This window comes from Chamaea fasciata, unplaced genomic scaffold (assembly GCF_029207755.1).
Source record: "Chamaea fasciata isolate MVZ Bird 193981 ecotype frontalis unplaced genomic scaffold, bChaFas1.0.hap1 SCAF_2, whole genome shotgun sequence".
In the NCBI taxonomy this organism is placed as follows: domain Eukaryota; kingdom Metazoa; phylum Chordata; class Aves; order Passeriformes; family Sylviidae; genus Chamaea; species Chamaea fasciata.
In genome coordinates, this window is record NW_027094087.1 from 109,247,158 (window position 1) to 109,391,336 (window position 144,179).

General features: G+C 40.7%; 2 protein-coding genes across 4 annotated transcripts; one reads left to right on the forward strand and one right to left on the reverse strand.

The window, feature by feature from the left end:
- Window positions 1–14,103: 14,103 nt before the first annotated feature.
- USP9X (ubiquitin specific peptidase 9 X-linked) lies at window positions 14,104–112,462 on the forward strand. Of its 3 annotated transcripts, none has more exons than XM_066177035.1 (45): window positions 14,104–14,399; window positions 37,892–38,145; window positions 41,757–41,902; window positions 42,200–42,279; window positions 46,328–46,440; window positions 46,771–46,989; window positions 48,219–48,334; window positions 48,561–48,812; window positions 48,890–49,028; window positions 50,589–50,741; window positions 54,496–54,600; window positions 56,097–56,303; window positions 57,152–57,288; window positions 62,506–62,639; window positions 66,613–66,700; window positions 68,276–68,618; window positions 70,054–70,149; window positions 72,068–72,279; window positions 73,873–74,113; window positions 74,323–74,472; window positions 74,601–74,721; window positions 75,191–75,321; window positions 75,583–75,861; window positions 79,024–79,149; window positions 81,145–81,270; window positions 83,930–84,096; window positions 87,358–87,466; window positions 88,064–88,210; window positions 88,328–88,474; window positions 89,295–89,517; window positions 91,802–92,022; window positions 92,410–92,600; window positions 93,024–93,197; window positions 95,100–95,241; window positions 95,411–96,161; window positions 96,667–96,790; window positions 98,006–98,231; window positions 99,307–99,436; window positions 101,081–101,266; window positions 102,944–103,164; window positions 104,227–104,315; window positions 106,683–106,839; window positions 107,170–107,382; window positions 107,818–107,913; window positions 109,354–112,462. In XM_066177035.1, the coding sequence occupies exons 2-45, from the start codon at window positions 38,050–38,052 to the stop codon at window positions 109,486–109,488; spliced, it is 7,659 nt and encodes a 2,552-aa protein (XP_066033132.1). In that variant the 5' UTR covers window positions 14,104–14,399; window positions 37,892–38,049; the 3' UTR covers window positions 109,489–112,462. The 3 variants fall into 3 exon arrangements, with proteins under 3 accessions (XP_066033132.1, XP_066033134.1, XP_066033133.1); XM_066177037.1 differs by having other exon boundaries at window positions 89,295–89,502; XM_066177036.1 differs by lacking the exon at window positions 14,104–14,399 and having other exon boundaries at window positions 37,747–38,145.
- An 8,831-nt stretch (window positions 112,463–121,293) lies between these two features.
- Window positions 121,294–125,307, reverse strand: RPL8 (ribosomal protein L8). Its single transcript, XM_066177038.1, has 6 exons — window positions 125,229–125,307; window positions 124,926–125,069; window positions 123,309–123,450; window positions 122,899–123,117; window positions 121,753–121,868; window positions 121,294–121,494 (listed from the first exon to the last, which is right to left on the reverse strand). The coding sequence occupies exons 2-6, from the start codon at window positions 125,061–125,063 to the stop codon at window positions 121,336–121,338; spliced, it is 774 nt and encodes a 257-aa protein (XP_066033135.1). The 5' UTR covers window positions 125,064–125,069; window positions 125,229–125,307; the 3' UTR covers window positions 121,294–121,335.
- Window positions 125,308–144,179: the final 18,872 nt, after the last annotated feature.

The window sequence follows — 144,179 nt, forward strand, 5'->3', positions numbered from 1 at the left end:
TAGGTACCTACAATTCTTGACAAGCAAAGTTCTTTGTAGGCAGACAAAAGTAGGCTAAAAGCAAAGATGCCTGTTAGGAGTTTTTCACCATGTACAGAAACTGAGAATTGTTGGTTCTTATCCTAGCTTGTCACCCCATTTCTAACATACGCTAAAGATGGTTATTCTTGAAGAAAAGACCTTTATCATAAGCAAAAAAAAAAAAATATCATATTTATATTGCTCATAACAGGGAGTATAAAATTGTCACTAATAAAACTATTCAGCAAAGGCCAATAAGGTGTTTAAGTGCTCACCAATGACAATTTAAAATATTCGCTCATTTATGTGTCAGTGGATGAAAAGTAACTCCTCTAGTACACGTTTGTAACAATCTTCTCCCAGTTTTGTGTCAATGGTGTTCTCATGTGTGTCCTGGACATGGCTGGTAGATTTGATGGGCAGCATGGTCCTGATGCAGAACCCAAACCTTTGTCCTCCAGGTTGTACCCAGGAAGTCACATCTGACAGATCAAAGCAGTTGAACTCCTGAAGAGCCAGGGAGTTAGCTCAGCCACCATTGCAGTGCTAAGCTTCCTACAAAAACTTCTGAAATGTCCAGCCTCCAAACAGAATAAAAATAGCCAATAAAGCATCAGAAAACTACCATTCTATCCTTTAATACAAGAACTATTATACTTTTAGATGCATCTGGGGTTTTTTTTGTAGGCAGAGTTTTTTCCTCGGTGCCTAATTTTATCTTGGGAGACTTAGTTGTCTAAATCAATATTTCCTGCAATGATTCAGTAAAACCATCAAATACAAGTTGTTATAGAGTCACAGCATCTTAATATTGTATTTTAAAAGACATCAATTCTAAGAACTGGAATGTATGATATGTAACCCTGGAATTATCCACCTTAATTTTTGTGCAGTAGATAAAGTTTATTTCCATAAATGAATGCCTGTAAAGCAAGACACTATTTTTATCATCCCTTTAAATCATGTTAGATTAACAGATTAGGAATCATTCACCACGTGTCAGCTAATAATATGGGGTTTAGGTCATAATAAAAAGAGGATTAATAGAACCAACATTGTCTACATGATCCATTCCTTATGCCACCAGCTCTCCACTACCTAGGACAGCCTGAGCCTGACACCACAGACAGAAAAACCCAGTGGCAGAGCTATTGCAGACTCAAGAGTCACTCTGGCATCCCTGTAGCACATTCCAGTTTTTACAAATGCTCATGAGTCGAGCTGGCTCCTCACAGATAAGATATGAAAACAGTGACACAGTCTACTCATGGCTGAATAATCTTCCCACAGGCTGTGGGGACTGAATGATCTTAGCAGTCAGACTCTCAGAAACTCAATTTTCTAGGTCTTAGACAATGTTCTTTATACCATATCCTCCTTGTCAACAGAGAAGAAAGAAATGAATCCTTTCTTTTCTAGTACTTTTTCTTTATTTAGCAGCTTTTCCCAACATAACATTGAAACTGGCCTTTGAGGATGAGAAACATCTTCACGTATAAAACAGCCTTCCTAGAGGCAATTCATGAATGCAGAGAGTGATTTTTTTAAAACATCGTAACTATTATTTGAGTTTGATTTCATGATTAGTTTGTTGTACATTTCTTTAAACTGGAATGCATTCCTAACACAGCATAAAATATTAAATGTTTATATTTTCATAATACTATTCCCCTTTCCAAGCCAGATCTCATCTGTTAAGACAACTTCTTAGATCTTTCAAATGTTCATCCACTTTTGAACCAAGATTCTCAGTCCTGCTCCAGCATATAGAGGCATGCTGTGGGTTTTTTGTTTATTTGTTCTTCAGTTCCTTCTTAGTACGCAACATTTTGAGCTTTTATGTTTTAAGAGAGGTAATTTTGTCATCTGCAAGTCCATCACATTATGCTTTTTTAATGCTTTTGTTAACAAAAAGGCAAAACGTGGTGCATTTCCTTTAATGATCTTGGAATGAATTTTCCAGGATGAAGAAAAACAAAACAAACCTTCTTGCTGGTTTGCATGAGAGATATTTACCCTTGGCATTTGTTACTTATTATGAGCTTTCCTCCTCCCTCCTTATCTCATTTGTTATTGGCAAGGTGAATTCTTTTCATGTAACATACTGTTCCTGTAAGTCTCACCACTGACAAAAATACAGCAGGAGTGAAGCTGGTGGTGTTAAGCAAACTCCTTTGTTTTACTTTCACTCTCAAGCAGAAATAGCTCTTTAAAGCAATAAGTTTTATTTTAAAGAGACTCTCAGTGTGAGGAGTTCCCGTTGGTGATACATTTTTGACTGCTGCATACCTTGCCTTCTAATCTGTGCAAAAAATCATTAAGCTCTAACATTCCACAGAGCAGGAGCTTTTACTTGCAAAGATGGACAGAGCTGTCCCATCCTTGCCTTCAAACCTCTCTTCAGTCCCACCAAGTGTGTGAGCAGAAGAAAACTCCCAGTCTAAAGTAAGCCGATCACATCCAGGCTGCATCCAGTCAAACAATGAGAAACTCAGCCACTCCTGCCCATCACCACTGCAGAGGAAATACCAGCTACAGCAGAACAATCTTGGATCCTATTCCCGAGTGTCCAAGAATGTGATATGTTTCCTCTAGTGCATGACTGCAAAAAGGTCAAGTAAATAACCATTGTGACTCAGGAAGAATTCACACCAAATGCCCATAGGGGAAGAAACACCTACTTGGCAGTCAGTGGTTTCTCAAAAGGGTAATTTCATCCTAATTCTTCAGTCTGCACCCTCAGGGGAAACCTCCTGAGGATGAACCTGGTAACTATGGGCTCATTTATAACTCTGCACAATCCCAGAAATAAGAGGATTTTCAGAGATATATTTTTGACATTTTATAAACTCTCTTGTCCACTGCTAACCTTTCCATGCTGTACAGGTTATTGAGTACAAGTCTCTCTATTTTTTTTGCCCCAGGAGGGAACAAACTTGAAATTTCTCCATATCTCATGCATCCTCCTCTCTCCTGCCGTCAGGAGCCCCATTCTTCACAGGAACTCATCACCTGCACTATAAAGCACTGTGACTAACCCAAGTAATCAAATTGGTACATACCCAGCTAAGCTCTGAGCCATCATCCTCCATTCACCTTTATCTTACAGACTCATAGAATCATGGAACAGTTTGTGTTGGAAGGGATCTTTGAAGATCATCTAATCCAACCCCCAGATCTTTGAAATCTGTTGCTTTCATTTCAGAACAATGGCTTTGTGTGTCTGAGATCTTTTCTGAATTCTTCAGCTATGACAGTTAGCATGTTAGAAAATTATTTCCTCTCCTACAAGCCTCATAGCTGCAGCAAAATAACCCACACCACCTTTGCCTGATGTTCCACAATCAATGTACCTATGCCTTGCTAAGGTGCTAGAAAAGCCATATTATACTTCACAGTCATTTCTTAGTTTTTAATTAAGCATGCACATCATTTAACAATACACTGCATACACACGTATGACAGGGAGGGACTGAAGACTGTGTGGGTTTTTTCACACTTATTCCTACGTGAATAGCTCTGTAGGTGAATCACTGCATTAAACACTTCTATGTATTTGTTTAATACTTCTAATAAAATTGACAGTGATAGCCTATATTTTGATTACCATAGGATAGATCTTTTAACTTTATTTGCCTGTGTTGAATACATAACCCATTTCTGCTGTACAATAGAACAGAATTTACAGATTATCTCATCTTGCAGTGCTAAGGATCTCTATGAAGTTGAAGTTCTCTGCATACATGGAAGGAATAGCAAGTCAAAGCTAATTAGTGCAGTGAGAATCTGGGAGGAGAAGTTGCTTCCTGTCTTTGAAATTTTCTACATCTTGGAATGAGCTGATCCTGCAGTGAGTGCTTTGTGACAAGCTGCAAGGCTGATTATACATGTACGTTTGCTATGTGTTTTAAATGATATTTCCACACTAATAAGTAGTTGCTTCCTAAGTGAATACGTGGTGTTTACTTAGGCAAGAAAAAATGCTCTTTTTCTGTGTATGTACAAGACAGTTGGCTTTAAAATTTTGCATTCATAGAAGCTGAGTAATGCACTTAATGGAACGTAATTTTTTTCCTTTTACTCCCCAGTAGGTTTTAGTGAGAGAAAACTTCTTTAAGGGATGTGTCAGAAGACAGGAAAATATGCTGGTGTATTACAGTGATGTGGGAAAGTTATGTAGGTAATTGTAATATTTATTAAGTTTCAGATTTTATATAAGCTACAACTTTTAGCTTGTATTTTTCTTTCATCAGATAAAGAAATCAGGGATTTGGTAAGAATAACAGAGCTTTCTAGCACATTCAAAATTCAGCATGTCATGTCCTGGTGTTTGAAATTGGAGATGTTCCAAACAATATTCATTGAAAACCAGCAAATTTTTCTTACTTCACATTTTTGTATCCAGCCAATATGAGTGCAAATATTATTAATCAGAAATTTAGATGGTCTTTCATGAACACAAGAAAGGGAAATGAGGAAAGCAACAAGCCTGTCCTCTTGTTTCTCTGTGTTGCTGTCTCTGTATAACATGAAGACAACATGAAGCCTGTAAATGTGCTCCAAGCTAACTTCAGTAGTGCCACAATAGCAATCTTCAATTTCTCATCTCCCTTTTTTGGTCTTTCATCATGAGATTAAATAGTTAGGGAACAATATTCCTTCCAGAAAATAAAGAAACAGAGTTTGACAAAATTTTTTTCCAGAGGGTTTTGAATTAATCAGGTACCTATCCCAGATAGTAAGATATACTGACTTGACTTAAAATACTTGATACTAAATTTTGCCATTGAGGGCATCTGTACAACTTTGAAGGATGACCTTTGCATACCATTAAAGGTATGCAAAAACTTACCAGCCACATGTAGAAACTGAAAAAAAAAAAAAAAAAAATCCAGGTATGATCTTGATGAATTCTTCACACGTATGAGACTGAGCCGATCTGTAATTTATTTGCTCTTGCAAGCACCATCAGCATGCAATTCAGCATTCTTAGGGCAACTCCAAAATTCTACACCTGAAAAATGAGTGCCGTGTGATAAGCCCTGCATTCCCAGAGTCCTTGTGAAAAATTTAAGGCAATTCTTTGAAGAATAAATTTATGTGTGGCTCCCAAGAACACTTTGGACACAAAATTTTCAATCTACACAAGAAGTTTTCTTGCAATTTCTACTCCCTGGGAAAATGAATTAAGCTTGTCAAGGAGGGAAATGAACAACAGTAAAGTCGAGCAGTGAGGATCTTCATGTGCAGGACAGACACTCACTGAGAAGATCAGCCAGAAGAACAGCTGACCAAAGCTGGAATCACACAAATGTCCACAAACACTAAGCAAAGGGCATACATGTGGTTCAATCAAACAGCTGTTTGCTATTAGAATGAGGGTTTTCAAGTACTATGTAGGTAATACTTGGACAGCGTAGCCCATTGTTTAGGATAAGTTAAAGAAACCATTCCTGGAAAGAATAGTTTGTGGTCAGACTCTCATTATCACGCCTCTTTTCTCACCCCATCTGTCTCTCTCATTGGCTGCTGTGGCACCTCGTCTAGGTCTGGTAAAAGAGATAAGTGGTAGTCTTGAAGCCCACTGCAGGCAGCAGTCATCACATCTGCTCCCTGAGCACTTCTGATACAATGGGCAGCACATTTCTCTCCCCGTGGCCCAAGCAGTTGGTGAGCCCCTTGCTGTCTGTGTGCTGCCTGAGGGAAACTGTGGTGGGCTGCCCTTGTCTGGGTGCCAGGTGCCCAGCAAAACCACTCTGTCACTCCCCTCCTCAGCTGGGCAGGGCAGGGAAAATACACCAGAAGGTTCATGTGTGAGATGAGGACACTCACCAGTTGCTGTCACAGGCTAAACAGGTTCAACTTCAGGAAATTACTTTAATTTATCAACAATTAAATCAGAGTAGGGTAATGAAAAATAAACTCAAAACTTAAAAAGCACATTCCCCCCATCCCTCCCTTCTTCCTGGGCTCAACTTCACTCCTGCTTTTCTCCTCCTCTCTTCACTCTCTCTTTTCCCTCCTCCCCTAAGCATCTCAGCGGGACAGGAAATGGGGACTGCAGACAGTTCACTGCACATTTTCTCTACCACTTCTTCCTCCCTATAGAGGGAGGCCTTCTCAAACTCTTCCCTCCTCCATCAAGGGTTCTTCCCATGAGCTGCAGTTCTTCATTAATTGCTCCAGTGTGAGACCCTCCCTCGGGGTGCAGTCCTTTGGGAACAGTCTGCCCCAACATGGGTCCCCCATGGGGTCACAAGTCCTGCCAGCAAACCTGCTCCAGCATGGACTCCTCTCTCCATGGGGTCACAGCTCCTGCCAGGAGCCTGCTCCAATGCACCTTCCCATGGGGTCTCAGCCTCATCTGGGTATCCACGTGTTCCAGCATGGGCTCCTCCATGGGCTGCAGGTGGATCATCTTGGCTCCAACACCTGGAGCAGCTCCTGCCCCTCCTTCTTCACTAGCCTTGGTGTCTGCAGGGTGCTGCTCTCACATCTCACTCCTCTCTTTGGCTGCTGTTGAACAACAGGGTTTTTTCCCTCTCTTAACTAAGTTCTCCCAGAGGTGCTCCACCATTTCTGTTGGGCTCAGCCCTGGCCAGCTGGTTTGTCTCAGAGATGGTTGGTTTTGACTCCATGGGACACAGGGGAACCTTCCAGCAGCTTCTCACAGAAGCCACCCCTGTAGCCCCTCAGAACCAAAACCTGGCCCCACAAACCCAACACAGGGCTCCTCCTGGCTAAATGGGCCATTGCTCATCTTGCTTGCAGCTGCAAAACTCACTTCTGGGCAGACACCCCACTTGTTGAGGACACAAATTTAATTTCACAAATTTAATTGCCAGGCTGAAAGTTACGTAGCCACTCATTTTTTCTCTGCAGCTACTGGAGAAAGGAAAGCAGCTCTGGAGGGCAAAGGTGGAATGGGGCAAACTGTGCTCAGGGAGTGCTGCCTTTCCCCATGGTCTGCCCAGGGATGCCAGGGAGCCACCTCTGACAAGGTGCCCCATTTGTAGGTGGCTATGACCCAGCGAGATGGACACAGCTGAAATGAGTATTATTTACCATGTTAGGAGCCTCACTCTCCTTTGAAATAGAGACAGACTTATGATGGATTTAGCCCACTAAGCAGGGGCTGGAGCTGTGCAGTTGGCCGCAGTCTTTCAGCCATATGGTTTTGATACTCATAAAATTCCTCGAATTAAGGTTCAAGGAAAACTTCAAAGTCTACTATTACTTGGTGAAATTAATGCTATTAGTGGCATTAATCTGTGGACTTCAGTTGGATTCTCTACCTGAGAAGAATAAGGGATTAGTCTTTTGTAATGATGTGTAGTCACAAATTAAAATCCTTAAGAACTGCTGGCAATTTGGTCCATCTTATTCAGAGCAAAAGAAAAGAACACAAAACATTAATTACTTTGGATTTTTTCTGTCATTACAGAAAATAAAGGAATAATTACCTTGTCTCTGAGATGTTAAAATACATTATTTTGTCCAGTTTTGTTTTGTTTTATATTTCTGTAAAAGATGTTAAGATTTTCTCTTATAGATTTAAAACCCCAGAAGTACATCTCACCATGTCTTACTACATGTGCATCTAAAAGTAGAAAACACAAGGAAAAAGCAAATAATTAAAGGGATGTTATGATATGAAATTTGATTCTCGTTTTAGTCTAGGAAATAACCAGCAATAAGTTTAAAAGCAGAAGCACTCCCGAACGATAGTAGTTTAGATTTCAAAAAGAAAATTAACTTGTAGATATCAGATTTGTCCATTTGGTCTCAATTTGTAACTGAGAGCAGTGCAAACTGCGGAAGTAGTGACAAATCAATTGAACTTCTAAAGAAGTATTTTGCTTGATATTCAAAGAAGTCAAACCACAGAAATAATGCTCTGTTTACAGCATAAACTTTAGCTCTTGTCTGTTGATGTTATTTCCACATATTTAGATTCTGAATTATATTTACCTTCCCAAAATAATGGTATAGAAAAAAAAAATAAATAGTAAAGAAATGTGTGCTGAAAAAAAGCAGATTGCCTCTGGATGATAAAGGATCTACTTAAATATTGTTTCAGTAGACCAGCTGATATGTCTAGTAAAAACAGACAAGCTTTGATGCATACAAGCCTGTTTTCAGATCTAATAAAAGATATTGCCCCTCTTTACAAGTTCTGGCTTGCTTACTGCCTTATACCATTCTGGCTACAAAGACACAGCTATTGCTCAAACGTTATTGCTACTGTGAACCTTCCAGCCAAAATAACACTACTGCTGCAGAAGTCCTAGTATGAGTTACTTCACATTTATCCAACATATTTTAATGTAATCTCTCAGAAAGGCTACAGAGCTACATAAAATGCAGCATGACATGCAGTTAATCTGCATTATGTTCTGAAGTGACCTGTCACAGAGGCATAATGGAACAGCAGTAGCAGTTATCAAAATTCAGTCTTTACAAATCATCCATGCAAACTGACATTTGCTTACTGTACCATTGCATCAAAGGAGAAATAATGATATTTTTGGACAGTGGGAATTCTTTTTGCAGGTAACTGGCAATAAAATATAGATATAGAAAGAGAATAGATATAGAATAGAGAAGAACTTCTGGATGAAGTGAAAAAGGAAAGAGTGGAATGAAAACACATAACTTAAGGTTCCAAAATCCTAGTAGTCTGCATGCTGCTCTATGAAATCCCTCTTCAGTATGAAAAAAGAAAATCTTTAGTCACATGAAAGAAAAAACCCCTAGCTTTACAGAATTTCAAACTTCCTTCCTGTAAATATTTTTAGATTTAAGCCATTCTTAGAAGCTATTTTTATAAAGCTGAGATAAAACCATTGACACAAGATCTGAAATGGATCTGTGTTCCTGTTCAAATCATGTTAGCATGTTTGTGTCAAAATATGTGGTTTACTCTTAAATAATATTTCCCTATTGTTTCTGATCACACCTTTTTTTTTTTTTTACTTTTTCCATTCCAAATGTGTAGTGGCAACTCTTCTGCTTTCAGACTACCCTGTTTTGAAGTTTTGAAACTTCTCATGGTTTCTTAATGACACTGGTTTCACATGATCTCCTTGTCTGGCTCTGCCTCTGCCTGCTGGTTCACCTTGATTCTTTCATTCATTTCATTCCTAATTCAGCCAATTTCAGTGGACCCTAAATGAGGGAAAAGGGCTTTCAAAGACATACTAATTCCTACAAAATTTTAGGAAGACTGCTAGCAAGAGGAGGAAGAAACGCCAGAGAAATGCCCACTGTTGGAAAGGGAAGTACAAGTCAGTTATTATTCTTCCTGCTTGCTATTAGCTAATTAAGCTCTTGACTAGGCCAGCATATCCAACATAAACCAGGCACTCCAGCACGAGGGATGTCATTCAGGGCTGGAAGGGTGCAGGATGCTCAGCCCTAGGAAAACAAGCTGCTTCCGTTCTGCTGCACCCATAGCAACGCTGGTGTTTACAAACCCCACGGAGCAGAAAATGGCCATCCCATGACGTGTGAAGGATGGGGTTTGTGAACAACAGGCCCCCTCAGATCCCTACCAGCGCAACAGCAAACACTCTGTGTACAGAGAGGCATTCAGAAAAGCTGAGGAAATTGCAGCAGTTCACAAATCTACAGATTTTCTTGCTGCTTTTTTGAACAACGTCCTCATCTAGCACATTCAGGAACAACATTGACAAGTTTTAAGAACAGTTTCCCTTCTTCCCTCACTCTGCTCTTAAGGCTGGAAGGAAGTCAAACTTCTTCAAGGTTCATGTGGATGAAGAGGACCATATGGTTGTCAAATCAATTTTTTGAACTCTGTCCAAGTCCTACGAGACAGATGCTTTTCACATGGACACCACATGGTTTATCTGAGGACAGTTCAGCTAGGAATGAATTAGACAGGAAAAATATTTTTAATTGCTCCCTCTCCAAAAGATAGGCAAGATACTCTTTTAGGCCTGTAAACAGACTTTTTGACAAATGGTCTCTGCAACATCTTCTGAGCATTTGGTAGGCACACTGAGAATTTCTGTTCATACTGTTCACTTAACCCATACATGCACAACTAAATGAGTAGCATGAAAATGCCACACCATGTTTCTCTTATCACAAGAATTGTCCCTAATCAGGTATAATCCTTTCCTCAATGTGAGAGACCACAGGTCCCTAAAAAATCTTTTTCTTAAAAAATGTCTATGATTTCTGCCTAAGCAACCATTCTCTTGTACCTGTAGTATGGAGCACAAACTGGATTTAACTGCTTCTATGAGTCTTTTAAGAGTGACATTATGCCCATTCCAACATCACTGTTAATATCTCTTAGAATGAGAAAACAGAAGTTGAAAGATGGAGAGTTACCACTATGAAGAGAAGTCTTACAATGATGTGAGGAATGGTAATTAAAGCAGTCACCTCAGGAGAAACTAAAATGAAATTTCTATGCTTGACCCTTATTTGCAACAGAAAAGAGATAGAGCATCACTCCAGGAGAGTTTCTACAACTTTTTGATACATCATTATCATGGGATTCTTTTCCCCCTAATTTTAAATGTTAGTTTATATGTACAGAGTAAGTAAGTGTTGTTTTCTGAGCGCTGGTCGACAGTATGTGATGCAGCACCCAAGGGGCTGAACTAGGAGGAGAAAAAGATCTTTTGTGGGTCTGGTGGAAAAATTCTGCTTTCTCCCATCTGTTATTCCTCCTTTTGCTACTCCACTGCAAAGCTCCACAGCTTTACTCTGCATCACCAGCATTTTAAGTTTAATTTTTGTCTACTCATGGAGCAGTGCAGCATCAACCAGAGTTTAAGAACTGCGGATAAACACACCCATTAACATAGAGCCTTTCTAAATTCTGAGTAATTCTCTCGACAGAATGTTTTGTTTTTCATTTTCAGCTAGTTCACAACTGGTTTCACTTTTTGTTTGATGGGCTAGCTGCAGTGCTGGAGCAGGGAAGCCTTCAGGGAAATGCTTCCCTTCCCCACATTTTCACACTGAATTAAAGATGTCAGAAAAGCATTTCTAATCACACCAACAATTTCTAATCATACCAACAGTTGTGTACAGTGGGGAATTAACCAGAATTCTGTCACAGTTCTCTGTGTGGATGCTTACTTTGGAGCACTTAGTCAGATTTGTGAATGCCTACTGACTTCTGTCTTCATCTCATGGTTATTTTTTAATCAGCAATTTATCTCACTTGTATACGTTTGTTTCCACAGCTGCTGCACAAAGACAAACTGGAAACATTTATTTGCAGTGTTGGGGTGTGTGGACTTTTTCGGGCAGGAGAGTGTAGCACAACGTGAGCCACAGCAATGCCCTCTGAAGCCTGAGCAAAGAGGGGCAGGCTCAGATTCTTGTTTGGGGGAACAGGAAGAATTCCCCAGCCAGAAGTCCATGTGCAGTTTGCTGGTTCAGGAACCACACAGGGTCATTGCAGACCCAATACCTTCTTTTATTCGGTGCCATAAATAGCTGTGTGCTTCAGCCTATTGTGACCTTTGATTAGCATTGCTGGTCTGTCAAGGCACTCCAGAATACACCTTTAAACCAGGCAGGAGGTCAGATATAAACAAAAATACTTTTGATTTTTTCCCCATGCAAGCGCAAAATTCCTCTAGTGTTGCTGTGCTTCTGGAAACTGTACATAAAGTAGAATCTAAAACCTGAAAAGTACCACCAAAGGTCCCAGGGAGTTGAAAAGGAATTGGTTCTCCATCTGTTCCAAGCCAAAGGTTTCAATTAAAATAATCAAAGCTTCCACTCTTTCTCTTGGCTGAAGGAATGCTTCTTCACAAGAGGGAATACTTGCTACAAGTTGCACCACCACTGTTTCCACAACTACTGTTTGTATTTTTTTGTTGTTGCTGCTGACTTCTATGTGAACTGACAGTCAATTTCTTGGTGGACAATTGCCCACATTATAAAAATCCACTGATGTGTCACTCTTCGGCTCTGCCAAAAAAAGGCCATGGTAGTCAGAAGGAGCACAGTATTTGGTCTGTCATGAAAAAAAGGATCTACTTAACAATAAAAAGAAATGACCACCAACAAACACAGCAGTTTATTTTTAAAGATACAGTGTCAAAATATAGGCAACAAGAATTGTCTGAGGTGTCACCGTGCCTCTGTAAGTTATCACAAACAGTGAAGGGCTTGAGGGAGAATACTGTGGTAGTAAGGGAAGGTACAAGCATTATAGGTGCAGCTATTTTAAATGCTTTCCCTGGAAAACAAAGTGGATAAATGGGAAATAGGAGGAAAAGCTGAAAGTAGTTGATAAGGGACAAAAAAGGAGGTCACAGTAAGATGCCCAAAAGCATGAAAACCACACAGATAAAAGGGCTGTTTTGATGTGATTACATGTAACCCAAACATGATAGACTTATACTTGCACACCTTCACCATGATTATGGCTTGTTTTTATTGTTGAAGAAAATGCACATAAAGCTATTCCTTCAGTGAACGAACTGTTGTACAGTGATGGAGCAGCTGCAACCCTTGCTTACTGAGTGGCTAACACAGCAACATACTTCAGATTTCCATCCCAAATACCATCTATTGATCAGCAAAAAAAAACCCAACCAAACAAAAAAACCCCAAACCAAAAACCTAGTAACTCTGCTAAATTAGAACATCTCAGAACTTATCACCACTTGGTTTTGAGCTCCAGCTTTTTACTGAAAAACACGCACCCAATTTTGCTCCAACTCCCGCAATGAGCAATTGGGGTTTTGTGGTCCACAAGATAAAACATTTTGCACCAGAGTTAAGGTTGTCGGGCTGAGCCTCTCCAGCAAATTCCAACCTGTGGAGCCTAAATTCCTCCTGTGTTTTCAGCTCAAAACCGTATCTTTCATTTCCTGCTACGAAATTCCTGAATGATGCTGTTAAAATGAGACTTTGATCTTGGAATACAGACTAACAAAACTTTAAGCACCACTTCAAGTGTTCCTGAAGTCCGAGTTCCCCATATCTGCCATACTTCTGTCCTGCCACAAGGCATCCTGACTCGTTTTTTTCAGGTTTTAAATCCAGGCTTGAAGTCTTCCCGGTCGCTATTTAAAGCAGGTACTAACACCGGGGTTCTACCGATCTCATGCTGTGGTCATGTAAATGCAGACGTAACGAAGAAAGGAAAAAGAACCCGAGAATCACAGAATATTCAGAGCTGGAAGGGACTCATGGAGATCATTGACTCCAACTCCTGGTCCTGCGCAGGACATCTCAGGAGTCACACCATGTGCCCAGAGCGCATCCTGAGCTCTGCCAGGCTCGGCGCTGTGGCCGCTGCCCTGGGGAGCCTGCAAGAGGATCAAAAGGTCCCTTTAGCTTTTGGAAAGCGCCGGTGTCCGCGAACCGTGTGTCATTTCTGCGGGCGGTGAGGGCCGGAGCCGCGGCCGCCCGCGCTCCCGTCCCGGCCCCGTCGCGTCCCCGGCGCGGCGGGAGGCGACCGCGCTGACGTCACCACCGTCACCGCCCTGACGTCATCATCCGGGCCCCGGCGCGCGCCCGGCGGCGCGGGCCACAATGGAGAGAGCGCGCGCGCGCCCAACCGACGCCAAGCAGGCCCCGCGCGCGCGCCGCCGGCCGTGCGTGCGTTGTGTGTGTGTGTGTGTGTGCCCCTCACGGTCCTCGCCATTCCCCTCGCCGCCGCCCCCGCCCCGCACACCGACACACGGGGGAGGGAGGGGGGGGTCCGGCCGTGAGCGGCAGCCCCGGGCGGGCACACCGGCAGCGCGTCACCGCCGCGCTCGGCTGGCCGAACCGCCGCCGCGCTGGGCCGGGTGCGGAAGGCGCTGCCGGCGCCGCCATCTTGCCCACGGGCCCCGCCAGACGCGGCTGCGCCGCCGCCGCCGGGAACGCGAGGAGCCGCCGCCACCGCCTCCCTCCGCGCTGCCTCCCCCGCACCGCCGAGCCCGTTGCGCGGAGCTCCCGCCGCCCGGCCCGGCCCGGCCCCGCCACCCCCGCCCGGCCGAGCCCCGGGCGCGCGTCCGCCCACCCCCCCCGCGTGCGCCCGGTGCCCGGACGGGGCGGAGCGGAGCGCGCAGGCCCCGGCCCAGCCCCAGCCCGAGCCCAGGCAGGGCCGCCGCCGCCGCCGCCGGGCAGCAGCTGGTGACGCAGGAAAAACGCCCCAGAGAGAGAGAAGCGCTCAGGGCCGGCACCCGGAGCGCGGGCAGCGGCGCCGGATTTACCCTCCCGCTTCCCGCCGCAGCGCAACCGAGTGGGAACCGGGGGAAGCGGAGCCGCCCCCTCAGAGCCGCGGCCCGGCATGAGACCGTGCCCCGCCGGCCGCCGGGCATGAGGCAGCGCCCAGGAGGGCTCCGGGCCGCCGCAGCAGCCGCCGCGGGACGAGGGGAAGCGGAGCGCGGGTGAGTGCGGAGCGGTGCCCGGGCGGGGCCGGGCAGCTGTTTGTGCTCCCCGGGGACGGGGCTCCGCGGGCCGGGGCGCGGCTGGGGGGGACGACGGAGCTGCCCGGGACCCGCGGGGCGTGAGGCGGCGGCAGCGCCTCCCTCGGAGCCCCGGCGTGTCGGCCCCGCACCGCCGTGTTTTGGAGGGCGAGGGAAAATGGCTGACGGCTCCTCATCCCCGGCTGCCGGCGGGGGGGAGCGCCCGGCGCCCTCGGGGGGCTCTGCCCGCCCCGCCGGGGGCCCTCCGGCCCGGCCCCCTCGGTGAGGAGGGCCCGGTGCGGCCCTGCAGCGCTGCACCGGCATCGCCTCCCCTGGCTCTCGCTTCCCTTCGCCCCGAACGCCATTACTGAGGTGGAGTGATTGGGGCCGCGTAGGCCCGGGCGACGCCTGGAAATCAGGCCCTGCCGAGGCGCTTTCCCGTCGGGCTCAATGAAATCCACCAGCAGCAGCTCGTTCACGCCCGCTGTAAACACTGTTAACACGTAGGCCACTCCTCTGGCCTCGGCTTCCAGCGCCCCGGCTTCCATGTACGAAAAACCTTCGTGGCTTTTTCATGCGATTCCTGCAGTTCGCCGCGCCGCTTCTCCTCGGAGTTGTGTCTCAGGGCTTGCCTGTAGCGATTTATTTTCGGCAGGACAGCCCTCTTCCCTTGCCCGACGTGTGCGGCAGGGATAGCTGCTTGTAGTTTGGCCGCAGATACTCTCTGTTATTGTCCTCGAGAAAAGGGGATTTCACCAGTCGGATGGGTTATTGGGGTTTTTGTGTGTTGGTTACCGCCGCGTTAACATGTGCCGTGCCACTGTGTGCAGCTTTGTTTGTATACAGTGGGAATGGCTTTTGAAAACGACTTACTTTGTTCTTGAGCGGTTTCTTTCTGGTAGAGGCATCCAGAAACGTTGGGGTAGTTTTTAAGATGCCATATTTAATTTTCAGCTTGCTCCTTCAGAAGTCCAGCTAGGTATTTTGAAGATTTGTACAGGACAAAAAACCAACAAAAAAAACCACGAACCTTTCAGAAAAGAATTGTTCTAATTAAATGTTCAAAGGACTCCCAGTCTGGCTGCAGACATATTGTGTCTGTCTCAGCTGTTTTCGTGTTATCTGTGCAGCTCGGTTTATTTCTGCACTGGTGTTCCTATCGCTGGGCGTTTGTACCAGCCCAGGGACCCTCTGAAGTGACGGCTCAGAGCCAGCACAGGGCCTGCTCCTGCTTTTCCTGACCTACTTGCCCAACTGGGGCCTGCATTTTTATCAAAAGTTGTCGAATTGAGATACTGTTTTGCCTTCCTGGGTACACTTGTGGCAACACTTGCTGTGACAGACCACCTAACTGGGGCTTCTCAGACGCCTGACAAACGGGTGGTAAAATTGTTACATTTGGGAAGGGGTTATTCATGGGTGTTTGGGGAATTGAACTTAATTGATTTTAAAATGGAAACAGTGTCCCTAGTAAGAAAGATTTAGGGTTGGCTGAAAGCTGTAGGCAGCTAACTTTATTATTCATATTGTACTTGGGGATTATTTTTTTTGTTTGTTTCATATTTTACTTGAGAAATTGTCTGGCCTCTCCATCAAAAATGTTGCTGATCAAGTTGCGTATTTATTTCAGCAAAGCCCGAGTCATACATGGGGGAGTTGGTTTGTTTGTTTGCTTGGGCTTTTTTGTTTGTTTTTTTTGGTTTAGTTTTCTAAAATAATGCTTTTGATTCTTGGAGCTGAAGTAATGTTTATTCTTTGAACCAACAAAGTACAGTAGCTGATACCAAGGATTTCAGGGTGGCATATGGAATACATGGATTGATTATTCTGTTGCAATACCCCAGACAATAATGATGCTCAATGATAGCTGTGTCCAAGACCCAAAAACATAATCATAAAGCTGCACTGGAAGAAACTCCAATTATCAGCATGTTTATGGGGAAGAAATTAACCAGAAGTAAATGTAAGATTGTATCATAGTAACTTTTCCCTCTCCAGTGGGTCTTACACTTTCCTTTTGTGTAGTTTGTCTTCAGGCTGTTTCTTTTGGGATGCTTCTGTCTTAATCTTGCCTGGCTGCTGCTTCATGTCTTGCAAAATTTGCCTTTGTGGCAATTTCCCTGCCCGTGGAATTGACAGGAACTCTACATCTGGAGGTGGGAATCAATAAAGACAGTGGTAACAAAACGGTTTTTGGTCTCTGTTGGACACTGTCACCCTTACATAAACATTTTATTCCCCACTTTGTGGTGCCTTTGTACTCAGGAACAGACCAGTGCAACTACTCTTGTGTTCTACAGGCACACTTTTAGCTTTATGCATTGTATTAATGCGCTGAAATTCATAGAGGAGAGACTCAAAATAAACTAAAATAGTGATTAGTGTTTATTTTGCAAAATTAAATAGACTTCTGAGAAAATAAAGGTACCTGTAATGCCTTTGTTCCAAGACATCTTATATTTGAAATTAAAATTACTTTAGGACCTTCCAGTATGAATACAGCCTTGGGTAAGGATGGGTAGGAATTAATTTATTTATTAGTTTGAGCAATTTATTTTTAAATGGCTTTGAAGTTCTGTTTCTGTCAGTTGTGTATTGCAAATAAATTAAATTCCATGGAAAGTATTTCTGCCCTTCCTGCTCTGGTTTAAACAAGTTCTGAACTTATTTCAGATATTTGAATGGAAGGTACTTTTGTGTTAGGCAGTGCTCTGAGTGCAGAGATGGATCTGTACCTGTGTGTATAGATATATATGTGTGTCTGTATATGTATTTACTCACTCAAAACAAAACAAAACAAAACTGTTCTGTCTATTCCAAGAGATCAAAAATAGGTATATTTTGAAAACATCCAGGTCAAGGTAGCCTCATATATGAAGTAAATGAATCAAAGGCATCCCTTACTGTTTTAACTTAAAGCAGGATTTTATTTTTTTTTAAAGACAACCCAAACCCTGCAAAACCCTTGAAACTGTAGTACTTACTTTAATTGTTTCTCTTGTAATCACAAGAGCACTTGCAGAGAGCAGTGTGAAAATGTAAGGAACTTTGCTGGATTTTGTGTTCATTTGTTCTCATTGTACATGGGAAGGTTTTTGTGTGCTGCAGACAGTTGTGTGCTGGGTTGTGAGCAGTAACAGTGATCTGAACACGTGCTCATGGTTTCTCTTGTGCAGGTTTTTCTTATGTGGATTTATCTTCTCTTCAATGTCTGTGTAGCTGCAGCCAGTTTTATTGTCCATATCACCCTGTTTCAAATCAGAATTAGGAGTTTAAAGCTGCACTTCAGGGCATGTTTTGGGACACAGCTTGGTAATGTCTGTGCTTCATTGCAGCCCTTGTCTTTTGCAAAGCTGGCAGCTTTGTGTGCTGGTCCTGGAGGTTTGTCTCATATCACACAGGTTATCTGTGATCTATAAATACACAACTTTACTTTTATTTTTTACCGCAGTTGAGCCTTATTCTGGTATTCCATAGCAGAGGAGAAGGAGGCAAGGAAGGTCTTGTGTTAGCACATGCAGTGAGACTGAATTTTCTATCTGGGAACTTTGAACTACTTTAGATTCTGTGTTAGAAAAACACAGTGACTTTTTTCCATGTATTAAATATGGTTTTTTGTTCTCTTACTAATGTAGGAACACCTGAAAGTTCTCACACTCTTATTGTGAAACCATAATTCATTATGAGTTCCCTTTTTAGAACAGTTATGTTGTACTAGCTGCTTCTCTGATGCTTAAGGCCAGAACATGACTTGGGAATATGGTTAAAAGAGGTTTCCTCTGCTCTTGGGGATTCCAGTATTTTGTTTAGAGTGTTCAGTAGAAAGCCAGGGCAGAAACTGTTCTGTCCTTACCCTGCACCCTCAAAATGTCAGCTTCTGCCTTTGTGATACATTGCAGTGCCCACCTGAGCCCAGTGGTGTGCTGAGCACGTCCTGTAGATCTGGGTTGGTAAAGTAATTTAAAATGGGTTGTTGCTGACATTACAGGAGAGCTGTTAATAACTGTCCTCACTGCAGAGGGTAGGAAGAAAGTAAATAAGGTCTTAAAGCAGCCAGTTGTGACTTCATATTAAATCTTCTTGCTTCTCTTGTGGTTTTTGGTTTTGGTTTTGTTTTGTTTTTGTTGTTTTGTTGGGTTTTTTTTTTGTTTGTTTGTTTGTTTTTTTTTCTTGAGGGAGCTTAACAGCACAACCAGTTTCTTCTGCATTTTCTGTTGTGAATTTTCTAATATTTGCTTTGTTTTATAAGAAGCCATTGGTTACTCATTTTATTTTGAGAGTTGAAGTCAGTCTGCTTATTATTATTAAGGCTTTTTGTTGTGAGTTGTTGTTGACGTGTTTTCAAATAAAAATGATAATGCTGGAAATAAAACCCTCTGGGTTATAGGTATGTTCCCAAGCTTGCTTTTTAAAAGAACATTGTTGATATATGACTTTCTTAAAGGATTAGTTACTGTTGACTCTGAGAATTGCTTTCGGTTAACTTTGTGTCAGTAGAGCTCTGAAAGAGACCCATGGGCTCTAGATTTCAGATCAGGTGTATTTTGAATGCTGGTATTTATCAACTCTTTCATGAAGTCAGGTTGGAGATGCTTTGGAAGCAATGGGTGACTGTCAGGAATGTCACTGTGGGGAGGTTTTATTTGTAGCATCCTTGATCTGCTTACAGAACCACTCTGGGACCCTGTTCAGTGTCTGAGTTTTCCTTACACTTGTAACTGCCAACAGAAAAATGTGATTTTCTTGCATTTAGATCTTTGCATGGATATTTCAGCAAACCCTGCTGTTTGGTAGTTACCATTTGGCTGTAGATTTGCTCAGAAAAGGGGAATTCCACATTGCATCATTTCTTAGAGATGTGCTTTTTTTTTTTTTTTTTTCCAAATTCTGTTTTTATGCTGAGATTCAAGACTGTTGAGGGCAAGACATCCTTGTCGTGTGAGTTTCCTCATATCCTCTCTGTTACAAACTGCAAAAGTCTTCTTTATTGTCACAAGTCTTCAAATGACTGCTTCAAAGCCATGAAAAGTATGTGGAGGGAATTTCAGGACTGTCTTTTCATTAGGCTTTCATGGAAAATACCCAAAACTGAAGTAACAGAAAATTGTCCCTGGAAGAGCCTTTCAGACAAGTGGCACTTTTTAGTAACAGTCAAATGGCAACATGGAATGACAGAAACAGAACATGCACCTTCCAAACTCCACAGGGTTCAGTCCTTGAGTCATTTCATTGCTGCTTAACCTTTCCTCAAGCTTCAGCAGGACTAGGTGGGGAAGAGGAGGTTTGGTTTTGTGTTGTCTTAGCTGGGACCACATGAAATGGTGAAAGAAGGAAAAAAAACTGTTTAGAGATGTGTTCAGTGAGAAGAATCAGTGGTGATGTCAGTCATGGTCTCTGTGTTAGCAGAGAGGATTTTTTGGTTTGGAGGAGAATGGCACAGGTGTGGGACACTGGGGACAGGCCTCTGCTGGCTCTGGGTGCAGCTTCAGTTCTCTTGTCCAGAAATCAATTTGACACTGAGGAGAAGAAAAGTCTCTTTTTAAATATAAGATACGAATGAACATTGTTGTCAAAACACTGGCATCTTGGTAAATGAGCCTTCAGTTGTTTATGTTTTTCTGTTGTTTTACCAATAGACTACTTCAGTGTGGTTTTTAAGTAAATTTCTACTGGATGAGTCCATGAATTTGGAAGTTAAGTGAGAAAAACATATCTGTTTAACTTAATTTTTAGGTGAATAGGTTGGTGAAATACTAAAATTTTGATAAACTAAAACCTTAAACTATAATTTAAACTTTATTTTAGACTTTGTAGATTTCTGATTTAGAAATAAAATGTTAATTGTTTAATAATTTCTGATGTTTTCTTTTAGTGTGTTTTCCTGAACCCCTTAGCTGTGAGGATTTCCTTTTTTTTTTTTAAATCTTAAATTGTGACATAAATCCTCTGGAGCTTGAAGATACAGCTCAAGTGGCTGGTTCTGCAGTTTCAGGTTCCAGTTTTGCCCAGCTCTCAGACAGTGTTTTATTACCCACAGTGGGACCTTAAAATCCCAGGTGCTTTTCGTTGAATGCCTATAGAGGTGTTTATATGGACACACGTGTGCACACACTCATGCAATAGACTTTCTCTAAGATGTTGGACTGACTTTGTCCCTTGGGTGAGGTGGTCATGAAGTGCTTTGCAGTTCTCTTGCTGTGTCAGAATGTTTTTGTGATAGTTTTGGTAATTAAGCAGAAGCACAACCTGAAAATTCTTACAGTTTGTGTTCTTATAGCAGTTCAGGCAGCTTGCTGTGGGTGACAGTTTGTGATATGTCTAGTGAAGATGGAGCTGGAAACACGAATTCCCTTTGTGAAGAGTAATTTTTTTTCCTTTCCTTCCATGTATAAGATTGGAAAAATGAGGGGTTTTTGTTGTTGTTTTTTTGAATGGGTGCGGCAACCATGAGTTGAGTGATGTTCAGTGAGATGATCGGTGAGTTCAGTGGTAGTGAAAGCTTGCTGTGAGCTAATGTGTAGTGAAAAAACCCCAGTCAGTCCCAGGCTCTGGTTAGCAGGTATATGACTGGGATTTTCCATTTGTCTGCACCATTCTGAGATTTTTGACTAGGTGAAGGAGGGTTTGGTAATTCATCCTGTCCTGAATGTTCCTTTTATTTTCTGTCACTTTCCTGATAATTGTGTGAATATTTGGGACCAGTAGAACTGCTGATATGTTACCTGGAGGAGGGTAGTGGTTAGTTTAGTTTCATTGTTGGCAAGTAAAAGCCAATATCAGGGTTTAATTTGGAGGTTGCACTGCACTGTGTTGGTCGATCCTTAGATGGTACTTCAGAAGATCATCCTTTTTCTGCAGTTGACATTGTGCTGATACTCAATGCATTGTTTGTGTCACATTTATCCGGGTACAGATTTCACCCCAAGGCTGAGGTGTTGGGCAGGTTCTGGACATTATGTGAGGCCAGCACTGAGCAACTCAACAGCTGAGGGCAGAGGATCCAAATCTCTCCTGCTTTGTGCTTCCAAGGATGTGCTTCCACTGTGCTATACCTGAAATACAGTGTGATGATTTGGTAGTGTTGATGAGTCACTGGAACTCTTTGTGGGTGTGAAAATACAATAAATAGGTAGTTTATGCTTCAGATGAAGACTAACTCTTTAGTTCTACTTTCAGTTAGTCCAAAAGCAAAATTTGCTTTAAATGTGAGTTTATCATTGGATGTCACTTAAGTTCTAAATTGCAGTTGTCCACTAGAATTCTTTATTCCATATATTTGACATAATCAGTTTCTCTAGTGTGTTTCTTCAGTTTAAGTTCTCGTCTTAGAACTTCCTTCCAGAACTGGAGGGGAGGGGGAGAAGCCTCAACAACCATGTTGGCATTTAAACAGTTCAGTTGCAATGATTTTTCCTTTGGTAGGAATTGTGAAGAAGTTACTTTGGAGATACATTTCTGTAGGTATAAAAAACTTTGCTTCTTACATAGGCTGCCCAAGTGTTTGCTTTCTTTTAAGATCCTTTCATGATTTTTGTGATGATTTTTTTCTTAATAAGAAAATTTTGTTAAAATTGTAGTTTGCTCCTACTTGCCTGTTTGGTCAGGTGTTAGTAATCTGATTTCAAGGAGAGTTGTCTTGCCTCTGCTGAATAGCAAATGTTCTGTTTCCCCAGAATTGGTGATGCTAGTTCTGTACTTTGGGGACACTTTCTAGCTGGGAATAAGGAAGTGTCTGCATTACAGACAGCAGTTTGTCACAGGGTGCATGGAGTCAGTTGTTTTTTCTTTGCTTTGCTGCGTTTGTAAATATGAGGTTGATGTAAGTGAAAAGTTTGTTTTCTTCATATTATTTTGTCAGGACTTGGGGTTTGTATTTCAGAGTGAATTTCTCAACAGAACTAAAAGGTTATTTTTTAAAATGTGTCCATTATTCATTTTTTAGCCAAATTGTCAGATGGCTCCGTGAAGTTACTTGAAAACTGTGTGTGGTGAAAAACAAATGATGCAAAGAGCCTTGGGAAAAATTCTGAATCCTGGTCTATATAAGCATTTTATAAGCATTTAAGAACCATTTAGGGGGATGGTAATGCATTCTGTGATCCAACCTGGCCTTGAGCACTTCCAACAATGTGACATTCACAACTCTGGGCAACCTGTTTGGGTGCTTCACCACCTTCCCAGTAAAGATTTTCTTCCTGGCCCCTCGTCTAAACCTGCCCTCTTCCAGCTTAAAGCCCTTCCCCCTTGTCCTGTCTCTACATGCCCTGTCAAGAGTCCCTCTCCAGCTTTTTCCTAAGTCCCTTTTATGAACTGGGAAGTGCTCTCAGGTCTCCCCAGAGCCTTCCCTTCTCTGGGCTGAGCAGCCCCAGCTCTCTCAGCCTGTCCTTATGGCAGAGTTGCTCTGGCCCCCTGCTCCTCCTGCTCCAGCAGGCCCGTGTCTTTCTTGTGCTGAGGCCCCTAAAGCTGGACACAGCTCTGTGGGTGGGATGTCACCAGGGCAGGGAGCAAAGTCCCTCCTTCCCCCTGCTGCCCACAAAGCTCTGAGTGCATCCCAGGGCACCTTTGGCTTTCTGGGCTGTGGGTGCACGTGGCCCAGATCACGTTGTGCTTCTTGTCCCCCAACACCCTCAAGTCCTTCTCCTCAAAGCTGCTCCATTTCCATCCTTCACCTGCCTGTGCTGGTGTTTGGGATTGCTCTGACCCTTATGTGGGACCTTGCATTTGGTCTTGAACTTCAGGTTCCTCTGTTTCCATAAATATGGGAAATGGGGGAATAGGAGAATGAAGCTTGTCATTAAACCGGACTTTTCCCTCCCCCACTCGCCTTAGTTAGGAACTCTTCCTCCCATTGGATCCTGGGCTCATTCAGTCAGATGGAATTGGATTGTCATTCAGTATTTTATCTGCAGTTCTTTCTGTAAATACATGTGTGACATCAGGCTAAATACTCAGTAGAATTATTCCTCTGTTAAGCTCGATAGGTTCTTTAGGTTCTTTCCATTCTCTTCCTGTTCCTTACCCAAACATTAATCAAAAAGCTTGTGTTGTCTTTGTGTTATTGATTAAGAACTGAGACACAGAGGCTGTAAACTTCAAACCTACCTCCTGTCATAACTTTTCAGTGGATTTTTGTTAGTTTTGTTGGCTTAAGTTGCTGTTGTACCTCCTCACTCTTTCTCAGTTTTCTTTTTCTCTCAATGCCCAGAAGAATGAGAGGATGACAAAAAGGTTAATCTGAAAAAGGCTGGTGTGTTCTCCAGCAACGTTTTTGAACAAGACACAGAATGAACTTTGGGGAGTTCTATAGACCTGCCTTATAAGCCAGAGATTTCCCTTTGATATCTGAAGTTCTGTTTCTTTCCTTATTAGACATCATTAAACTTCTGTGACAAATAAGGTACGGACAATTTTTCTTCCTGGTGCCTCAGTTGATTACTGTTTACCCAGGGGACTTGGTTTGATGGAAATGAAATTACAGTGGAAACCAGATTACTCTGAAAATTCCAATTAGGTAGGAGCAAAATGACAAACTGAGCCTGTGACAAATACAAAGAGCATGTTGTGTCTGTCTCTCATGCAGACACAAAATTTTGTTAAATGAAAACTGGTGAAAATGTCCTAAGATGTTGACTCTCACAGTGGATGTAGCTGTTGTACTTGGCTACTCATGCTCATGCTCTGTCATCTCTAGTTCCATTTTTTTTACCTGAGTTTCCAGGTAATGTTTGAATTGTAGAGTTTTGCTTACAGTTTCATAACTCTGACGACTTCTCTGTAACTTGCTGTAACTTCATCATTAAGTTGTCTGCTTGTAGTGAGATTATTCAAAGTATTACTGCCAAATAATTTTCCTGATTCATTGTCATTGTCAATTTCTGAGTATTCCACTGGCTTTATAATAATTTCCATGACACTTTGTTGCCTTCACCTTCTCAGACTTCTTGCACTTGGCATTATTTGCTGTGGCTGCTTAATATTTCTTTCATGACTGAACTTGTGCTGTTGGTGGACTGGCATTCCTGGCATTTACCGTTTACTGAACAGCTTTCTCTGTGTGCATTTTCCTGTGATATCCATTCTGCCCTGGAAGAATTCTGGTCTTTATGACTTTTCTGTGTTGTAAAGACTAATTTGTGCTGTAATGTACTTGAACCTTGGTTATATATTAGTTAAATATGTGCTAATTGTAATGATCTGTACTTGGTTTCCTTCACTTTCCTTCCTCTTCTAGGGTGTAATTTCGTGAGGGATTTGCAGTGATGCTGAAAGAGTTGGTTCTGTTCATGGTTATGTGTTCTGCCTGTTTCTGCTGCCATTGTTACTGTTCATATGGCATATGCTACAGCTGAAAACTAACATGATTTTATTCCTATCCTCCAGTAACCTTTCAGCCAGATTGGTTTCTTGATCTGCCTGGTGATGTGGTGATGCAAGGGCTGATTCCTTAGTGATGAAAAAGTGCTTAGCATGGAACCAGCAGGATCACCCTCCTTCCCTTCTTGTCACAGTGGAGACTTCCCTGATTTCAAACAGCCTGAGAGGCTTTACACTGAGCCAAGGCCTGTCCACATGCAGAAATACAATGAGACTTGTTTTCTAGAATTTATCGGGATATATTACTTACACTGGGGGATGAATTTGCTGTTTCACACTGAGATTCCGACAGTGGAAGCAGAATAGATCCAGGCACACACTGTGGTGGCAAAACCACCTTGTGAGAGTTCTGTCACTCACCTGGTGCTGGTTTAAGCCCTGCCCCTGAGAAGAACAAGTCCAGTGTTCCTCCTTGTCTCTCCTGGCCTGTTGGCAGGCTCAGCTCAGAAGTGGGATCTCTGTAGGCTGTTTTGTGACTGAAGGGAAGGCTCTTTAGCAAGGAGGTTTTATGGGATTGGCAGTTTATGGGATTATTTCAGTCCAGGGGAAACAGCAGCAGTGTGTGTTACAGATTTTTTACTTTGTGTGTGGTGGGTTGTGGTTTTCTTGAATGACTTCCTGGTTTTCAGATAGCTGCAACAGAATTCTTCAACCCATCCTCAGTCCATAGGATGTGATAATAGTTGATTGTCTTCTCCTGCATTTCTCAGTAAAGAAGGTTGTGACATGCTTTTTAATAGGCTTTATGGATACAGGAATACTGTGTTTCTGGGACAGTGGTGTCACTCCTTGGTTCTGTGGGGGGGAGTGAACAGTGGAAATAATTCTCCTATTTCCCACCCTGCTTTGTTCTTAGTGTACTTTCTAGGGGCTTCTTGTTCCTTTCCAACCTCCTCTATTATTTATCCTTTTGCATTTACATCAAGGTCCAGCCTTCATTGCATTGGCAGAAGGAACATGAAGACAGGAGACCAAACTGCTGTTCTATTGCCTCTTTCTACTTCCCTATAGAGAGGCCAAGACTTGTGAGGGGAGCTGTTACCCAAGTTCCCTGGAGCAGGTGGATGGTTCTCAGGGACTTGTGGAGCATTCAGCCTGCCTGGGAACATGGTCTGGTGTGAGTTTGGTTGGAATGGAGCATGTTCAAGGCAGACAGGATTAAAAGACATGAACTATCATCTTGTAACACCTCCAGGGAGCTTGTGCAAGCTTGGTTTTACAGGCAAAGTATCTTCTGACTGAAATGGTTGGAAGGCAGCAGAAAATGTCAAAATGTTTACTTGCAGTTATCTGGCATGGAGCAGTGCAGAAATCGCCAGGCTGAGTAGGCAGTTGGTGTGTTGAAAGTAGTTGGAAGTTTGGCTAAGTTTGTTAAACAGTTATGAAGAAGCTTATTGAAAAATGAATTTTAATGCTGGTGTCACTTGGTTCTGCATTAGAGATATTTGAATTACACTTGACAATGATGATGGTGGAGTTTGGGTTCTTGTGCTTAGTTTGTGCTGATTAAGCATAACATGAAATGCAGAGTTTTAAAACAAGTGAAATTAAAGCTAGTATAGTAACAGGAATGCTTAGGTATTTGAACTTAAAGCATTTAAAAATATCAAGGTATTTTGCAAAGTTATTTTGGTCATGATTCAAGAATGTAATCTGCTTCCAGCTTAATACCTGTGTTAGGTGCTGTATTGTGCTGTAATTATTTACAATTAACCAAGGAGTAAGTTGTATTAATTTTATACTTTGTGTCAAAATTTCCATAATGTGTTGAAAATGTCACAGAATATTAGACATAAAGACTACTACTGATGAATTAATTTTCTTTAGTGTTTGACATAGTTTAGAGAAGCCATTAAGTTTTCCATAAGGAGCCATAGAGGCTGAGCCAAATTTTTACAGGTCAGTTTTAAACTCCACTTTTCGACCAGAGTTTTAACAGTCCAGTTGCAGTATTGACATCAGGTGCTGCGCACCACAGTGACATATCAGGTGCTGTGCATAAGCAGGGTTTAAGAAATAGTGCACAAGTAACATGTAAAAATGACATTGTAGTAATAGCCCTAATTTACTGGCTGAATGACTTTAGCCAATATTTCAAATATTTATAGTCCTGAGTTTTGCAAAGCCTTAAGTGCAGTATGTATACTATAAATAAGGCCATGGTTTCAAGCTGCAAGTGGGACAAATCTGCAAGATGCCATTATCCTTCCCTTCAGATACTTGAGAAAGAATGAAGGTAGCAAAAGCCATTCAGCATTTAGCAGTGGCCTGGTAAAATGCATCAATCTCATCAGAAGTTACAGAATTCACAACGTATTTGTGTCTCAGGAAGAAACCAAGGCTGGGAATGGCACTGAACATGAGTGAGGATTTGGACCTCAGTATGGTTTGGTACAATCTTCCAAGGAGGGAATGTTAAAGGGTTATTTCCTTTTTTAACTCTGTTCCTTAGGAAGAATTGGAGTTGTGAACAGTATTAAATGGCTCTGGTACTTCAAAGGGAGTGTTTTGATTTAAACTTTGCTAATTAACTTTTTGATTTTTGTCTGCAGTTAGTATTATCTGTAATCCTGAGGCAGTTGGACTAGATGATCATTGGAGGTTCCATGCAGATGAACAAAATAATTCTATTATTAAACATTCCTGTAATTGGAGGAGGAAGTAGATATCTCACCATTTTAGCTTCATCAATCCTGCCTATGAAATTGTGTTCAAAAAACCCCTGAGCTTTCTCTGTGAGCTCTGCAGCGAAAGAAGAAAACAACATCCAAGGGAGTTTTAGAGGTTTATCTTCTGTTTATCCTCTGCTAGAGTTGGGGTACAAAAGTTCCTAGCAATTATGAGGGGTTTGAGCCCCTCTCATGAAAAGAAGTGAGACATTCTGTGGGTGCCTTTTGGAATTTACAAGACCAGTGTTCTCTAGTTAGCAGTAGGACCTGACTTGGAGAGACATTATAGAATCTAATGCAACCTAAAGTAACAATAAAACCTTCCTGCATAAATTGCAGAGCTGAAGTCTGGGGTGTGTACTATCAGTGGCTTCACCACAACCCTCACAATATTTGATACAAACCCCAACATTTTTACCAAGTTAAAGGTCCAAGCATTTGATGATGAAAGAAGAAAGGAGCCTTGAACAGTGCCAGGCTTGGGCATCCACAATCTCCCCGGGCAGCGTGTTCCATTGACTCACCATCCTCAAACGAAAAAATTTCCTCCTAATATTTAACCTAAATTTCCCCTCTTTCAGTTCATGCCCCTCAGTCCTTTTCCTGTCACTACCATTCCTGATGAAGAGTTGCACTCCAGTTTCCCTGTAGATCCCCTTCAGATACTGGAAAGTTGCTGTGAGGTCTCCACTCAACCTGCTCTTCTCCAGGCTGACCAGCCCCAACTTTCTCAGCCTGTCTTTATTTAGGGAGATGTTCCACTGCTCTTTCTAACTTTTTGTGGCCTCCTCTGGACTTGCTCCAGCAGTTCCATGTCCTTATACTGGGGACACCAGAACTGTACCCAGCACTCCCAAGTGGGGTCTCAGCAGAGCAGAGTAGAGGAGGAGAATCAAAAGATGTTAGAGACTACCTGATTTTCTGTACTGCATTGTAACACCCTTGTCTGATTAAATTTACAGGGAAAAAAACCCCCCCAGAGTTTAAAAAAATGAACCTTTACTGAGTGAAACCAGAATTATTAACGTGATTTTAACAAACAGGAGCACATTTCCTAGCCAAACTCTTCACCTAGCAATTCACAGTTTTATACTGTTAATGTATTACCAATTAGACAGATAAAACTACAAAATTACTAATAAATCTTGCACATGGCACATTGCAGAATAATGAGAGTTATCTGGGAAGCTTGGCATGATAAAATGTGCACTAACACAGTCAAGTGCCAGGTCATTTACCTAGGAAAAAAGCACATACTGAAAACTTTGTATGTCTTGGTGAACATGGCAAAAAGCACAGTTATTTTACAAAAGCAACTGCCTGTGAACACCACAATTGTGTGTTTGTAGAAAGAATAAATCTTAGCACTGTCTTTTTAATATAAACATGTAATTTTGGTCACAGAACTGATAAGAAACTTGTGAATTACAGCCTTTTACATCTAGGAAAAAAGTAAGTAGCCAGAAAGTTTTCCCTCCACATCAATTTGCTGCCCTAGTGAGATGAGAGTGCAGTGGGATGAATCCAGTATCTGAGAGATGTTAGAGAATGTGAGAGACCATCCATTGCCAAGGTAGCCTGGCTGTTCTGCGGTTTGCAACTATTTATCTACTCCCTTGCAGTTAGGGAATGAAGATGTCCTTTTAAGATTGCTCTTTCTATTCTTTGTCTTTTGGGCTTATCAAAGAAGAAAAAGAGCCGAGAAATCGGCAGACAGGAGCTACACAAAATGTACTTTTCACCGGCACTTTCCTTTCAGAAAAAATCAGAACTGCCAATCAGGCACACAAACAAAATCAAGAAGAGCAGGGGAACCTACCTTTTCCTCCAGCTTTTGGGAAGAGGTGCAGGATTTCCTACACAGGACATGGTATCTCCTCCTTGGTTCTGTAGCCACGAATTATAAACACAGTAAGGCATTATTCCAGCTAGGAGCTTTTAAGCTGTGAACATCAAGAACAAAACCAATACATCTAAAATGTGTTTTTTGCAAGTATTTTAGCTTGTGATGCAAGAAAACGTTTGACTGCTTGAATTAGCACACGGAGCTAAGAAAAGCCACTACCACCTATATAGAGATACACTTTCAATTAAAAGTAATGTACATACAGAGAACCCATCTTTAAACATAACTCCTAAAGCACAAATGATAAAGTAACAGATTCAGTAAAAGTGTTCTTTGTACCAAGTGGAAAGGGAGGATGCTGAATGCATTCCCAGAACACTGGGACTGGTTTGTGCTCGACTTTATTGGGTGGTGAACTTTGCTCCACAGCTTGCAGAGGTGTAGCTGTCACATCCATTTTTGAATTGGGTGAATCCAGGGCCAAACTGTGGGTTTAATCATCAGAAGTAAGAGATAAAGAGCATTTAATCCATCTTCAGTGCAGGCTTTAGACACACTGTTTTCTTGAAGTAGTGATGGATATAATGATACAGTAACAATTACTCCAGAGATGATAGATTACCAACTGTATTCCTTGTCCTTGCCTGAACTGTTCTACAGCTGCCTGAAAAGGGCTGGGTTTGCAGTTGGACCTGAAGTATCAACTCAATCCTGATTGGCTCTATTGCCAAGAACATGGTTTTTTGGGTTGCAGAAGGACAGCTTTGTGCATAAATAAACCACAGCCTAATTGGGAAAAAGTACAACATGACAGTGTGAATTTGGTCTGACTGAAACAGATTATATACTGAAGTTCTTTGGTATTTTTTGTTGTTTTAGTTTTGAAAGTGTTTCCTGCTGTAGGTTGTTCTATTAATACAAGGTAAAAGGAAGCCTTTCCCACTTCTTTGCATGTTCCTTGGGAATTCAAGAAAAGGGATTTATAGTAAGTGAAAGTCATGGTTCAAAACATCTAGGAATTTTAAAATAGATTTTTGCATTTACTAGATAGAAGTCACTTATTAAGTTTGCTTTTCTTAGGTTCCAGTGTGTGCATTTACCAGTGGTTTTTATATTTACTGGATTCTGTTCTTGAAAAGTCTGGGTTTTTTACTGTCACAACTAAAATTTTCATCTCCCACCATAAAACCCCATATTATTTAGCTGCTTACCAGTGCCTTGAATGTAGTTTCTTCATTGCTGGGAAATGTTTAGACCAGGAATTTAAATAATAGAAATTTGGGGGCTGTACATTTTTGTCCCTCTTCCTTTTGTCACTGTGATGCACTGAATATCCTTGAGGATGTGTTTTGATACCAGTTGAGCCAGTGTAACTCCCAGTGAAAGCTCCTGAGTGAAGGATGAGAGGCCCAGTCTTGCTCAGCACTTTGATAGCAGCCTGAGATGTGTGCAGCAGGGCCACAGCTCCCTGAGGGGAGCTCAGTTAATTGTCCTAACATTTGGTGGGGTTTTGTGTAAGGCATTGACTGGGTGCTGTATATTTGCATTTGTCTCTGTTTACTGTCACATGAGCAAAGCACCTCTTCAGAGCAGGAGCTGAAACTATTTTTTCCATCTCATAGCCAGAACTAAAGGCCCGACCTTTCCATTATTTGTGAAAAAGTATCGTGTGCTGGAAGTAACCAGGAGCGCCCTGTCTGACTGTTACATGTCCCAAGAATTACTGGCAGGTGTGTGTCTTTTGGAGAAAGACACTGCTGCTCTCAGTTCCCTTTCAGGGCCTGGCCTTCAGCAATAACTGCTTTAAACCAAGACAGTCCTTTAATGTAAAGGGTTTCCTTTTTTATTGAAGTCTTTTGGGAAGTTCCTCCATGTGGAAGCGCCTCTCCTCTGAAGACACTGACAGGCCTGGGGCTGTTCAGCCTGAGAAGGCTCTGGGGGGACCATAGAACCCCTCCTGGTGTTGGGAGGGGGCTTATAGGAAAGCAGGAGAGGGACTTATGGCAAAGGCATGCGGTGACAGGACAGGGAGAATGGCTTTAAACTGAGAGCAGGTTTAGGGTAGATGTTAGGGAGAAATTGTTTCCTGCAGTGAAGCACTGGCACAGGTTGCCCAGAGCAGTTGTGGATGCCCCATCCCTGGAAGTGTTCAAGGCCAGGTTGGATCAAAGGAGCAGCCTGGTCTGGTGGGAGGGGTCTTGTCCATGGCAGGGGGTTGGAACTGGGTGATCACTGCAGTCCCTCAAGGGTCCCTTCCAGCCCAAACCATTCTGTGGTGCTATGAAACAAGTTGATGTTTTGAGTGTGTCAGCTTTGTTGTCTTGGTGTGCAGACCCAAATCCTATTGTCAGCCTTGGCTTGAATAGAGTTTGTTTTGATTAGAATTTCTTGTGATCCAAGTTCAGAAGTTCACTTTCTATTCTCTTCCTGCTTGCTTAAACTCATATGGGTGCTGATGTAGGAGCATCTTGTACAAGGTGAAGTTGGATACTGTTCAGTAGACGGATCTTAGCTGAGCTTAGTCCCAGCACCAAGTTTTGAAATTAAAAAGAAGAGAGTCCTGAAAGAACTGAAGTGTGTTTCGGGACCATTCCCCTTTTTTTTGTTACTTGAATTTGAGGGCAAAGAGATTTGTATGTATACATGGATGTTCTCAGTGTTCCAGAAACTTATGTTGCCAATTGACTTAATTTCAGGTGTATGATGTGGAACAATCACCAAAGAATGTTACTTGAAGTAACCTGTTTTTCCATAAGAATAGTTTTAGTTTGTAACCATTACAGTTACTCAAATTCTGCCTTGTTTTGAACCATTAAGACATCTATTGCTTTGAACTAATGTTGGAACCTGATGCAGTTGACTAAGTGTCATAAACGTTCACTTCTTTAGGAGACGGAATTTAAAGGGTATTTATTTGTCTTTATTGTATTAAAGGGTATTTATTTTACTTTGATAACATATGCTATGTGAGATAACATTTTCTCATTGCTGCTTATCAGGTATTTTTTTAAATGTTGAAAGTTAGATACTTCTTGCTCTACTGACTAGTAGCTTAATGGCAGGTTTGGCATCAATCATTGAATGCATTTCACTTTCAGTGCATGTCAGTGTCAATGAGGGAAATGCTGCGACCTCCAGTTCTCTGTTCTGATTATGTAAATAATTTCCTCCTTCCTAAAAGATACAAGGCTCAGGGAGGAAAGAAAATGGAAAATTTGTGGGGGTGTGTATATATTGTAACTCCTGAATTAGGTCAGTGTTACAGATTTGTTGGGGGAGGTATTTCTAGTTGAGAAGTCGTTCTGGTTGAAATAAAGGAATAGGGTGGAAGTCTAGAATTTTTAAGCTATAATCACATCATAATCCTTGTGATGAGTCAGTACTTATTAAGGTTTTAAGAAGGCAGTTCCTGGAATCCTGTATGAAACAAATCAGTGATACCTTTCAACCCCCAATTTGTATTGCTGCTGTTAAGCCTTTTTGCAGTCCAGCACTTGTGATGAAGCACATCTGTGAGCTCCTGTTTCATGGGAACATCATTCTGTAAATAAATTGCTGTGTGCTTGTTAGAAAGCTCTGTTGTTACATGTTCAGCAGACTCTTACTCTGGCATTCATTGTTACCACATGGTAAAGTAGATTTTGTGACATATGTCCTCACTTGTGGATAACCAGAGTACTTTTGTTAAAGAAAAATAGGTCTGTCCTACTGGATAGGGCTTAGGTAGTGTTCATGAATAATAAAATGTATTTTGAGGTCTGCCTCTGTCATCTGGCACCTTGCATTTGCTTTTTCCTGAGACTGTGTATTATAAGTAGGTAATTCAGGGAAAAGGGCAGTATGTGTGGGGGTATTTCAGTTACTTTTGAAGAGGAGACTTTGAGAAATTCAAATGAAGGCCGTTCTAGAAGTATTAGAAAATTGTGTTTGTTCCTTTATCATTGTATGCTAAGGTGCCATCCTTTGTGTTTGCTGTGACGTTACCATGTAACAGAGTATTGTGTTCCTATTTACTTCTTGCTTACCACTTTTCCAGGAACTCACATCTGATTTTTTTCCCTGACTTTTGAAAAGGTGCTTGATTTCTCCCCAAAACAAAATTAACCTCTTCTCCCACATAAGCATGAGATTGCAGACTGTGGTGAGGTTCAAGTGTGCAGCTGTCCTGGATACTTGAGCCTGGGAGCAGAGGCCCCTCCTGGAGAACAGTGCCTGGTATCCTCTGTGTGAGCTCTTGGAATGCTGTTCACACTGGGTGGTGCCTTCTGAATGGGGACCATGCAGAGTCAAAAAATCTATAGTTGTCTTTTTCTGGGACTACTGAAAATCCAAGGAGTCAGGTGGAGCAAAAATTGGCTTTCACTTACAATTTAGTGGTGGATCAGGGTGACATAAGGAGTTGGGAAACATGTCAAATAGGAATTTCCTCAGTTGGCACCAAAAGCAAGTGTCAGTGGGATTCATTTGACTCAGTCTTCATAGCCTGATACATTGCTTGATTAGCAGTGGAGGAGTGAGTTTGTTACTTAACAGGGTTCTGTCTCCATCTTGACCTTGTGTTAAAACATCCATTCAAAGCTTTGGGTAAAGGTGGTGATTTTTTTTTTTTTTTTTTAGTGTGGCTTGTACCTGGTACAGGCCAACCCTGGCTGTATGGATAGACTGGGACATGAGGTGCTGGGAGGCAATGCTGCAGAAAGGGACCTGGGAGTCCTGGTCATGGAGAGTTGAATGTGGGTCAGCAGTGCCCTGGCAGCCAGGAGGGACATCCCTTGTCTGGGTGGGCATCAGGCCCAGCATGGCCAGCTGGGCAAGGGAGGGGATTGTCCCCTCTGCTCTGGTGCACAACGATGTAAGGAAGACCTGAAGTTCTTGGGAGTGTCCAAAGGAGGCCATGAGGATGGGGAAGGGTCTGGAGCTGTGTGAGGAGCAGCTGAGGGCACTTGGTTCTGTTCAGCCTGGAGGAGACTGAGGGCAGACCTCACTGCAGCTACAACTTCCCTGTGAGGGGAAGAGCAGGGACAGGCACTGATCTCTGCCCTGTGGTGACCTTGATAGGACCTGAGGGAAGGCCTGAAGTTGTGTCAGGGGAGGTTTAGGTCAGATATTAGAAAAAGGTTCTTCCCCCAGAGGGTGGCTGGGCACTGAACAGGCTCCCCAGGACAGTGGTCACAGCACCAACTTGACAGAGCTCAAGAAACATTTGGTCAATATTCTCAGGTGTGTGATGTGACTCCTGGGGATGGTTCTGTGCAGTGCCAGGAGTGGGACTGTATGATCCTTGTGGGGCCTTCCCAGCTCAGCATATTCTCTTGATTCTGAGATAGTGTGCTGAATCCAAAATCAGAAATAGTAGAAATGAAATGTATATAAAAACTACCATAAAGTATCCATTAGAATTCAGCTGGCTGCAGGCAGTTTGAATTGTTCTGTTGGGCTGTCTGTACACTTAAAACCAATATGTCACTGCATCAGTTTGCATTTGTTTATAAATTAACAAATTAATTATAAATAAGTATAAAGGCTATTCTTGAGCCGAGCCAAACTGTGCCTTGGTGTGTTGTAACTCTAAAAAATTGAAATTGTATAGTCTGAATTAAAGAAGTGATGGGAATTTGAAGTTTCATGGTTAATTAGTTCTAGAGAGATGAAAACAGTGGTGTGTTCTCCATGGACATGCAGTTTGATGTTTTCTCTGAAACATAAATGGTAAACGAGTGGCTGAAAACAGGACTGGTAAACCACTAATCTGCCACTGCCTTCTAATACTGTTTAAATTGCATGAATTAGATTATGATTGCATTTACAAAAGTATGTTTGTAGATTTCTGTAATTAAAAAGAAAATACCTGAACAAGGATATCCCTGCAATTGAGAACATGCAGATACTACAAGAAGCAGTCAGATGATTTATTGGAGATGGAGTGTTTTTAGTTAGCTGCAGCATAACTTGAAGTTACTGTTGTGGGTCTTGAGGACATCACACAAATTTGGAGGGAGAAGTGATGAACTCGCTTAGGAAGTTGGCCTTGTCTGATGCACATGACTAAGACAAGTGAAATTCTGTGGAAGCCCTGAAATATATCTTCCTGGGAATGTAATTTAAGTAATATACGCGGAGAATCATGATTAGACTCTTAAGCAAACAATCCCTAAATAAGAGGAAGAAAAATATGGATTAGTCCTCGATGTAAATGTTTTGTATTTATTAGTATCTACAAAATTCATAATATTTTCTTTAGATTTGGTTTCATTCTATGAATTTGCAAGATTTTGAGTAAATTGGCTGTTTCAGTAGTAGCTTTCTTGTATCTCCTAGTTAAGTTGTGCTACTTGCCTTGAGCAGAATGGAATTTACAAGAATGCTTTGCCCACATCCTTCAGCTAAGCACAGAGGCAAAATCTGAGGGGAAATTCACACTAATGTCAGTCTGTCTGACAGGAGAGCTACAGTTTGTCCTGGTTCCCTGGCTAGCATAGGAGGAGTACTCTCTGGCCTTGCAGTACACCATTTCAGATAATTAAAGAAACTGAAAAATAATCAGTTTTTGTACACATGATGGGGTTTTGTTGTTGTTTCCTTTAGTACTCTGAACCAGCTCACTTCATGATAATTCAGCCCAAAGCATTAGGATAGGGAAGAGAAGAAATCAAGCGGCTTGTCTGTGGCATCAGCTACTGTGGAACCACAGCTGCTGGTGAACATTTGTGCCTGCAGTTTAAGCCAGTGTGGACCAGGATTGCTGCTGAAATGAGCTTGTTTACCCTTTTCCTGCTGCTTTCCTTGCCCCTTGTGCCAGCACAAGTGTTTGATGAGGCCCCTCTGTGACCCAGCCCTGTTAAGGAAGAATGGTGGTGATTAAAGAAGGTTTATTGTGGTGCTGGTGGGCTTTGGGCTGCGGAAGGGTGCAGTGTGAGTTGGCAGCAGTTTGGTTTCACTGGTTTGTGTGAGTACCTCAAAACCTGCATCAGGTAGTGCAGGGGAACTGACTGCATTGAACTGCAGTAGACTGCAGTGTGTGTGTTTGTTGTATATAAGTGTCAGGAAACTTACTCTTGCTGATACTTTCTTCATAGTGATCTTTATAAACATCAGTAGAAAACAATTAAATACTCAGGAGGGCATTTTTTAAAAAGTATGGATTAAATACCAAATACATTCATTTTAGAAATTGCATTTCAACAATCAGTTTCTTCCTAAAGTGAGTTTTGAGTTGGAAATGCATTTGTTCTGGACTTTCTAGGCTTACTAAGCCTTATGAATATGAATTATGAAAGCTGGAGATGGATTACAATGGACTGTTTTGAAACAATACAATTTTATTCAAAAGTGAACATTATTGTAGTGACATTATTAGGGATCCCTAAGTTTGTTGGTGCTGTTAATATTGAAGAATGGGCAGAGGAGTTAGAGTGTATTCAGTCAATTTTTATTGTATATGTAATGCCTTGCAAGTTCACACAATGTAAGAAAAGATTTTAAAGTGTCTTGGAGAAAGATAACAGCACTGGAACTTAACTTGAGATGAGACATCATTATAAAACACTTAGGAATGTGCATAGTGTTACAACAGAAATTTCACTCCAGTTGTTAACTTGAGGTTTTGGAGGTTGGATCAGGAGCTCAGCACTGCCAAATGCATTTTGCTGGAAGCTCATACAACTCTTTGTATCACCTTACTTGGCTTTTTAACTTTCTGAGAGCTGTTTTTGTTTTATATGGTGCTTGGAAGTCTGAGTTGCTCTGGGAAAATACATTTCAGCTTCCGTGGTTATACAATGCCTGGTGGGATAGAGTGGAATTGCTGTTATAACTTAATGCAACTCTTTTTGTCTGTGTGTAACACAGTGAAGTAGCAACACAGTGAATATGGAGCTGTTGGTACTACCATTGCAAGTTCAACAAATCTGATGTCACCATTTTCTTCATTCAATCTGCTAAACCACTTGTTGGGGATGTGATGGGTTTGGTAGTGGGGCTGAAAGGCCAGTGGCCCAGGCTTTCATAGGCACATGCTGGATAAAGGGAATACAGGACAAATTCCCTGGGTTAATACTGATGTGCTAAGAGGAGTTTGGCTGCAGGGTCTCTATTAGTCTCAGCTGAGGTAGAATCAATCTCTTAACTCCCTCTGATATTTGCAGTTAGACAGTGTCAGGAGGAAGGTATTGGAGAAGATTAAAAATTTGACTCTTTAAACTCTTAATCAGGTCATTTCTACATAGACCTTGAGCAGCCCCATGAATTCAGATCTACTGTAGGAATTCAGCCACAAAAGTCAGAGTAAACAGCTGCACACATTTACTCTGAACAGAGTAAACAGCCACACATTTGGAATGTGTGTCAATTTCTCAATGGTATAAAGGTGATTCTATGTGTAATTTTTACTTAAAACTTTAAAATATTGTTAAATATTTCAAATGTGACTTTGTCAATTGTATTCAATAAAAAGAAATACTAAGTCTAAAACAGAAGACTTTCTATAGCAGTGTATTTGTTTCTGTAATGTTCTTTTACAGGTGTGGATTTTCATGTTTCCATGCATGTATTAATACAGGATATTGTCTTTCTTTTACTCCCTCCAGGTTATGCAATGGTCTCTGCAAGATGGCATGTTCTTGAGTTGGAGCTTTTTAAGGCAAGCATATGCTGGTACTTCAACTTTACTAAGTGGACTATAATTTCTTCTCTCACATCAACTACATAAGCAGACAAAATTGCAAAGATCTGCCCTGTGTCGAGTATGACAGCCACGACTCGTGGCTCTCCGGTAGGAGGGAATGATAGCCAGGGCCAGGCTCCTGATGGACAGTCCCAGCCTCCCCTCCAGCAGAATCAGGTATGGTATTAATAATCAATTCATCTTAAAATAAAGGAATTTGTTCTTTAGAAATAGCATTCCTGAATTATTTGAATTTATTTCTGGAAATCTCTAGTTGAGTTAGACATTGTTGTGTGCGTGTCTGGAAGTACAACAATATTTTGAGGGATGAAGGCAGTGGTATTGGCAGAGTAAATATGGTTAGAGAGCATGTCATTGCAAAAGATGCTCCCTTTTCAGGCAGTGGCATAATTCTTTCAAGCATACCTGTTTTGGATGAGAAGTCTTCTTGAATTAATTCCAGAAGCTTCCTCAGAACCACATTGTAGAACCTGCCAGTGATTGGTAAAACCACACTACATGTGAGAGTTTGGTTTCTGCTCAGTTCTGCAGAAGCACTTTCTGGATAAAGCAGCTTACTCAAGTATCAGCCCTTGCAGAGCAGCTGCATCCGGGTCTCTGTTCATTGTCCTTGACTTCCTGAACAGCTTCTCATGTTCCTTGCTTTCAGAAGAAAAGCAAAAGTTTTCATCTATTACATCACAGTGTAATGATTCATTTCTGTTGGGGAAGAAATTACCAGAGAAGATGCTTTTAAACAATATCACGTAAAGCCAAAACCATTTAAGCAAAGAACCACAAAGTGAAGAGGCTTTGTTATTTAATACAGTATGAAGATGGTGTTTTTTTGAATACCATAAGGTTTAGTGATTGCTCCTTCCTAAAAGTGAATTGTACTTTGATATGTGGGGTGGGCTGGCCCTGTACTGCCAAGGAAGTCTCCACTGTTACTGACTCCCTCTGCCTCAGTGGGATGGGGAAGAGAATTGGAAGGAAAAAGTGAGAAACTATTTGGGCTGAGATGAATGGGGTTTAATAAATGAAAGGGGGTAGGGGGAAACAAGTGATGCAAGTGCCATCACTCACTGCCAGCTGATGGATGCCCAACCAGTCCCCAAGCAACAGCTGCCTTGGAAAAAAACCTCCTTTGTTTTATTGCCAAGTGTGACGCTCTGTGGCATGGAGTATCTTTTGGGTCATTTCAGGTCACTTCTCCTGTCTGTGTCCCCTCCCAGCTTCTTGCCCTGCTAACTGCTGGGGGCAAAGTGAGAATCACAGGGTGGGTAAGGTTCAAAGGGACAACTGGTGATCACCTAATCCAGGCTCCCTGCCTCAAGCAGGGTTCCCTAGACCACCTTACTGGGAATTGTGACCCGACAATGTATCTTCAGAAAAGGAGGCTCCACAACCTCTCAGGACAGTATTTAGTATTTAGACAGTCAATTCCATTACTTAGTCAGCCTCACTGTTAAGTTTTTCCTCATGTTCAGGTGAAACTTCTGTGTTTCAGTCTCTGCCCTTGTCCTTGCCTCTTGTCCTATTGCTGGGCATCACTGAGCAGAGCTCTGACACCTTTCTGCAGATATTGACGTGGTCCCCTCTAAGCCATCTCCAGGTTAAATAGGCCCAGTCCCCTCAGCCTTTCCTCAGTGAGATTCTTCCGTTCCTTCATCATCTTTGTCACTCTTTGCTGGACCCTCCCCAGGAGCTCCATGTCACTCCTGTCCTGAGGAGCCCAGAACTGGACACAGCACTCCAGGTGATCCTCAGCAGGGCTGAGCAGAGGGGCAGGATCCCCTCCCTGACCTGCTGGCAGTGCTCTCCCTGATGCACCCCAGGATCCCACTGACCCTCTTGGCCACAGGGACACGGTGCTGGCTCAGGGGCAGGTCATTGTCCACCAGGACCCCCAGGTCCCTCTCCCCAGAGCTGCTTCCCAGCAGGTCAGTCCCAGCCTGTCCTGGTGCCTGGGGTTGTTCTTCCCTAGTGCAGGACCCTGCATTTGCCTTTGCTGGATTTCAGGAGGTTCTGTGCCCATCTCTCCACCTTGCTGAGGTCCTTCCCGAGGGCTGCAGGTCTCTCTGGGGTATTGGCCCCTCCTCCCAGCCTTGTGTTACCAGAGAACTCACTGAGGAGGCATCTGCCCTCACCCAGGTCATTGATGAATAGGTTAAACAGTTCTGGGCCAAGTATTGAACCTTGGGGGCCACCACTGGTGACAGGCCTCCAACTGGGCCCTGTGCCACTGATTATCAACCTCTGGGGTCTGCCAGTTCTCTGTCCACCTCGCTGTCCTCTCACCCTGTCCTTGCTTCTTGAGTTTGTTAATGGGGGTGCTGTGAGAGACAGTGTCAGAGCCTTGCTGAAGTTGAGACAGACAACATCCCCTGCTCTCCCGTCATCCATCCAGGAAGTTGTTTCATTGTAGAAAGCAATCAGGGTGGTCAAGTATGATTTACCTTTAGTGAATCTGTGCTGACCTCTCCTGATCATCTTCTTGTCTTCCATGTGGATAGAGGTGGCCTCCAGAGTGAACTGTTGTCACCTTTCCAGGGCTTGAAGTGAGGCTGACTGGCCAGTAGTTCCCTGGATCCTCCATCTTGCCCTTATTGAAGGCTGGGGTGACATTTCTTTCTTCCAGCCCTCACACACCTCTCCTGCCTCACTGTGGTTCCAGCAGTTCTCTCAGCACTTGCAGGTGCATCCCATCAGGGCCCACGGACCTGTGGACATGAAGTTTAATTACATGGTCTCTACCCAGTCTTCTCAACCGAAAGAAACTTCCTTCCTCTAGACCTCCTCCCCAGTCTCCTGACTGAGGCAGCAACAGGACCATATTTTCCCATGTATTTATTTTGGTTGTGATGTGTTTGAAGAAGCCCTTGTTGTTACTCTTGACATCCTTAGCCAGGTTTAATTCCAGCTGAGCCTTGGCTTTCCTCTTTGCATTTTTTCATACTCTGACAAGATCCCAGGTGGCCTTTTCTGCTTCTACCTCATGGTATCTCCTGCCTGTGTCTGAGTTCTGACAGGAGTTATCAAAGAGAAAAACAGGCCTTGGATCTGTGTCAGCACTGTTCACCAACAGACAAAACACTGGTGTGTTCCCAGTGCTGTTTTGGTCACACATCCAAAACCCAGCACCCTACAGGCTGCTGTGAAGAAAATAACACTCCCTGCCCACCAGATGTGGTGCAGCAGGTGAAAAATGTTCTTGAGGTTTTTTTGTCTTCCTAACTGTTGCTCTTATTGTCAGTTCATACTATTTCTATGTATGAATAATAAGCGACATCTGCAAAATGTGTTGTGTTTTGCATGGCCTATCAAAGTGGATTTAACAGTCGTGTTCTTCGAGGTTGATTAGTAGATGGTTATAGTAATGAGTCATTTATTTTTAGCAAACTCTTTAAGAAAGTGTTTTTCATGATTGTTTTCCTCTGCGCTTTTGTTGAAAACTATCTACTTAAAGTAATCAACTTTTCTGGACAAGATTTGTAAAAACTGGAGCTTCAGTGTATTTATTTCTCCTCCTGGAAAAATGATCTGCTGAAAGTAGAAGCTGTTACCACAAAAATCCCACTGTCCTCACTGGGAAAGTAGCTTGATTTTTAAACTGCCAAGATAGAAAAAATATAGCACATTTTATGCTCTGTTTCTTGTTAATAAATCTAAAATCAAAATATTTTGTATTGATATGTCCTTGAGATGATTATTTGGAATACATTATGACAGAAAACTGCCAAAACAAGTGCAGGTTGCACTTCAAGTATTTTTCATCCCTATTTTAGACTTCTTCGCCTGATTCTTCCAATGAGAACTCCCCAGCTACCCCGCCTGATGAGCAGGGCCAAGCTGATGCTCCACCCCAGCTTGAAGATGAGGAGCCTGCATTTCCACACACAGACCTGGCAAAGTTGGATGACATGATCAACAGGTATTTTCAAGCTTTTTGGTCAAGGTGTAGGTGATTTGTGCAAACACCTCGATAGTGGAATCGGAATTTTTGTATCTTTGTTTCACTGGATTTCTTGAAATTTTTTTTTTTTTTTTGTTGGGTTCAAGTTGTAAAGAGAAAGAAGCTCAAAGCAGAATGCTTTGGTTAGTGTAATACTTGTCAAGGCATTTAAAAATCTATGTACTGAGCCTATATTTAAAAGCATTACAATGGGGCAAGAATTCTTGATTTCTCAGAAGCACAATTGAACTTGGGTTTGTTTGTTTTTGAATATAGGCCTCGATGGGTTGTTCCTGTATTGCCGAAGGGGGAATTAGAAGTTCTTCTAGAAGCTGCTATTGACCTAAGTAAAAAAGGTAACTGAAAGACGTTTGATTATTGGACTGGTGTGCAAACATTCTTCTTTTGAATCCCTGGTGAAGGCTTAAAAATTGTTAATAAATTCTGTTACAACCCTAGTCTTGAAGATTGTGTCAGAGTGCTATGCAAAATCTTCACAAATGAGAACTTTAAAAAAGCCATTAATGTAGTTGGAAATAGGTGCCTTAGCACGAGTAGGGAAGTTGAATAAGCTCAGAGACGTAAAAATCCTGTCATTCCTGTCATACCTGTTTTCTGTATTCACTTTGATATCAAACCTAGTGAGTTTGGTCTTTATAGCAGATGCTAAAACTCAAAGAATTCTAGTTGTTTTTATTTTTTGATAAGTTTCTAGTCTAGCTTTCAAATGTCTTGCCATAAATTTTTGTTCAGGTTTGGCACATGCATACTTTTAAGAGTGAGTGGCAGAGAGAAGTTAGCATTTTAAACAGCATGGCTTAGACTAATAGTCCTACCAGTGGTTGCTGGTGTCTGGCTTGGGAGTAAGGGGGTTCCATATCGGGACAGTGTATGTGTTTGTTAAATTTGGTCAGATTGACAGGTTTGCTATGTGTTCTGGAAAGTTCTGTCCTCCTGGGAGGTTGCTTGTGTTTGAGTAATAGCAAGAGTCACAGCAAAATAATTTTTTAGGATATCTACACTTAACCAGCTGTTTGTGTTTCGAATATAGTGCCATACATACAAAGTGCCTGCTCTTTCTTCTGCATAGGTGCTGGCCCAGGACAACTTAATTTTCATGTTAATAAATGTTATTCTCTGGCAGCTTTATGGCTAAAAAGTTGATTGTGGTTATGATATTCTGGGTTGTCTTGATTGTTAAGTCTTTGTTGCTTTGGAGCACTCTGTGGAGGAACAAAAGTTAGCGTGCGTCCTTGTGATCCAGCACAGGATAATGACATATTGCTGCCAACACTGATTTATCAGCTATAGTTGTGTTGGACTTGGTGGCTTTGTGTGTAGCTGGGTCTGGCAGGAATCCTCCAGCAAGTGTAGGATGTTCAAGGGATCACATCTGTTCTGAAGGAAAGGAAATGCCAGCTTTTCAAGAGAAAGTGCAGCCACCTTTGTGTCTGTGTAGTTGGAACAGTGCAGTGAAAAGAAATTATCTTCTTGTGATTTGTGAGAGAGGAGATGTATGTTCTGCCAGCTGTTAAGTCATCTTAAAAAAAACCAAAAAAAACAAAAAAACAACCCAAAACCTAAAAGCTGTCAATGCAGTGAAGTAATAAGAGCACAATGAGATTTCAAGCTACTCCTGACATCAATGTACTTCCCCAAAGCATCAAGCTTAGTTGAAAGTTCCCCAAAAGAAAAGCTTATTTTTCCTCTTGAAATTGTGCAAAACAGTGGAAACATATTCATATGCTTTTGCAGTTTGATTTTTGTTAAGTTGCTGGTGTGCAATTCTAAGAAGCACTTCTCTGTTGCTACTTAATTATGTTTCCCCTTCCCCTCTAAATGAATTCCTATGTGTGTACACAAGGATTATTGGATGAGGAGAAAACAAGGAAAACTCTTAGAAGTAGTTTTTTACTGTGTTATCTTTACATCTACATCCTAGATTTTTGGAGGGTTTTTTGCTACCGGAAGTTAGATGATGGCTAACGTGGTTCCTCTTAAACAACTTCCAGTTCCCAAGGAATATGATAGGGTGTGACTTGGTGGACACTGTTGTGGTAGCTCAGAGCTTGGCAGACACTGTTTGAGAGTGCGGTATGTATAGAGAAGCAATATAAATGATTCTGTATATTTCTTAATGGATTAAACTGCTCCATTATCTCTGTAACATCTAAAATTGGACTCCTTGCTGCCTCTCTATGGGAATTTTTCATATTCTGACAAGATCTGTTTCCAGAAGGAGGAAATGAAAGGACAGATTGAAAAATAACCAGCTTTTGAATTACATAAACTCTGTATTTCTGACTGTATCTTACTTTAATTGAGAAACAACAAAACCTAGGAAGACCCCACTGGATATTTTTGTCAAGCACCATTTTTTTGTGGTTAGGGCTCTTTAAGAGCTTTTATTCCTAACGCAGCCAATGGCCATCAGCATTCTGGGGTGACTGCAGCACAGCTACTTCTTTGTGACCCTGGCTATAAAATAAGAGTGATATTTGCAGCATCTTGAAATCTTTTCAGGAGCTACAATTGAAAAGGGCATAACTGAACTAAGTGAAAGTACATATATGAATGAAATGTCAGCATTAGCACCTTCAAGTGAAAGGTGCAAATTTGACAGAGTAGTGTGAATTCTGTTAGACTGTGACTTGCATTATTCCTGGCAGATGCACCCATTTATGGAAAATTCTCTTTTTATGTGTAGGCATCGATCTATTATTCTTTGTTAAGCAATGAGCCATGAAACTATCAACAGATAGTCTGGAGTTGCTAATAGAAGAAAAAACTATTTGAAAAATAGCACTTAATAGCTAGACTGATGCTTATCTTCACAATAAATCTGGAATATGTACAGAGTATTTTCAATAATGAGATTTGCTCCAGAAATAAATGTCCTAGTGAATTGGAAACTATAAATTTAAAAGCTGAAAAATGGTTTATTTTAAGGTTTTTGTTTTTTATAGGCAAGAATATTCTCCATTCTTTCTTTCAAAAGGATTTTATTGCTGCTAACGTTTACACTCAGTTTTTAACATGCTGCCAGAACTTTCCAATGCGACACACACAAGCAAGATGCAAGGCAACTTCTGGAATTTATAACTTACTTAAACTGAAATGAGATTTCACTACACAGTATAAACCTGAAGACTTGATCCCAAATCTGTGTTTTTGATGAATTGCACGGAATGGGGAAGAGAGGGAGGCCCTAGTGAAAAAAAAAAATGGAATCTGTGTGTGCATGGGCATATGAGCATCCAAAAGTTAGGCTCCCCCAGGAAAGGGAGTTGTTACCAGCACTAAAAACTGTCTCCATCTCTCTCAAGAGGATTCATCTGCATTTCTGTGGGACCACTACTGAGTTCCTTACTGAAGCTGTATCTTCTGCATTTCCTTGAAATGCTTATTTTTACCCCTCTTCACTCACTGGTTTTGTTGTTAGCAAGTAGATAAGAGAGAGCATAAAGAAGAATGGAAGATAAAGATAGTACTGTTATTTTTGCTAGTATATCTATCGAAGTATGTTGTAAACATGGGGAAAAAAACAACCTAGATACATGTTTTTAAAAACAATTTAAAAATTATGTAAAGGTGTGTAATTTTTTGTGGTGGCTTTACTAAAACATTAATTTATGGAGTTTTTTGTCCATTTAAGCTTACGTAAGTTTGTTTTCATCCAAGACTTGTTTAAAATCAATTCTGAAACTTTAAACACCAAACCTTTGAAGTCCAAATGTTGTGATTTAACCCCAGGCAGCAACTAAGCACCACATAGCCACTCTCTCACTGCCCCTCCACTGCGGTGGGGGAGAGAATCAGAAAGGCAAAAGTTAAAAAAATTCATGGGTTGGGATAAAGACAGTTTAACAGGTAGAACAAAAGCCTTGTGTGCCAGCAAAGCAAACCAAGGAATTAATGCACCAGTTCCCATGGTTGGGCAGGTGTTCAGCCATCCCCAGGACAGCAGGGCTCCATCATGTGTAACAGTGGCCTGGGGAGACAAGACAAACAGCATCACTTCTAACATCTCCCCCTTCCTTCTTCCTCAGCTCTGGAGGCTGATCACGACACCATATGGTCTGGGATATCCCTGTGGGCCTTTAGGCTCAGCTGTCCTGGCTCTATCCCCTCCCAGATCCTTGTGCACCCCCAGCTTACTTCCTGGCAGGGTGCTGTGAGAAGCAGGAAAACCTCGCATGTGAAAGCGCTGCTGGGCAGTAAAGAAAACATCCCTGTGTTACCAACACTGTTTCCAGCCCAGATCAAAACACAGCCCTGTATAAACTACTGAGCACTTATCAACACCAGCACACCAAATCTCTGCTTTCAGCCTTTAAAATGTTCGTGTGACAACTAATGAAATTCCACATCTAATAGTTTGTTATTCTTTCTTATTTTAAATAGGCCTTGATGTCAAAAGTGAAGCATGCCAGCGATTTTTTCGAGATGGGTTAACAATATCCTTCACAAAAATCCTTACAGACGAGGCAGTGAGCGGCTGGAAGTTTGAGATTCATGTGAGTTTTTAAAGTTGTATTTCTGAAGAGCATGGTAATTTAAATAAGGAAGGAGACTACCATTGTGATTAGGGGGAGACTGTAAAACCTGGATCTAATCTTTGAAACTCAGTAGTGAGTTGTGAGAAAATTCTTACACGCATGAATCTGGACAGGCAATGGGGAGTCATCTTTCTGTCAGTGTTTCATTTTATTGCCTCCAGTGTTTTGGAAGGAAATAAAACATGAGAGATGATTTGGAGAGGACTGGAACCGGGTATGTTCTGCGTTATAGTTCATATTCATTGTCCCCTGCCACATTCTTACTTGTTCTTTTTTTTTTATAAACAGAGATGTATTATTAACAACACTCATCGACTAGTGGAACTCTGTGTGGCCAAGCTGTCCCAAGATTGGTTTCCCCTTCTTGAACTTCTTGCCATGGCCTTAAATCCTCACTGCAAATTCCACCTATACAATGGTACTCGTCCCTCAGAAACTGTTCCTGCAGGAGTCCAGCTCGCTGAAGATGAACTTTATGCCCGTCCTCCTGACCCACGATCACCAAAGGTATGAGAGCCTTTCCAGACCTGTGCATTTGATTCTGTGCAGTGTTACCTAATGACACAGCAACTGTAGGGAAGTGTTTTTAGGGTGGGGGGCAAAAGCCCTCTTCATTCTCTCTGTCACTAAGATGTTTTGCTGCTTATGACTCCTGATTTAATGTCCATTTCCCCTTTTAACTCTTCCTATCTTTGTCCACAATCAAACTGTGTCACGTGTTTCTGTGGTAGGCTGGCACAACTCTGCTGGAATGCCATTCCTACTGTGTTAGTTGGCTTATTTGCCAGTTGACGGATTTACCTTCTCACTTACCATGAAATTTTGTAGCTGACACATTACGAGGAGATTATGCGATAAAACTGAAATTTTCTCTCCTTCCTTACAGTTTCAAATGGTGAAAGAAATGTTTTTAATTGGACATGAGATACTACTGTCAGTGTGGGTTTTTTGGTGGCTTTGGTTTGATTAGGTTTTGTTTTGGGGGGATATTGAAGGTTTGGGCTTTTTGTTTGTTTGGGTTGTTTGTTTTTGTAGTTGTGGTTTCTTGGAGTTTTGTTTTTGTTGTTCTATTTTTTTAACTGGAAGTGAAGATTAGCAATCCATTCTGGTTCTTGAGTCTGAAGTTTTCAGAATGATCTCCAAATGGCATTGATAAGACTTTAGGAGTTAACTGAATTTTTAATCTATATCTATCTATCTATCTATGTATCTATCTATGTATCTATCTATCTATCTATCTATTAAATATTCTTGGGGGGGTTGGGTTTTAAAATTTTGTTTAGTAGAACTGCTGACTGTTGACTTGAAAGAACCAAGGATAAAAACCTCCAGTGTCCTTGGACTTCCCTTGCATTTCTAGTTGTGTTTAGAAGAATGTTACTTTACATTCTTAATGTTTTTATATGTGTCATTATCACATCCAGGACAAAGAAAAAATACCAGAAGTGTCAGACTTTCTGTAGCAATTTAGCAGCCAAAGCTGGACCTAAATTATAGTCAATTTTATTCCTATATATTTAATAAATTTCTTTGAGTAACTCATATACAGCATCTGCTCTTTGACATGATAACAGAAGAGATCTTGTTCTCTTTTTTTGAGCATTTCCTTAAAACTGAATATGTAAACTGTTGTGTAAAGACCTTTTTAAAGCAAATTTTGTTATTAACAGATGCTTGAAAGTATTTCTAGGTGGTACTTTGTGAATATCAGAAAATAACTGTTTGTTTTATTGCAGGGTTGGCTAGTAGATCTTATCAACAAGTTTGGCACATTAAATGGATTTCAGATCTTGCATGATCGATTCATGAGTGGATCAGCATTGAATGTTCAGATCATTGCAGCTCTCATCAAGTAAGGTTTTTTTCCTAAATAATGATTTATGCATTTGCAAAAGTTGGACTCAGTATAAAATGCTGTGTTAGCAGACAGCTTAGACTTTTATTGAAACGCTTCCTTTCATTTAATTTCTTTAGCTGGTTGTGTCTACCTTCACCATTTCATGTGCTTCTAAGTAGATATGAATTTCTTTAACTAATATGATATTGTGACACTTTCCTTTTTTTTTCTTTGTTTTTAGGCCATTTGGACAATGTTTTGAATTTTTAACATTACATACAGTGAAGAAATACTTCCTTCCAATTATAGAAATGGTTCCACAGTTTTTAGAAAATTTAACAGATGATGAACTGAAAAAAGAAGCAAAGAATGAAGCCAAAAATGATGCTCTGTCAATGATAATCAAATCTCTAAAGAACTTAGCTTCAAGAGTTCCAGGACAAGAAGAAACTGTAAAAAATTTAGAAATATTTAGGTTAAAAATGATTCTTAGGTAAGATGCTACTCCAAATATAATATGCCATTGGTGACTTTTTTTCCCACATTTCTTACATTAAATTTCTCTCACAGGTTGTTGCAAATTTCCTCTTTCAATGGTAAAATGAATGCACTAAATGAAGTTAACAAAGTAATATCCAGTGTGTCATACTACACTCATCGACATGGTAATCCTGAAGAGGAAGAGTGGCTCACAGCTGAAAGAATGGCAGTAAGTGCTCCTTTTCAGTGAAATTCATTGCCTAGATTTTGTTTCTCCTTTGTACTTCAGCTCTAGAAGTAGCTCTGTATTGTGGATCCAGCACACACTGTTTATTTTCATATATAGTGTTAGAAACATTAGGTATCATGGGATAGTAATAAAGCACTTTAATAGTAGCCATTCTGTGAAGAAATGCTGTATTTGTGTCAAAGCAGCTGTTGAGAATTACTTCTCAGTGCTGCTAAAAACATAGCACCAAAACAGATCCTTGAATAGTGTGGGTTTTATAGAGAGTTTTAAAAAACCCAGAGAAACCTAGATAAAACAAGTGTGATTCTTTTGAAATTTCAGTGCCACATTTTCTGGAATTTTAATGGTCATTTAAATAAGGATATAGTCTGGGTTTGGTGCTTCAATTTTTTTTGTTAGAGTTCTGTGTGACGACTCTGCTTCTCACATTTCTGTAGAAAATGTAGAAAATTTTCTGTAGAAAACAGAAAAATCTGGTTACCACACTTTTGTTTTAATCAATAGTTTTGTCTTTTGAATACTGTTGTTTGAATGTATGTATAGGGAAGTATGAAAATGAGCAATTATAAAACTAAAATAAGAACTCTTCTCTTAATCTTTGTGAAATCTAGTTGTGTTGAGTGGTTTTTACACTGTTCTGCCCCATCTTTCTGACTGGCCACCTGTTGTGAGGTTTGTAATCTACAAAAGGACATCTGACACGAAAGAATAACTGCAGTTTTGGCTTTTTAAAGCAAGAGGAGGAAATAGGTCTCTCTTTTACACATTTCCTACAGTTTGATGTCTCATACAAGACCTGTGTTTTTAACTGAAAACCTCTAGATTTCATTATTTCATGAGACCAGCTTGAATATTGTAAGTGTGATCAAGGACACTGTTGGAAATTACGATGCTGTGGATGTTTGTTTTCTCTTTGAGGGCTCAGAGCACATCCTGCTTTCCTTCACTTGGAACAAAAGGGTCTGACGGTGTCAGTGGCACCACTGAGAAAATTGCATCTCCTTAAATATGACTTGAATATTTGCCTCTCTTTCAATTAGAAACATTTCAAAAACCCTAAAAGTGACAGTATTTAAATAAGATTTTTTGTATTTCAGTCCTTGCTTAAGTCCCTTTTATGGGGTATGCTGTAGGTGTACCGGTAGAGTTAGAAGTGTCTTAATTTGGTTTTGATTCTGAATGGCTGTGAATTGGAAGATAAAAATTTTGTTCTGTGAATGGAAGAGTTAAGTCTTCCTCACCTTGGCTTCTTATGTTTGAAATTGAACATTTTTATGCTCTAAGTTCGTGATTTTAATATGCCTGGAAAAAAAATCCCGCTAAGATAACACAGTGAAGAGGATTCCAATAGTAATCCAGTAATATGTTGGATTATTTTAAAGGGTGATGTTTTTTGAGAGAGGAAATAAAAGATAAAAGCCTTCCTGTTGTGCTGCATCTTTTTTAATCTGTAACAGGTTGAATTTTTGTTTTGTAGTTTAAATATCACTGATGGCACCTGAATAATTTGAGATGGCACTACTTTCTTTTTATATTCAGGAATGGATCCAGCAGAACAACATTTTATCAATTGTATTAAGAGATAGTCTTCATCAACCTCAATATGTAGAGAAACTTGAGAAAATTCTCCGGTTTGTCATCAAAGAGAAAGCTCTCACTTTGCAAGATCTTGACAACATTTGGGCTGCACAGGTAAATAATTCAACTGCTTGTCTGCTGCTGCACAGGAGGCATCTCCTTGTGTGTCGTGTTGAGAAGAGAACCTGGGCTGCTTCTGCTCTGTATTAGACAAAACTAAAGAAAAAATTGACATGAAATGAGGTCTTGGAGCTTAAAATTGTCATCTCAAATGTCTCCAGTGGAAGGGGTCAGCTACACTTAGATGTAAACCTGAGGGAACAGTTCAGAACATGGTGCAGAGATGATCCTTTTTAAGTATTAAGGAACCTTCAGCACTGAGCAAAGACATGATACGTGATAGCTTAGTATTTTAAAATGCATGGAGAAATATGTGTTGCTAGTCTCTGAGTCCCCCACAATTGTGTAAGTTTTTCCTGAGCAGAGTGTGATTAGTAAGGCTTATAATAATGACTGTTCTAGAAGTTGTTTAACTGCAAGTTCTTTTCCTTGTGTTGCAATAATTATTTTGGAAAAATTACAAATTTTGCAGTGTTGAATTTTTTACTTATGTGACTGGGAAGGCTGGACTTCCTTAGCTGTGGGCTGCATGAGTTTAACACACAGACTAGGCAGCTGGAGAGACAGAATCATTGAGAATTACTGAGTATACAGAAAATTAAAAAAAAATAGGATAGAAACATAAATAATGGATAGTGAAACTCTGATTGTACAAATAAGTCCTCAGGCCTGTCTTTAAAGTGTGAGAAGACTAACTCTGGTTTCCAGGAGAGAGAGGGAAGGCTATACTGGTTTGGGCAGGGGCAGAGTTAAATTTCTGTGTAGTAGCTTCTGTAGTAACTCTGTTATCTCAATTCTGAGTTTTCTTACTTTCTCTCTCCTGACTCTCTTCCCCCATGGCCCTGTGGGATGGAGAGCTCAGTGAGCAGCTCTGTGGTGCTCAGTTGCCAGCTGGGTTGTACCTTGACAAGTTTGGTTATTTCGGTGACACAGTTTACATGTGTTCATGCTGTTCTGAGACTATAACAGTTTGGCCTAAGTGGAGGTATTTTCAGGTTACATTTAAAACATTTGGGACTGCAGGTGACGTAGGGGAGATCTCTGGTGCTGCAAGTAACTTTATCATGCCTAGGCTTCAATTCCAGCATGGCAGTAACTGCACAGGCTGAAACTCAATACAGTCTTTTCTTATTATCCCAAAGTCCTGTTAAGAAATTTTTATCATGGAGCAGAGCAATACACAGATTACTGGAATTAAGGTCTTGGATCATACTGTTACTGTTCAGCTTGTGGTCTGTAGATCTTTCCAGACTACAAGATACCTGTGGGGAAAAGAACCCAACAAAATGTTGAGAGGTTAATTTGCTGTTAGTAAGCCTCTTTTACCTATTTTAGAGCCTCACTTTTAATAAGAGGAGAGAAAATCTGAAATTTGAAAAAAAAAGTCTTCCTTGCTCCTAGTGCTTGGAAATAGGACATGTGGATAAGCTAGTGTAAGTCAAACTTTCTACCCTTCCAGAAAAACATGAATAACGTGGTGTAACCCTTAAAAAAAATAGGCATAGTTCACCCTAACAGTTGAAAAAAAATCAGGAATAAATAGGAATAATTTCAGAAGCAATGTTCCATGTCCTTAAATACCCATCTTACTCTGCTCACTTCTTATGCTTTGAAGTAGGTGGCTACTGCAGTGCTCTGGCTGTAATTTTGCCCTGTACTTTTTTTGTGTGAAAGTAACTCTTATTCAGGTAGATGGTTTCACTGTGGCTTTAGCAATGAGATTATAATGGTCTAAAAATTAAGAGTAGTAAAATCTGCTAATACAGAATGATTTTCACCTACTTCACTACTCCCTCTGTATAGTAGTCTTTAGAAGTTCTTATTAAATGACTGCTCCTGAGAGCAGCTGGGGCATGAAATTCAGTAGTGAGGAGTTGATTTACTGTGTAGCTTTATATAACAGGCTATTTTAGCTCGGCCTCAGTGCAGCAGTGGGGAGGTTCTGCTTTCAGGCTGAAGCATTTCTGTTGCTGCCTGGGTTTAGAGGGGGAGCATGCACCTGAGACTCCTAGTATTACTAAAAGTAATGCAATTATGCTGCTTTTACCTTTCAAAGGCATCCCCAGTTTTGATTTTATTGAAGTGTCTTAAAAAGCCAGTGCTCACAGTATAGGAGTGTATTTGATTAAAGGAATAATGTTGGAAGTTTCTAAATGCAAGCATTAAGTTGCAGCCTCTGGAGTTGCAGGGAAAGATCCAGCTGTACAAAATACAGAATAGCAGAGGCTGAGGTCTCATGACTCACATTCTGGAGTATTTAACTGGAACTTCACCGGCATTTCCCTGTTCCCGTGCAGCAAATTGGCAGGTTCCTTTCCTCCTCCCACTGTCTGGTTCTGCTTCCCCAGACCCTTCAGTGCTTAATGGCTTCCCCATACCTGTTAAAAACCTCCCAGATCAAGGTTGTTACCTACCTTCTTCTTGCTCTTCTTGCTCCCCCCAGGAGCTGGCCATACTTCTCCTTTTATTTGTTATATTTTACATGCTCCTTCTGCCCTGCATGTTCTCAGTTTTTCTTTCTATCCAGGAAATAGTCTGGTAAGAGGAAATAAAATTACATTATGTTTTCCAAAGCCAAGTGGAATGATGGGTTTAGTAATTCCCCCTCTTGTAATCTGACCCATAATGTGAAAACAAACATTACAACTTAAAATTACTTTTTTTAAAAACAAAAATTTATGACACCTTATAAAGAATTCAAGGCACAGCATGTAGCAAAGCTATTAGTCTGGTTTTGCTTTTAGTTTTGGTTTTAAGTTACTGATGGAAGTTTTTAGTAGGAATTGAATTTCAAAAGTGCTTATACATGTATTTTTAATAGTGTACAAGATTAATTACATCAGAATGCGTATTCTAGGTATTTGTTTTGCATTTTTTATTTCTCACTTACAGGAAAATTTTCTACAGTAAATCAGATATTGATTCTCATAGTCCAACTTTGTTGGTTTTGAGTGCAGATGTAAAGTGCAGAATGGGTTTTCCAGCCTGGGCAGAAAATTGTCTTCATGCTCAGAGTTAAATGGAACTAGTTTTTTTCCTCTCATTGTTTTCTTCCTTAAATGTCAAAATTGTGATGCACACCAAACTCTCACTTAAAACTGTATCTAGTATAAAGCTCATCATCTTGCCCTTAGTTGTTTCATTGCTAGGTTTGTAATTTTAAAAGCTGCTGGACTTCAAAACATTGTCTGGTAACAAGTTGTTTGTAATAGAAGGCTTTAGTTGTCTGTGAATCCACTAACACAAAGGAAGTACTTCAGCCTGAGAAACTATGTAGAAATACTAAAAATGGGGTTACTCCTTAAAACGCCTCAATGAAATTCAGAAGTGGATTTTGAGTAATTTCTTATTAAAAAAATCCTAAACCATAAAACCCCCCACAAAACAACATTAAAATACCAGTTTGTAAGTTAAAATACCCTTTTAGATTTTTTTTATCCACTGTCCCAGCTCGATTTTATAGCAGGAACAAAAGTATAAATATTTTGATGCTGCAATATTTATGTTCTAAATAAAGACTTGTGTGCACACACACAAAGCACACTTAAATACTTACACTTAAAAGGGAAATCTAAATATTGTGACTTCCCAGTGAAGTATTCAGTTTGCTGTGCTGCTCCCACAGCATCAGCTTTTCTTGCTGGCCACCTCTAAGGGTCTTCCTGAAAAAACTGTGTTGAATGTCTTGCTGCTTGACTTAATATGAATTGTTAATTGTTGGTGGATTCTTTTTTTTCCTTCCTGACAGGCAGGAAAACATGAAGCCATTGTAAAAAATGTACATGATCTCCTCGCAAAATTAGCTTGGGATTTCTCTCCTGAGCAGCTTGATCACCTGTTTGATTGTTTCAAGGTAATTTTGTATTTTGACTGTATTCAGGAAATGGGGTTGTGAGGGTGTGTGTAAATTTGTGGCTTTTTCAGTGTCTTTCTTTCTACTTTTAGATTTTCTCAGTTTCTGTATGTTAAAAAGACTTCTTAATGTGTAGCAACAGTCTGTAATATTTAGTTCTAGAAAGGCTGTTCTTTAATGAGCACTCCTTGTGAGATTTTCTGTTTACTTCCTGTCTAAAACAAAGGCTGCTTATGTTTGTTTAGTAGACAGTTTTGTTTTCTGGTTTGAACACTTCAGGATAATGCAGATCTGTGAAGCCTGTGGTATTAAAGTTACATTTAGAAATCCTGGGAATATAGAATTTTCCAAACAAAATAAGTTATTTAGCTTAAATACCTTTTTGCATTTGTTGCAAATTAAAAGGTGTTTGGTGATTTAGTAAATTATGGTTTTCTCCTGGCACTAGAGTAGGTTTTGTCAGGTTTACTGGGCAGTGCTACTTTTGATCTTTTAAGTAGAGGAGATCAAGGACTTCCCTTCCCTGCTCCCCCTACTTCCTCTTTATCATGTAATAACTTTTCTCTGTTTAGCTTACATACAAAATGAAACAGTCTCAGGAAGATAAAGCTGAATGTTTATAAACACATAGTGATTTGTTTGAAATGACAAAACAACTTGTTTCTGAAAGTTTATGTTATTCACTGGCTTTTATGTATAACATTGAACATTTGCAGCTTCCAATAGTGGTGCTCTCCAGCTTGTTTTACTGTTTCACTTTCAGGACATGATCTGCTGTACTAGAAAATGCAAGCCAGCTTTGTAGACTCTTGTTTTCTCTTTTTAGATAAATGCATTATATTCATATTTTGGCTTACAGGCAATTTGTGCTTTGTTTAATGTGGTCTTGTAGTTTGGTGAATGTGGGTCTAATGTTCTGTAGTTCAGATACTCAACCCAGTGCTCAGAAATTCTGTGTGTAAACTGTTGTGTCTGACCTTGACCGATGAATATGAGAGTGATGTTATATTGAAAACTTTTCCAGGAAAAGGTTAATTTATTGCAGGGGCCATGTGTTTCAGTCAGTTTCAGAGGCATGAGTGATACTGAAGTTTTACATATGTAGTGATTGTTAGTTATTTGAGGAATCTTTTAAGTGTAAGCAGAGGAGTTTTGTGAAAGCATTTGAAAGAAACAGCTGAGTCCACTCTGTTGGTGAAATTGTCAATGGTAATGTTAACTTTTTCAAGCACATCTGTGATCTTTAGACAAAGAGCCATCTTTTTTAAGCCTCAAGTTGAAAATGCTGTGGTTGCAAATACTAGAAGAGCTCTTCAGCTGAGTCTGGCTTATGTATTGCTCTAATTTGCTATTTATTATTAATGACAGGAATTAATGTGAAAATTCTTTATGTAGTTGCATCACATTAGTGTTGCATTGTTTGTTAACAGTGCAGGCTGTGTGTGGAATTTTAAACGAAAGGACTTCTGTAATATTTTTTAAAAATCCTGTCTTAGGCGAGTTGGACGAATGCAAGCAAGAAACAGCGTGAGAAGCTGCTGGAGTTAATTCGTCGCCTTGCGGAGGATGACAAGGACGGTGTGATGGCACACAAAGTGCTCAACCTTCTGTGGAATTTGGCTCACAGTGATGATGTGCCAGTTGACATCATGGACCAGGCTCTTAGTGCCCATATTAAAATCTTAGATTACAGCTGTTCACAGGTGAGTCGTCCACTATGAAATCAGTCAAGAGTTTCCTTCCATTCCCCATGAAAAATTCAAGGTATTTGGTAATTTAACAAAAGTGTTACATATGTAAATTTGCATGGTTCTACCAACATCCTGGTACTTTTAAAATGTTACAGGACATCTTTTAATTAACACAGTTGGTGCTTTAATAGGAGAGTGTAATACGTCAGTGTGCCTGTCTTGTTGCAGTTGGTGACATGCTTTATTTAGCACACTGGAAGAATTGGGAAAGATCCCTGCCAAAATAAATAGGGAGAAAGGAAAACCAGCCCCCTTGCCCTCCCCAACTTTGCTTTTTTTCCAAACTCCATCATGCTAATTTGTTTCAGTGGGTTTTGTTGAGGTTTTTTGTGCCAGTAAGTCCTTACCTGTCTTGTATAATGTTAGAAAGGACTTAGCAAGATCCTTTTGATTCTGTTTCACACTCTCCTTCCCCACCCAAACTTCTGTGGAAGTCTGTCAGAGTAGTAATTAATTATGGTTTGAAATGAATCCATTATCCAGCTTGTTAAGAAAGAGTTTCTCATTGTTTCTTGATAGTTTACCACAGTGAGTAGAAATAAATGAAAGAAGGCAGAGCAAATTATTTAAACACTTGTTAAATAAGCACCGAGTGCTTGAGTGCAGGGAGTTTGTAACACACTGGTGGCTTCTACCAGCATGTAGTGCTGCTCAGATACTCCTATTATGCTTTTATGCTTCAGTCCTCAGGTGATCCAGTATTTGTTTGATTTTGTGTGTTCTATCTCAGAAACAAAGAAAGGGAATTAGGGTAGTTCTGCCATATGCTTGATTTTGATTATAAACTGCTGTCCTTTAAGGATCGAGATACACAAAAGATCCAGTGGATAGATCGTTTTATAGAAGAACTTCGCACAAATGACAAATGGGTCATTCCTGCACTGAAACAGATCAGAGAAATTTGCAGTTTGTTTGGAGAGGCACCACAGAACTTGAGGTAAGAATGGGATTCAGATAAAATTTTGTCTGTTAAAAGTTGGATGAGTTGGAATTTTTTGTTTTGCAAGAGGTCAGGAAAGTCTAGGTAAAACCATAACCTGTGTTGGAAGATGGTCTTGAGTTTGTTCTGGTGTGTATAAATAATGTCTAAAAAGTCAGACACTTAAGTTTGGTAAGAGAGCATTAACTGCTTCTTCATGCATGTTTTTAATAATTTTTATGCTAATCTAGTGGAAAATCTGGGTTTCTTTTTCAGTTATTCATGGACTTTCTTGCCTAACAATGGAATTATCTTATATATATTTATAAGCATAAATATGTTTTACGTGCCTATATGGCTGTATGCACACACGTACATACATAAACATAGCCACCCATCCTTGTTCCTTGATGATAATTTGTTGCAGGTCATCTAGTTCATATGATTAAAATCAAAGGTAACCTTGTGGTCTAGGAGAAATTCTCTACTGATTTTCTCTCCTGAGTGGAATAGATTAGGAATGTGTGGCATTTGTTTTATTTGACTTAAGGGGGTTTTTTGTTTGTTTTGTGAGGGGTCTATTTGATGTTTGTTTCTGAAAGGAAGAAATAATGAGAAGCCATTATCAGTTGGGACTTGTTGAAGTATAAATGATTATTTTAATTGTTTTAAATGTCTTCTCAGTATGAAAGACTGAGCCCTTTAGAGTATTTGTATCCACATCAGAATTTCTACAAACTCCTGAAAAATATTGTTGGCATATTGGTGTTGCACAGTTTCTTTGTTTTAATTCTTGTAAGCAGATAAAGCATTCAAATCAATGTTGCTATTACAGTTGGCTCACAAGAAGCATCTAATCAGGGAAAGTTGAGGGAAATAAGCCACAGTTTGCACAGCACTATCTTCTTATTGATACCCTTTTCAAGAGCTGTGATAATGTTGCATTCCTGGCTTTTGGAGTTTCCTTTATTCATTTAGTTTGAAGCATGCTTCTCAAATTTTCAGTATATTTTAATTCCTCACAGTTTTACATTAATGATTGTTTGAGGTTTGTCCAAAAAGGTCACAAAGTTACCTGGTAATTCACAGAAAAGTCTGTTTTCTGTGTCTTGGAATCCTTAACCTTTTTCATGCTGTAAGATCCAGGCAAACCAAGGTACCTGGTTATTCAAGTTGAATGATGCTTTGCTTTAAGGTATTAATTGCTGGAACACTTCAAGCAATCAAGGCACTGATTCAGGTTTGTGCTCTGAAGTAATCTTGGGAGGAGCTGAACTTCTTTTGATTGTGGAAGTGTAGGTTTCCTGTATGGTCTGTGTTCAGTTAAATGGTTTGAATGTCTCTCCTCTTTTTTTTTAATCTGACCATATCTCCCTCAGATTTCAGGACAGTCTGCATTGCAATATGTAGTGGCACCTTATTTTTATGCAGAATTTGAAAACAAATATGGCAGGAAAGTGAACTTAGAATTGAAAGTTTTAACCAAGGAATTTAAAACCGCTTTGTTAGCAAGCTACAGCTGAGGGAGTTGTTTTCGTCAGGTGGTATTACTGCCCAGGTGACTGGGAAATTTGCTGAGTGAAAACATAACTTGGACATAATCAGTGACTTCGTCGTCCTCTGAATTTTCTCATAACTCTTAATATTGATACAGTTTGGAAACTGTAATGCATGCATACAGTACCTCTTCTAACAGCTTACCTTATCTGACTTAAAACTTTAACATCCTTCTAGAATTTGGAGTAAAAATAGGTCCAAACAGGTGTTCATGACAACTGCCTCAAAAATATGTCACAGAGCACATAGTCTTTATGCTACTCTTTTGAGGTGGGTCAGCTGACTGGCACCAGCAATAGAAAGTTCAGTCCAGATCAGCAAGTGCTGCTGATCTTGGCAAAAATCTGTATAAATTATCTTATGCCATTGGCCCTGTAGAAATTCTTTTGAGGGGGAGGTTTTAATTGTTGCTAGTTATTCATGCAGTTGAACAAAGTGATGAATTGGTTATACAATTACTGTGGCAAAATTTAGCTCCCTGACCTCAGAGAAATGCTACATGTGTCAGGAAATTCAACTTAACCAGAATTACAACAGAAAGTAATATTTATGTAAGTACAAGGACTCTCATGCATGCAGAGATGCTTATTAATACTTAGGGATAGTTGCCTTTATTACTCCAAATATTGACCTTTAGTTTACAGATAATCATCTTAATTCTCTCTGTGTTGTATGGTACAGCCTCCTGTAGACCAATATCAAATGCTTAAGTCTGACCTGTGTCTACCTGAACAGTAGAAGACCAGTCTCTTAAATTACTTACCCAGGAGAATTAACTGAACACTGAGAGTTCAGAGGTTTCCTAGTGCTTTAAAGCAACAGTGATGCTTCAAGTCACTTTTTAGCCTAAGTAGTAGAATTTGTGGGGATTGGTTGCTGCAATTTGGATTTAAATCTGAATAATCTGCACTCTTTTAGTGGTGCATAGCATTTGTTCAGGTAGCACAACTGCCATCTTCAGAAGCTGAGTTACAAATGTAGTATTATATTGGGTGAGTTTTATGTGCAGATAAATAATTCTTTTTAATCCATTTAAATTAAGTGGTTTGGAATTTTGGCATTGTTGGTTTGCCAGTATTTTTCTAACAAATAATCATTCTAGCTATGTCCTTTTTCATAATCTGAAACAATTTTTTGTCCCTTTAAATGCTATTTTTTCATTTTATACATTGACTTTTGGTATCCATTTAGTATAAACACAACAAAAATACGAGTTTTGCTGTTAGCTTCAATTTTTCAAGCTCCTCAGTTATTGCACATTAATGAGTGTCTAGTAACTAATAATATATGTAATTATTAATAATTACATTAAGTAAAATTAATATTTGTTTAATGGTTTTTTGTTTCGTATTTAATGATCTTTTATTAATGGTAATAATGTTTACGAATAATTACATTAAGTAAACATTAATAATAATGTAATAATATTACAGGTTAAATGATTGTGTCCCAATGGCAATATCATATCAGTCTAACCTTAGATGCTTAAGAAAAATTTTAGTTGCATGTAGACTTTGTCTTAATACTAGAAAACACGCTGGAAACTCTTGTCAGATCAGCCTTTTTTGCTGTGCCTGAAGACAATCTTTTTGCCTTTGAATCCATCCTAGCAATGGGTCAAGATAACATTGGAAGTGTTGCCCATGATCACTGTTATAACTCTAGTTATTTCAATTATTAAGCTTTTTGAAGTCATTGCTAACCAAGATGGATCCATGTTCAAATGTACTGTTTGTGCATGTGGCTGAGAAAGCAGAGAAATCAAAAATATCTAACACAGAACACTGTAGTCTTCTGCTGATAAACTTTGGTTTTGCTGTACTGTGTGAGATTGATACAAATGCACAATATTATGAATATAAATACACACTCCAATATCTCTGATTCCACAAAACACCCCATCTTGGTTCTGTTTGTATCTTTAGTTGTTTGATCATATGTATTTCCCAAATAATCAGGGTTCTTACTTGCTCTTACCCTTTGTGAATGCAGTTTTCTGTCTAGAGGTAACATCTTGGGTAACCACTGAAAAAGGCATCCAGGCTTTTGCTGGATTTGCTGCTGCTTTATTCTGAGTAAGAAGGTTGGTGGACATGGAGTGAAACATAATTAGAAAGTTTCTTAAAGTGAAAACAGAGAATGGTTTGAATATATATGAAGTCCTATATATTTTCTTTTTCCACGCTTCCATCCATTTTGTTTTCTCTCTGACAGATGTCTGGGTATTTGGGTGTTTTTAACACAACTTGTGTTTGAAGTGCCCCTTTCAAACTATTTTAGAAAATTTTGCATGTTAGGAAATTTAATCTTCTGAAAACCACAGTACTTAGCAGGCCAAACTCTGTTGGTTGCAGATAACATAATTATTGGCAGGATGTTGATGGCGTCTGTCTTTTACACCCAGATGGACACTGATCTTTGGCCATGAATCAATTTATCTGTTGCTGTTACATCTACAGTGAAATGTGGTTATCAGCCGCAAAGATCACTGTCAGCTGATGCTGGAACTGGGATTTCTTGCCTTCCTCCCCACTGTTCTCTAAAGGTGTGGCATTACTGTGGGGTGCTGTAGGCCGTGTAGCATGGACGCTCTCTTTCTCAGCAAGGATGAGAATTCCTACCTGTAATCCACTCTGCTGATTCTGAGGTCTCCTTGTTTGAGTGTTGAAAGAAAGGAGAACAATTTTGAAATCACGTCTTTCTTTCTTTAGGGCAGGCTATGGGATTGGGTGAGTGGCAATGAGGAATGCTGCTCTTCCCCCGACACCCAGTTGTTTTCCTTTGTTCTCTCTTTATCATGGAAGAGCAGTACTGGTTTATGTAGTCATGATCAGTGCTCTGATCTACAGCTACAGCAGTTGAGACATTTTGAGAGTGTCCTGCAGAGGTGATGAGTCCACAAGCTTTAGAATTTGATGGTGTTCATGGCACGTGGGTCTTGGACACAAGCTCTGTCTTTTCTTTTGCTTTTGTCATCTGAATATTTCTGGCGTTGTTTAAGATTAGCATTTTTGGTCAGGTCTTGATAATACACTTCACTTATAATCTAATTATTTGTTTGGGATATTTTCATGAACTTTTCCAGGGGTTTTTGGTTATATGCTCTTGTGTAACAGCTTTTTTTGCTTGTAGCAACATTTTTTCACATAGTTACTGTTAGAAAAAAATCAATACTCTTTTTAGGATTTTTAAGTACTGAAATAATTGGTGTGGTTATTGGCTAGTGTACTTTGACTATGATGTTGAGTTTTACTTGGTGTTTTAATGTTAAATATAGAAAAGAATATCAGATGGCTGTGGGAGAAACCAGGGTTGTGCATATTGTAGTTATACTGTAGTTGAGGGTATCTACTGTGCATTTTGGGCTGGTGTTTATTTATCTTCTGTCTTGCTGCAGATATTCTCCCTCCAGCACACTGAGCTGTTCACATTGCTTTGATGTTTTCCATACATACTGTAACCATATAATCCTCATAAATTAGCTGCTTTAGTAACTGGTAAGGACTGTTGATACGTCGAAAGATAGAAAAGTATTGTCAGAAACTTAATCTGTGTTCTGTTCGAGATGTTGTAGGAAAATTTGGATCTTGCATCAAAGATGTGTCTTTTCAGTTGATTTCTGAACTATTTGGTGCAAAGCTTCTTTCTTTTCCTCTAACACTTGTATTTTAATTTCAGTCAAACTCAGCGAAGTCCTCACGTGTTTTACCGACATGATTTAATCAATCAACTTCAGCACAATCACGCCCTCGTTACACTGGTTGCAGAAAACCTCTCTGCCTATATGGAAAGCATGAGGCAGTATGCTAAAGGTGAGTTTTAACACCAAAGTTGCTTCATGGAGTATAGGAGAACTCCAGTTGAAAATGGAGTTAAAAGTAAATTCCCATAATAAAATATCTGTTAAATTTATTTGTTTGATTTCCAAGCATCTTTGGGGTTAATAGCCTTTGTGGTGACTGGTTGGGTAAGAAAAGCTTTAAATACTAATTTTTTCTTTTTTATAATTGAAAATGTGTGTTTTGCAGCAGAATATGAGAAAGTGGCAGCCATTGTTTATCTACGGATTGATAAAAATCATCTTGCCCTGCTTAGGCTAGGAGAGTTATTTTGTGGAAGGTTCTAGTAGTAAAACTTCTAGTTTTGAATTTTGAAGGCTCCTTTGAGAAGTTTTAATCACCTCAGTTTGCAGCCAATATTTAGAATTTGTCAGGGAGAAGGACTTCAAACCACAGGGATACCATTTCTTTCTCCTGTGTAATTGGCAGCACTTGTGTTAGTATTTTTGTATTTTAGGCTAAGTCCAGCTCTTTGCTGATGAATTTACCCTTTTACTCTGGATTAACTTCTACCTACTGAGGTAGAAGCGTGGAAGTGAAGGAGAACAGTGGACCAGGAAACTCAGTGCACTGGACCACAGTTCTATAAATATAAAATTATGCCAACAAAAATGAAAGGAGGAGTTTTACACTCCTGACTTTACTTACTGGAACCAAAGACTGTTCTACCCTGGCCTTTTAACAGTCTGGCAGCCTTTCTGTTGCATGTCAAAAATGACACAGTGTGTTCTGGAGGAATTCAATGTAGGTCATTCAGAGAGGGCAGGATATTTGTGTGTTGGGAAGCTTGTATCTACCAGTGCACAGGAAAGTAGCCTTTTGGAATTCATGTGTTTTGGAGTATCAAATATATATATGTGTGTGTGTGTGTATATGTATTTTATATAAGAGATATCCAAAATATATACCTGAGGACTTGTGTAAGTAGTGGTGCTCTGTGAAGATGACCACTTCAATGAGGTGTAGGCCACTGAGAATAGCATTCAGTTAAATCTACATACTGCAGCTGTATTTCTCTATTCAGGAATGCATGGGGGAGAGGGGTTACCCTAATTTAGGTTCCTTAACTAATGGTAGCATCGCACTAATTAATGTTAAAATAGTACTAAATTATTTGGCCTGTTCTCACTGTTAGTCTGGGAAGTATTTTTAATTTATCTTACTTTTTAATTCTCAAGCCAGAAGGTAGTTTTTGAAAATACTGTCAACCTATCAAATTGTTGAGGGCAGAAGAATTATCCAGATGTCTTGCATGATTCTTTTCCTTTCCCAAAAACCCTCATTGCCCTGGCCCTTCCCAGCTATAGTGACTCGGTTAAGCAGTAATACAAACATCTTCAGTGCAATAGGAATTACAAGTGTGTAAAGGGTTTAAATTTAATCTAATTACAAAGCAATTAAATTGCTGTTTCTCGAGATGAAGCTGCTGCGGAACTTCTCATTTGTATCAGAGTACAAAAGCAGATAAATAATAATGTGAGGTTTTTTATTGGGTGCTTTATTGCATTATTAAGGACTACCAGGAAATCTTCCTCATGTTCCAGATACTGTGCTCACTGTAATCCACAGTTCCTGTGCAAAAACTCTTTTAATTTTCAGTTTTATATACTAAATAGAGCAGAACATAGAGTACTATGAAGTTTGTCTTCCATGCCTTCATGAAGGGGGAGGAAATATGCCAGGGGGCCATATAAATGAAAGCAGATAAATGAAAGGGGAAGAAAGAAGATTATGCATGTGAAGACAGAAAGAACTGGAAGCTGTAGAATTAAGCTTGGCTGGAGGTGAATAAGACGGGGGGGGGGGGGGAATTCAAGGCTAAGGTCCAAACAATGCCACAGGTCAAACAAATGCCACAGAAATAAAAAATCCAGTAGTCAACAGACATTCTTGGCACTTAACACTGCAATTACTATGTAATTTGGATATTTTAAAATTAATTTTGAATTTGCCATATGTTTGTTTTCCTTGAAGTCTTCCCTAGTTGTGTTCGGTGATGGAGAACAGTGTTCCTATTCTTCTGTTATTCACTAATGCATAGTGGTTTCTGGGATACTCCCCTTTATATGTTTGCTTTTTTGAGGTTAAAGAGAAGCCTAGTATATGCTTCTGAATTTTTTCCATGCTCTGTGATTTTCACTTCTATTGATCTCATCCTTTCCTTCAGCTCTCCATGAGATGAGACAGCTGCTCTTAGATTTTGTAGTCCTGAAGGAGGTCATAGTTTCATCTTGTCAACGATTTATAAAAGATCTTCTGAAAATTTTAAAAGATTGCTAGCCAATTCTCCTTTATTTCTGTTTTCCTGCCGTAATAAAAAATCCAAAGTGTTAATGAAATGTATTTGTAGAAAATGAACCATATGATCTTCTGTGCGTGTTTATCACTAATTATACTTAAATTTTCAACCAGCTGTTTTCTGCTCCAGTGTGTAAGAGGAATTTTTAAGGAGATCACACTTTGACTTGCTGTGGGATGTACAGAGTAGAAAATAAATCTGGGAGATGTAGAAAGAATGTGATACAGAAAATATTTAGGAAAGTGATTTTTTTTTTGTAGTGCAGAGTTTTTCAGAATTCTGAAGTGCATCCACACTGCCTTTTTGCAGCTGTCTAGCTTTGAGTTCTCCTGTCATTGCCACTATTGATGTTGTGTCTGTGAATTAAACTCTAGTCAGGAAGAAAAAGCCCAGATAGTCCCCACAGAGAAAATAACCTAGCACCATCACCTCCCCCTCAACTAATCAAAATCAAACAAAAAACCCACCCATAACACCCAGCACTTCAAATAATCAATTTTAATTTCTCTGCAATGTGCTTATCTACCCTGATTTTTTTTTTCTGCTGGAGACACAGCATATTTTACTGGTTTTCTGCTTCTAATTCTTAAATAATTTTTGTACACATACTTTTATATTATTTCTTCAGATTTTTTTCACATTTCTCCTTTTGCTAATTGCTCACTTACAATCATTTCATGAAGGTTATGGTTTGTTTGCTGGGTCACCTTAGCTAAAGGCAATCTGTACACCTTTGCAAATAAGAAATGTAACATTAATTACTTTATAATGGGGCTGTCATAATGAATATGTGTCATGATGAAATACTGCTAGTACAGATGAAGGTAATGCAAGTGCAGATCTAGATTGTATCTCTTTAATTTAAAAAATCGAAACAACAGCCAACCACCAAACAATACCACACCAAAACCATGTTCCTATGAACAAAATTGCTGTTTGTTAAGAAAATATTATGCTAAACTTTGACAAAATACAGGTGAAAGTTTGACTTCATGCCTTACTTTCAAAAGACTTCTGTTTCAAGATTGTCAGTATTACAGGCGTTTGGGATTTATGTTTGGAAACTTGCAATTGATGAAGTTGTCTTACACTTTCTTCCTCTGAGTTATGTTGTGTGCATAGCTATGTATAAAAGTGGTAAAGAAATGTAGTCATGATTTCCTCTGGAGAGGAAAAAGCCTAAAAAAATAGAAAAATTAAATTTTGGAAAAGATGCTGTGTAGCAAAACTAAAGCATCCTCAGAAAGAAAGCACTGGATAATTGAGTTATATGCTTGGTATACTATTTTCAACTAACTTCTGACTTCAGACTAACTACTTGAAAATAGGAAAAATTGATTTGAATAAGTAGAGTGCATGTTCCTAATTGTTCTGTAACACTTCCATTACGTTCTGTAACACTGAACAGTGATCACCTGTATCTGCACGTAACTGTTGATTTGATGATAGACCTCAGTGGTCTTTGCTTGTGCTCAGCTTAGGGGGAAGCTTTAACTGGTAGCTGACATATGAAAACCCTTCATACACCTCACTGAAAATGTACTGGGTTTGGATTATTCAGAGTAACAAGTCTTCAAACACATCCTGTTTTTTGGAGGTACCATCGCTTTTCCGAATGTGTTGTCTAATAAAACATTTTATTTGCAGAGCATGGTGAATATGATCCTCAAACTGTGAGACCAGGAAGCCGATACAGTCACGTGCAGGAAGTCCAGGAGCGGCTGAACTTCTTACGGTGAGCTTTAACTTCAACGTTTGTTTCACTTCTTTAAGAATATTTTGAATGCTTTTTAAAGAAAAACCCTTTGCATTTCTTTCTCTGGCTTTAATTTGTTTTGTTAACTTCTTTCAAAACTAAGATGCAAAAATACACTGAATGTTTCTGGTTTGGTTTGGGTTTTTTGGGTTTTTTTTCCTGGAAGGCTTCTATGCTACTGTTGGTTTATTCAAATAAAGTTTATTGAAATCTTTTTTAATCCAAGGCTCTGATTCTGGACTAAGATTTGTATTTTTTTTCTCTCTGTGTGCAGAACCATACTGATTTAAATATAGTGTACAGTTACATTTCTGTTGGGACAACTTAGTTTAAAATTTAAAATATTCCAGGAAGGAATAGAGCCATGTGTCCCTGGTTGTATCACACCAGATTTGAATCCATGATCATAAACTGACATATACTTTTGTACATAACTGATGTTGCGTTGGCAGCAACTGAGCCCTCGAAAGAAAGCGCAATGAAAAACTTACTTGGATGATTTTGGCCAGCTCCTGTTTGAGTAAAATAAGAAAACAAAGGATCTCTGCTCATCAGAGAGCACAATGTTGATGCTTTTTAGGCTAAGTCTCTCTCAGCTTTTTCCTACTTGGTTTTAACCTTTTTTTAGATGAGTAAAAATATTTGGATGGTCAAGTTTTGAACTACTTTTACCTTGTTTTCTACGAGAGATTTTCTTTTACTTTTTAAAGTTTTACCAAGAGTTTTCATTAACTAAGCTAAAATGTGAACTGTTTAATGAAAGTATACAATAGGGTACTTAATGTATCACTCCTGCATGTTAACAATTTTAACTTACTTAGATTTAAGTTCACTATCTATTAATGTACAGAAGTTTTTGAAGTCCTGTGGATGTCAAATGTAGAATATGTATGTAGCAATTTCTGAAAAGCAATGCCATAACTCAGTCCTTGATTTCTTTTACATAAAAAAATTGCATCAGAAAAATTATTCTAAAGAACTTTTATTATCATTTGTTCCTCCTGAAACATCCTTAGTGTTAGTTCAGCATTGAAGATTTTAGTAAAATGTTTCATAATAATTGAACACAAAAGAAAAACTTGCTTAAATAAAAGGAAAATTTTCCAGTTCATTGATTTCTGCTTCTGGCTCTGCTCCATGCTATTGATACCTTTTTTGCAATTTTGCTAAAGTAAATGTTGAAACATAATGAATGATTACAGAACTAATTTATTCTCATATGTTGTGACCTGATTTTAAACTAAATAGTTTACATTAGGAAATGTGGATTCCTTTGTATATAAAATGTAAATAATGTTTGGTATTTTTGTGTAAGCTGCTTTTTACTGAATTGTGTTCCTTTTTTGTTTGGAATATAAGGTCTTGATCCATTCAAATTTACTAAGATATAATGGGGCTAATTATGAGTAGACTGAGATGTAAATAAAGTTTTCATACTTGTGATATATACATGTATAATGTGCATATCCAACTTTGTGCCTGTACTTTTTACTGAATTGTAACTCTGGATGTCTCTTAGACAGTGCTGTTAATTGTCTCTTTGTTTTGCTCAAGATTTTTATTGAAGGATGGTCAGCTGTGGCTCTGTGCCCCTCAGGCGAAGCAAATATGGAAGTGTTTAGCTGAAAATGCGGTTTATCTTTGTGATCGCGAAGCCTGTTTTAAATGGTATTCCAAACTAATGGGGGATGAACCAGACTTAGACCCTGACATTAATAAGGACTTCTTTGAAAATAATGTGCTTCAGCTGGATCCTTCCCTATTAACAGAAAATGGAATGAAATGTTTTGAACGTTTCTTCAAAGCTGTGAACTGTCGAGAAGGAAAGCTAGTAGCAAAGAGACGAGCCTATATGATGGATGATCTGGAATTAATAGGATTAGACTACCTTTGGAGGGTGAGTTAATTGAAGGAAGCATCTGAAAGGTTAACTGCTAAGACTTTCTCAGTCTCTTTATGTTTTTAGGAATGTGTAATTTATTAGTAATGAACTGAAATTACAAAAATTTACTTTTTCTAACTAAATGCGTGGCTTTTGACTCCACTGTCTTCCCAGCAAGTATGCAAGTTGGTAACTTTGTAGATTGATGTTTAATGGAAAGTTATTTGAAACATAAGTATATTTATATATGCACGTGAAATTAAAAATTTGCCTATACCATTGAAGAAGAAAAGATCCTTCCAGGTGACTTATCTGTAGATTTCTCTTCTTTTCACAAGCACATTATAATTAGGTTTTGTTTCATGCACTTCATAAGCTATTCCGTGGCGTTCCTTCTAGTGTGTTAAACTGGAGTGATTCTAGATCAGACAAAGTGACCACTGGTCTGATTCTTCCCCTTAGAACCACAACCTTTTGGCTAAATATGGTGGTTTTCTAGGATCTGTAGATTCCATATAACCACCTATTCTATATATATAGGATCTTCCTTTTCAATAGAAAGGTTGAAGCTGCCTGAAGATTTACCGAATCTGTTGGTGAAAACCATCAGTGTCTAAACTGAAACCTAATTTTTTCAGAGTATTTCTAGTTCTCAAGAGCTGCATTAGAGCCCACAGTGGTGCACTGTGACATGATTATTATGGCTGTGTGTTTGTAAAATGTGTACAGCAGCAGTCTTCAGTAATTTTGGTTGTGGCTTGTTGAAGGGTTGGGTATTTTAATCCTGGTGATAATAGTTAAAACCAAAGTAGATCCCAATTTTTACACAAATAAGTTCACGTGGCGTTTGTGAACAGAGTCCCCACAGAATGTTAGCATGTTTTAGTTTTGGGAATCAGCTTACTCTGATCAGCATGACTAAACTCATGAAGCTTCAGCTCAGTACTCTGCAGGGGAGTTGTCTGTAAAACCTGGTAACTGATTAAAATAAAGTAATTAAAATTTAGATTATCAGGTTAGAAGCAGAATTCACTTGCTTGTCCCCCTTCCACCCATTCACAGCCATTTAAATACTTGAAAATTCTGTCTGGTGATGCAGATTGTTGAAGCATCTGGAGAAGTTGTTTTCTTATTCTCTGAAACAAGAGAAAATTTGGATTATGTGAACATGAACGTATAAACACTATTTTTACTCTGTTTATAGAACATCATCTTTTTTGCCAACTCTGAGCCTCAAAGCTAGTTAATTATTAATTTTTTCGCATATAGTCATCTTAAGTGTAAGTTGTATTGATTGTATTTTGTAACTAAGCATTTTAGTCCCTTTCACCTCATAAGATAATTCGACATATTATTGTGTCGAGATTCTTATGTAGTGGTTTTGGTTTTCGTTTTTTTACCAGCAACTTTTAAGAGATGCTAATGCTTTTTTTTTTTTCAATTGTGCTAGGTTGTGATTCAGGGAAATGATGACATCGCAAACAGAGCAATAGACCTTCTTAAAGAGATCTATACTAATCTTGGCCCAAGGTTACAAGTTAATCAGGTAAGAAAAGGCAACAAGAAGACTGAAACAGAATAAAAAAATAGTCTCAAAAATCAGTGTGGTGATACTTTTGTAGTTGAAAGATTTGAAAACAGGAAATAGTTTCTTTGTTTTGGAGGGTGAGTCAAACTATCAAATTCTGGGCAGATGCAGAACTTCAGTTTTTTCCTCATATTTCCAGACTGAACTCTCATTCGTTTTTCATACTAAGTTCATTTGCAATATTTCCTCTTGCTACTCAGAAAACAGTTAATGTCATATGAGGAAAGCCTTTGTTGCACTGCAAATTGTGGCTCTTACTCATATGAATATGTTCAGTGGCTGGGTCTGTGGGGTGCTGTCACAAGCTAATGTAATCTCTTTTTTTCTGGCATGTCCCTTACACAGGGTCACTGTGTTTCTATGTAATGGTCAAGCTGAGGTCTAGCAAATCAGATATTATCTCCCTGCATTCATATTTGCTGGGAGCTGTGGTTCAGTGGACTGAGAAGAGATACTGGGTTTCTGTAAGGTCGGGGAAGGGATGTCATCCACAGGGTGCTTGACAGGCTTGAGAAATGGACCCTTGAGAACCTTGTGAAGTTCAACAAAGCCAAGTGCAAGGTTCTGCAGCTCGGTTGGGGCAATCCCAGGCAAAAATACAGTCTGGGGGATGAACAGGCCAAGAACAGCCCTGCAGAGAAAGACCGGGGGGTGTTGGTTGACTTGAAGCCCAATGTGCACTGGCAGCCCAGAAAGCCGCCTGTGTCCTGGGCTCCATCAACAGCAGCAGGTCCAGGATGGGGGTTCTGCCCCTCTTGTGTGCTCTGGTGTGACCCCACCTGCAGTGCTGCATCTGGCTCTGGGGCCTCTCACATGGGAAGGACATGGTCCTGCTGGTGCCAGTCCAGAAGAGGCCGTGAAAATAATCAAGGGGCTGGAGCACCTGTGCTGTGAAGACATGGAGGAAAGAAGACTTTCAGGAGTCCATAGAGGTCTTCCAGTACTTACAGGGTGCTGCAAGAAAGATAGGGAGGGACTTTAGACAAGGGCATGTAGTGACAGAACAAGGGGAAAGCTTTAAACTGAAAGAGGTTAGATTTTAATTGGATATTAGGTAGAAATTATTCCTGTGAGGGTATTGTGTCACTGGCACAGGTTGCCAGAGAAGCTGTGGGTGCTCCACCTTTCGCAGTGTTCAAGGCCAGGTTGGATGGGACTCTGAGCAACCTGACCTCATGGAATGTGTTGCCCATGGCAGGGAGATTGGAACTGGATGATCTCTAAGGCCCCTTCCAACCCAAACCATTCTGTAATTATGTGACTGCACAAATTTAGTGGAGGAATATTGTCCTTTGGACAATCTCCAGTTGATAACTTGGCAGGTGTGTTTCTTAAAACTCTGATATTCTACTTGTCTTCAAAAGCTCTTGCATAATCTTCAGAGCTGCCAGTCTGACAGGTCCTGCACAGCTGCTCTAGGTGGGGTATTCACAGCCATTCAAGCTATATCTTCCTGCAGTGGCAGATGGCTGCAGGCTTCTGTCGTGCTGTAGGTCTGGGCTTACTAAACACACATCGATCTGTCCATCTGCACATGCTTAGCTCTGACACTTCCAAAAGTGTTGGATTTAGATACACACTATGTAAATAGTGTGAGAAAAGGAGTAAGTGGAAGTCCAGTTCAATGTTCTCTGTCCAAACTTTCAATTTTTCCATTTACATACAATGCAGTTACAGTTGCTGATGACACGAGATTATTGAAGTGCACACTAGATTAGAGCTATTTATTGGTGGGAGTTGCTGGAATAAAACAGCTTTCTTGAGTAACTTACCTGTTTTGGTTTGGGGGATTTTTTTTCTCTACAATCTGGTCGTCCTCCTGAGAAGATGGATTCAAATATGCCTTGTAATTACACCAATTTCTTAATGTAATTAGGTAGTGATTCATGAAGACTTCATTCAGTCCTGTTTCGATCGTCTAAAAGCCTCCTATGATACATTATGTGTGTTGGATGGAGATAAAGACAGTATCAACTGTGCAAGACAAGAAGCAATAAGGATGGTGAGAGTGTTGACTGTTTTAAGAGAGTATATAAATGAATGTGACAGTGATTACCACGAAGAGAGAACTATTCTACCTATGTCAAGGTACGTGTGAAAAAGCAGTATCATGATTTTTATTTCTGTTAAACTAAAATAGTACTATTATCCTTGGGATTTTTACATTCTAAACGATTTCTATTCAGGAAATGGTTTCACAGTGTTTCAGATTCCCTTTTCTTTGCTAATACATGAAACTGTATTTAAAAAAAAGAAAATTGAATGATCAGGCAAATACAAGTATATATGAAAGGGACAGCAGACCTAAGAATAAATTTGGTGTTTTTTTCTGTAACTGGCACAATGTACCTTGAGGCTCAATTGTTTTGGATATAGTTCTTCATTTCAGATAATTACTTAAAAGCAGTTCTGTTCTTTACATTAGCATTGGCAAAGCTTTTTTGTTTCTCAACTCTTATTATACAAAAACAGGTTGTAAATGTACATATTCACCTTCCAGAATTGTTTACAGAGATCTCAATCTTACTTTGCAAGATTAAAATTTTAATTATCTCTAAGTGAAATATTCTGTAAACTCCTCACAAGAAGAGGAAGAAGAGAACAGTACTTTGAAGTGTGTTTATTTTCTGTGTACCTTCACTCTTCTTATACTTGTCTTTGAGTGAAAACTTAGCTTAAGTCCTTTGTGTTTCTGTGGATTTATAACATATTTTTATCTAACAACTAACATATTTTTGAACACAGTGGAGGTTTTTTTGTCCACTTACTTTAAATGCACTTTTTGTCAAAAAAAAAATTAAGAAATTACTGTTTCTTCATGGTGTGTCAGTACTTTGCAGTGTTGCTACAGCTTTTTTACATATATTGAAATTTTACATATATTGTATTTTTACATTTGTTTACAGCTTTTTTGCATATATTGATTGATTGATAGATGATTAGTCCTAATAAAGTTTTCTTGTTGATTGTGGGTACATCTTTTTTTATATGGGCTGGTAATTTGATTAGACTAATCTTTCACAGGCCTTGTTAGCAAAGAGCTTTATGAGGAGTTTTTGCTTTTGTTACATGGGATTAGTTTGTTGGGCTTATCTGGGCACATCTTTCCTAATGAGCTCCCCTGCCATTGTGGGGAGTGTGATCACTGCTAATGTGAAACAGTTTCTTCCTTTTTTGACCACTTTAAAATTTTTTAAAAGATTGTGATTTTAAAAACTGGAATTCTGGTATAAAACCTTTAACAGTTTTTGACAGAAGGTATTAAGGCTTAGCAACCTGATGGCTTTTTCTGATCTTGGTGTGTTTAAAGCTTGAGGTGCTTTGCTAAAAAAAGCAAAACATCGTTGCCAGTCTGATTAAGCTTTGTTTGCACATTTTGATCAGGAAGTTACATGACAGAGAAAAGATCTAAAACTTTATAGGAGACTTCTAAAATTTCTGTCAGTGTTCTTACCGTGACTGCAAATTTGACCATATGATTAATTAATTTGTACTGAGTGTGGCTTCATGAAAGATTCTGTATATGTTGTTGCTATAGTTGCTGGCGCTTTCACAAAATCTTACACTGGAAAATACCATGTAAAGATTTGATGTTGAAATAATGGTCACAAAAAATGGAGGAGGGAAAAGAATTTATTTAATGAGGACCAAAATGACTTCTGCTGGTTTGTTTGTTTTCAGAGCTTTCCGTGGTAAACATATCACACTTGTAGTTCGTTTTCCAAACCAAGGGCGGCAGGTGGAAGATTTGGATATTTGGTCCCACACAAACGACACGATTGGCCAAGTGCGGCGCTGCATCCTCAATCGCATTAAAGCCAACAGCGCACATACCAAAGTGGAGCTGTTCATTGGGGGTGAGCTGGTAGATCCTGCAGATGACAGAAAATTAATTGGGCAGCTGAATCTCAAAGATAAAACGGTAAGTGTTGCAGGCTGGGTATTTTCATCAGTTCAGATGTTCCTTCCCTTTTGTAAATGCTTGAAAAATACCATGCGTGGCATCATTTATTTTTGTGAAATAATTCCATTCTTCCTTCTTGTATTATGCCATTAACATTATATCAGATGTTTATTTGGCAAAGAATCTTAAATTTTGGAGAGTATTAAAACTATGATTATGTTTTTCAGCTAATTACAGCTAAGCTTACACAGATAAATTCTAATATGCCCTCAAGTCCAGACAGTTCTTCTGACTCTTCAACTGGTTCTCCGGGCAACCACGGCAATCACTACAGTGATGGTCCAAATCCAGAAGTTGAAAGCTGTTTGCCAGGAGTGGTAAGCATTTTCTGAAATAAGCAGTTCAAACATGTTTTTTCTTACACTTTGTCTTTGCCTAACAATTTTTATGGGTCTTTCTTGTTTTGTTTTGTTTGTTTTTTTTTTTTTAATTTGCTTATTTTAAGATCATGTCACTGCATCCTCGATACATCTCCTTTCTTTGGCAAGTTGCAGACTTGGGCAGTAGTCTAAATATGCCACCTCTTAGAGATGGAGCTCGTGTTCTTATGAAGCTGATGCCACCAGGTAAAACTTAACTATATGCTTTTTATTATATTTTGTAATATGCGGTGTAATAATTTATCATCTGATACATAAAAGTGAAGATAGGGGAGTGTTTTGTACTTTCTGGTAATTTATTGATACTGTAATTCACTACTGTTATCCTAATTAGGACTGTAAAAGATTTCCCAAGTAGTTATTTCTTGTCTGCTGTATAAAGTTGCATAGTTTGCAGTAGGTACTGGGGTTCAGTGCCACAGTGCAGTGAAAATGGGGATCATTGTATTTTCAAGTGGCTTTATAGCACTGCTTTAATAGGATCACTTTTGACTGTAATAATCATTGGAGAACACTCTGTAGTCTGATTTTGTCTGTAAGTTTTGCAACTGTTCTGACACACTTAAAATTTTTCAGGTTTATAATTATAAATAGTACTGGGTGGTTGCGGAGTATTTTTGCTGCAAAATGCTTACAAGTTGTGTTTTTATTGCAGATAACACTACGGTTGAGAAACTAAGAGCAATTTGTTTAGATCATGCAAAGCTTGGGGAAAGCAGCCTTAGTCCATCTCTTGATTCTCTATTCTTTGGTCCTTCTGCCTCACAAGTGCTGTACCTAACAGAGGTTTGTGATGCTTTGCTTGTTCTTTAAAAATTGTCAGTTCTCTATGTGGCAGTCCTCTCTGTAATGTTATGGAGGCCTAAAGATCAAATTCTGGTTTGGAATTAACAATTGAAAATACTTAACAATTTACTGGCATAAACATGTGTATGGCCAGTGTTGTCAAAGCAGTGCCTATGTAGTATTGCTGTGAAATCTCATGTTCAGTCATCCATATCCGAGCTGGTGCATTTCCATTAGATAACTCTGTATTTTCTTCTACAGGTAGTTTATGCCTTGTTAATGCCTGCCAGTGCACCTCTGGGAGAAGATGCCAGTGACTTCCAATACAACTTCCTGAAAAGTGGTGGTTTGCCTCTTGTACTGAGCATGCTGACCAGAAATAACTTCCTGCCAAATGCAGATATGGAAACTCGAAGGGGTGCCTACCTTAATGCTCTAAAAATAGCCAAATTATTGCTAACAGCAATTGGATATGGCCATGTTCGAGCTGTGGCAGAAGCTTGTCAGCCAGTTGTGGAAGGCACAAGTACAATTTCACCGGTAATATAAATCTTCCTTGCTGCAAAAAGCAGTGTGCTCTGTGTTTGATAATGTGTGCAGCAACATCTCTCTAGTTTTCATTGGTAGTCTATTCTTTGAGTGTGTTGCGTATCAAGAACTCATGGTACTTTCAGATAATATTTTGCAATTCTAAAAAAGAGATCAACTTACTAAACAAATCCTGTTTCTTGGTGACTGTGAAAAGTTAGGTGTGAGATGCACTTGCTCTGTATATGATTTTCAGTGGCTTGCATGGTTGTCAGTGCAGGTAACTTCTCATTTTAACCTTATTGGTCCTTCTGGACAGAATGTCCAGCAGGATAAACGCATCATGTGATGTGTGAGCATCTGGCTCACAGATTGGGCACAAAGGGTTGTAGTGAATGGTGACATCAGAGTGGTGACCTGTCACAGGTGGGATTCTGCAGGGCTCAATCCTCAGCCCTGTGCTCTTCAACATCTTCATAAATGAACTGGATGCAGGACTGGAAGGGATACTGAGCAAGTTGGCAGATAACACAAAACTGGGAGGAGCTGTTGATTCCCTGGAGGGAAGGGAGGCCCTGCAGAGAGACCTTTACAAATTAGAGGACTGGACAATCACCCATGATACGGAGTTCAGCAAGGGCTGGTACCAGATTCGACACCTGGGATGGGGCAACTCTTGGATGTATGGACACACTGAGGAATGAGATGCTGGAAAACAGTAACACAGAAAGGGACCTGGGTATCCTGCTTGATGGCCAGTTGAATGTGGGTCAGTAGTGCCCTGGCAGCCAGGAGGGAAATCCCTGTCCCGAGAGACATCAGGCCCAGCATGGCCGGCTGGGCAAGGGAGGGGATTGTCCTGCTCTGCTCTGCACTGGGGCAGCATCATCTTGAGTGCTGGGTACAGTTTTGGGCACCACAACATAGGAAGGATATGAAGCTCTTAGAGTGTCCAAAGAAGGGCCACAGAGGTGGTGAAGAGCCTTGAGGGGAAGCTGTATGAGGAGCAGCTGAGGTCCCTTGGTCTGTTCAGCTTCGAGTAGACTGAGGGCAGACCTCACTGCAGTTACAACTTCCCTGTGAGGGGAAGAGCAGGGACAGGCACTGATCTCTGCCCTGTGGTGACAGTGACGGGACCTGAGGGAATGGCCTGAAGCTGTGTCAGGGCAGGTTAAGGCTGGGTATTAGAAAAAGGTTCTTCCCCCAGAGGGTGGCTGGGCACTGGAACAGGTTCTCCAGGGCAGTGGTCACAGCACCAGCCTGACAAAGCTCGGAGAGTGTTTGGATAATACTCTGAGGCACAGGGTGTGACTGCTGGGGATGGTTCTGTGCAGTGCCAGGAGTGGGACTGTATGATCCTTGTGGGACCCTTCCACTCAGCATATTCTGTGATAAATGGGAACTCCCCATTTGTGTGGTTCCATCCCAAATAATTGCTCGATCTATTATCAACCTGTACTCAAGAATACACCGAGAGCCCCACTTCAGAGCACTTTATTCCACAGTGTTGACTAAGATCTATCTCTGAATCAGAGAAGTACATTCCCCTTAAATCTCTGTTCTGGTTAGCTGCATCTCTTGGAAGATACATAATTAATTCTTTTTCAAGTAAATCAGAACTCTTAATGATTACAAAGAAATGAAGATCCCTTTTTATGTCTTGTGTTAAAGTATAATAGAAATATGTTAAGGCAGACATGTTTGCCACCCTGTCTTTTGTTTAAAATGAGTGAATTTTACTGCCCTGTTTTCTTACAACAGTTATTTAAAGGGCAGTTTGGAACACACATTGCATCACTTGAGTCTTGAAGTATTGTTTGAAACAGGCTGACTTTTTAGTAGGTAGTAACATTTGTCTGCAATTGCTGACTTCCACTATTTAGAGTTGCAAACATCTGATTAAATAATAACTGATTTGTTGGAAAAAAACATGGTTGTTCTTGTTGTCACCATCATCCTCTTTGAAGGACTTTGGTATTTTTTATTCCCCTGGGATACAGGTGGGATTTGTTAAAACCTTTCATTTTCTCTTACCTAAAGCATAAATACCAAAGCATTACTTTCTGTCTTGGCTTTCCATCAGTGTTTAAGAGAAGGAGGCAGGCAAGGTTATATGTCTGTAATTTTTCAGTTATTGGTCTGTTGCTGTCACTAGCACCTTTAAAACTTTCTTCCTTGTTTTCATAGAAGGTTGTATTAATAAATAGGTGTTCTGGTACGCAGAACTGATTTACCCCATATATATATATATATATATGTATATTGCTGTTGATCACTTCCAGTAGCATCCAATAGCTGATTGACTGTGGAAGCTCTGTTAGTCTTCAGTGGAGGCTCTGTAGCTTTGCTCCCTGAATCGAGTGTCTTAGTGAAGCTGACAAAACAAGGGATGTGACCAACACCAAACCTTACGCAGCAGCCTCACAGTTTGTCTTTTGAGCAGCATTTGAGATGGGTTTTTGAATGAACTGGTACAGGAAAATAAAGAAACTCTTCTCTTTTAACTTGTAACCACAGCACACCATCTTTTGTTTGTCTGTGAGAGGGAAACAACCATTTCAGATTTTGTCAAAACTACGAAGCTCTGGTGGACTAAGGAGAGAGGAATCTCAAACCAATACAAAAAAGATAAAAACTTGTCTTGCTGTTTCTGTTTTGAAAATATTATAAAAACCAGGAGGGATAATTTAGAACAGAAGTCTTCAAGAGTAACTTAACTCAAATGTTTAAAATGTACTTCAGTATAACAAAACTGCAGCTATATTCTGTCTGGACACTCTTATCTAATCTGGAGGGAGACCCAGTATTTTACCAAAGCCTTTCTTTCCCACATCTACTGAAATGGAAGGAGGCATTGTAACAGAAAAAAATTCCGTTAACTTGAAGTAATCTGATCAATAAACAAAAAGCCCCCAAACCTAGTAAGTTTTGAGCAAGTGCCTTTCCTTTTAACTGCTTGTACTCTGTGGTCATACACTGCAGCATAGTGTCTTCAGATGTGATGGTATCTGTTTGCAAATGAGGAGGTTTATTTATGTTGGCCTTTGCCCTAAGTAGTTCTCCTTCCAAGATCTTACCTACTTCTACCAAATCTTTCCAAGTAACTTTAGATCTTCATATCTTTTTGCATTTTATTCCCATGTAAAAGTAAGTATGAGAAATACTTTCTTCCAGATAAACCAGGCTACGCATGACCAGGCAGTGGTGCTACAAAATGCCCTACAAAACATTCCTAATCCAACTTCAGAATGCATGCTGAGAAATGTAGCAATACGTCTTGCACAGCAAATATCTGATGAGGTTGGTGAATTCCTTTCTGTATCATCTTTTTCCTTCTAGTGTCTTTTCTATTTTTTTAATCCTTAAATTTGTTGCTTTGTAAGACACAGATTTTTCCTTTTAAAATGTTTTAGGTAATGGTCATATGAAAGAGAAAAATCTCAAGTCATTGCCAGTGTAGCTTTATATATTGAAGATGGATTAATGACAGAAATGAAAACCTCAGCAGGGGTGAACAGTGTGCTTTGTAAAGGTAGTGGTCTTATGTGCATGGTGTGGCCAAAGCCAGTTTGGATCTGGAATCAGGAGTCGTGTTAGTGAACACTTTAGTGAATTCAGCTGAATTCAGCAGGAGCTAAAGTCACGACAGCTTTAACTTCCTCTTCCTCATGCATCTGGATCCCTCGGTTTCCAGGGTGGAAGCCATAAATACAGTGTTTCTCTGCTGTATAACATATCTGCAAAACTATCTCCAAAACATTTCTGAGGTATCTAGAGACAAGATATAATTGTATTCTCATCTTGGTGTTGACAAGTGCACTATCCCTTGAGTACAAAGGGCAGTGTCTAATGAAAGCACAATGTGCTGCACTGCAAGACTGAGCCATCTGCCTTACATCAGTGGTGGTTTTGCATCCATAGGTGTAAAATCAGACAGTTGAACTCTGATTTAATCAAATTTCTTCTATAGAAGAAGTATCTTTTGAGGTGAGATATGAGGAAAGATTTTTTTAATTCTGCCTTTGTCTTTCTTAGAGGCCGGCTTATAAATAATCTATTTTTCTTTCACCAAGCACACCAAAACAAAAAAAAATCTGAATGTGTTTAACAGTATTGCTGTGGAAGATTTGTCTGTAATTTCCTGAAATTATGAATACTGCTGTAGATCTAAATTTCGTATGGATTGTAGTTAGCCTTTGAAAGGTTTTTTTATCCTTTCAGTGTTTTGATGGTCTTTTCAATGGATCTCACAATTTAAAAAAAATTATTCTCACATGGTTTCCATAGGTCAGAGAGAAGACTTTAGCACCGAGAGGAATCATTCACCTTTTTAAAAAAATGTTGATACTTAATGATTTTGAAACTACAATGAGATAAAAAAAACCCTGTTATTTTTCTGGTGGCGCTGTTGCTGTAAGGTTCCTTTGCTTGTGACAAAGATAAAATGCTCCTTTTTTTTTTTTTTTTTTTTTTTTTTTTTTTTTTGTAAATACTATTAATGTCCATATCAGTACAAGAAAGCACATTGTTCAGGTTTCCTGGTGCAGATACCTAACTAGCTCAGCTTCTTAGAGTCCCCTTCTGCCTTCTACTTTTAGAGATTACTTATTTTTTTGACAATTCTGTTTTGAATATAGACTTCAGATAAGTTTGGTCATTTTTTGAAAGTTGATGTGAACTATAAATAATAACAGTTGTAATATGTTTTGTAATGTGTGCATATCAGTAGAAACTACTGGATGTTAACTCAGACCATGCACAAAGTACTGAAGAGTGACTCTGCATTCATTAAACACATGAGCTGTGTTCTTATTCATGTTCAACCCTCTGTGTCTGGAACATGAAGCAATCAGTTTATATAATGATCACATATTTGGTAACATCAGTGTGTTCAAGCTGGCTACCAGCTAGCACAGCATGGGGAGAAACCCGAAAATAAGTTCAACTTTTTACATTGCTTAAGAGGCTGGCTGCCTTCCAGATGAATGCTTGGTGGTTTCTTGGGTTTTTTTCCTAAATAGAGAAAGTTTTAGCATTGAAATTTGTAGTTTCTGCTAGGTCTTACAGTCAGAGTTGCCTACATCCTACTTTAAAAAAAAGAAATTTTACATAAGTGAAATATAAATACTCTTCAAGGTATATATCTGTTTCCTATTTAGGGAAAAAACCCCTTTGTTTTAGCATTTTAAATCTTGAATTTTCTGTGAAATACATTTGTGGGAATTTAGAATCCATTGTAATATTATTTGCAGCTGTATTTTAATGTTGCTTTAGTTAACTTCTCCTTTTTTTCAGGCTTCAAAATACATCCCTGACATCTGTGTTATCAGGGCAGTACAAAAAATTGTTTGGGCATCAGGCTGTGGGTCAGTTCAGCTGGTTTTCAGCTCGAATGAGGAAATTAGTAAAATCTATGAAAAGGTAAGAATTCCTGAACAACTATTTTTCTGTATAAATGTTTGTTTCTGTACAAAAGGGAATGTTGACCTGGTCAGTTTCAGAGTGTGATGAGCTTTTAGGTGGATACAATGATGTGTCTCAGAATCTAGGACATGTCATTGTTATAACACAGCTTAATTTTCTATTCCAAATTCCTTTTCTCAGTAACTGTTGAATTGTAACTTGAATCTGGTGTCAGTTCAAAAATGCACCAGTTCTGTAACTGCTGTAACGTGTCTTCAGCCCAGTTAAATTCTGCATCTAAATAAGGAATAAGCATTTCCTGCAATGCTAATTTGTCTAGTCTTCAAGCTTAAAAGGTCTGTTTTACAGAAGTGACTCAAAGCATATGTGCAGTCTAGAATGAGAAAGAAGAGCAAAGTGATGTGAGAAGCATTGGGAAAAAAGATTTAATTGCTAATTCTCTATGGTTTTTCTTCTTTTGTTCGTGGTTTCACATGTGGTTTACACAAATAGTTTGGAGTTGGGAGTTCTATATCAGTAGATTATCACAAATCTTGTGTTTAAGTAATGTTGCCTACAGTTATAGGAAATAACAGTCTGAATTTGGACAGTGATTTTTAAAAAGTCTTGCATTTTTTTTCTTGTAAAGTCAGGTTTAGTACTCATCAATACTTGCCTGAGAGTAATAGGAAAAGGAATATGTAGGGAGGCTTAATTCTTGGTGTATTTGCTCTTGTGTTTAAATGATAATTGAAAGAAGAATATTTACTTCAGCAAAATGCAACACCTCTCCATTAGCTTTCATGGGTTATAATGGCATCTATTTCTATTACTGTGAGCATGTCTTCTTAATGAAATAGAATGGGGTTTGGGGCTTTTTTTAGGTGATACTTGCGTTTAAAACATGGTTTGGTTTGCGTGACAGTCCAGGCACACCAAGATAAGCTCTTATATCTATACATAGGATGCTTTAAGAGCAGTAGTGCACTAGGGAAAGTATACCTAAAAGAAAACAGACCTAAATGTGCTTTTTTTTAACATTTTTCTGGGTAAAAATCAGACAGTTAAATTCTGTAAAAATACTTTGAGGTAATGGAAGTTTTAAAAGAGGTGAAATTTTAGCTGTGCGTAATTCATCATCCTTCATGTGATTTTGTGGGTTTTTAATTTTTGTTTTATTTCTTTTTTTCTTATTGACACTTATATGGACATCTGTAATAAATGGTGGCCGCATTTGGTTTCTGCTATGCAAAAGGGAAATAAAAATTGAAGGGAAGAATAGGAAATTCAAAAGAGGAGGGGATTGCAGAAGTCATAAGAAGGGGAAATAAAGTACCCTTTGTTAATATAGTATTAAAAGAGAGGAAAGTATCCTAGAAGCAGAGGAATATCATGGAAGAAAAGACACAGTTTAATCTGGTTATAGGAAGCAATTTTTATGATGGCTTTATAAAGATTGAATATAAAGATGTACAGACCCTCCAGCTCTGGGTGCCTGAGTGCAGAGAGGTTCTTCACTGAGTATTAAATGCACTTTGCCTTTCTCCTGGGTCCCTGCAGCTGTGCAGAAATAACTTTCTCTTCTAACCAGAGCTTCAGTGCAGAGCTGGTGTAGTTGTGGACTTGCTGAAGCCATTCTGCATTTGCTTTCTGATCTCGAGTTGTGTCAGAGCTGCCACATCCTCCTGCTGCAGTGCAGTGACTGCCTCTGATTTTTTAGTTGCTGTGCATAGACCAAATAGTGTTTGTTGCCAGAGTGAGGCATGTTTTGGCCTGTTCACAATTAGTTCTCTCCTCTGCACTGTAATCCCTTCTTTCTGCCTAATTATTCTTGATACCTTTCCACATATAAAACAAATATTTAATGCCTCTAGTTAATGAGGCTGACCTGCACTCATGATTTATACATGATAATTTGAGACCTGCTCACATTCAGTTTCTTTGGAATTTCTTGAACCTAATTACTTCTAGATTGAGGAGAGGGTTTGCCATTATTCTCAAAGTATTTGTTTTGAAAAAATGCACCAAAGTCAACTCAATTAATTCAAGTGTTTAGTTTAAGAAGTGACCTATGCACCAGTTAGCACTAATGTTATTTTCTATGTCAAAAATCACCACAGCAGCTATGTTTAAATCTTGAACAGCTCTTTCATGTTTCTGAAAAATAGCTAAGTGATTTATAAATTCTGGCAGTATTAAAAAGCCCTTGGTCAAATAAGTTGTGAATGTCAAAGGCTTGTAAAACTGGATTGATGAATTAATTATGCACCGCTATAGCCTTTCTCTGTTTAACTAGTAAGAGTTTTCACGCTTTAAACTCCTTGTTTTGAATGGTAAAGAAAAACAAAACAAAATCCCAAACAAACTAAACCCCAGATGCAAACAAAGGAAAAACTCCCCACAGTACTAACTGAGGTAACTGTTGCCCAAAAGCTTCCTATTGAACTTCTGTCTCCATAAGTTCACGCTTGGAATCCGCCTGTGAGAAGCACAATTCTCAAGTCATCCACACAGTGCTTTGGCTTGGGTCTGAGTGCATTAAACACCCTGCACTGGTAATCACTTAGTGTACAAAGCTGTGGTTTGTGTTTGTGTTTAGTGATATACCTTGGAGCCAGTTAGGTTTCTTGGGATTGTTTTCTGTACCCACTTTGTGCACTCTTGTTTGTTTTCACAGACAAATGCAGGAAATGAGCCAGACATGGAAGATGAACAAGTTTGCTGTGAAGCACTGGAGGTGATGACCCTGTGCTTTGCTTTGATTCCAACGGCACTGGATGCACTCAGTAAAGAGAAAGCGTGGCAGACATTTATTATTGATTTATTATTGCACTGTCACAGCAAGTAAGTTTTGTTCACATCTATTAGTTTACAATTTAAAATGATTATGAAGCCTAAATGCAGGGCAGTGTCTTCAGCCCATCTGAAATTGTGATGTGAAGTACTGGGAGTGGGTGTTTTCAGAAACCATCCAGGTGGAAAGTTGTTATATGTTATTAAATGTGGTTGCCAGTGCTTTGATCTGTTACTAAATAGTTAATTTTAAATTTTTAAGATACTTTTGTTTCATGAATATTCTAACTTTTCACTGAGAAAAGACAGAGATCCAAAATTAGTAGTGTCTTAAGCCTTTCAGTGCATTTTAAAGGGAGTCAGATTGTGGTGCTCTCAGATGAATGGGGTCAGAATTTGAGCAGAATTTGTGTTTTGAGGTTTTTGACTTCTCTAGATAAAACAGGTTGAAAAGTCTTATGTTTTGGAATATTTACCTTAACAAAAGGATCAATAGTGTCATCAGAGCATCTCTTTACAGTGAACTCTTTGCACATATTGATGAAACTGTGAAGCATTACCAGAAATACCACAACCTTTATTAGTTTGCAGCCTGTGGTATAGGGTGTTGAATTTTCAGTTTCACTGAAGCTTGCTTGTATCACTCTTTGTATAGAAAAATAGTTCATACTGTCAGTACAAGAAGCTACCGATGAGCTATTTTCTCTCATATGCCTGTAAAACTTGTGATAAATATGATAATCTCACTTAGAATGGTGCAACTGTTCATTCCTACATGATAGAATAGCATAAACATGAGTGCAAACAGAAGACTGCTTTGTAAATGAAGATGGTGAAGTTGAACTGAGCTGCTAAAAAGTTCCTCTTCTGAATTAATGTGGAAACAAATCAGTGTTTGCAGTGCAGAGAAAGTTTAGCAAGTACCAGAAAGAACTCTGAATATCCTTCCCCAACTATTGTTCTCTAATCTCCTATGCTCAATCAGAGAACAATGTGAGCAAAAATATGCATGTGAGAAGATATTTTTGGTGCACCATAAAAGACAAAGATGACCAAGTTCAGATCTCACAAATAGGATCTTTCTAGAAAAGATCAGATGGATTGTTTGTTTTTGAGAGTTTGAGATTGGGACTTCTGTTTCCTTAGAGCATAACCATGCTACCTCTAAACTAAGAAACAGAATGCAAAATGCTGAATACCAAATGGTAGAGCAGTTTTTCTCCTATAGGGTAACTGATTTTATAGTGGTGTCCTCTGAATGCAAGACTGGCTGACTTAAGAGGAGATAGCCAAACAATTAGTCCTAAATAATCCTGGAATCCCGAAGTATTCTGTTGATTTCTGCAAAGTGTTTGGTGGCCACAGATATGTGGCTTTAAATACATTAAAATTCTTTGTGCTGGTGTAAAGCAGTGGCACTTACACCCACTGAAGAGACTGTCTTCTATTAACTGAACAGAAAGCTGTGTCCTGGAGTTCTCAACAGGGCAGGGTTCAGGGTGCCATGCTTAAGGGAGGTGCTTGACCTCCAGCTGTTCGTCCTGCTGAGTGTGAGTTCATTGTGCAGCTCCTGTCCTGTGTGCCAGCTCTATGCTGTCATCATGTGTCTCAAACAGCGTGAGATGCCTGTGCTCAGGCAGCTGCATCCCTCTCATGATTCCTTAAGAGCACTTAGGTGGTTACAGCTTCACAGAAATGTGATACTTGTGTTCAAACACTGCATACTCCTCAGAAACATAACAGTGTGTGGCATGTCACATTGGTCACATTTCTCACTGTAGGAAAATACCACTTTTATTTGTTTTGCTCTGCCTTCAAGTGCACAGACCTGAGGAGTGAGAGTCTGTGTGATGTGTCCCAAGCAGTTGAAGGATTGTATCTTAAAATAACTTTGTGAGATGTTCTACAAAAACGTCAGCTCAGCAATCAGACCCCATAAAATGTCAATTATTGTTAAGAACCAAACAAACCAGCCCCACCCCACAGTCTGCTGCAACTCAGAACTGAGTAGGAGAACTTGCAAAGATCAGGGAAGGGTGACAAGGGAGATCAAAGCTCTGCAATGACTTCCATCTGAGAAGCAGCTGAATAGCTGGGGGCACTTCATACTGGAGGAGAGATGAATGGCGGGAGGAGAATACTACAGAGGCCCTTAAAATCCGAAGTAGCAAAGGCAGAACAAATGAAGAGCTGTGTTTCTTTGTATAAGACCTTCTTAAGCAGTGCAAACCTTCAGTTTGGAAATGGTTTGAGGGGTTCTTTCATTAACTTGTCCAGTGAGGGCTATGAAATACTGCTCTTGGTAGTCTTCCTGAAGCACAGATTGTTAAGAAGCTGAGAGAACATTCTGGAGAAGTGTAACTGCATGATTCCTGCTTCTTGTGCACTTCTCTTTGTGCATGGTAGCACAGATGGGTGCTCAGCCAGGGGTATCTTTGCTCTGACCTCAAGGTCATCCTTGTGTGGCTTTGAAATCATAGTTAACTATACATGAAAAAGCTCTGAAGGGAATAGAGTTCTTTGGTGTGCTTTCCTCCCTGACTCCATGGGCACAAAACAAAGACAGCCACACCAAACAGACACTGCAAAACTCAGTTTTTCATTTGTTGAGATACTTCCAGAAAATCATTCATTCAGCATTCATTTGTAGTCTCTTCTGACACAAAAAGAGTTGTTCCTAACAGTTTTTACAAGGCATACTGCTCAGACAATTGAAACAACTTGAAAGAAAAGGATTTCCCTTAATTTTTTTTTTACTGAAACTTATCCATTCCTGCATTGGTCTAGTGATGAGATTAGGTTCTGAGGTGGAAAATTTCCTTCAATTATAGCCACTTGAATTTTTAGGAGGGTCATCATCTCTGACATCTTATTAATGATAAATTTTGATCACTTCAAAGATACTCAGCAAACTGCTGTAGTGGCACGTAAAAGCAGTTTTACTGGAGTAGTTCTGGTTTGTCTTACCAGGTACAACTGGTGCTTGATTAGGAGAAAAAAATTATTTAGGACTGCAAATTGTTGTTTTATGCAATATTTGCTGTCAGTTGCAAAGGTTAGGTGTTTCTAAGTTTCTTTTTCTTTTACATTTAAATATTTGATTTGTGGAACAGGTTTTGTAATGTAATTCATGCAACTGAAATTTGACTGCAAGGAGAAATAATATGATGGGTAATGAATAATTAAACTAGTCCTGTTTCTTACGTTACGTTCAGTTTTAGAAAATGGCATTAAGCAGATAAACACAAATTTAATTAATGCCATGTTTGGATAGGGAGATTAAATTCAATGTTTCTATTCAATTATTTCCAGAACTGTTCGTCAGATGGCACAGGAGCAATTCTTTTTAATGGCTACCAGGTGTTGCATGGGACAGAGACCTCTCCTTTTCTTCATTACCCTGCTGTTCACTGTTCTGGGGGTAAGTTTTCAGAGATCAAGTCTTCAGTGTGGGATTGTCTGTAAAAAGTAGAAGGATGAAATACCTGCAAGGAAAGACAAATTGCTCTTAATAACAGTCACTAAAATCTAGACTGCTTCTGACCTGCAGGCAAGCAGCACAGATGATTTCCATTTGAGCTAGATCAGGGAAAAAGGGACTCTTCTGCATTTCCTGATAAGAACATAAACAATAGACTTCAATGTCTGCATTTGATCTTTGGTGATTGCTAACCTTTAAGTGAAAGGTTTTAGCAGGTTGGGGAGATACCTACAGTTAGTGCCTTCTCCTGCTGGTCCTGCCAGGGCTTTTCAGCTCCCCATGCTCTTGGCTCTCTTGGACATTTGATCAAAAGTTTTGATTTGGTTTTCTTTTTCCCATTTAGGTATAGAAATTGCTACTAAAATAGTTGAGAAATCATTCATTAGCAGCTAAATACAATTTTAGGCTTCTAAAATGTTAAAAATTACCTTACATTTGTTTTCTTTTATGTTTACTGCAAGATTTAGGGGAAATGTGTTAGTGTTGCACTATAAGTAAAAGCGTATATAAATTCTCATTTGCTTTTGGTTTACACAGAGCACTGCAAGAGAGAGAGCTAAGCATTCTGGAGACTACTTCACCCTCTTAAGACATCTTCTTAACTATGCTTACAACAGTAATATTAATGTACCCAATGCTGAAGTTCTTCTCAATAATGAAATTGACTGGCTTAAGAGAATCAGGGTAAGTTTCAGGAACAGTTTATTCCTGATAATTAGGTTTTTGCTGCTTTGTTGTAAACTGCAGTTTTGGGCTTAATGTTTGCTGTTTGGAGTATCCTAACTTTCTCTTAAATGGCAGGATGAAGTAAAAAGAACAGGGGAAACAGGTGTCGAAGAAACGATCTTAGAGGGTCACCTTGGAGTAACAAAAGAGTTGTTAGCATTCCAGACACCTGAGAAGAAATACCATATTGGTTGTGAAAAAGGGGGTGCTAATCTCATTAAAGTAAGTTCAAGTTTTTTGACCTCTGGAGGGGATTTTTTTTTTTTTTGGTCTTTGTGAGGTTTTAGAGTTGGGGGGGAGATGGATTTTGGGGGGTTTTTTACCTATAAAAAATAAATATAAAAATATAAAAAAATGTTGTTTCTTTTCCCTATAAATAACTAAAAAGAAGCTTCACATCTTGTGGGCTGTATACATAAAATGCTTTTGATTGGAGTTTAATATTTTCTTTAAAAAAAAATTTAAATTGTAATTTTCATTCATAAAGTGTATTTAACATTCTCATTCTTACTGTATTCCAGTACTTGACAAATATCACACAGTGATCTACATACAGGATAGTCCTGTACGGGACTGTTTTCCTTCATTACTCCTGTAATGGCTTTCCTGTACATGTTCTTAATTAGTGCTGTTAATGCTTAGCACAGGTTTGAACAAATGCATCACATCTGAGCATCCCTTTAATCAGAGATGTTTTCTTTGTACTTCTGATATTATAGAGCAGGAGTGTTGGTTTTTCAGCACTAATTGATTAAGAGCTTTGTAGATAATACTGGTTTTGCAAAAGAAAATTTTTACCAGTCAAGAACAGTGCAGATATATTTTTAACTTTCAGTGGGGAGGTGGATTTGCAGGGAATCACTTTAGAATGGAGTTCTTCTGTTCTAAATTTAAAAGCTCATTGTGGTGTTGCTCTCAATTTTTACTCTTGTTTTTTTTTAAGTACCTCTCTGGTTCTCAGACATTCATTTATGTAATAACCCTTACTCTCTTATAAAATGATTTCCGTGGTAACAGGTGATTTATTGTCTTTTTTTTTCAGGAGTTGATAGATGATTTCATCTTTCCAGCATCCAATGTTTATCTACAATACATGAGAAATGGAGAATTGCCTGCTGAGCAGGCCATACCAGTCTGTAGTTCACCAGCCACTATCAATGCTGGCTTTGAGCTCCTCGTTGCGCTAGCAGTTGGATGTGTGCGGAATCTCAAACAAATAGTAGACACGTTGACTGAAATGTATTACATAGGTACAGCAATCACTAGTATGTAATACTTTTAATTACCTATTTTCTACTCTTTAATGTATGTATCATGTATAGGTTTTGTTTATATTATCCACTGAACCAAGTGCTAAGTTTTTTAGTTCGTTGTTTGTGGCTGCTTTTGATGTTGCAAAATCAGTTTGCCAGCGTAGCCTTTACTTGTTTTTCTTTATGCAGTAAATGTACTGACTTGCATTCTGTGGTCGCATCCAAATTCCAGCCCCAGTCACTTGCAGAGTCTGACCCTTCCTGTCCCAGTCTCTGACTACTCCCCTTTGTCCATACCAGCTCCCAGGAACCTCATTCTATCTGTATCTTCTACTTCTGTCTCATCGTTTCAGGCTCTTGCTAACCAGTCCCAGAGCCTCACCAGGTATCTTCAGCTTAGTTTTAGAGCCAGTCTCTTGGTTGCTCACCTGATTTGTCATGCACACAGACACAGGTCCTCTGTCCTGCTGCTCTTCTACGTTCTGAACTCATTCTCTGCTTGTCACAGTCCTTTTTCAGGCTCCATTTTGGCCTTGTCTCAGCACAACTCTGCACTGAAAGAACTTTCTCCCTCTCACTGGAGAAAGATTGTGGTGATTGCAGTTTGTTCAAAACTTGCAAAAATTAGTGCTTCAAAAGCCAATAGTCAAGTGAAACTTGGGCTAATTTTCACAAGGTTGGCAAAAGGCTTATTTTTAGCACAGGTTATTGCTGTCATAAAAAAACATTTCTTAAAAATGACCAAGCAGGAGCATATTTTTTTCAGCCCTAAAGGGACACTGAAACCATTCTGCTGTGATATTAACAGGGAAAGGGAAAAAAACTAGCAACCACCAAACAAAATCCAAACACCATCAAACCAAGGAAACCCCAGCTCATATGGTGAGAAAGGCTGGGAGAGTTGGGATTGTTCAGCCTGGAGACAGGAAGCCTCCAGGGGTACCTTATTGTGACATTCATTACTTAAACGTGGCTTATAGGAAAGATGGAGAAAAAGTTTTGTACCAGGGCCTGTAGTTACAGGAGAAGAGGCAATGGTTTTAAACTGAGAGTAGATTCAGATTGGACACAAGGAAGAAATTCTTCACTATGAGAATGCTGAGACACTGAAACAGGTTGCTCAGTTGTGGATGCCTCATCCTTGGAAGTGTTCCAGGCTCCTGAGCAAATCATGTCTAGTGGAAGATATCCTGGCCCATGGCAGGGAGTTCGACTAGATGATCTTTTAAGGTCCTTCCAACCCAAACCTTTGTGTGATTTAACAGGATGTTTAAACTCACAGAGTTTAGCAAAACCATAAGCAGCTAAACATAGTATTCAAAAGTGAAAATTGTCCACTACCTCTCAGAGTGGCTGTGCTACTTGCTTGAATGGTGCTTGAGGTTTTTCAGTCTCTTCCTGTTCGGTTCCATCTCAGATGAATAAATTAAAATGGCAGCTTTATGGTTTTCCCCTCTGCCTCATCCTTCCTTCTTCACCCTTTTCTTTTGGGAAGTAGTGTATTTCCTATCACCTCACAATTAGGGGGATTTCTTGGCATTCCCTTCCATTCAAGTCTTTGATAAGCACCACAGAACACTGGATCTCTGTGGTATGTCAGACAGAGGAGAGAACACATGTGTGAACTGTGCATGCTCTGGGATTCATATACCAAATCTGCCTGTAAATAAATATGCATGCTTTCTTATATCAGAAGTTTTTTTGGTACAACTACAGAAAACCAGGTTAGCTTAGGTGACAACTTAGGTGATACATGTTCTTGAAGAGATGTGAGGGACCTGAGAGAGAAGACTCAGGAGCAAAAAATATCTATCAAGTTATATGATAGCATTTGCTAAAACTGTTTTGCATCCTGGCAAGAAAAACTGAGGCTGAAGTGAAATACTATAATTTTTGAAGGACTGTAGATTTTTGAGAGTATTACAGTTTTTGAAAGGGTTATAAATTGGTTATATATTCTGTATTCATTCAGTTGAATTCTTCAGCTAAGAAACTTGCTGGTATTGAGGAAAGACTTCAGTTTCATATACAAATAGACTAAATTTTTCCCTGGCTGCCTCTTTAGTTATGCAGTAGGAGATAATGTTATAATGTTAAGATTACAGATAGAACTGCCCTTCACAGAAGTTGTATTAATTTAGCAATTAAGTTTTCTGATGGTACATTGTTTTTTATTAAATTGCAGTATGATACAGACTAATAATAATTTTATGCAACTGCCCTTTGTACTGCATTGATGTCCTCTTTATTTTATAACAAAACCATTCCCTGACCACACTCTGCTGTTTTCTCTCAGCTTGTGAAGCGCTCACGGAATGGGAATATCTGCCTCCTGTTGGGCCTCGACCACCAAAGGGATTTGTGGGACTGAAAAATGCTGGTGCCACTTGTTACATGAATTCTGTCATTCAGCAGCTGTACATGATTCCAGCCATCAGGAATGGGATTCTTGCAATTGAAGGCACAGGCAGTGATGTAGATGATGACATGTCTGGGGATGAAAAGCAGGACAATGAGGTAAAATGAATTATATAAAATTACCTAATCTTTAAATTGTAATTACTTTTTTATGGAAAGGTTAAAGTTCAGTAGCTAATCAATCACTTTGACTTCCACTGATATCTGTGGGAAAAATAGGATAACATTTCATACTTGAATAGGTTCACTGCCAGAGGGGCACTTCAGAAGATCCAAATGGCAGGGTTTGCAGAATTCCTCCTCAGGCATTTCTGCCGGAAAGCACTGCACCTTATTTCTCCCACCACAACTTTATTAATGCAAAGACAGTATTTGGGTTTTCAGCCGAGTATGAAACACCTTAGGTTGTCAAATTAAACAAGGGGTAAAAGTAACTATGAGACAGCTACATATGAAAGTGAATTGCACAAATTTTCTGCTTTTCAGAGCAATGTTGACCCACGAGATGATGTGTTTGGTTATCCACATCAGTATGAAGATAAACCAGCGCTGAGCAAAACCGAAGATAGAAAAGAGTACAATATTGGAGTTTTGAGGCATCTCCAAGTAATTTTTGGCCATTTAGCAGCTTCCAGGCTACAGTACTATGTACCAAGAGGGTTTTGGAAACAGTTTAGGTAAGTAGAAAATTGATTATTGGTGTTGGTTGGCTGGATCACTGAAGTGCGAAAAAACTAATCACAGTAGAATGGCAATGCTGTAAAGTGTAAAATTAGCAGAAGTTGTGCAGCTTTATCTGCCTTTTCACCATTCTGTAGAAGTTTGTTAATAAATTAAAGTTTACTGCAGGGTGGTTCTTTCAAATTTTAGTAGTTTTTGATAATGAGACTTTGAATTAAGTATGAAGCTATACTCAAGAGATTGTTTTTACTCACCAGAGAGTGTCAGGGACAGAACAACAGGTTGTATAGTACATCAAAAACCTGTAGCTTGGCTCTTTAAGGAGGAGGGGTTAGGAGCTTGAATAATATTTTTTTTCAAAAAGAAATTGTTGGTGAAAAAAACAAAGCGTATTTGTCAAAATGTGCTTTCATTTTCAGACTCTGGGGTGAACCTGTAAATCTACGTGAACAACACGATGCTTTAGAATTTTTTAATTCATTGGTGGACAGTTTAGATGAAGCTTTAAAAGCTTTGGGCCATCCAGCAATGTTGAGTAAAGTTTTAGGAGGGTCCTTTGCTGATCAGAAGATTTGTCAAGGATGCCCACATCGGTAAGTGTGGAAGATTTTCATCTTTTTTTATAGAAAAACAACCCATGTTTGTGTCATTACGAAAGTAATTTGAGTCAAGAGTGGGCTTTTTGTGTGGGTTTTTTAAGCTAATAGATTTTGTTACCTCATTTTTTCTACAGCTGAACATTCATTGAGCCTACAGGTGCCTTGAAGTACTCATTATTGCTTCTACTTCACAGATTGTATGTGAAGCATTGTGTATTGACCAAGGCAGGAAAAGATTATGCTTTTTCATGTTAAAAGTGAAAACAATTGTAGGGACCAAATGCAATGAAAACAATTTTAGTACCTGGCCAACAGTTGTTGCTGTCGTTAGTTTTTCATAATGTGTGTTTAGAGCTGAGCCAAATAGGAATCTTCAGTTCCAATGAGTAAAACTGTTCATACTCTCCATGTAACCTGTAATTAAGGACAAGAGTAGGAAGTTCATCTTTTTCTTAAGGCTTCTGCTGTATTTGTAGTTAACTTTAAATGTGAATACTGAAATTCAGCTTTGTAAGAAGGTATGTAAGAAACCACCCATGCCAAATCAGACTGCAAGTCTGTAGCTCACTGTTTCAGTGATGGTTGTTAATGAAGGAATAGAACTTGATATTGCAAAGTTGGAATTCCCCAGACTTTTTTAATCTATCTCTCTTTTTGCAATGGATGGTTAAAATTGCAGAATTCAGAATGGCCTAATGATGAGCTTATTCTTGTTAGCATTTGGCTCTTTTTTATTATTGTGTTTATTTCTGTCACTATCAGTTGGCCTTCTTACTGTTCAGATCAGTTGTGGTTCTTTAATAGTTCATATCTCTGTACATTGCCATTGCAAATTCTCTTTATTTTGAAAGCTGACCATTTCCTTTAGCCTTCACATAGCAATTACTGGGAAAAATAATACAAATGGATTTTATTGTGGTAATCTTTCAACTTCAATTTACCAATGGATGAATAAGAAGAATTTGTAAAGTGAACATCTTAGGTTTCATGGGTGCCAATGAGTGACTAGAAGTGAGTTGAAATACTGCAAGGTAAAATGATAGCACTGATTTTACCTTATATGCAATGGGTAATTAAATGGCAGATCCAGACCAGAAGCAACGTGAGTTACCATTCATTGCTGATATTATGTATTATACTGAAGTATTTTCTGTGGTTTTGGAATTGTACTGGATTTGCAGAATGTTACTTTTATTAATAAAAATGTTACCCTGGTTGTAGCTTAGGGAGGAGAAAACTGATAGTAACTAAACAGTGGTTTTGTGTATAACAAATTAGCAGCCTTTCTATTTTTTTTTAAGTTATTTATTGGATGAATGAGTATTGCTGTTGGTTGAAGTGTTTCTAAATATTTATTTATTCAAGCCTTTGAATGCTTGATTGCATATCAGGGAAACAAGCCTTTCAGGGTTACACTTGAATAGATGCAGCTTTTTCAATTTATTCATCACTTCTTTATCTTTAAAAACAAAAAGTTGCTTCCAGGATGTATCAACTGGTTGGCTCTCAAGCATTGCTGGTTCATTGCTAGAGATTTGTTTGTAGATTATATTTGGAACACAGTGTCAAAGCCAATCATAAACATTCAAAGAGGCTTTATAAATATGGTGATTCAGAGGTTTTTAGACAGAAAATAAAAAGGCTTTTTGTTTGGTTTTTTTTGCTGAATTGCCATCTGTTTTGAACTATTGTCTTTAGGTGTGATACAGTATTTGTGTTTTTCAGTCTAATTCCTGACCATTAAAATATGGTGTTCAGATACTGTAATGTAACTGTAGGAAAACTGCAGTAAACAAGAGTTCAGTTCTTTTACTGCTTACACACTGTAGCACATGTAAAACATAAAAAGTTGAACACATTCCTACGTTCCTCATACATTTACCTGTTCATTGCTAGGTACGAGTGTGAGGAATCCTTCACAACTCTGAATGTAGATATAAGGAATCACCAAAACCTTCTTGATTCTTTGGAACAGTACGTCAAAGGAGATTTATTGGAAGGTGCAAATGCATATCATTGTGAAAAATGCAACAAAAAGGTAATGATTCCTTCTATATTAAATTTAACTGTGATGTTACAGCTGTACTAAGTTCAGTGTTAATTCATGTTTGGGGAGAAAAGTCATTCTTTTGTTACTCAGTTTGGTATTCGGTGAGAGTATATGAATTGAAATTTGAGAGCTGGTAACTGTTCATGTCCTGTTTTAGGTGGATACAGTGAAACGTTTGTTGATTAAGAAGTTGCCTCCAGTTCTTGCAATCCAGTTGAAACGATTTGATTATGACTGGGAAAGGGAATGTGCAATCAAATTCAATGATTATTTTGAATTTCCACGAGAACTGGACATGGAGCCTTACACAGTGGCAGGTGTAGCAAAATTGGAAGGGGATGACGTGAATCCTGAAAATCAGATAATACAAAACGAGCAGTCGGAAAATGAACACTCTGGGAGCACAAAATACAGACTTGTGGGGGTACTTGTGCACAGCGGCCAGGCCAGTGGCGGACATTACTACTCTTACATTATCCAGAGGAATGGTGGAGATGGTGAGAAGAACCGGTGGTACAAATTCGATGATGGAGACGTGACAGAGTGTAAAATGGATGATGATGAAGAGATGAAAAATCAGTGTTTTGGGGGAGAGTACATGGGCGAAGTGTTTGATCACATGATGAAGCGAATGTCCTACAGGCGCCAGAAGAGGTGGTGGAACGCTTACATTCTTTTTTATGAACGCATGGACACGATAGACAAAGACAATGAACTAATAAAATATATTTCAGAAATCACTATCACCACTAAACCCCACCAGATTAAAATGCCCTCAGCCATCGAGCGAAGCGTGCGGAAGCAGAACGTGCAGTTCATGCACAACCGGATGCAGTACAGCCTGGAATATTTCCAGTTCATAAAGAAGTTGCTTACTTGTAATAGTGTCTACCTAAACCCTCCTCCAGGTTAGTATGGTAATGTGATAGTTATGGATTAATTTCTTGAGGAGTTTTGGTTTCTGTGGCCAAGGATTTATCTAGCCGGTGAAAATTTGGTGTGTCCTGCTTTGAATACGCTTGTCCTTCTGGACTTCTGTACTTAAACACCTCTTGTTGAGGTGTCCATCAGTGATAACTTGCCAGAATATTTCGCAAAAAATACTTCAATAAACTATGAGCTGTAACTCAGTTGCTGTATTAAATGAAGTTAAAATACTCACTTTTGAGGGCTCTTATTGAAAAGAGTTCTCAAAGGTGAGATACTGAATTCGTAAGACATATGTTAGCCTCCAGGTACCTGTGTTAAAGCTTACATTTTCAAATGATACATTATAGAAGTTAGAGGCTGTTTTGATCAAGTTTCTTCTAAAATTGGAACACCATGTCAGACAAAACAGTAATCTGAAATCAGTTAAAATATTGAAAATTGCTTTTACTTTGTCTACATGTGAGTATTCTGATTTTTCTTTAGGACAAGATCATCTGTTGCCTGAAGCAGAAGAAATAACTATGATTAGTATTCAGCTTGCTGCTAGATTTCTCTTCACCACAGGATTTCATACAAAGAAAATAGTCCGTGGCCCTGCTAGTGATTGGTATTTTGTCTTTTAACAACAATTAAAATTTTGGAAGTTTGATGTCTTTTAAAAGATCCCATTTAAATACATGGTGAAGGTGCACATGAGAAGGGGGAAAATTTGAATAGAAAATACTGGGAGGAATTTGAGCATTATAATATCCTGCTGATCTCAACTGCTTCAAATTACATTTTCAAACAGAGCTTAACTCTGTCTTTTTGTCTATCTTTTAAAAAGAATAAAAGAATGGAAGCTGTCACTAGCACAGAACTAACAGGTTATGTTTTCTGACAAATTCAGAATGGTTTTTGCATTGTTTTAATAGTTTAAAACAAAGCTCTTTACAAGCCATTGTTACAGCTTGTATTTGAATTCTGTTTGTGACACATATAGTCTCTGAGACACTGTTGGCAGAATACTTCATGTACATTGCTACAGGGCCTGTAATTCAAATCCACACTGTGACAAACAGTCCCATCTTACTCAGTTTAGTCCTTCAGCTGGGTTGTTCTCTGCTGGGGAGAGGAGTCTGGGTTACTACTGGTCAAATTGGTGAGAAAATCTGCTATTCATGGCCAGTAGTTTTCCAGCTTCTACTAAGTATTTGTGTGATAATGGCAAATTCATACCCCCAGCAGCAATTTCCAGAGTAGCTTAAGTTACTCCTTTAAGAGATCAAGAAGACTTCAAATGTTCCTGCCTAAAGGACAGAGTAATGCAGGGCCATCTCTGAAACAGATATTTTAGTCTTTGGGTATTGAGTTTTTATTTTGTGGGTTTTTGTTTTTTTTTTAATCTCTAAATTAGACTATAAATTCTTTTTAGGTTACATATTTAGTTACATGTTGTATACACAGCTTATGAAATCCACCTGTGTTCTCTGCTGCTCACCCTCTCCCCCAGTTCCAGTGCAAAGAGAATGGTGGCTGCCAAAATAGGACCTGCTTTGAGGAGTTGTTAGGGGGTGTAATGCTGTCTTAATTCTTGTAGATGATAGAAGTAAAACACTACAGTTAAGTGTTAGGCTTTTAATTGAAGGATATCTTCCATTTCTGATTGCTTATAAGAGTATCACTATAAGAACTACAAATAATCTGATTAGAATCATTTTGTGAACAAAAATGTTTGGGGATCACCTTTAACACCTATTTTCTTCAAACTCTGCAATGAACATGTCTGCCAAAATTCACTAATGTCTGCATTTGGTCAAAGCTGTGTCATGTCCTGTTTCAGGTATGATGCCCTGTGCATCCTGCTCCGTCACAGCAAGAATGTACGTTTTTGGTTTGCACACAACGTCCTTTTTAATGTTTCAAACCGCTTCTCTGAGTATCTCCTGGAATGCCCCAGTGCAGAAGTGAGGGGTGCATTCGCAAAACTTATAGTATTTATTGCACATTTTTCATTGCAAGACGGACCATGTCAATCACCTTTTGCCTCTCCTGGACCTTCCAGTCAGGTATTTAATTTTCTAACAAAAAGTTTTTGAAGCTTATTCTTACTTCTTCAGTATAAGCATTTAATGTAAAGTGAACTCTGGAGAAGATGCATCAGTGTTGGCTGGAAAGCTGTTCAGCCGATTTTGCACTACAAAAGATGATGTAACACAACCACTTAGAGAGTTGCTGTCACAGGGTTCAGTTTCCCTTCATTTGTAAATCTCTGTGAAGGCTCAGTGAGAGCTTTGAGCTATGAGTGTGAAATATGAAAAAATAAAAAAAAGCAGTGGATATTTTAGGGAAGTAATGTCTAGGGAAGTGAACCCTTGTTTTTATTTAGAACTGTAAAACAAACAATCAAGCCCCCACAAACAAACAAACACATTAACATGAAAACCTGCAGGAGTTCCCTAAGTTTTAATTCCATTTATCTTGCAAGAGTGAAATTGCCAAAAATTATAACTTAGTGTAGGAGTAGAGAGTGAATTGCCTGATTTCACACAGTAGAATTGACTAACAACAAAAAGCCTACATCTTATTGTGATACTTATGATAACAGTGTTAAAAAAGATCAACCTTTTTGAGCGTTTGTCATGGTTTAATGTCTCTTTTTGCTTACATGGTCCCACTTCTCAGAATGTTTTCACTACTGTGTGCAGCAAAAGCATTTGTTAAGAATTAAATTAAAGCTCCATAGGCTTAGGAAGTGTTCTCTATTGTGAGGTATTTGAGATACACCTGTGGAGGTGATTTGATTGTCTTAGTCTACGAAGTTAACAGTGGAATTGCATGTGCATTTCTTGAGTATTTTGGCCTATCTGCTATTAGAAAAAAAATGCAGTTAAAAGTTTCTATAGCTGCATAATTTCTTAGACTTACACCGTACTGAGTGGTGGAAGTCTTACTCCCTGTCTGTCTGTCTGTGTCTTTTTCTCTGTGTGAGACACAGAAGGCTGACCAGCTGCTGGTAGTTTGGAGCTTGTATAAATCCCATACCTTTTAACCAGTTCTGTTTTCTGTCATAGTACAAAGTAGAAACTAAATAAAGATACGATAGATTCGGCGACTAACAGAAGAACTTGTTTCTTTCTGTAGGCTTACGATAACTTAAGTTTAAGTGATCACTTACTGAGGGCGGTACTGAATCTTCTAAGAAGGGAAGTATCCGAACACGGGCGCCACTTGCAGCAGTATTTCAATCTGTTTGTGATGTATGCCAACCTAGGTAAGCAAATTGCTTTTACTGATGACACTGTAATAAACTGGGGCGTTATTGATGGTCCAGTTACAGAGATAACAGCAGGAGGATCCAGTTTTCCATCCTTAGGCAGATTGTTATAGTTGTATGTCATATAAATGCTCCCTAGCATCTTGTGTTCCTCCTCTTCGGAGTTTGGGGCTTCAGTCTCCCTGTCATCCATGGAATATAAATATGAGAAGCTTGAAGCAGTAGAACAGTGTCCTGCTGAGAGAGGGCAGGAATGAAATTTTATAAAATACTTGACTGTTGCTGTTTATCAGCTCATGCAGGAAGTAGACAATTTTAAAGGAATTTGATTTCCTATCTCTAAAATTAATCTAGACAATTGTGTTCATTTAATTACACGTGTAATGTCTGTTGCTTTCATATACTTTGCCTACCAAAGCATTCTCTCTCTGGCAGGCTTCTGTCATGACCCCAGAGTAGAATTAGAGTCATAGCAGAGAATAGAGATGCAATTCTTCTGCTCCAGCTTCTCTTTTCTTCTTCACTAGCTTTTCATAGTCGGTGCAGTTCAGGCCTCTGAGTAGGAGAGCACTCAGAGGCCAGATAGGGAAATATAATTTTATTTGTGGGTCTGAGTCTGATCGTTATCACAATCTACCCTGCAGAGATAAACCTGGAAATACTAATACAATAAGCAGTTGTCCTTGTCTTATTACTGTAACCTCAAGGCTACTGTATGGATGTGGAGTTCATTCAGCAAAAACCACAGTAACATCATTCCTGCATTCTCTGAAAAAGATTAAATTTTCTGACATTTTGAGAAATAAAATAGTAGATTGTTCACATCAGAGCAAGTGAGAGGTCAGTTCTACAGAGGATGCAACTACAAAACTATCTAGCATTGCAACTACAAAACTATCTAGCATAATCAGAAAAAGTGCCATTAAGAAAGCACTTACACTCCTTATCAGAAAGATGGAAGGTGAGGTCCAGTTGTATTTCAGAATAAGAAAAGACTTGGAAATGTATGAAAAATCATTACTTTAAAGCAAAATGAGAAACTGAATGCAAGAAGGGATGTAGTGAATTTCCTGGTGAGTACTTGTGTAGTATGTGCAAGGTATTCTTGCAGTAAAACCAGGTGTAGGTTGGGATTTTTTGGTTGGTTGGGGTTTTGGAGGTTTTCTTACTCATTTTGTCACTTAATTTACATTTATTACGTTGTGTGGCACAGTTAGAAATGTCTTAAGTTTGTGATTGATGTATCTAGGACATGATAGAAAAATAACAAAATACACTGTGGGGGTTGTTTATCCTATCCTCCTGGGCCTCACAATAGAAGGATTAATTTATTGTCCAAAAGACTTCTCTGAGGCTTTGCTATTTACACAGATGCTACTTGTGCATTGCTTAAGTGCTAATGAGCACTGTGAAGAAACTAGTAATTTACAACTCTCCTTCAATGTGATTTTTCAGCTGTATATAATTTTCTTGTGCATCTTTACTGATTTGATTTTTTTCCCCAGAAGGTATAAATGAGAGTTTAATAGAACTAAAAAGTTGTGAGTCATGCAAACTCTTGTTATTTTTCTTCTAAAAAATTCTAAAAGTATTTTCAGTGCCAAAAACAGTATTATGTTTTTTCCTCCCTGCCTCATAAAGGTGTAGCAGAGAAGACACAACTTCTGAAACTAAATGTTCCTGCAACCTTCATGCTCGTGGCTCTGGATGAAGGTCCAGGCCCTCCAATTAAATACCAGTACGCTGAGCTGGGGAAGCTGTACACCGTGGTGTCACAGCTGATCCGCTGCTGCAACGTCTCCTCACGGATGCAGTCTTCTATCAATGGTACAGTGCATTTTAACTTTGCTTTAGATCCATTCACTAAATCAGTAAATGTCTTTTTGTGCATGTTTAGCTATTATTTATAAAGTGGATCAGCTGGAAAAATGTTTTCCTTTTATGTTTAGCAACTCCTTTCATTTAAACAAACAAATCTGTTTGTCATAAGCAAAACTGATTTGTTATACTAAAAAGACCAAGACAGAAATCTGTTCTATATTTTATGCTGCTTGGCTTATTCCTTAAAAATACAGGGAAATAATTAGTAAAGTAGGAGGCTGTTCATTACAAAATAGTAATGCCTTTCAAATAGTTTAAGCTCATTGTAAAGTGTTGTCCAAAGATGTTTTTATCTTGAGTAGGCAATAAAAGAATTGACTACAGAAATAATGAGAATAATACAGAATAAAAGCACCACAGCAGGTTTTGAGATAAGTGATAGTGCTTACCACTGAAGAGATGTTGCATTGTTTTGGGTAGCTCGTGAATATGATTTGATGCTTGTTCACACTCGAGACAGCAAACAGAAGCTAGTGCTTCAATTTATAAAAGATAAAGAATCAGCTAGAAATTCATTAACCACAGTGTAAATCATTAACATTTCCAGTAGCTGAATAGAGTGCAGTTATTTTTGAGAAATGGTGACAGGATATTGGCCCGTGTGGACTTTATAGCCTATATCAGTACACGTTCTGCTAAGCATATTTTAGAAAACCTAATTAGAAATCTGTAGAGAAGCTATTTAATGGCAAACTGATTACAGCTTGATGTGTCAGGCTATAAAGTCAATAGGCTAGACTGTGTTATAGTGAGATTAATGAACTGAAAATTTTACTGTGCTGTAATAAGCTTCAGAATCATGTGGCAATTTTGGTTGAGGTTTTTTCCAGTACATTACTTGAAGCTTAAACTGAAAAGATACTCTACCTGTGAAAAATAGTTGTATATTTAGTATATTCATAATATTGTACTAAAAAAATTATGTATTTGAACTTTACTTTGGCTACTAATTATGATTACTGTTTCCATAATAAAGTTATTTTTTGCTTCAGCTTATGAAGCTGGAAAAGTTCTCCCTAGTCTTCTGGGCATCTTCAAACAATAACTCAAAACACTGTTAAATTTAGAAACATCAGGAGCAAATCAACATTCTTTCACTACACAAAATAAAGCTGACTAAATAAGATACATTAATTACAAAAGTGTATTTATTCTCTACACTCCAGAGATACAGATGGGACTGTTCTAACATAGATATTCCTCTGAACAATTTTGCATTGTCTTGTGAAGTAAACAGACATTATGTCCCTAAAATATAACTTGGGCTGTGTTACACAAGCAGTGAAGTAGATAAATGCAGGACATAAGAAGATTTCTCTGAGGAATCTCATGATTTCTCCTCTTGCATGTGAACATGTCTCCAGTTGTTCTGCTATAATTGTCACTGCATAATCTTACCAGAGAGGGAGAAGCAGCTCTCTCAGGCAGCAAGTGTCAAGCTTCACAAACATAAAAATTAGTTATTTCATACTAATGGTTTTTTTCAAAGAAAGTCAGCTATTAAGGTAGGGTTTGTTTTTGCTCCATCTGTGTTTTTTGATGAGTTACACCAGTTTGTATTTTGGAGTGTCTACACTGAAGGTACTTCAGCATCTTTTAATCTATAATAACTGTTTGTTCTAGGTAATCCCCCACTTGCCAACCCTTATGGTGATCCTAATTTATCTCAACCTATAATGGCACTTCAGCAGAACGTAGCAGACATTCTGTTTGTGAGAACTAGTTATGTAAAGAAAATTATTGAAGATTGCAGCAACTCTGAAGAGACCATCAAATTGCTTCGTTTCTGCTGTTGGGAGAATCCTCAGTTCTCTTCCACAGTCCTCAGTGAACTACTTTGGCAGGTAAAAATAAGAAGCTAGGAGAAAGATGGGAATAAAGATATGAATGATTCTGCATTTATATGTAATGGTATTGTATTAAATACTGAACAGGTGCTTGATAAATAAACTTTCCTCAAGATGGCATCCTCTGTCAGTATTTACAGTCTTAGTATGTACAGATTTGTACATCGCCTTAGAGTACTGTGAGAAGGGCTTTATGAATTTAGGGAAACAATCAACCTTTGACAAGTCAGGAATGATGTGTTAAGGGTGGAAAGTAGACCAAGGTGGTCTTTGTGTGTTTCAAGAGCATCTGCTGAAGCTTTCTGTCATTATCCACAAATGAGATTAGTAGATGACATGGGAAGTTGGAATCATTTCCTAAGATCCCCCTTAGGGGATCTTATTTATTTCAAGTTCATAAGGTTTTTTTACAAGTCTGCAGAACATATATGGCTTCAGACTCAGCAAAGAATCTTTGATACTGTCTTATATTTCCATTGTAATCTCTGTAAGGTCAGTTACACTTTTCTACTCCAAATAAAATTCTTTACATCTGTTAGCCCATCTTTATATTTGCACTTTTTTTTCATGTAACATCAGATTTTTCTGTGTCCCTTTGGTTGACACTTGAAAGAATCATAATAAAAATCACCTTATTGATATTTTGCTAGCCATGTATTTTGCATTTTAGGACAAACTGTGAAGAACCTTTGTACACATTGCCTAAAAGTAGTAATATCAATGAAAAGTGCCATTTTTAAATTCAACTTTTCTAAAGGTATTTTTTAAGGTACCTTCTTCAGCATATCATGCTTGGGGCTTCAGATCAGCTGTGTCAGAAAGTCATAAAGAAACATTTTGTCCTTTACAGAACCTGCTGTATTTATAAGCAAACCAAATCAAACAAAATTTTAACCCGCAAAATTTCTGACATAACCAACACTTTCTAGAAAAGAAGTATCTTGAAATATGCTTTGAAAGTACAGTAAACTTCAAATGAATTGTGTTCTTGCATTTCACTGTGTAAGCTGCCTGCCTCAAGGAATGCTTTCTTGTGTTCTCTGCATTTTCACTTTTTAGGTTGCATATTCATATACATATGAGCTTCGACCTTACTTGGATCTGCTTCTGCAAATCCTGTTAATTGAGGACTCCTGGCAAACTCACAGGTCAGTATTTACCTGTCCTTTTATAATTCAATATTGTTCTGTACAGATTGTTTTTCCAGTGGCTCTGTTGCTAATCCTTTCAATAGGTATTTCTTTTTTTAAATAGGTATTAAATCAAAATTCTCAAATAAAGCAATTATTTGTGTTTTTATCTGAAATTTTGAGACAAGTACAATTTTTCACATTCCTTACTATTGAGAAGTTTGCTATAAGGCCAGGATTTCTCACATACAAGAGAATGTGCTGTTTAGGTTAAGGTCAGTGGTCGTCCCTCTGAAGTGCTCAGGTTGTTTCATAGAAACATCCCCTTGAGGTGGGTGAGCAACAGCCTGGGCTTCCTCAGGAGCACATCAGATGTAGGAGTGGTACCATGACACCCATAAAGTGTGAACGTGGGAGAAAAGAATATTTCACATATAGGTATTCTCTGTATGATCACATTTCAAGAGAATTGTAACTTCAGCGTATGACTTATTAATCCAGTTTTGAACCTAATTTTTATATGTCTGCAGAATAAAGCTTTCAGAAGTTATTAAAAATTTTAATTACTGCAAATACTATTTGTATAGTCATTTTTTCAGAAGTTTAATATAAAATATATTTAATATAAAAGGAGTAGGTGAGATAACACAAATATCATCAATATGCTACCTGTCAGTGATGCAAAATGTCACTGTTTCATAATGAGCAGTTATAGGTGGTATGGGATTTACTGAATCATTTCCAACTGTATCTCATAGGACATTTGAAATACTTTGAATGAGAGCACACTTGATAGGTATGGGAGCAGAGTCCTGTCCTTAGTTGTGGAAACAGACTGCACATTTAGGATGTTACCAATTGCCTGGGCTTATTTTAGGAGGGACTCATAGGAGATTGTGGTCTGGCTTGACCGCACTCCAAACTATGATGACTGAGTTGTAGGGATTTCGTAATCTTCTTTATGGGATTTGCTTATATTATCTTCTCGATAAACAAATAATTCCATGAGGTGAGTCCACAGAATGCTGGAGGATAGGCAAACTTTAATAGATAGGAAGTAAAATTTGGATTTTTAGAGTTGGACTGCAGGTGAAAAATCATGGAAGTGGTTGTTGGGGATAATGCTGTGTTTGGAATAGCAGGGTATGAAGGAGGTGGCATTTTGTGGTGTGGCTTCCCTGGAGAAGTACATCACTCCATGTTGCTTTGCAATGTCAGTGCTCTATGGAATTGTGTTAGGCTTCCACAGAAGGTATTAAATGGCCAGCTCCAGTCACCTGCTACTTGCTGCCACTTGTGGCCATAGTTTGAAGTACTTGTCTCTGCCCTGTTCTTGGTTTTGCTGAGAGTTTTAATGATCTTTGTCTTCTCCTTAAAAAAAAAAACAACAACCCCAAAACCCATCAAACCACCACAAAACAGTGAAATTGTTCATTGTAAATGGTGTCTTGTTACTCCTGGAAAACGAGTCTGATCTGACCTTGGGCAGTGTGCATCCCCTGGGACAGCTTGTCCTCTGGTGCTGCAAGATCACTGCTGCTGGCCCTTGGCATCAGACCCACTCTCTTAAATTTCTCTTCATTTGACAGGTTAAGTGCCAAGTTTGGAATGGTACATGTGCCATTAAATTAATTTTACTAAGTCAAGCTCATCATTGCTTTACAGATAGCGCCTGGGCTGACAGCTGCCAGGGCTATGAGGAAAGAGGGCAGTTGCTTTCCCTGCCATGAATGTAGCTCTTTGAGACACCAGTGTGGGTTCTGTGCCCCCTCTGACTTTTTTTCAGAGCCAAAAGTTATGTCAGTTCTCGGTTTTTGCACAGTTTCAGGGCAGAATTAATTCCTCTGCCCTGTTGAAGAGCAGAAGGCACAGAAAACTGGGCTTAGTTCCAGAGAATGCACAAATGTCTTTTCCCATGCACAAATATGTACCATTCATTCCCCTTCAGAGGAGCTGCATGTAAAAGGGTGTCTTTGAGAAGCATAACTGAGTGTAAGTAACCCATCTGTTGAGGATTTAACTGTTCCAATTCTGTAAGGACCTATTGCGTTAACAGGGCTGATTTGTACATGCAGTAGATACTTAAGTAATAAAATTAAACTGTTAAGGTTGATTACTGTGACTAGAATTAATTATAATTACATTTCTTAATATATCTTGTTCAGTTATATTTTTAGCATGTTTGGTAATTTTTAAACTAAATTTTATATATATATGACATGTCAGGGTAATTTTCTAATTTAAAAAAAAACCTCTTGACTTACACCAGAAGTCAGAACATCAATTGTCCCTTTCATAATTACATTGTATATAGAGCCTTAATTCAAATGCTAAAATTCTTTAACACCTAAAGTTTTGTCATTGTTCTGGTTTGTTTTCTTCTAGGATTCACAATGCACTTAAAGGAATCCCAGATGACAGGGATGGACTCTTTGACACCATTCAGCGCTCAAAGAATCATTATCAGAAAAGAGCTTACCAGTGTATAAAGTGCATGGTAGCTCTCTTCAGCAACTGCCCTGTAGCCTACCAGATCCTTCAGGTGATAACTTTTTTTCCCACTTCTGTGTCTAAAAAATACCCTAAACAAACCCCACCATTATTCCGTTTTTAACACCCTCATTTGAACCTTCTGTATGAGAAGGTCATGACAAGGGATTGAAAGCAATCTGGTTAAATTCACACTCATTTGCAGCTGCAAATCTGCAGACTTCATTTCAAATTTGAAGGTTTCTTTGGGGAAAAACATTTGTGACTCTAAGAGCAGCAGATAGGTTGGTGGTCTCTGACAGCTGATGTATAGGAAAGGGAAAACACTTCTGTTTTCAAGAGCAGAGGAAATAATTGTGAATTGTTCATTTTCCATCTGCAGAGCAATGGAGATTTGAAGAGAAAATGGACCTGGGCAGTGGAATGGCTTGGAGATGAGCTGGAGCGTCGACCATACACTGGCAATCCCCAGTACACCTACAACAATTGGTCTCCACCAATACAGAGCAATGAAACATCAAATGGCTACTTCCTGGAGAGGTCACACAGTGCTAGAATGACTCTTGCAAAGGCTTGTGAGCTCTGCCCAGAGGAGGTAAAGAATTAATTTGACTTTCAATTAAGTAATTGAGTGAAGTGCTTCTGTAAATAATTAATCTTAGCAACAGTCTCCTCATTTATGAGGTAAACATTTCATATGTACTTTATAAATATGGATTTGTATTTTTATTTTTCAGTTTTTACTACTGTTCCTATAGACACCTGTCACTTAGAGAATTGGCTGTATAAAATTGAAATTGACCATTTGAAGTAGATTATGGATGGGTCTGTATTTCCAGTAATGCATTTATAGAGGGAATTTTTATTTAGTACAATACGAGCTGTAGGTGACAGGGTGAGGTGGAATTTAAATGTCTAAAACATGACTCTAGCATGTCTGAAACAATCAGTTTCACATAGGCTTGGTTCGGGCTAGAATAATTGTAATGTTTTTAAAAAAGTAAATTAAATGGGCTGTTTCAAACTTCAGGAACCAGATGATCCTGATGCCCCAGATGAACATGAGTCTTCTCCACCTGAAGATGCCCCACTGTATCCCCATTCACCTGGTTCCCAGTATCAACAGGTAAAAGCTCTGAGTTGTACTATTTGTTCAGAGTTTCAGGTTTGCTTTTTTTTTTTTTTTAGCATTTATGGCGACTTAAATTATAGGCATTTAGCCAGAAGTATGTTACTGTCAAATACCATGTTTGGAGGAATAAAGGTACACCTCCATATCACCAGGAGCAGTTTCACCATCAGAGCTTCAGATCAGGGATTAATCATCCACAGAAAAAGCAGAGAGATTGATGCCATCCCAGCCTAGTGCATACTGAATTTGATTCTGTTGTATATATTGACATTGATAATATTTTGTGAGTTGCTTTCTTGTTTTCAAATATAAAATCAAGTCTCAAGGCCTGAATTTGGATAACTGGAAGGCTTTTGGAAAAAAGCTGGTGGCTTTGTTGCCATGTAACTCATGCTATAAACAGCGATCTCTAGATCTTAAGTACATATAATATCCAAATCTGGTTTTATGTTAAATGGCTGCTTTGTTAATACTTTCCAGTGGAAAGCCAGATGAGGAAGAAGTCATAACCAGGGTCTTCTTACTGAATTGACTAAATTATTAGATCTTTCGCTTAGTTGCCATTTTTGTTCCAATTCATTTTGTATATTCCAAATCTGCTAATTGAATTTCCTTTCCTGCCCAAATCCATTTTCCCCTCCATCTTGCTTTCCTTACTTGATGTTCTCAGCAGAGCAGTTGGTAAGTCATGCAGATTTTCCCACTCCTTCCTGAGCTCCCGAGTTCAGACACATTCCGTAACCTCACCATTGCCCTTGTCACGTGTTCACTTTCTTGCAAGAGACAGCATTTCTCACTAACACACACACAATCCTCAAACTCTTGGTTTCTCCACAAACTCTGCAAAACAGTAGCTAAAAATGAGGTGGTTTTGTTTGCCAGATCTGTGTGTTACTTTTTAAACTGGGGGCAGAGCATTTGCAGAAAACTGCTGGTCTAGATTTCGGTCAGTTCTGTAACGTTGAAGTTTCCCCCTTAAAAATTAAAGTGTGCTGCATAAACACAGGTTTGCTTTTTCCATTGTTTTAGGGGAAAAAGGTCAAGCTGGTTGAATCTGTTAATGAAATACGTGCACGGTTTAGTGTGCAGCACATAGGCAACCTCTCTTGGTCTCCTTTTTTCTCCTTTCTTGCTGCTTTTGCTTTGCATGTAACTGTTTGTGATTCAAAAGCTGAGATTACTGTTTCAACTGATGCTTTTATCTTTACAAATCGAAAGTTTTTTTCCCTTGTGTGTAAATCGGCAAGGTAAGTGAAAGGTGTGAATCAGAGGAATGAAGCAGCTGGGGATGTGTGTTCACACCGATGTAGGTACATGAGAAGTTGGTGTGCTTGAGGATACTTCCCAGTGGTCTGAGTGGAAAGGGGGAAAGCAGGGAGTCAGGAGACAGCCCACGGGTTTAAATCCCTTTGAAATGTGTGTGCTTTGTTGCAGAATAACCACGTGCATGGACAGCCATATACGGGCCCGGCAGCACATCATATGAACAACCCTCAGCGAACTGGCCAACGAGCACAAGAAAACTACGAAGGCAGTGAAGAAGTTTCCCCACCTCAGACAAAAGATTAGTGAAATGCACATAATCAATTAACTTGCTCCATCAAGACTGTGCACCCAGGCCTTACAGTCCAACTTTTCTCTGTGTCTGGCTAATATTTAAAACTAGAAAAACTATTCCTAATCAACATGGAGTGGAGAGTCTATTCACTGTCTTATCTGCAGAAAATTGCTGTCAATATATAACCCGCCTGCAGTGGAAAGTGTATAGTGTTTTGTAATAAATGGCCTGATGCTAATGTGTAAATGGCAAAGGTGTATATAGTATATTAATGTTTGACTGTTAATTCTTGAGCAAGAAACATTTTTTTTTGTCTTGATGAGACTCACAGATCTACAAAAACAAAAAAATAATTTCTTGATATATCTGCTGCGCTCTGCAACCAGTGTTGCCTGCCTCATGGCAGTTGGATCAACTCCTTTATGAAAAAGCCTATCCATGTCAACCACAAAAATAGTTTCATGTTAATTCTTTGCCACTGGAGTCGATTTTACTATGAGCAACGTAATGGCTGGTAACCTTTTAATTATTTGGTTGATGTGGAAAATTGGTGATGTAACATTGTTTCTAGATCTTTTTTCATTGCCTTTTTCATTCTGGTATTAGGTTAATCACTTTGAAGCTATAGTTATGCTGTAACATTTAGCATGGCTTCACACCAAGTTAGTGTAGCCAATGAGGGGAAAAAAAAAAACAAAAAAACAAACGTGACAGCAGTTGTCCCAATGTGACAACTGTATTTGCTCAGAACTTTTTCTTCTTACACCTAGACTATAAAATGGGGAGGGAAAATGTGACAAGTGGTTTTCAGTTTCACATATGTTCCTCACATCTGATGTTTGACAGTTCTCTCTCTGGGTGGGATAAAGAACACTTAGTTTTCAGTAATAGGAATTTAAAAGATTTAAAACAAATATGCAAAAATTTGCTATGCCAGGATGCCTGGAGCATAATAGACTGTATTTGGTGTGCTTGTTTTGTTTCTTTGGTAGAGCTTATTAGATAAACTTCTAACACTTTCCTTCTACTGCATCCCAGTGAAGTGGAAGTCAAAAAAATCACAGAGTACTTGTGAGTGCCACTGCACCAAGTTAACTTGCTGGTTTTCTGCTCGTTCACAGTTCTACTTGAAAGCGAGAATTGTCTTAGCTCTTTATCCATTATACAGAAAATCTTAACATTAGAAGCAGGGTTTAAATATAAAAGAAACTACTGGTTAGTCAAATACAATTCTGAGGTATCTCTATTCCAGAATAAACATTTGTTTAAAGACTTAAACGCATCAGTAAATACTGTATTTAAATGAAAATTGGTAACTTGAATGTGTGTAATTTTTTTGGAACCTGTCTAAAAACCAAATACCCCTGCAAAACAGATACAGCCCACCCTATACTATTTAAATATTTTGCTGTTTTATTTTATAGAAATTATTTTGCTGAATTCACAAATAGAATTTGATTTAAGAAGAATGTTTTGTCCTGTGGTGTGTGTTGTTTTTTGGGGTTTTGTTTTTTAATGGACTGCACAGAAAGGTGAATTCTGTGCAGTGGCACTATGCTGAATTCTGGAACAACAGTCACATTGAGATTCTGTGCACAAAAAAAAAAAAAATTGGCCCTCAAGAATAAAATAATCAGGACAATTACACTGTAAAAGTTTCTTAATGTGATTTATCTTGTACTTTTTGTATGTTTTTATATATACATATATATATTTAAGAGCACAAGCTTGATGGTGTTTTTTACAAATGAGTTGATAGAAACAAAGCTGCTTATCAAATTAAAGGTCTGTAGTTTTGAAATGAACAATGGAAAATTCAGTCCAAGTGCATTCTTAGGCATTTAGTGTAACAAGGGAGGGACACAGAAGATTTTTGAATATGCTGTGTAGCGATGATCACTTTTATGCTTCCATGTTTTTCCTAGTGCTCAAGTTAATTCAGATTTTTTTCATAGTTTTTTAGTAATACCATTTTACCTGGATTTAGTAAATTTGGATAATGTGTTCCCATTTATGTTTGGGGATGCTTGTTGGAGGTTTTAACTAAAAAAATTCTACCCTGAGTTCTCAAGTTGAAATATTTATTTGGACCAGTAATTGTTAAACAAGCTATCTCAGAGGCGATTATTACGTATTTTGTATTACATAGGTAAAATATATAATGTGCTAGTTCAGCCTTGCCAAATGTCTTTGCTTTTAATAGTGCAATGATTGTAGAGACATGTCAAACCTGTGACACTTTAAGGCTGTGGCTTTCTCCAGCCATCCCCAGCCCTGCCCCAGAATTGGGAATGGCTGCAGTGGCAGTTGTTTTCTAGGCAGCAAACTGAGGATATTGTGCATCTTTGTGACATGAAGAAGGATAAACCCATATTGTTTGCTGCAGCTGTTGCTTTTTAAACAGGCAGCTTCAGTGTAAGGTGCAATGTTTTCTTCACTCTGGGCAAAACCATTTTGAATTGTACTTCTTAACAAATATTGTACAAGCAAAAAGTTTGATATGCACGTTTCTGTCACAGCATTTTGGCAGGTGACTTTCAGGAGATGCACCTGGCGATACCTCGTTGGTGATGGCACACTCTAAAGCAGTAGCCCTCAAAGTGCCTGAAGATTTAATTCCCCCATCACTGATTTCAGTCCTGTTTTCTGTTTAGAACAGTTTCTAGGGAATCTCTGGTCTTCCATAAAACGAGCCAATAAACAGTAAAGCAATTCCTTGTGTTCCTGGCAGTGTAACATGGAATACACAGAAACTGAAAATCCATAGGTGATGTTGAGTCGGGGTTAATGTGTAGTTTGACCTTGGGGGAAATCCATAACCTTACTGAGCAGATTTTCTCCATCTTGTACATTTGGATTGTGGTTGTTTAGTGACTAAATTAAGCTTTTAACACTTGCTACTGTCAGTGTTAAAAATAGTACAGCCATATGTAAAAAGAATTCAGTCACTGTTTGTCTGTCAGTAAATATACTACATTTTGGTCACTGAGTTGGTCACCTGCACCTGTATTACCCCTTTGACGAGAAGGAGATGGCTCAGGGTTCAGTCAAACCCTGTTTGTCCTGCAGGATCCAAACTTGTGGGAATGGACAAGCAGAACAGGACTCTGCCTGGCATGGAGTTTTTCACATTATTTTCCCAGCTGATTACCAGCTCTGAAAATTTGAGTTCTCTGTTTTTCAAGCTTGTGTATCTTGCTGAAATTGAGCCAGAAAAATTAAATTCCCCCACTGACATTTCTTCTTCTTTTTTTTTTTTTTTTTTCCTGAGTGAAACTTTGGACAACATGAGAGATTTGTGTTACCATATTTGCTATTATGCCTTCTCAGCCACTCTGTTGTGCCTAGCTTGTGTGTTTTAGCATATGTATCATGAAAAAGCACTTACGGTTCCAAAACTTCCTGTATATTTCCTGAGATCCAGGAGAGAATGAGATTAGCCATTCTGCCAAAGCTAAAATGGGCAAAAATTGGCTGCTGTAGCAATTTACTTCATTTTTGGTTTCAATAAATTTTGTCTACCTCTTAAGTCTTTTGCCAGAAATGAATAGGCTGATGAACTGTGTCAGGGCAAAGTGGCTCCATGTTTTTGTTGGCATGAGTTCCAGTTACTGGGCATTGCAGGGAAGCTTTCAGTGCAATGGATTTAACTAAAAATGAAAGCTTAAGACTGACTGTGTAAATTAGGGGAAGAAGTGGCATGTTGGGAAATTTGCAGTGTAACTAGTTAATCATTTAAATATCTTAGTTAAACTTTGTTAGCCCACACTTTCAAATCCACATTGAAAGTAAATTCTCTCCCCTGTGATGTAAGACACACCTTTATTTTTGGGAGGGTGAGATGCTGATGCCAACCTCATATTTCTTAGGACAGGTGTGGGAGTTTCCCATTTGTGGCTCTGCTCCAGCACAGCATAATCAGGACAACAGTGATTTTGGCTCTCTGTCTTCTTAATTTTCATGGTCTCCATCATGCTCATGACACCACTTTCCCCCAGCCATAAGGTCTTGGGAATAAATTCTGCACCTGCCTTGCCTAGAGTCAGACAGAAGAGGCGTTCTGGGAGCAGCGGGAAGTGTCTGTCCAAACTGTGTGCTGCCCCGTGGTGCTGCAGTGGCAGAAGGCAAAGTGAAAGGATCCCAGCTTCTTCCTCCTGCAGGACTCCTGCTCTCCTTGCAGGTGTTCTGGTGAGGAAGATGGCACCAAACCACTGTTTGGAGCTCGGTGCATTTTCTCCTGGCTGGCAGCTGGGATCAGAGTGATGTGTGTGTGCCCTCTGCCATTCAGGGTGTCCCTGTCCCTGCCTTCCAGTGAGGTTGCCATACCAGCACAGTTTGGCTGAGACTTGCCCTCTGTTCCAGACTGGAGGAAGGGCTTTAACCCAGCCTGAGCACTGTTGCTTTTCACACTGGAACTTCCTAAGGTTCTTACCATAAATTTCCTTTTATTTCTAAGGTATAAAAGTTTCCCCTGGGCTGTTTTTTAGTGTCCAGTAACCATTCCTGTGTCATTTTTTCATAAGAGCAAGTGCGCAGCCCCACCCCTGCAGTGTCTGTTCGGGTAGGCTGTGTCTGGAAGTGTGTTGACAAGAGATTCCAGCCAATCAATTCAGGCATCCCCATCCTGCACTCTGATTTTCTAGTGCAAGTTGTGCTGGATCCATGGATTTCAGCAGCAATTGTGCGAGTTCAGTTGATTTCAGCACTGTAAGAGTAGAAGTTGGTGATATGTTGGGGTGAAGCCAGCTCAGTCAGCGGGTGGCACAGAAGAAAGAGCTCTTGTTTGCAGACAAATCAAAACAAGCATGGGGGAAGCAGTTTCTGAAGGAAAAAACCACTCCTGAATAAGGGCTAACTTTTCACCAGATTTTTAAATACCCAGCTCTGTATTTTTTAGCTTTAGAACTCCTTGAAGCCACTTTTTGATAATAAAACTGACCTACAGGCTGTTTCCTTCAAAGAATTTAATATAGCCTTAAATCAAATCAGCACAATTCTGAAATGACAGGGTCATTGTTCAGTGGTCAAAATAATGTGCAAAAAATGTCTTCTAGTTTTTAACCATTAGATAACCTTGAGTAATGAAAATGAGGAAAAAGGTTCTATGACTTCATCCACAATCTGACCATAGCAAAACATCCAGTGCAGGAAAATAAGATCATTCCCTTCTCAGTTTCTGTAGTATTCAAAATGTCTGATAACGTTAGTTTTTGCTCTTAATTTGCAACTGCTATTCCAGTAAGTTGGTGTATTTTGCCCAAAGTGGTGTGAGCTGCACAGTCTGCATTTGCAGTGATGTCCCCTTTGGTCCACACCAGAGCAAAATCTTTAAATGTTTGGTTTTCCCCTATAAGCCGTTCCCCTGATCCACATTTCTGTTGTGGTGATGTGCTGTTCCTGTTTTCATACAATGCCCAGGGCTGGATGAATGCTTTCCAAGTGTGGTTTCACCTGAGCCATTAAGTGAACAGTTCTGTTCCTTTGCTGTAGTGTACCTCTGTTAGGTGCAGCTTTTAAAGGTATTGGCCTTTTTTGTAGCTTTATTTATTGAAATGCTGCTCAGCTCTTGTCCCTCACTCTTAAATTCCTGTCCATCATTTCTTGTGATTCATTCTTACAGAGTTTTTCATTCTGAATTGCAAGGATCATTTTTATATTCAGTATTTTTGTATTTTCTTGGAATCAAATCCCTTCACTTGCCATGATGGTTGTTTACCTCCTGTTTTTACCTACACCTGCTGTCCTGCTGTTTGCTGCTGCAACAAAAAACCCCAAAAAACCCCCACATTTTTCAGGCAGTCTGGAGCCTTTCACAGTGCAGTAGCAGCGGCCACAGCCTTGACCAGGTGGGCTTTGTCATCTCTTAAATCTTCTCATTTATGTGGGATAGGAAAGCTTTGTGCTACTGATGGCAGTCTGGAATTCTCATAGCTTGTAGCTTATTGGGTTTCTTTGGTTGGTTGTTGTTTGGGGTATTTTTTCCCTTCATTTTCTATATTGAACCGTTATTCTACAGGTGAATAAAACCAGTAGGTTTTGCTGGAATCTACTCTGGAAAAGAAGGCTGATTGAAAATTTGGACACTTAATATACTTGATTGTATTTAAATACCTGGTAGGTGCTTTAAAGTCCTCAGAAGGTCTTCTGGAAGCAAATTCCAAAGCTTAGCAATGTGAAGGTTAGTTCTTCAGGACTTACTGATACTCACCAATTCCATCTGCCTGCCCTGTGCCTGACTAAGCACAGGGGAAATAGCAGGAATGGGAATGTTTTACTGAAGGGAGAGGTCGTGCTGTGTGAAATCCCTGGGGAACTGGAGATGTGCTTTGCCTGGCCCCACACACCCCTGTGGCAGCAGCTCGGGAGCCTTCCCGGTGGGACTGTCCTGAACCACAGGGCTCCCCGGGCACCAGGAACTGTTCCCAGCAGGAACTTCAGATCAAGTAGCATGTAAAGCATTTTCTATTCTTCTTCTCTAAGATCTGTACCGAGTCTAATCCTCTGAGCAAATAAAGACAGGGAGTGGGCTGAGCGAGGGCCTTCGCAAGCTGCTTCTGTGAATATTTTCTACCTCTTGTCGTTCATTGCCGGCGGTTCCGGCGGGAGCGGCTCCGGCCGTGTGAGAGCTGCCCCGGGCCAGGCCGAGGTGCACAAATACCGGCTGGGGCTGTTGGCTGGGCAGGCACGGGCAGTCCCGGCCTCCCTGGGGATAAATGGCATCCTTTGAGGTACCTGTGTTTGCATCCGAGTGAAGGAACTGGCCTTGCGCAGGTGGCACCGTGAGGACTCACAAACACTTTCTCCTCAGCCTCTCGTGCTGCCGCCCGTGTGAAGGAGCATCAAATCCTCTCACAATTAATGTTCAAATAGCGCAGCAATCGCAGGGAGGGACTTGGTTTTCCAGCTGTGTCGGTGAGGGTTTAGAAAGGGAGAGATGTGGGAATGTGAAAAGGCAGGATTGTGCAGATCAACCCAGGTGTTTATCTAGAACGAAAAAATGTTACTGATTGCTACTGTGGTTGTGTGTAAGACTGAAATGCTGAAAGAGAACTGTAACCCTCCCACTGCGAGTCTGAGAGACCTGGCATTGGCTTTCTGAACACTTCTGCAACCTGAACCAAAAACCTGCTGTGGGAATGTAGACTTACCATAGAGCTGTGGAAGAAAACTTCAATCGTGTCACTTCTCTCGGTCTTCAGAGCAGTCAACATGGTTTTGATGTAGGTTTTAGATTATGTATATATAAATCTGATTGAAGTACCAACAGCAAACCATAAATAAAATGTGGACTTAATTGAAGAACGGGCTAGTGGAGGCCTCTTGTGTTGAATTTATTAAAATACAATATAACCAAGTTGTTGGTGCAGGAGACTCGCTGTGATGAAGACAGGGAAATAAAGTTGGGATGTCCTCGAGTTGAGGCAGGTTTGCTGCTGCCTTTGCACCTCCTGCAGCACGCACAGAGTGGTTTGATGGTGCTGCAGTGGCTGGAGACAACCTGGGAACGCTCCTGGCATCACCTTTGTGCCTGTGAGGGCCGGAGGCTCTGGCGGTGGCAGCTGCCGCAGGGACAGGTGTCCTGTCCCGTTCCAGGCCAGGAGGAGCCGGGGGAGCCGCTGGGGAGCTGCCACGAGCCCTGTGCCTGCCACGAGCCCCTGGCTTTGCTCTCCCAAAGGAACCCGAGGTGGGTGCGATGGAGAGCTACTGGAAACCCCTGGCTCCCCGAGTTTGCTCTTGATGATACGCAAATGAAAGTGGAAAACAGTGGCAAATACCTGGGAATCTGTGGTACTAACTTTACATTTAAGAAACAATTTTTAAAAAGACATTATGGAAGCGGGTGACACAAGAGGTTCCAGCTTGGCATGAGGAAGAACAACTTTACAGTGTAGGTGGCAGAGCTCTGGGACAGCTGTGGAGTCTCCCTCTCTGGAGACATTCCAAACCCACCTGGATGCATTCCTGTGTCACTGCTCCAGGTGATCCTGCCTTGGCAGGGCGTGGACTGGGTGATCTTCAGAGCTCCCTTCAACCCTGACAATTCTGTGGCTCTCCAACACCCACCCGAGTTTATCCTTGGTACATTCAGTCGATGTCGCCCAGCTGAGTGGATGTGAGTGTGAATTCTCTGGACATCGATGTGGTGTCAAAACTGAGAATTTAGGGTACACTTTGGATGTATCCCAACAGATCATTGGGGGTGGGGAGCTGCTGTAAACTGGGAGAAGAAAGCTTTTGATGAAGACAGCAAAAATGTAAAGCAACTCCTACGAATGTTTCTGTTCTCACATTTCTCTCTGAGAATTTGTTAATGCCACAGGACAAAAAAAGCCATTTTTTAATTTAACTTCTGTGGAGGCTGTAATGATATATTGATCACCCGACTCCCTGAAAACCTTTTAGAATTTGGGCTCCTGTGGTTTTTACATTAGCTGAAAAACAGCCCCAAGCATTTCCCTTGGATTTGATAGATACTTACCTGGTAACTTCAGCAGAACAGCCAGGATCATTATCTTGCTGCCGGAGCTTGTTTCCCTCCCTTCTTTTTGCAGAAACTCAGTGCATGGGTTTGCTCTGGCCATTTTTACCTCACAGTTTCCTTGCATCTCCCTCAGCAGTTCCTCCCTGCCTGCACCAGTGTGCAGCAGGCTGGGGATCCTCCAGAACTGCTCCCCCTTTCTGATTCCTCCAGGCTGGGCAGTCAGGGTGGGAGATGGCGCTGTGGAAAGCCCCGGGCAGTGACCCTCCGGGTGAAGTATTGCTTCCACAGCGCTGCTGGAAGGGGATGGTGATGTTAATGAGGGTTCTGTCACTGGGATGACCTTAGGGTAGCACTTGGTGCTTCTCAACACTCCTTTAAAAGGTATGATGAAAACCCTTTTGGTCTTTCAGTAGATGGAAATTTGAAGCCCTTCTAAAGGAAAGCTTTAGTGCTTCACTGGTACATATTTTATTATTTTATTTTATTTTATTTTATTTTAATTTAATTTTATTTTATTTTATTTATTCCCTGCTAGCAAACAAAGCCTTATACTGGAAATAACCTCTGAGAATTCCGCAGGAACACTTAACATCTTTCTTTAAAGCACTTTGCTTCATTTCAAGATTTCTGTAACTGTGCTAATCTTTATGTGAGGGAGTTTAATAATATAATAATCACGATGATTTTTGTTTTACTAATGAGCATGGCTTTGGTTTTTGACTGTATCTATAGTAGTTCATGTCTTCTGTAGACAGGGTTGGGAATTGAGATGTTCCTCCACGAAGTGAAGCATCCTGGATATAAACCATGTAAGCAAATTGACTGGGTATTCTGTCATGCTGCTAAAACAGTTGGTTTGAGCAGGAGGTTGCTGATTATGATGCACAATTAAAGCATAATTACAACACATTACATAATTACTCCCACAGCAGGGGGGTTGGAACGAGATGATCTTCAGGGTCCTTTCAAGCCCAAACCAGCCTATGATTCCATACAATGAGTTGTGGGGGTAGAAGGACAAGACCACAGGAGGAACCGCGGGCTTTCTACTGAACGCGGTGAGCGCTTATTGTGCTTCATTTACATCTGAAAATGTTTTTGTGTCGGAGTTGCTTCAGCCGACCCGGGACACCCGCCCACCTCACGGCCAGGTTTGTGCTCTCCTGTGGTCAGCAGCTCCTCAGCTCCTGCTCCTCTGCAGTGTCCCTGGCCTAGTTCCTGATTTCTGCAGTGCAGATTCGGAGGGAGCCTCTGCCCTGCTCAGCTGAACCTGCTGCATGATGCTCAGCCCACGCCGAGGACAGGGACTGCCTTAAAACTTCGGCCCCTTTTCCGCTTTCTGTTCAGCGCTTTCACAGATCCTCCCAGCCTGAAGCGTGTTAGGAACTCCCCTGTGTATTTTTATTGGTATTTTTTTATTCATATTGCATTGTTAATTGTCTTCCCCTGTCGTGTAAACTGCTGGAATTCACCTCTATTCTGCAGTTTAAATTAGACCTTTGGTTGGGAAAACATTTCAGTTTATTTAAATTTTTCATTCAAGGTTGGTTTCTTTAGATCCTTTCATTTTTAATTTGCTTTATCTTACTCCCTCTTCCCTGTTTCTTTGTGAAATTCACAATTTTTAGCACTGGAGGTGTTGGGGCTGGAGGAGCATTTTGCCCCTTGGGCCTTCTGGTCATTTGCCAGGATCACGGTGGCTTTTTAAAGTTCCATGTTTATGTTGGTAAAAGGAGACTTTACTGGAATAATAGCGGCAATTGGAGTTTGGTGAAGAGAGAAAAATCTTTGAAATCCTCATACTACTGTGTGAATTTAGACTTCTGGCATTGCATCCTCTGTTTACATTAAACGTGTTTGGAGCTGCGTTAAACCCTGTAATATGGTTCATATTTATTTGTAATAATTTGTATTAATTACTCGCTACTAATGGACTTGGCGCACTGACCCTGTGGCTGTGAACACCCGTGGGCACTGTCAGAGCCTGGAACAGCAGCAGAGGCAGCCAAGGGTCAGTAACCATCTTCCCCCTCCCAGGAAAATATTTGGGATCAATAGACCCAAATGTTGGAAACCATGGTTTTCTGGGAGTGCTTTAGGTGCATTTAATGCAAATTGTTGTGGAACACGAAATACTTCAGCTGCTCTTCTGATGGCGTTTGGGAGGAGTGTTACACTTTGGGCCCTGTCAAGACAGCACAGGCACCCAAAAGCTTCTGACCTCATGGCAAGAACAGGTGTGAACTTCAGATTTTGAGGCAATTGGAGCAATACAAACAGAAACAAACCTTGTCTTTGCCTTTTCTCCCCAGTGGGATCCGATGCCTTCCTTCAAGGCGTGGTTTGAGTTTTTAAGTCACCTTTCCCTCCCCAGTTCCAGTACTGGTTTTGTGGGTGGGTGTAGAAATGACTTTTCCCACTTTGCACTCCACTGGATTCCCATCAGTGCAAGTCTTACCCACACATGGAAGTCTGGCCCTTGGCACAGACCCCTCCAGCACAGCCAGAGCTGCTGCAGATCAACAGGAGGCCCGGCTTTGGGTGTGCTCAGACATGAAGCTGAGCCCCATCTGCTTACATTGATTTTTCCCTCCTAAGGCCAGTCCAGAAAAGCTGTAAAGACATTTTGCACTGAACCCCGTAACTCTTCTCATTCCCTTACAAAAGTTGGCTTTTCACATGACAGCTGTTCTTGGTGTTCTGAGTTCACAAAAACAGTTTCCTAGTGGACATTAGTGCTACTGCCCAGTTACTGCAGCACCTTGGAATATCCCATTGTGACCAACCTGCGAAGGGGCGATGTGTGAAGCTCTCTGCTCTCCCCAAAAACTGACAGGTAGAGGAGGCAGTCTGTGTCATACCTCGAATTTTTAGGCACCTTCCATTTGGCTCCAGCCTGACAGCTCCAAAAGGAAGCCCAAACCTTGCAACGAGAGCAGCTGAACTTGCCAAGTTCTGCAACTCTCAAGCTTTCCCTGTCCCCAAAAGATAAAAATGGAAAACCATTATGTTAGAGGTTATGAACTTAGAAAACTGATCATCCTTTCAGCCTGATTCCCAAATTTAACCACAGGATTACTTGATTGCTTTGTCAGGCCTCAGCTTCCATGGAACCAGGCCAACATGAACAGCACACCAGGGCCCAAGAGCATCCACAGCAGTGTTACTCCAGCCTGCAGGACCAGCTTACAGGCTTCAAGTGCTGGCTGAGAGAATCCCTGCTCTCCAAGGGAAGGGGAAAGAACCCCTGAATCTCCACACGCAGCTTCCCGTGTTGAACATTACCCCAGCTTTATCCCCACTGCAGCAGCAGACAGCACCAACTCCACACGAGCCCTGTGGTACAAATTTATTGTGTGTCCCCCGGGGTGGGAGCTCAGTTCTCCTTCTCCTGCACAGTCTTTGTGCCCCGCAGCCGGCCCGTGCGGCGCGCGGCGATCAGCCCGACCTTGCGTCCCGCCGGGGCGTCCCTGCGGATGGTCGAGGGCTTCCCGATGTGCTGGTGGTTGCCTCCTCCGAAGGGATGCTCCACAGGCTGGGCAGGGGGAGAGAAAGACAGCAATGTGACCACAGACACTGATGGGCAACTGAAACGAACAGATTAAAGGGGACTGAGGAATAACTACTTCACTTTTCATGTGGTGCAGTCACCGTCAGGCGCTGCTAGTTCGCCCTGTGGCTGCACATTTATCTGGGAAGCTTCCCTCCCGGATATATGGCAGGCTGGTCCCAGTATCCCCCAGATCCTTTTTGAACTGTCAGAGGGAGCAGGGATGGCTGCAGACAGACTCACGTTCATGGCCACACCACGGACACGTGGCCAGCAATTCCTCTTGGCCTTGTACTTGTGGTAGGCACGGCCGGCCTTCAGGATGGGCTTGTCAATACGGCCTCCACCAGCCACGATTCCTGCAGGGAATGGCAGCAGTGGTGACACCCAAACACAGCACACGCCACGACAAAGGAAAGCAAACACCAACAGTGACATCAGAGCTGAGCTACAGCCTTCTTTCTCATCCAATGCACACGGGACTGAGCTTTCTTGCTAAAGCACTGCCGATTTTACTGCTCTGATTTCCTGAGCAACATCAAGATTTTCAAGTGAAGTACAAACTGGAATGTAGGAAATGGATTTGTAGAGAATTTTCAAATTGGCTGATAGGCCAAGAAACGCTTACAACGTATTGTAATTAGGAAATAGTTTGGCTTCTGATTGTGATGGTGTGAATTGTAACACCTATACTGTCTCACCCTTCACATGAGACTGAAAATGGAATAAAAGTTTTTAAAGTGCCTCTCAGTTGCCCCATCTCTAGGTTAGAAAAATGTATAATCTGACATTGGAAGAGCTCAGGGGATTGTGAAGATTGTGAAGAACTTTTGAGGTCAAATACCTACTTGTTTCATGACTTATTGAGTCGATTTTACTGGAGCAACACACCAGATTATTCACTTTGGCATCTCCCATGCAGAGGCAGGCAAGTGTCACCAGCAGCCATCTCAGCTGTCAGTCAGGTGCACAACAAACCTGGTGCAGCCTCTGCTTCTTGGCAGTGGTTTTGTCATCCCTGTCAGACCTCCCAGAACACTCCACCCACCTGACACCACCAACAGGTTCCCTCAGTGTACCAAATGGAAGAAATAAAATGGCATTTTCCACATAAGTCCTTCCTCAAGGACTGCAGATTCTACAGGCTGCAATTCCACTACAGCCTGAGGACAATAAGCATCTACTTTTCTGTCCTCTCACTAGGTTAAACCTTCTCCGTATTTAGGTTAGCAATATGAAGAAGTGACGCAGGTGTAAAATGTAATGCAGCTGCCAGGCACCTGAGCACAGACTGTCCAGCCTGCACATGACACTCTTTTCCAGATGGTTATTAAAACTGGGGCCTTGTCTGGAAGATTCAGTGACAAGCTGACAGTGATTGCTCCTTACCCACAATAGCCCTGTTTGCAGAAGAAATTACTTTCTTGGAGCCCGAGGGCAGCTTCACTCTGGTTTTCTTGGTTTCGGGGTTGTGGGAGATGACGGTGGCGTAGTTCCCGGAGGCGCGCGCCAGCTTCCCGCGGTCGCCGGGCTTCTCCTCCAGGCAGCACACGATGGTGCCCTCGGGCATGGTGCCCACGGGCAGCACATTCCCGATGTTCAGCTGGGCTGCAAAAAGCAACGGAACACCCACAGCTCCACTGGGGGCCCTGGGCTGGGATCACAGCCCTGCTGAACACGGGACGGTGGCACCACAGGCCCTGCAGCAGCAGGGTCCTGCACTCCAGCATCCCACACTCCAGGAGCCGGGACACCCCTGCCGTGGCCAGCCCAGCCCAGCCCAGTCCAGCCCTTCCCACCTTTCTTTCCGCAGTAGACGAACTGCCCGGTGTGGATGCCCTCGGCGGCGATGAAGAGCTCCGTGCGCTTCTTGAAGCGGTACGGGTCGCGGAAGGCGATCTTGGCCAGGGGGGCGCCCCGCCCCGGGTCATGGATGATGTCCTGTGGGAATGCACAGCTGCCTCAGGGGGACACGGCCTTTGCAGGAACCTAGGAGCTTCCAGAACTGGGGATGGTTACCCTGGGATGATTCTCAGCAAGGCACTTCAAGGGGGATCTGTGTGTCCCCCAAGGTGAGCGAGCTGAGGATTCACATTTGATATAATACAAGCTGCAGCACCTACATCCCATCCTATCAGAGAGAAATTCCTCCCTGGGAGGGTGGTGAGGCCCTGGCACAGGTTGCTCCCAGAAGCTGTGGCTGCCCCATCCCTGGAAATGTTCACAGCCAGGCTGGACAGGGCTTGGAGCAAGCTGGGGTAGAGGAAGGTGTCCCTGCTCACAGCAGGGATGAGCTTTAAGGTCCCTTCTAACCCAAATCATTCACTGATCCCAGAGCTATGCCTGGTTAAGTGTGCTTCTTGTAGCTAATCCTGTCTGAACAGTTTTATCCCTGCTATTCTGCAGTATTCAGTCTCTCCATGCTCAGAAATCCACTTTCACTTTGCCCAACCACCTTTGGGCAGAGACAGAGCTGGGCACACGGGCAGTGACTTCTCCATGTGTTTCCTTGGCACTGAAGCATTTCTAACATTCTGCGATCAGGTAAAACAAAGTTTTTGAAGCCCCTAAATAAGGAAGCACAGACTTACTGTTTCTTTTACATTTGGAAAAAAACATCCTGTCCATTCTGTTCCTGAAGCACACTGGGATTAAAACACCCAACTATGTATTTACAGACTACAGACAGGTGACTCTGACACATCTCTAAGATGTCTCTGTCTTCTAGGACAGCTCATAAACTGCTGGTGTCCATTACTGATGTTTTTCCAACCCTGTTGGCCAAAACCCCAATGTAACACCCAGTTCAAGCCAAACCTTGCTACCAACCTTCTACCATCACCTCAACTAGGTGAGGGTGAAGGAAATTCTCTCTACAACCTGAACATGACCGTGCTGTAAAACACTGAAGGGCTGCTCAGAGCACCCAACCAGCAGCACTGTTTGCACTCTGAAGTCCCTGACACCCAAAAAAGCACCCGCAGCACCCGAGAACCACTACCACACCCCCAATACAAGAATGGCCCTGCTCCTAATGCTCAGGACTAAAATGATGGATATCACTTGGAATTTCCAATCAACTACACGGGAAACTCCCCAGCCATGTTTCCCGAGGTAGAGTGAATTCTTAGGGAACATAAAACCACGCTGGTACTGCTACTCTTAGCAAAGCGCCAGCGGAAAATCCTACAGCCGGCTAAGGGTGCCCTCTCCGTTGAGACGGTCTCATAAACCTAAAGGAGTTTAACTTTCCAAGGAATGTGAGCTGTTTACCGACAGAGAAACCCGAACCCGGGACCAGCCGGGCTAAGCGCGGGCCGGAGGGCTGCGGGCACGGCTGGCAGCGCAGAGGAGCGGAGGTCGGGCACCCCGGTGCCCAGCGTCCGCCCCGAGCGGGGACCCGGGGCCGCCCGTACCTTGACGATGCCCTTGATGTAGCCGTGCCGCTCGGCGAAGTCCACGGCGCGCAGCTTGGCCGGGCCCTTCCTGTGCTTCACGTGGGCCCGGAACACGGAGCCCGCGCCTTTCCTCTGCCCGCGGATGACGCGACCCATGGCGCCCTGCGGGGACGCGGCGACAGCTCAGCGACACCCGCCACACGCTCAGCGACACCCCGTCCCTGCCCCGTGCCCGCCCTGCCCCTTCCGGCGGCCGCGCGGGCGCGGATGGCGGCGGATGCCAACGGAGGGGGATCGGGATCACGGCCGCGCCACTCCTACCTACTCCGGCCTCCCCGGGAAAGAAGGAAGCGCTGACGTCACGGGCGCGCCGAGGCCCTTCCGGCGCGGTGACGTCACGAGGGAAGGGGCGGAGCTCGGGGATTTCGTCATCTCCGACACCGGGAGAGCTCCGGGATGGGGCACAGGGAATGGGGCACAGGGAAAGGCACAGCGGGGCTCTGGGAGCTGCCACGGACAAAGGGGAATACGCAGAGATCGGGATAGGGAAGGGTCAGGCTGTGCAAGGCTGGAATTTGGATGCGGCCGTGGAACGCAAGTCAGTACATTTACTGCACAAAGAAAAACAAAGGCTACGCTCGCGAAGCTTTCCAGAATCTCACAGATGGATTTTGCGACGTTAAAAGCGGCGGCAAACCAACGCCAGTCTGAAACACTCGGCATTGTGTTTCAGTGGATAATATACACTAAACCTGTACATTATATATATAAGTAAAAAATAGGTAATTTAAAACATTTCATAGTAGTGATAGGTGTTTTCGAGCAGCGTGGTTCCACGAGAAGCCCCGCGGGGAGCGGGGCTGTTTTCCCCTCGCTCCAGACCCGCAGGTCCCGATCCAGGCGGGAGCCGGAGCAGTGCCCGTCCCGGGGCAGTTTCCATCCCGGGACAGTGCCGGTCCCGGGGCAGTTCCCCCATCCCGGGGCAGTGCCTGTCCCGGTGTTCCAGGACCTGCTTTCTCTGTGTCTTAAAACGCTCCTCGACACACTGCGAGGGGCCAGGGAAGAAGAGGGGCGGAGTTCACGGCTCCGCTTCTCCAGGGCTTTCTTCACACGATCACAGATTGGATTATGCTGGAAAAGATCTCTGAGATCGTCGAGTCCGAGCTGTGACCGATCACCGCCGTGTCACCGAGACCAGGGCACTGAGTGCCACCTCCAGTCTTTCCATAAGCATCTCCAGGAACAGTGACTGCACCACGTCCCTGGGCAGCCCATTCCAGTATCTAATCATACCTCTTGTGAACAAATCCCTCCTCCTGTCCAACCTAAACCTCCCCTGGAGCAGCTTCATGTCCTCTCCTCCGTCACTGGTAACCTGGGAGAAGAGACCAGTCCCCACCTGGCTACACCCTCCTGTCAGGGAGTTGTAGAGAGCAATAAAGTCTGAGCCTCCTTTTCTCCAGGTTCCCTCAGCCCCTCAGCCTCTCCTCATAGGACTTGTGCTCCAGACCCTTGCCCAGCTCTGCTGCCCTTCTCTGGGCTCACTCCAGCCCCTCAATGTCCCTCCTGAACTGAGGAGCCCAGAACTGGACACAGCACTCGAGGTGTGGCCTCACCAGTGCCCAGCACAGGGAGACTGACAGCCTGTTCAGTCTTGACAGACTGTCCCTGTCTTGGGATCTCACATAAACAACCAGGGACCCTGAGCTAAGAGCTGCCACGCCAAATCCTTCCTTAGTGAGCTGGACCAGAGATGCAGTTTGTAGGATGAGGCTCCAGCCATCACAGATACAGCTGGATCTGTAATAATCAGACTTTATTGTGCACTTGAAGAGCTGTAGGTTTTGGGTGAAGAAGTAACTGAAGATAAAACCCCTGTGGATGCTTTAAGCTGCCTTTGCCAGATTTTAATCAATATTAATTAGGGCATAATTGAGAGATACAGCAAAGCAGAGGTAATCGTCTTAGTGTTCCTAATCAACTTGCGCTTCACCCTGCAAGGGAAAAATGAAAAGTGCCTTAACTTCTGTAACAGCCCACCAGGTTTTCTGCATCAGAGGCCACTTTTCCAGAACAGGTCACTGCTGATGACCCAGTTCACTGAAGATGGGCTATTTAACCTTATCTGACTCATTGGAAATTAGGAGAAGCTCATCATCCCCACACATGCCATTGCTCCGCTCCCTCAGCTGAAGAACTCACGCATCCACCACATCTTGATAGATGAGCTTTCCCACCACAGTCTTCCTGGGACTGGTGGAACTCACCCTCCCATAAGATGCAAAACCCCTTGATGCCAAGGGCTCACAGCCAGGATCCTTGTAGGATTCAGCCCACACAGGTAAAAGGATTAGCATGGTCAGGAGTCCACCCTGCCCATCTGCTAGAGGTCACTGTCCCTCACACAGGCAGTGTGACAGCTGCTCAGCCTGCACCCCATGTGACAGCTCAGTGCAGGATGGCAAACTGCCACCTGCTTGGGTTTACACCTAGTTTACGTTCATGCTCAGTGGGAACATCTCAAGACACTGCCTTATGGTTCCTGTGGCAGCAGGAGTCTGGTTAATTTTTGCTACTAAATATGACAAGAGACGGATCTCTGAGGAAATACCTGAATTGGAACTACCTGCATTTCCAAATAATGTCCATAAACCCAGTAAATTACATTGGTCACTCTCATGTTCTTAGTAAGGACTTAGTAATCAATTACATAAGTAGTTGTGTAATGATTTACTACACTCATCAGTTTTATTATCCTGTATCAACTATACTTTGTTTTCATTTTATTGTTATTTAATTTGTGGTGCAGCCTTCACACTGCTGTCATCATCTGTGAAGCTGCAGCCTCTTGGTTCCATCGTGCGCTTGGGCAGCTGCTTCCCTGCCCAGGTGCTGCTGCAACATGGAGGGTAAGGCTGGAAATAGGATCGTCCCTAACTCTTCCCTGCCAGCTTTTTGGGTGTCCTGAATATGGGTAGAAATGTCTGTTCCAGAAGAGTGTGAAGAGTTCTGAGTTCACCATCATCACATCAGAGGCTGTTTCAGCCTTTCCTCCCAGTAGTGCTGAGTGGTTGTCACCTATTTGTGTCACCACAGGCTGTGTTTATGCACACCTCAGGATCAGAGCATGCTGCTGCCCAGGGCCCCAGTGCTGGTATCATCCAGGCTGACTCTTAAGTATTTTTCCATCAGCAAAAACCAGGAGGAGGCTGGGAATAGTATGCATCTAGGTCTCTATGCACTCAAGATTCCTTAGGATGCAGAAATGAATGCAAAACCCTGAAAGCCTCCAAGTTTTCCAGCCTAGATGGCATTTAGCAATCAGAGATGAAATGCAAAGACATGACAGAACTGCATTAATGATGATGTAATTTTAGAACTGATTTTTTTCTTTTATAAGAGACAACATTGGTTAACACTTTCATCATCAAGGAATAACAACATTGTATTACCTGGCCCATCCAAGCACGGACTGAGCTCAAAATAAGGTTAATTCTTTACTTTAGCTGTGCCTTCAAAATTAATGGATCCAAAGAAATGCAAGCAAGTGGTTTACATTGGATAGCAATTAAAAAATACTGCCCAGGTTTGCCAGAACAGTGTGTCGGTGTGTCGTGCCCTAAGAATCTCAGTGACAAAGAAATACGAGTGTTGAGCACTACCAGGGATCATAATTCTCTGAAATTTTGTGGAGTACAGGTGGTGCTGTGGTTTGAAAAGAGGCCCCCAGTCCCTGGGCTGATGTCATCTCCCAGATCCAAACTGTGGGATATTTCTCAGCATGAGGAGGAGGTGGCAGTGCCAGAGCTGCAGCAGGACAAGCCCATGCTGGGCAAGGCAGTGTGAGCCATGGGGCTACTGATGGCAGAACAAAAGCAGTACAGGTTTTCCCTGCCACTGCCTACCCTCTGCACTGCTGTGCAGCAGCTGCTCTCGTGCAGCTTTGAGTCCTGAGATTTTTGCCTTCAGGACATCATCCCTGGCAGTTGTATCCTGCTTTTGGCTGGAATAGAGTTAATTTTCTTCCCAGTAGCTGGTACAGCGCTGTGTTTTGGATTCAGTATGAGAACAACGTTGACAGCAACAACTAAAACATCAATGTGTTAAGTAGTGCTTATTCTAAATCCAGGGTTTTTCAGTGCCTCATGCTCTGCCAGTGCAGAGCTGTGAGGGAGCATGGCCAGGACAGCTGGTCCAAGCTGGCCAAAAGGACATTCCTCACCATGGAGTGTTGTGTCCAGTATATGAACTGGGGGGAGCTGGCTGGGAGGGGCTGACCACTGCTCAGGGACAGGCTGAGCAACTGTACTGTGCATCACTTGTCTGTCGTGGGGTTTATTCCTCTCTCTTTTTCCTATTATTATTGTTGTAATTATTTTTTTACTTCAAGTATTTATTTCAAATATGGAACTGTTCTTATCTCAAACCACGAGTTCTGTCTTTTTTCAATTCCCTTCCCCATCCCACAGAAGCCGGAGGTGGGCGAGTGAGGGAGCAGCTGTTGGTACTTAGTTGCCATCTGGGATTAAACAACAAGAAGCTGCTTTGCTTTAAGACATTACAGCCTTTACCAGTCTCGCTGCCTCTCTGCCAGGAGTTACAGCTGGTGGGAAGAGGAGCAGAGGCAGGGCCACCGCGCTGGAATTCTCTGGCCAAAGCCTGTTTTTCCACCAATACTCAGGCTGTGCTGGAGCTGGGAGAATTTGCCTATCTCCCTGAGGATTCTCCAAGCCTGGAGCAAGCACAGGGTTGTCTGGATAACCCAGACACATCCTGCACATCTGCACAGATCAGGGGTCTGAGGCTCTCAGGAAGCCTTGGCCTCATGTGCCTCCCAGGCACAGGAATCCTGATGGAAGTCTGATGGTGCTAGGCAAAATAGGCTGTGCTTCCAAAGCACGGCTGCAGCACATCACAGCCTGATATTTTGGCAGCAGCTTCATCTTTTGGCTGCTTCAGCTACAACTGTGAGCTGAGCTGGTGAGTCATGGCCCCACATCCTGATTCCAGGGCAGTAACACTGGGCAGTGGGGAAGCACCCGTGCTGCTGGGCAAGGCCAGGTCTTCTATCTCCACAGCCACTTCCATGGGACTGTGGCTGCTGGGACCCATCCCTCAAGCATCTCCCCTGGCTGGCAAGTTTGCTGGGATAACAGAGAAAGGATAAAAACTACTCCCCTGATTCTGGAAGGGCTTTGGCAGAGCCGTGGGTGCACCGGTGTAAATGCACGGTGGGAACAAGTCAAGGGTGTGTTGCCTTAATTAATCCTTTCACGACAGTCACAAGCTAATTTGCTGAAGGTTAATTGCACTGTAAATAGCAAAAGGGGTGGTGTTCTGCTTGCAACAGATGGCAGCCACCAAGAAATTTTGATGAGATTGCTGTTTGGAAAAGGGGAAAAAACAGCAAGGTTTCTCTAGGACCCTGCCCGGAAAGGGAACTGAGAAGGGAAGCCCTTAACTCTGTGCATCTTTCAAAAGGGAAGGAAATAGAGAATGGCTGTAAGTGTTTCCTCTCTGGGAATGGTATGCTGCTAGGAATATAATCCTGACCTCCTTTAGGTAGGCACTTACCTCTATGGTCTTACTGACCTCTCGGGGGCTTTGCCTGGGATTAGGAACTGACACGTGGCCTCCTGCCAACCTGCAGTGTCACAGTTCCAGTCGGCAAAAACAACACACCTGCTAATCCCAGCAAACACCCTCGGGGAGATCCCATCACTGCTGCCCCAGAGCAGGGCACAGGGCAGTCACCTGCTGCCACTGAGGCAAGGGAAGGGGCACAGACAGGAGCTCCTGTATGGGCTGCTGAAGGGACAAAGCCTCATCTCCTGCTCTGCATCCAGAAAAACTCTTTGGACTCCGAGGAAATGTTCTGCAGTGTCCTGTATCTAAAAGCAAAGGAGCCCTTTGTGAGGATCCCCTCACAGCAGCCCCCCCATACCACCCTCAGCATCCTGGTGGGGCACTGTCTGAATTCAACACTCCTGGCTTTCCAGAAAGAAAAATCCCTCTTCAGAGACACCACAGGCCTCCATTCCACTGACTGCTCCCAAAATAAATACCTTTGCTCTCTCCAGAGGAATTTCTCCTGAAAGGATCAGCGTCTGTTTGCTGTCTTGAAATAAACAGTCTCCCTCAACTGTACCAAGTTCCCCAGCCTGTCTCATCCCTAAACCTTGGAGGGAGTTCCACGGAAATTACTTGATCTTTCCCTTCTGCTCTTGCATGAAGCGGACGAGGTCCCTGACCGCATGACAACCACTTCATCATAATTGCAGCTCTCCTCTAAACCTTCCCTGTAAATACAGCACAGGGTGACCTGGAAGGAAACCATGCTCTTTTACAGGGTTTCCTGTGCTTGCAGATCATAATTTGCAAGGCAAGGATTTAGGCAGAAGAATCCTTGCCAATTCCACAGCCTGCAGGCTCAGCCCGCGTTTCCTTTTGGGCTATTGTCTTCACACACCTGGCACCCCCCGACTTTGGTAATACCCCTGGAATTCCCTGGGCTTGCAGAGGTGCGGCAAAGACATTGCCCGGGGGCACAAGAGACTCCGGCTGTGCCAGGGCGGGATTTATCACAGAAGCACGGCATAAAATCGAAGCAGTGTGCAGAGGAAAAAAGCCAATTTAGGTGACTGTGCCTTGTCCCCCAAAAAGGAGCCGCCTCCTGCACAGCAGGCTCTCCAGCAGGGAATGGCTTTGCCGGTGTTTCCTGTTATTCCCGGGTAACGACAGTCTGGATTCCTCGGGAGAGGGGAGACCCAGAGCAGCAGAGGTGGAAAATCCCAATCAAAACAACGCAATTTGCACTTCACAGACGGGTTTAGCTCTGCTCATTAATTAGGTTCTGGTGACCTCTAGAGGCCCTGAGTCCACAGCACCTGATTTCTGCGGATCTTTCCTGAAACAATGAGCACGAGACTTCTGCTTTATTTTAGTTTCAAACCAAGATTCTTTATAGCCTTAGCGAGGAATGCATTGAAGAACCGCAATTGATTATTATTCTTTTCTTGTTATGCTTTTCCTCCCACTAAACATAGCAACAACAATTCCCTGTGCGCAGCAGCCTCAAAGCCGGCACAGTAACTGTGGTAGGTATTGACATTTTAAAAAGAAATTTACTTTGTGCATTGTCAATAAGAGAGAAACTACTTCTCTCCCGTATCTCTAACGATATATTAATCTAATCACTGATCCTGGAAAAACTGCCCACCTCTCTGGTGAGATAATCCCATTGCTTACGAGTATCTAAATTGTGTGGGTTTAAGATGCAGGGTTCGGTGTGAATTGGAGAGTCTCTGCAGAGCACAGCCTTTTGTGCAGAGTCCTTGCAAGGCACAGCTCAAACCCCGTGCTGGTCGTCTCACACTGGAGTATGACAATCTTTTCTGAAAAATTATTCTCGGCTGCAAACAGAGGGGAATTGACAATCCACCAGATTCAGGGCCAAGTAACACTGTATGCAGGAAAACTACCTTCTGCCAGTATTGTAAAACGACAATAAAATTGCCAGCAGGAAAAGTGATGCAAGAAAATGGGTAAGAAAATAAGTGGGTTCTTTTCCTCATACATCTGGATCAGCTTATTTTTTCTTAATGAGATAAACAACAAGGGCAGCTGATGGAGAAAGAGAAATCCACTCAGCCAATTTTCTGTCCTCTTGAGCAGCTGAGATACAGGATTGAAACCATACCAAGGAACTAAGAGAATTGGAAGGAGAGATGGAAGGGAAGTGAGACCCTGGCCAGAGAGACATTGGGGAGTTAACTGAGAGAGGCTTAAAGCCATAGAGAAGCTTAGCAAGAAACAGAAAAGCTGGAGGAGGTGAAACATATCTGCAGCAATGCACAACTCTTTAGCAAACTTGCAGGGATGTGTGGGAGACCTCCTAAAGGTTTCTAATTTAAGAGCACCCAGCTGTACTTCCAGATTTAGTTATTAGTTGCTTTTCCTACGCAACACCCCCCTCAAAAAAAAAAAAAAAGAAAAAAGAAAAAAAAGGTTTTCTCCTTTCATTTCTTAATGGACCTCCTACCAACACTTTAATGGCAACATTTGTTTGGTGACAACATTCCTGGAGGCTACAGCCTGGACAGTTTGTGCATCCATCTTACAAACCAAACACAATAGCACAGGATTCTCTCTTGCTTGATAGATGTGACCCACAAGACAGGGAAAAAAAGTGATGTTTTGGTAATAATTTTTTGTTGTTGTTTTCTTATGGCATAATGATGGATAAGGCTTCTGAAAAAAGAAAATTTAATTATTTTCTTGGGGGGTGTTTTCTTTTTCATATTCTCTTGCTTTGTTCTTCTCCTTTGCTGTGTAGGCAATAGAGCTAAAGGGATTTCATGCCTCAAAACAGAAAGGAATTCTGAGCTACTGAGGGGAATTAAAAATGGAGAAAGGGAGAAAGGTTTAAAAATGGATTTTAAAAGAATTTTTATTCAGACTGTGTAAAAACTCTTCTGAGATTGACTGAATCAAAACTCTTGAGAAACACATGGGAGAAAAGCTCAATTTGTTAAAGATCAGCATTCTCCTCTATCTTCTAAGTGCAGCCTACAAAACTAATTTGATTTTGTTGGTCCTCCGAGAAGACCTTTAGCAAGAGAAGGCTGGGGGGGTGGGGAACCTCTCTTTTTTGATATTTGTGAGATAAAAAGAAACCCAAGCTCTAAGGCCACTTGCATAAGCCTTGTAAAGCTCTCTGAATTAAAAAAGAAAAAGCATTTCTTTTGTAGTTGCCAAGAAATGCTGGCTTCATATCGTGCACAAGCATGTTTAATTTACACAGGTTTGTTGGCTGGATACTTTTGATCAATAGTATCACAGTGCTAATCAGAAAATGACAGGTACTTTTCACGTAGACTTTTTCTGGGTAAAACTTTTGAACTTTTCTAATCTCTTAACTGAAAATGATGACAAAATATTGCTCCTACCTTGTCTCCAAATAGTGGTTCCCCTTCCCTTTTTCAGAGATAAGAGAAAGAATAAAAGGAAAGAGGTGAGAAAGAAAACAAACATAAAATGGGAAAATAGAGAAGTGAAATTCCTCCTCCCTCCAAGTAACTGTCGGGGGTTTTTTTCATCAAGTATGCCATTACATTTAGGATTTCCATTTCCAAATGGGGAAAAAACGCGACTGGCTTCAAATATAAGAACAATGCTTGGGGGCAGGCCTGAAGTGAGCAATAAATCAGAGCAGAAAATGTTTTGCTTGGGGAACACATCATGATTAGATCATAAATAATCCTCTTCTATACGCAAGATAAAACAAACACAGCTGTGAGCAGAGGCACACGTTGGTGCACAGACACGTTTCTTTGTTTGTTTGTTTGTTTGTGCACACACAGAGCACTCCAGGGCAGTTCTGTGACAGCACAGGAGGTGAAGGGCTCTGGCAGAGGGGTCGATGAAATGGTGTCAGCTGAAAACCTCATTAAATCAAAGCAGCAGAGCCAGGCACACAGGGAGCGCTGGGAGATGTCACCAGGAGGAAGCAACCCCTTGGCCAGCAGGAAACTTTGTATATCAGCCCCTGCAATAAAATACCGTTTGTTTCTTAGTAATCCTGGCAAAATATTTGATTCTCTGTGGCAGGATCACATATTGGAGGCAGCTGTGCTGAGGGAGAGGCTTGCCAGGGTATGTGTCTTCCCAATTCTCAACCCAGTCTCAAGTACAAGGTTTATTTTCTCCATTTTGGGCCCAGTTGCTGGCCTTGCAGAGGTTGCCCTCTCAACAGGCATGCTGGTGGTACTAATTATTGTTGTTTTTATTATTCTTCCTTGTCCGTCTGAACTTTTCCTTAGAAATTTTTAGCACTAGAAGTGAAAGGGTTTTTTTCTCTTAAACACCCCTGAGGAAAGGTAGCTTCAGTGTCTCCAGGGATGATTCCAAAATTCAGCACAGATGAACCTGGGGTGACACACACAAGTGGGAGCAATGCTTGGGCAACTGCTTTCCCTACGGTTCTGAGTAACTTTCCAAGATTAAAACAATTTAATTCAAAGCAAGTCTGAGGTATCCAGAGGCATCCTGTGTGGGCCAAAGCTCTTTTGCAGGGGGAAAAGCAAATTCATCTACCTTCCAGCAGAACTTGCTGGGATCTGTGTGGCAATTTCCTCCCTCTCAGATCTTCCAGTGAATTTTTCCATGACAGGGATAATCCAAGCTAATCACTTCCATTTGACCCAGTTTAATCACCACCTTCCCGAAATGGAGTTAATAGGCACTTAATGCTAAACAAGTGAGGAGGATGGTTCATAAAAGAGCTTGAAAAAATCACTTTACCGTTCCTAACATATTCTTTTTTTTTTTTCCTCCTCTTTTAATTTGTTACCCAGAGTTGGTAACTTCTGAGGCCTAAACCACAATACATCTTGAGCTCACCAAGCTAAAAATACTGAGTCACCAATCACAGCATACTAATGAATCCTCCACAGGAAAACTAATCTGTCATTTCCCTTCCCACAGGAACACGCACAAGTGGTTAAATAGCTAAAGATTTTGTACAGCCTCTCTGCCTGTGCCATTGTACACTGAGATCTCAATTCAGGTACTGGAGGCACATACTTCCTTTCTTTCAGGAATTAGGTTTTGGCATATTATTTCATGTCTGTCATTCTGCAGCAGCACTAATTTTAATTTTGCTTGGCAAGTATGACAGCATTCATAGAGTCTCTGCTTTTGAGATGGTTCTGGTTTTATTCTTTTAGCTCCATGTCAGGAAGCAGTGGGAGCAGGGTGCTCTGCTCTCTGGGCTGTGCCCTCCCTGCCATGCTCCAGAGCCAGGCCTGGGGCTCCCAGGTTCCAGGATGGGGTTCCAGATTGGGCTCCTAAGGGCTTTTATGCACTCAGAACCCTGGAACCCCCCTGGCAGGGGAGCAGTGCTGTCCTAATTAAAGCTGAAAACTGCTTATAGGTGTAGAGTATTCAATGTTGCCATGAATTCACTTTTGTCATGTACTCTTGGAATCTCCTATAAGCAGATTTTCTTTTTCATTACTGCCTATTTTTTATTTAACTGCTTTTTCAGTTATAGTTCAAATGTGGATCTTGGAAATTGTCTTCATTGCCAGGAAAAATTGCACATCCAATGATTTGGGCCATAGTGGATTTACACAGCGACAACCTCAGTTGTCTGTAGTCTTCCCATCTCTCACTTATGACACCTTCACCCTCTCTGTCTTCAACACCAAGGCTGTTCTTCCACTGAGGAAAGGATCTTGGGATCATCTGTGGGTAGAGGGTTCAGCCTTGCCATGGGTGTCTGCAGTGAGTGGGATCTGGTGTCCACACAGACATCCTACCGCGAGGACTTCTCTCATGCCCCAGCCAGAGGCAGGAATCACAGAAGTGCTGGCAGTCTTCACTCTTCCTGTTGAGTAATTCCTGCCTTCCTGCTACTGAAAACATGTCATTCATGGCAACGTGGTGGTTTAAGGCAGAATCTCAAATAGCAGATGTTTATCTTACCACCCCAAGACTTCTTGTGTAATACTCCTGTCTTCCCCCAGGCCAGTGAGAGCAAGGATGAAGGATTCAGGGGCAGCTCCAGAACTTGTGCTGGCTGTGTATTCTTGCTGGGAGGCCCATTGCCGAAGAATGGGAAATAGTGAAGTTGCAGGGCTGGGCTCTGATTGATGTCTATCCTGAAAAACGACTATTTAATAAACAAACAAACAACCAAACAAGGCATGATATCCCCAGGAGCACTGTTAGCAGGGAAGTGGGTTGCTTGCAGAGCCTCGCTGCCACCTAGCATGTGAGGTTGGTCTATATTTAGCCCTTTGAAACTCTCCAGATAAGAATTCCCTTGATGTGAACTGAAACCTTTGACCACCACAAAATACACAGTAAGGCTCCATGTCCCCAGTTCCTCCCTGCTGCTGCAGGACAGCCCTCATACTTTGTGATTGAATCATCAGGTTCCCAGTGCTAACACCCAGGCTCCAGCAGCGTTACCACACAGGAGGCAAACAGAACACGTGTTGGTTAAAACCTGACAAAGCAACACTTGGATTTAGGTCAGGCACAGCAAACAGGAGTTACTTGTACGCTGTACCTGGCTCCCGTTCAAACCCAGAGCCTGATGAATTCACACCAGCCCAGACATGCAAAGTGGCATCTGCCTTTCCCCTTTCCACAGAGATTTCTGTTCACACAGTACCTTCAGCTCCCCACTGCTGTGCCCCCACAGCTGCCCCCCAAAGGCTGCCTGGCTGCTGGCTCTGGGGAGCACAAACACTGCTGTTGCTCCTGCCCTGAGCACAAGCTGCAGAATTCCCTGCTGGCACGGGGACTGGCCCATCTGCCCTGGGCACAAAGCAGGCAGCAATGCTCCAGCTCCAGCTGCACATCCCAAACTGCAGGACTGTGACCAAGAAAGCCTCTGTTGGACCTCAGCCCTTCTTTATGGACTATCAGGACTCACAGGGCATTCAGCCTTCATTTGAGGACGGTGAATTCACCTTTCACCCCCAGGGTCTTTCAGCCTTTGTCTCTCACCTCACTGTTCCTTTATCCCTTCCCATTTTCCCCTGGCTGCTGTCACTTCCTGGTGGTAGAAGCAGGCTTTAATTTCCATTCCAGAATTGGCAGAGGCTTTTAACTCTGGACTTCTAGAGGTTCAGTTTCTAGTACTTTAACTCCTTGTTCACTAATTGTTGGAGTTGAATTTTGTCCTTTCTAATCTTTAGGCCCATCTCAAGGCCCCTTAGTGCAGCTTACTTAGCATTAATGAAGTTATGGACAAAGAGTATTAATCTTTCAATTAATTTAACTTTATTATTCCTCAATAAAAGCATGGTTACACATTTATAGGGATTATATTTACTTATATATTATATAAAAAATAGAGAATGACAAATATCATATGTAAAATATAATGAATTTAGCCATAAAGAATTTCTTGCCTTTGCCAATTCCTGATGGAAAAGAGATTCAATCAGGCTGAGACTGTAGTAACCTCACCTACAAATTTAAGACTGACTTGGTGGTGGGAGATTACTTTTTATGGGATCACTTGGGATTAGTAGCATCTTGAATGTACTGTCAGGCTGTACCAGAAACCAATTTAGCACGGCTCTATTTGTTCTTCAGCTTCTACTAAAGTTTAATTGTATACGCCTCAATCTTGAAATTATTTTAAACGCTTCTATTAAAAACATACGAGAGCAAGGCAGAATGACTTCTCTGAGACATGTCCTAAGTGCTGGGATTCCTGAGCAGCTTCCAGGCTGTTCTGAAGGGAAGCACACAGCTCCTCTCTACAGCACACATTCCCCTTGGCCTCTGCACCTGTGTGGTCTGGATGGCCAAGATCATAGAATGCAATGACTCTGGCCTTCCCCATTTTTCTCTGCTCAGTGCTTTGAAGCAGTTAAATAGTGGGGTTTTTCTTCACATTTCTGATTCTATGTTGGTTCTCATGTGCTTGGGCATCCCCTCCTCAGCAGTCAGGGTAACTTCCCAACACTGGCATTTTCAGTGCATGTCTGGAATTCTGGAATGGAGCAGTGAATTTGGACCCTAATGGTCCTTGTATGCTGCAACTGTTATGTGATTCTGTCCAAATCGCTTCTTGCCTTTTCTCCATAAATTGTGTATTTGTATCAAAAATAAGAATCCTGCTGGATATTTTTAGTGCACGTTCCATGGATTTTGGCTTTTTTTAAAAGCATTTAGATGGGGGACTCTGAGTTCTTAATTAGGCAGTGCATTGTCTGCACAGTTGCCATACATTAAAGGAGCTGGAATGACATTGGAGCAATATCCAGTTTCACCCAAATGAGGCTGTTGAGCAGGATCCAGATCTGTATCCACAGAAGGCAAACACAGTATTTAAACAGAAACAAAGCCTTCGATTTATTTCATTATTTACTAAGTGCTGCCATGGTGCTCAGTGCTACATAAACATTCCCTGCCCTGGGTTATTAACACTACCAGGCACAAGCAGGTTCAAGGCTCAAAACACCTTACATGAGATATTCCCAGGACAAGAGCTTTAAGGACAAGTTAAAAGGACAAGGTATCCGTAGAGGAATCCTGTTAATGAAATTTCAGGCTTCAAAAATAGCTGTGTGTTCCAAAAAGAAGGAAATCACATTTGAGGACCCAGCTCTCCGCCCATCCCATATAACTACCCCTCACTGTGACACGGTTCTGCTCTGTTGAGTGTGTGAGTGATGCCAGTCTGGCCTTTTCTTTGTACGACAAGGAACACTCGCCCCTCCAACATATATGGACAACTAGTAGGAGATCAGATTTTGGGGCTTAAACTGCATAATGATCCCATAAATAGGGAGAATGAGAAGGTTTTGGTCTTCACACTGCACAGCTCTGGAAATGCTGGGGAGTCACTGCAGGGTCCCCAGCAAGTGTCGCCAGTGGGTGGGCAGTAAAATCAAAAATGTTGTTCTGGAGGAAAGAAAGGACTGTTAAAGGGCATGTCTAACTTTCATAGAAGGACTAAAGGAGACAAGTTATTCGGAGGCATCCCTCAGAAGGAAGAGGAGTATTTTACTTCCAGATAACTTAAATGCATTATAAATTCTTGAGAAAGGCTGGGAAAATTGTTCTTAAACACATCAGGTTGAAATAACCCCGAAGGTATACAATTCCTTGATGAAAACATCAATGAGCATTAAGAAAATTGTGCATGCATGCTTAGGTCAGTGAAGATTACATCTTATGTAAGGCCACTTAAAAGACAGAGCTCTCACAAGAATTACAAATTATCCAAGGCCCATGAAAATCATCCTGGTTTTAATTACAACATTAAAGACAAATCCACAAAATTGTAACTTTTGCTGGCATGGCAAGCAGTCATTATAAATCTGGACAAGGGATCACACAAAAATGGTAAGTAATGACTGTGAGAGATTTCAGTACTAGCTATTTTTGTCTTTAGAAATGTTTTTCATTTCAAAAAGTCATTAGCACTTGTGCTCAGCCAAAACTTGCTCATAAGACTAAGCAGGATTTCTTAACATAAACTGTCCTTAAAAGGACACTGTCAGCTTCCAACTAGCCTGTTTTTAAGAAGAATTTTAAAGATGTTTCAGTACATGAATCCCTGGGGTGATGCCTGTCCTTTTATCACAGTATTTTACTTTTTTTTTTTTCCTCTGGCACTTTACCTTGCCCTTTTGCAGCATCAAAGACACCACATAAGCTCAGGGAACCAAAAAAATAGGGAGGTGAAACTGAGAGCTTGGAAAGCACAGCAAAAAGCTGGAAACAAGCCAGAGGGGCTAAACAAAGAACTGAAAAGGTGTACCTCCTTTTATTAATTTTCAGTTCCAGATATTGTTTGGAAAAGAGACAAAAAATGTCAGGTAGTGATGTCCCTGTTTTTCAAAGTTTAATTACAGTCAATACTGCAATAAAAATGTGGAAATATGTACAAAATTAAAACTATCTTTTGATATTAAGATGACTTTGAAAAAAAATGTTTTTTAAAAGACAAAAATTCAGCCAAAGCAACAGTTCAGCATGTTGTAGAACGGGTATACAATAGAGTTCCTCTATCCTGGCATTTTAAACCAGAAGTTTGTTATGTATATCACGATCCAGTGTCATGATGGAGGTGATAGTTCAGTGGGTACTGAGGGGCAAACTGGGAGAGGAGTCCCTCAGGTCATTAGACAAGAGTTACACAACAATTTAATGCATTTTATTATATTGCATTTGTGTCAGAGCCCTGTCCTGCACGTGAGATTTGTATTGCTGAGACCCTAAATGACAGCAACAAGAATCTTTCAGTAAGGCTGGCACTACAAGGCTGGGGCCTGAACTGGTGGAACAAGGGAGCAGTTGAACAGGATGGAAAGTTCTCTAAGGCTAAAGGTCTAGAGTTTAAACCCCACTGCTTCAGCCAGGTTTACCTCAGTACTACTCATATAATTAGTACCACTCAGGAAAAAACTTCCCTGACTTTCTGATTCTAGCTATACCATCATTTGGCCTGGAGTGTGACAAGGATAGCTGTGTGTTTATGCAACTTTTGGTGATGATTTCTTGAGAAGCTAATTGCAAAAATGGAAAAACCTTAACTCTTCCTGCTCATTAGAATAGTCTAGATGCCAGAAATTTTGTGACTGGCTAGACAGAAACTTTTACAACTGGACTTGTACAATAGGAAGTATCAACTATTGTCATGTGCTGATAAATAGGAATTCACACCATTAAAATAACAGTCAAGAATCAGTTCCTATGAGAGTGGAAGGCAGAGGTGGGTGAAGAGGTAGAACTGCTGACAGTGGGGCGGACACATCTGCAGTGTAATCCTTTCCCTTCTCCTGACCCCTTTTGAGCATCTCCCTTGTCTGATTCCAAACACTGTTGCCCCTCTGAAATGAACCTGAATCCAACTGAAACCTTTGTCTGGGCTTTTCTTACCTTCTGCATTGGCTTAAGAAGGGCTGCAAGGAGAGCCCTGAGAAACAGCCATGGTGAGCCTTGCCCAGTCCAGTGCCAGCTTTACTCCAGATGAAGAGGTCTGGAGCTCGTAATCCAGATCATCCATGCAAAATGAATTCCATGCATAAATGAGCATGCATATGAGCCTGTCATTATAGGCTCCTACCACATAACTTCAGCTGCCCAACGTTGACAACCCAGCAGGCAAAAGCCCCGTTGGAGGTGCTGTGTCTCCCGTTGACTCAGCAGGATGACAAACATCCTCACTGGTGCCTACAGCCAGCCTGGCCATGCTCCCCCTCCCACTGTGCCAGTCCCTCCCTAGGCAGCTTTCCATATACAGCAGGCAACTCACATGCTACATATACATCACTCCTGGTGCCTGCCGCTATCCTACAGACATTTATAAAATAGTTATTTGGAAATGGCAGAGCTTCTTAAAGAGACAGCCTGCTCCATCTTGGAATCACAACCCTTCTTTCTCCTTTGCTTTCTTCTTTCCATTTGTCTTCTCAGCTGCTCTTGTCCAGCATTTGGCACTGCTGTAAAAGTTGTGCCAGAGGGTTTAAAAAAATAAGATAACCTTCTCCTGTGTTTTATACAGGTCCATTCATGAAGACCAGAAGTTTCTACCCTGTAACAGCAAAGAGTTAATATCCCTGAGATAGTCTACTGTTCCACATCTGTAAAAAAGAAGCCAAAGCAAACCTAGAAGAATTTAGTATGGAAAACATATTCCAGCTTCAATGACACACTGGGGTTTTGTTTAGGTTTCTTTATTACGATGAGTCACAGTATGTAAACTTCACATGCAGTTACTGAAGTCATGTGTCTGCCTTATTTTAGCTTCAAAAACAGCAGCAATGCCAACATCCTTTGCTGCCTTTGAGACTTGAAGAGTCCTGAAAGCCAACAACGTTATAGTCCCCTTGTAAGCACTGTGTTGCTTTTTCACCCTTTGCCTAGAAAATAAAGGCGATGCTTCTCCAGGTGAGTCTTCTCCATTCAGGTGCTCCTTTCAGGACCCTGGCACTGGTAATGCTGGCTGGACTCTGCTGCTGTCAGCAATGGAGGGATCCCTGTCTGGGATGCTCTGACAAAAGGATGTCTCATTCTCTGTCTCTCCTGCCTCAAGCAGAAGTGAGCCATGCACAGGTGAAATCAGCAGAGCTGTTAGTGCTGGAAGTTCCACTGCTACTTTCATTGCTGGAGTTGTTCCAATCTGAAGTCCAGTTAGGGTGAGTGGAGCCCAAAACCAGCTCCCCACCCCTCTCCCCAGCTTTCAGCTAGGTCCTGCAGAAGGCTTGAAGTACGCAGAGAGATTCCCACTGTTCCCATTCCCCAGATGAGTCTTGTGCAGTGCAGCTCTCCAGCCCCGTTCAGAGAGCCAGCAGATTCCCCTGGCTCTGTGAGTGCAGTGCCCATCCTTGCAGGTATAAAAGGGCAGCATGCAGTCGTCTATATAAAGAATGTTCTTCAGATGAGTTATGTATAAACTGCCTGATGGCAAGGGTATCAAATGAAGGTCGAGCATCAGAGACCTTTAGGCCATTACGAAATATGACTCATGGATTAGTTAACTGCCTGTCAGATTTTCCATTATGAAATTTAACCACAGCCCATATCTGCACAGCAGCAACACCTGTAGAAGTGCAAACAAACAGGGTTATATATGCAGTTGCACGGAAATGGGTCAGCAGATGTGCTACGGTATCAAAAGAACATTTTTCCTTATTAATGAACTATTAGCTAAGGAACAAAAATGAGAGAAGAGGAAGAAAATGCTGTGGGAGTAAAACCCCATTGTTTTGAAGCTCCTATTTGCCAAAGAATCTGCAAGATAAATCTTTACAGTTCAACTGTATCAGATGAATCAACATAAAAATTCCCCTCAGCAGAATATCATTATTATACCATAATGAATATCTGTGCTTCCTAAACCAAGCATTTGCTTTTCATGAGTGCAAGTCAAAAAAGCAACTATTCCTGTTCTAGAAAATGACTATTTAGACATTAAACTAAAAAAGAAGAATGTGATAAATTTTATTTCTGAAAATCAGTGAAAAGATTTAGCCATTTGGTGGAAGACCTTCATAATTCTCTCAGCTGCTTGTTTGGAGGTGGCTGTAAATTCAGAAATGCAGAAGATGTGCTCTGAAGGTTCACCATGGGAAGTGGGGCTTTTGACCTGTGTGTCACTGGTTTGACTCCACAGGTGAGAGAGACTCAGCTCACCTAATTTTAGATGTCTACAGTGTCTATCAATACATCTGAGTCTGTTGCCCTGTAGGCAATTTAAAGGTATGTCTTATCTAATCTATTTTAAATATCTACCTTAGGATGAGATGATTCATGACCTCAGTGTCTTTTTCATGTTGTGGCTATGTCAGGGCCTGAGGTGACTGGCTTGGTGGGAGAGCCTTCCATGTGGCCAGAACAGAACCCTGCCTGAATGCTCTGCCCCCACAGGGCCGGTAGTTTATGTGAAATGAGTTGGTTAACACAGCTCCTTGCTATTGCAATGATTTGTCCATATCACAAAGCCATCACCACATCTGGCACAAATGAATGCTAGCAGGCTGAAACAGCCTAGAGGCTACTGATTAAAGAGGAAACCTGAACCACTTTGATGGATTTCATCATTACTTCCTATTCTTGCCTCTAGAGATGTTCCAGATCACAAGGTAGGCATGGAGTTCTCACTCCTCCTACCACTGTGGCATCTAATCTGTGAAGACATGAGTCTCCATTTCCATGCCTGTCAGTCCAGCTCATTTCATAAACACCACATTCATTTAAATACAAAACTGCTGCTCTACAAGAAGTTCAGAAGACATA

Excerpts from the sequence above, each read along its gene's own strand:
- USP9X (XM_066177035.1), top strand. The coding sequence starts at position 38,050 with ATGACAGCCACGACTCGTGGCTCTCCGGTAGGAGGGAATGATAGCCAG. Across the intron at positions 49,029-50,588 it reads TCACAGCTGAAAGAATGGCA|GAATGGATCCAGCAGAACAA; the intron begins GTAAGTGCTCCT and ends TTTTATATTCAG. Across the intron at positions 87,467-88,063 it reads TGCTGTTCACTGTTCTGGGG|AGCACTGCAAGAGAGAGAGC; the intron begins GTAAGTTTTCAG and ends TGGTTTACACAG.
- RPL8 (XM_066177038.1), bottom strand. The coding sequence starts at position 125,063 with ATGGGTCGCGTCATCCGCGGGCAGAGGAAAGGCGCGGGCTCCGTGTTC. Across the intron at positions 123,118-123,308 it reads CGTCTACTGCGGAAAGAAAG|CCCAGCTGAACATCGGGAAT; the intron begins GTGGGAAGGGCT and ends TGCTTTTTGCAG. Across the intron at positions 121,869-122,898 it reads TGCAAACAGGGCTATTGTGG|GAATCGTGGCTGGTGGAGGC; the intron begins GTAAGGAGCAAT and ends CATTCCCTGCAG.